Genomic DNA, 144,179 nt, shown 5'->3' on the forward strand with positions numbered 1-144,179 from the left:
CTACAATATCGGGTGATCTCTTCATACATTTGCCATTACTTTCCAACTAGACGTCTAGGCAAGTACGATGTAACAAGTACCTGAGAGTTGTGTCGCAGACGTGTCGGTGTTGTCGACGCGAACCGCGACGTGTTGCACCAACTCCTGCACGAAGAGTCCCTCCGCTGAAGACACTCCTGACAGCTCGGCGTCACGGCTGAAGATGCTGCTCACTCCAAACTGCAATACATAGATAGATAGATAGATAAATAGGATACTCTTTATTGGCACACCTCAGCAAAAGATACAGTGGAGACAAAACAAATAATTATAAATAGAGGCAGACAACAGGCGGTCTTATCGCTAAAGAGCGATCTCTACCAGTCAACCGTTGGGTAGCGGAAATAAAAACATAATCAAAATATAAATTTATGAAAAAATACTTTCAAAAAATATAAATAAACACTCCATTCTTTCACAAGTGCTAATCGTTAGATTGAACTTTATATAGGTGTCAGGTCGAAAACACAAAAAAAATATATTTTTTTGAACAATAGCCGAAATTGGTATACTTTGGCCCAAGCTCAGCACAATGCTTCAAGATGGTAGTGACAATCCTGCACGGTCAAGCTGGTCATCGATTAGTAAAATACTAGTATATACGAAAGCAGAGTTAGTCGGGAGTGTTCTTAGCCATGTTTCATGAAAATCGGTTCACTAGGTCGCGGTCGGGGGTTTTTTCAAAATTTTAATTTTGTGGTTAGGTTAGGTTAGGTTAGGTTATAAATGGATTGAATAAAAATGCAATGACTATATTATATTAAGTTTATTATCACACTTACGAAATATACAAAACATATCACGATGGCACTCGCTATCAGTGCTTCAGACGCTTTTAATACATCGATGTCGTTCGATGCTTGCTGGTGATTTATTATCAACGATTATTACAAAACTTTCTTAATTATACCTATAAATAAAGACTAATTGAGTATAATTTTTAAGAGTCAATTATATAACTTCATGTTCTCTCCGCAATTTTTATTTCTTTCCAAAGATTTTTACCGTCTTCTTAATTATTTCCCAAACAAAGTTGTAACACATTCTAGAAATTTTGAATTTTATAACGATATTAGATATAATAGATGTGCGCTGTTCAAGGGAAAGTACTAGTAAAATAATTACCTAAGCCTTATTTTTCATTTGTATAACCAATATAAACTGGGCTCCCCTATTTTTTTCCTTTTGCCCACAATTATGAACTACCCAGTGCAATTCAGTATTGACTGAATTGCACTGGGTAGTGAATAGACTATTCACTACATTGGTAGTGAATAGTCTAACAGGATATCGCGCAACGAAATGTGATTGATCTCTTAAGGGCTACTTGCACCAACGAAAATGGAGGGTTAACCCACCATTTTATATGGAATTTGACAGTTGACAGCCCACTAACCCTGAGTTAAGTAGTTGGTGCAAGTAACCCTGGAGGAATAAAGCTGGTCGACACAGTTGAGTCTGTCACTATTTGTTACTAGGATGAAATACTTAGTCGTCGATATACAGGCTTCTCGGGACACCCTAGGATGGTATTAAGCAGACTTGTATAATATCGAAAGAAAGTTATTATAATACACTTTCGATTTTATACACAGTCTCTTATTGTTCGCAATAAAATTAACTCTAATATGTACATAACACGTATAAATAGGGTTATGGAGAAGAGTCCCGGTTTTGCTCCATTTCTCTGGAACATGTATTTTAATTTATTACCTACAGTTGAAGATAATAGTCGGCTAAGAATGATTAATATCTAAATAATCTAGAAATGAGATTGAAAGTACCTACTTAGCATGTGGACGTGGAAACATCACTACCATTTGGGTATGAAATTGACTAAAAGTAATGACAATTCGCACCGAGTGAAATATAATAGGTACGATCTACATATGCAATGACTCAAACTACAAGTAATTTTGTATTAATAATTTTGTTTGGATCACATAGGTAGCATAAGTCACACGCTCGATATAGATGAAGCAGGCTATGATGATCCGTATTACAACTACATTTTGCTAGAAAGTAAAGATCCATATCAAATGTGTTTGGGCTTCTATAGATGGCTGATGGATGAATTATAGAATAGACGGCAATTAGATGTAAATATTAAGTAAAAAAACTGTAAAAAACATCTGATCAGTAAATTTTTAAAATTAAGTCCTTTTAAAAACGTTCAGATATGTTTGTGTACGAGTTAGGATACGTGAGTCGTGGTAGTGTATAAAGTTTGCGTCATTGCACGTGCAGTGAAGTTCTAAGCCTGTGCGGCATGTGGTCAGGCGGTGCGGCGCGCGTCGCGCGCGGGCCGGGCGGGGCGCGCGCCGATGCCGCCGGCGGCACGGCGGCGCGCGAACAGCGCGTCGAGCCCGCGCAGCGGCGGCGCCGGCGTCGTCTCGGCGGGCACGGCCTCCGTCTCGGCCTCGCTCTTCTCGGCGCTCGCGTTGCTCTCCTCTGTCACTTCCTCTTCTACTTTCTTAGGGGCTTCCGTGGTTGCCTGTTGGTTTACAAAATAATACTAATGTTTGTACTTAATGAAATAATTTGTATTTTACGAGAGATACGCGCCACTCGCCTTCTATGGCCTCTTAAACACCGGTTGCATAAAATACTATAAATTCGCTGATGAGGTCATTCAATTGGGTAATTACAATACACTGGCAATTATATCGCAAACAAATTGTGACCTTGAATAAATCAGTTTAGTACCTAGAAATAGAACCAAATGTTTTCTACTGCCACTGGAACAGCGGAGTTGATATTCGCGTCTGTTCTAATTTTGCAATATTATTTCAGTAGCTAATTAGATTTACGACCGCTACAATTTAACGAGCCATGTTTCCTACGGAGATAGATTATTGTTGTTAGAATTAGAATCGATTCTAATTCTAACAACAATTGAACAACAAACGATCGGATATTGGTAGTAACCTCAGTAGACGGTAGCTTCCTCTTGAGCAGTGGGTTGGGCCGGCGCGGCAGCGGGGTGGGCGCCACGCGCGGCTTGGGCGACGGCTGCACGGTCAGCCGGTTGCGGACCCGCAGGCCGCCGCGGCCCGCCTCGGGCGCTGGCGTCGGTGATGAACCCTGAAACAACACAAGAATGTGTCACGGGAGCCTAATTCTACTATGGAGTGAGTTAGCAGACTTGTAATAAGAAGTGAGCAATATTACAGTCGCTCTAATACCCTACGTCAATCTCAGCTAGGCGTTAAGATCCGTAAGTACTAAACGAGTATCTCAACTGACCACGGATGGGATCCTACAGCGAACTATTACTTTGTTTCTGCAATTGTAGATTCGGTCAAATACTGCCTGCCTGCTGGATTACAGCCATTTTATCCAAATCTTATAGAACAAATCCAGATATGTGGGGCAAGTTATGATGGCGTCATCTATGCAAATTGCAAACTATTGACGACTTCTAAGCCCATTTAAAAGTACACTAATATCAGAATATATTTACGGACAAGTACGACAAGACGAAGTGTTGTAGTAACAAACCTCAGCATCGGAGTCGGTGGGCGGTGCGTCAGGCGCGGATGTCTCCGTGGGCGCATCTACGGGCGCCTCGGTAGCCGCGCCGGGCCGCGGGCGAGGGTTGGCGCGCAGGTTCAGTCTCGGTCCGGGCCGCAGGGACGCGGGCCGCAGTCCAGGCCGGCCGCGGCTGTAAAGTACCAACGCAAATTTACATTTCCCATCCGGCGTGATTATAAATGATCAATCGTATGACTTGGTGCTATGCTAAGCCACAGAATTCCATTGTCACGTCATGGGCCTATGCATGGATTTTATTCATAATCATAATACTACATACGAGTATATGCATGCGCGGGTTCAAATCCCGGTAAGGTTGCGGTAAGGGCATTTATTTGTGTGATGAGCACAGATATTTGTTCCTGAGTCATGGATGTTTTCTATGTATATAAGTATTGGTATTTATATTAAATATATCGTTGTCTGAGTACCCACAACACAAGCCTTCTTGAGCTTACCGTGGGACTCAGTCAATCTGTGTAAGAATGTCCTATAATATTTATTTATTTTAAACATCAGCAAAAGATAAATCTGCCTGTTTAAGTTTACTAGAGGAGAACAAGTTATGCTGTAACGGGGTTTGACCATCAGATATTTGCTCGCGTATCATGCTGCTGGCTCGCTCGTCGCTGGTGAATGATCACCGTTGGAAACCCGGATGGACTCCATTATCTAGTTGACCACGTGTCTGTTGAGCCGGGCTTCCGTAGACGGCGGAAAACGGGAACGAGAAATTACTTCCGTGTCACGAACAAGGTTTTGCTTGGTAAATCATTGCCTGTCGGTAGCCACGTTTAGGCAAAACCCTGGCAAAAAGTATAGTACAATTTGATAACATTCTAGTTTTGTCTCTTATATATCATTTTTTTTAAGAAAACGGGACGACGCTATGATGTCGCCATTATTTAATTTCTATTTTTTGCCACGTTTAGTACAAACGCGTGAACTCTAATACCATTTTATCAGATACATTACATTGAAGTTACATCTAATTTAGCCGACCGATCAAATGCCGCATCGTAATGAAACTCGCATACTTATCGTCAAAATTAGCCCGTGTTTGTGACATCTCAAGTTCGGTTGAAGCTAGAGAGGGAGCGAGAAGCAGCCGCAGGCGGTCGTCCGCTACGACGCAGGCGGCAGGGTCACAGGCGAAGAGTGTATACGCTCGCCTTGAGCCCTAAGGGGGATTGCCCTCATGATTGACGCCAGCGAGGGGATCAAGCGTTTCTGATCCCCCCTTCCTAGCGCGCCCTCACGAACGGGAAAGAGGATGAAACGCTGAAGTGGGTTTAGTGGGTAGGGCCAAGTTTCCCCCCTCTCGATAGGGAAGGGGAAAGACACGGCGAGTCCACACATCGTGCGTAACTGCATACCCACTCCGTCAAAAAAAAAAAAGGTTCGGTTGAAGCTGGCAAGGTACTAGAGTCTAGAGTATTGGAGAAGTTCCTGGTACATACGCGATGGTTCTGCTGGGAGCAGCGGTGGTCTCCGCGGACTCGCTGGCGGCAGGAGCCGTGCTGTCCTCAGCGGGCGCGGCGCTACTGGTGGTGGAGCTGACGGGCCTCCTCAAGTTCGGGCGAAGGCGGGGCCTACTAAATTGAGAAACAGATCAGATTAGTGCCCATTTTGTAGATCACTCAAGAAGCAAACGGATTTGGATACACGTTTTGGTTTTTATTTGTCATGTTTGAGAAGTTAAGGGATGGTTTAAGTATCATGAGTTGAACCACTGCCGGCCAGTGGTGATATATGAATTCTTGGATTTCATTTGTGGCTCTGGCCAATATTAGCAGAAAAAAATTGTGAGAAAATAGGTAAATTTGATTTTGTTTTGTTCAAAAATCGAACAAAAAGTTTGTAAATTTATTTAAATACTTAATTTAAATGTTGACAACCTCAAAGTTAGTCACTCCTGTAGCCAGTGGTTTAGCCTGGTTTCGTAGAATAGCAACGAGCAATAACAAACACAGCTCCCGATCTATTACTACAAGGCTAGTTTTCTGAATCTGTTCCCGGTTTGTAACTCATAAATCGACAGATGCCAGGCAAAACTCATCAATTACTACCACAAGTTCATAGCCGTAGTTAACCATAGGTATTAGTATCGATTTTTGTTTCTGAGAGCCTCTGCCAAGTTAGCCAAGCGAAGCGCACCTTTTCTCTAAGCTTAATTTTGAGTAAAAACAGGGGCGGCTCACTGCGCGATTTTTTCGCCGAGCTACAAGTACATGCCAGCAGCCTCGAGTGCAAGGCCCATTAAGTGATGACGACCTTACCGCGGCGCATTATAACTCAATGTCGGCTGTTTACGTGCGGTCCGTTGGTTAATGTAGGTAAGAATTTAGAATGGCGGCATTTTGTGAACATATAGCCTCCTCCACACATAAAGCGTTTTGATAGCGTAGCGTTAGCGGAGCAGAATGCACGCAATCCGCGCACGTTAGTTTCCGCCGGCGTCCGCTGGGCGCAACGCCAGCGTCCGTCCGGTGCACTGCTATCATTACGCTCCGCTAACGTTCCATCTACGCTCCGCCTACGCTCTCAAAACGCGCTTGTGTGGCCGAGCCTTAAAGGAGTAAAAGCCTTTGTACTTGTACTATTACATATTCTGTGGTAAAAAAGTAAGTTTTGTTTGTCACCTGATGAAATAATGAATGATTTTGACAGAAAGTACCTCGGCGCAGGAGCGTCGCTGGCAGGCGAGCTGCTGGCGTCCTCGGCCACGGGCGCGGCGGTGCTCGAGCTCGGGCGCGTGCGCCCCGCGAACAAACCGCGCCGCCCGAACGGCTGCAACAATACATACACCACCTTTATTCACATGTACCAAGGATTATTTATACAACGTGTTTCCGGTATCACTCAAAACCTCAGACACCCCAACTGATTTTAATTTTTTTAAACTCATCTATAGTATTCATCTTTTAATCTGATCGTTACTTTTTTTTAAATTGAATTTTTAATTTTCTGTACAGCTCTACTTGACTTTTAGCTCTACACTCAATAAAATAATTGCTAACTACCATCATAAACCATAAGACTATTTATTTGTGTACGTTACTGCAACGACATAAGGTTTACCAATAGACAGCTAAGATGTCACTGTAAAACACTTTAAAACTTTGTCACAGTAAACTTCAAATTGGACAGGTAATCGCAGTAAGCAAATTTAAACCCAATATTCAAAATGACAAGGTTGTAATTAGGTGCGAGCTCTATTTGTTATGACTTATGATAAACATTAAGATTAAACTGACAAACAAAGTCAAACTCGTAGCGGAAAAAAGAATCGTCCAAGTAACCAGCCAGTATTAATACCCCTAAATACTGAAAAAGGTAAACAACCTCTAGCAATGCGATATACACAATGTTGTATTACGAGTACAATAGAATGGGCACGTAAAAAATAACTAATAATACTAATTTAAATAAAAATATTACCCCCATCAAGATATAGCTCAATCGATTCTACTCTCGATTCTGAACAAACTGTTTTCAGGTTTTTAGTGTTAAGTGAAACACGGTGTATAGGATTTACAATCTTCATACTAACAATCGTACCTCGATTTTTTAGCGCCACCTTTTAAATACTATCATAACTACATTGATGATGCCTACAAATTTATTTATTTTAAAATGTGTACCTAAGAAATATGTCATTTGTTCTTATAAAAAATAAAAACACGCAAAAATATTTGGGGAAAATATGATTTCGGCCACATCCAGGCTGCGAAACAGTTGCCTAAAAAGCCCATACATTTCAGGCCTACGCTTTTTGTGTGGACTTTGTCAGTCCAGTATTATATAGTTTTTGCATGTAGGTAACTTCTTATCGGGCATCTCCAAAACAGACATTATTTAGTTGAGATACGAAAAAAAATGTAGGAAATAGTAAGTATGTATACCTAGAACATATAGTAGCAACTTCTGTATAAATTTTAAGGCCCACTTACAGGGTGCTCTAGCTCGCTTGCAATTTTATTGACTGAATGAATGAAACAAAACTGTAATAGTTAGAATGAAACTTGCCTGTAAATTATCGCACCGTGAAAATAGGCCCTTATTTAAGCAGATCCCGTAAACATATAGGTCATACCCATATAACCATAATCGGTCGCCGTTCCTACGCAAATCCTCCTATTTTGTGTACACACAGGTCTTCGGGTCTCAATGCTTAGTCGCAGTACGGTCGACGTTTAGTCGCGGCGACCCAAATGGGGACGATTGGTAACAGGCACAAATGGTCACAAAAGTGACAGAAGTGTGCACTACGCGTGCACACATTGTTACCGTTTGGCGACTACTTTCCCAAAATCATTCGTTTATTTCATTCTTTTCAAATGGCGACTGTCAGAGACGTCAAAGTAAAAAAGAAATAAAATCATTTGACATTAAAATGTAATGGCGTAAGAATTTGTTAAAGATAAATATTGTTTGCATTTGTAATATAATGTGGGCTATTTACCATGGCCAATTAAATTGCTCGAGTGATTTCATAAAATAAGTCTAAATTTATCAACGCGCCATCAATTTACCTCAGTTTAACCAGTAATAATATTATTGACTACTCGGTGTTTGCGTGTTATGTATATTGATTGGTGAAGTTTTAGTGCTCCGGTGCATATACTATACTGAAATAATAAAAATAATGCCTAGAAAACCAATAAAGTTGTTAAAATATGGATTAAGACGGTAATATTCCATGTAATAAACAGTCGCCAAACGGTCACCAAACGGTCGACAAACGGTCGACAAACGGTCGCAAAATGGTCGCAGCGTACACGCGTGACCGAAAGCAGTGAATATTTATTGGATTTTCAAAATGGCTAATGTATTCATTTTTTCCAGGTATCCTCAAACTTTATAAACAATTAAATATGCCGTCGTACTCAGTTGTCCTCACTAAAGAAGATTAAAAAAAAATTGTAACGTGCGTACCGAGCTGCTGGGTTGTAAAGGATCGGGGATCATATTATTATGGTCTTCTATAGAGCAACTAGTATTTTGCGGCATTTCACAATTGACACTTGTTGAAGTAGTCGTCATTAATATTACTATCAACATTAATTTCAGCGATCTGTACTTCTTAAGTCAAGATTTTTGTATAGATAAGTGTCTACAAATTTGTAATGTTAAAGAGACATAAATAAAACGTAGTAGAGTAAATAATGTGTTTTTTTTGTAACCCAAACAAAATACTTGTAGATACGAGTGCGGAAAAGAGGAAAATCGATACGAGTAGCGATAAATTAATACATGAACGAAGGGAGTGTTTTACTTCGACACGAGTTGTGAATGTCCTTTTCGCACGTGTATCGTACGACGATTTTCAGTACCTAAATCTAAGCTAAGAGTTTCGACCAGACAAGAAATGAATCATTGCTTGATTTGCTCGCACTACTGCGTTAGAAAAAGCAGCATCTGTACTGAAAAAAAACTATCATTGCGCAACAGAAATTCTATTAATATCACAGTAAATACTCTATTTCATTTGATTCCTACTTTTATTGTGTAAAGCAACACTACACTTCATTTTTATCAATAAGAATTAAAAATTATATATTTAATACATTAAGTAACTATAAAGTGCTTATCTATTTGTATTATCATTCTGCACTTTTCTTAACTTTCCCACATTTCTATAAAATGTCGAAGAGTGCTTAAATGGTCGTCGTCGTTTATTATTATTTAATTCGCTCATATTTAAATGATTCAAAGCAACCAGTCCACAACTTCACAAGACAGTTTGAGCATGACATCCACAAATTCGTCCACATGTTGTTACCGTTATGTGTGCAAACGTCGACTAATAAAGTGTCGTTAAAAGTCATTCTGACAGTGACATTGACAGCCACAAATTCGTACACATTTTGTTACCGTAACGAGTGCACACGACGACTACATTTTGTTATTGTATCAATACGGTCGCATTGTTTGCACGACGTTACCACGCGTTATGTCACATTTGACAGTTACCCATACAACCATTTCAGTCGCAAAATCTTCAAATCAGTAACTAACTGTCAAATGTGACATAACGCTTGGTAACGTCGTGCAAACAATGCGACCGTATTGATACAATAACAAAATGTAGTCGTCGTGTGCACTCGTTACGGTAACAACATGTGGACGAATTTGTGGCTGTCATTGTCACTGTCAGAACGGTTTCTGACAGTGACATTGACAGAATTTGTACACACATGTGTAGGTCTGATTACCGAACTGCTCCTAAACCACTGTATCCGCAAATGACAATCTGAAATACGAAGGTTTCTCAAACTGTCTTGTGAAGTTGTGGACTGGTTGCTTTGAATCATTTAAATATGAGCGAATTAAATAATAATAAACGACGACGACCATTTAAGCACTCTTCGACATTTTATAGAAATGTGGGAAAGTTAAGAAAAGTGCAGAATGATAATACAAATAGATAAGCACTTTATAGTTACTTAATGTATTAAATATATAATTTTTAATTCTTATTGATAAAAATGAAGTGTATTTAGTGTTGCTTTACACAATAAAAGTAAGAATCAAATGAAATAGGGTATTTACTGTGATATTAATAGAATTTCTGTTGCGCAATGATAGTTTTTTTCATTACAGATGCTGCTTTTTTTTAACGCTGTAGTGCGAGCAAATTAAGCAATGATTCATTTCTTGTCTGGTCGAAACTCTTAGCTTAGATTTAGGTACTGAAAATCGTCGTACGATACACGTGCGAAAAGGAGATTCACAACTCGTGTCGATTTAAAACACTCCCTTCGTTCGTGTATTAATATATCGCTACTCGTATCGATTTTCCTCTTTTCCGCACTCGTATCTATCTACAAGTATTTTGTTTGGGTTACAAAAAAAACACATTATTTACTCTACTACGTTTTATTTATGTCTCTTTAACATTACAAATTTGTAGACACTTATATCTATACAAAAATCTTGATAAAAGAAGTACAGATCGCTGAAATTAATGTTGATAGTAATATTAATGACGACTACTTCAACAAGTGTCAATTGTGAAATGCCGCAAAATACTAGTTGCTCTATAGAAGACCATAATAATATGATCCCCGATCCTTTACAACCCAGCAGCTCGGTACGCACGTTACAATTTTTTTTTAATCTTTTTTAGTCAGGGCAACTGAGTACGACGGCATATTTAATTGTTTATAAAGTTTGAGGATACCTGGAAAAAAATAATACAAGAAGCCATTTTGAAAATATAATAAATATTCACTGCTTTCGGTCACGCGTGTACGCTGCGACCATTTTGCGACCGTTTGTCGACCGTTTGGTGACCGTTTGGCGACTGTTTTTTACATGGAATATTACCGTCTTAATCCATATTTTAACAACTGTATTCGTTTTCTAGGCATTATTTTTATTATTTCAGTATAGTATATGCACCGGAGCACTAAAACTTCACCAATCAATATACATAACACGCAAACACCGAGTAGTCAATAATATTATTACTGGTTAAACTGAGGTAAATTGATGGCGCGTTGATAAATTTAGACTTATTTTATGAAATCACTCGAGCAATTTAATTGGCCATGGTAATTAGCCCACATTATATTACAAATGCAAACAATATTTATCTTTAACAAATTCTTACGCCATTACATTTTAATGTCAAATGATTTTATTTCTTTTTTACTTTGACGTCTCTGACAGTCGCCATTTGAAAAGAATGAAATGAACGAATGATTTTAGGAAAGTAGTCGCCAAACGGTAACAATGTGTGCACGCGTAGTGCACACTTCTGTCACTTCTGTGACCATTTGTGCCTGTTACCAATCGTCCCCATTTGGGTCGCCGCGACTAAACGTCGACCGTACTGCGACTAAGCATTGAGACCCGAAGACCTGTGTGTACACAAAATAGGAGGATTTGCGTAGGAACGGCGACCGATTATGGTTATATGGGTAGTTACTGATTTGAAGATTTTGCGACTGAAATGGTTGTATGGGTATAGCCAATCGCTAACGCTCCATGACGTAACTGCCTGTGTCGCACTAATATGAAAGAGCGACGTCCTTGGAATCGTTTGACACAGAGCGTGATCTAATGGCCACTTGTCTACAGCCCTTGGGAGGCATAGATAAATGATCAGGTAGATACGTAATTGTATGAATCGCCACTAAGTCGATTCACTTAAAAAATCAATAAGTACTAAAACTTAAAATTATCTTTATATTTAAAGTACATAATTATTAATTGATTATCCCTCTCAAAACCCCAAACTATTTCAATCTCAAATTTAATTTTCCAGTTAACTGATGATTTCGTCGTCGCTAGATCAGCTAGATGTCTCATTACATTAGATATGTATGATACAATTGCTCAACGATGATTAAATACTTAGTTTCGCTAAGAACTGTCTAACGATAAGAAATATGATAATCAACATAATTATATTCGCTGCGCATTGTTCGCTCAGGCATTCATTAGTAAGCACGAGTATAACACATTCAATATTACAATGAAGTATCAGTAATAGTAGAATAAATGAATACCGTAACACCACCTTTCTTCGCCTAAGGTATATCTACGCCTGTCAATATTTAGTCTATAAAAATTGATTTTAATGTAAATTCCGCAAAATAGACTTTAAACTAAAACTAATTAGCACTTTTTTTTTCTATGAAAGCTGACTTAACTTCAAATTTAATAACGCTTTCTTTCAGTTGAAAATACCGATTAAGGCGAAGATAGGTATCCTGGGCGAAGAGTCGGATGATCGGATGATTCCAGTAGTAGGAATGTATCAATATTAGTATACAGTACCTTGGTCTGGGAGACAGGTTTCTCTACAGGCGCAGGGGAAGGCGTGGAGGCTTCAGCGGTGGCCGCAGTGGTCTTACGCACGCCGCCTGGCTTGCTGAACCGACCTGTTGACAACACGCGCCTTGTTACTTTACCGTTCAGCTTGTAAGTGGGTACAATTATTATAGATGGATGAGCAATAAAACGGGTTGATTGTTACACTTGATTACTTCCAACTCGTTTGGTGTAGGTATTTATGTACTTACAGTTACAATGAAACTCAAATATAGAAAACCGTTTGATTCTTCGTGCATACGTGTTGAATGTTTAATTACATATTATGTCCCATTAAACCCGAGAAATCATACTAAGGGCCAGTTGCATCAACCACATTTGACAGACACATCATCGTCACGCAGCAGACGTCTATGGAACTTCCCATACAATAAAAATTAACGAACGCTTCAACGGTGACTGACGGATTGATGCAACCGGCCCTAAGACTATAGAAACAATGTAAAAAAACATGCTTTCTGTATAGGCTAAAAATAGTTTTTGTGTCGTTGTTAGATATTATCTTATGTCCACATCATAATGTAACATCGTAGGGATGTCATAAATTTCATAAATTTCTTATTGGCTCTTTTATCTTTCACACGAACTGTATACAATTTTATGCGCGTTCAAGATACACATAGTAAATATTAAGTATTTGCATAAAATAATAGCGAGGCAGTCAATCAATCGCATTGCAAAAATATAACCGAAATTATATCGCATAAGCACTTATGACTATAATCATAAACAAGACCATATCCATATACATATCGATATTCATCTCAATAGACACAGGCCTCACAGGTTTGCTATACATACGGCTATAATTAGCTACCATGTGAACTTAATCTGGATTAAAATAAATAAATATTATAGGACTTTTCTAACACAGATTGCCTGAGCCCCACAGGAAGCTGAAGAAGGCTTGTATTGTGGGTACTCAGACAACGATATATATAATATATAAAACCAGAAAACGTCCATGACTCAGGAACAAATATCTTGTGCTCATCACACAAATAAATGCCCTTACCGGGATTCGAACCCAGGACCGCAAAAAACACACAAATAAATGTCCTTACCGGGATTCGAACCCAGGACCGCAAAAAACAATGAATGAAGACCTTAAAATTTAATTTGCAGGTTGTAGGTTTTCTCACGATGTTTTATTGTACCAAGAAGTAACTGGTGCCTATATCTAAATGTTATATCGTCCATGAAACACGAGGATTTCTTTGCTCTTTTATATAACACTAGCTTTTGCCCGCGGCTTCACTCGCGTTAGAAAGAGACAAAAAGTAGCCTATGTCACTCTCCATCCCTTCAACTATCTCCAATTTAAAAATCACGTCAATTAGTCGCTCCGTTTTTCCGTGAAAGACGGACAAACAAACAGACACACAGACTTTCCCATTTATAATATTAGTATGGATTTAATTAACAAAGGCTTTAACGTTGACAGAGAGTTTGGTGCAATAGTCGCAACATACATATTTAGTTGTATAAATAAGTGTTTACCTCTAGTTCTTGTAGAAGATTCCTGGGGAGCTTCGGTGGGCGCGCTGGAGGTAGTGGAGACACGAGCGCGGGCGCCGGGGCGGCCCTTGAAGCGGGAGGGGCGCGTGGGCGCGGGGGCGGCGGTGGGCGCCGGGGTGGTTGTCGTGGTGGTGGTGGTGGTGGTCGTGGTGGTGGTCGTGGTCGGGGGCGTGGTCGCCTCCTCGGTCGTGCTCAGCGCCTCCGTCGTGGACGACTCCTCGTCGCCGGCGGTGGTGCCCTCGAAGCCGAGGTCGTCAACGGTTGGGTTGACATCGTTGTTCAGGTTTTCACCTGCTAGATAAGCATATAGGTCGAGAGCGACCTTCTCCATTGCGGTCATCGTTGTATATTCCGTGGTGTCCTGTTCGTATGGGGTCGTTTGTTTATAGTCCGAGGGAAGTTTCGAGTCATCGATTATTTCTTGGAACCTGATTCCGCTTGGCAGGCTGTGCCCTTCCCTTACTGAATCTTTGGCATGCGAGGGGTCTTTGGTAGGTACGCCTTCAGGAATTTCGGTAGATGTTTTGCTTTCGGAAGAATATCTCGTAGGTGGTTCTTTGTATTGAGAGGGAATATCTCCAGAATTTGTCTTAAAGCTGTCTAAGTCAACAAGTTCAGAGCTGGGCCGCCTGAAAAAATAAATGAAAATAACCCTTAGAGTCGCAACATTTTTTTTAATGTAAAGCAGTTTTTAAATGTTTTTTTAGATTTATTATAGTGACAAAGTAAGTGTAAAAATACAAAAAAAATCTATAACTTGTAAATACCTAAATAATCTACGTATAGAATAATATACGTTGTCAACAACTCAACAAAAAACGATCCTGGGTATATGTATACTATTCTAAGCAATACTATACTTCCTATGCAATGCGATGGTAAGTAACAAAGCAGTTTCTTGTCTTCACGTAGCACAAATGCACATCACATTTCGTGCATTTTGTACTTGCCTGACCGTTCATAACGGATTTTTTTCAGGCGGTCATTTTGTTTCTTTATATTAGCCAGTTTATAGTGACGTCGTCTCAGAAGCCAAGCGTTATTGATACACGTAACTATATCAATAATTTGAGAAAAAATATTTAAGTACAACCAACGCATGGAAATTAATTTCGGTACTATACAATGCTATCAGCTTAGCTGCGAGATCCACCCCTCCCGTGGCGATTGTAATGAATGACGAACAGTTTGTCCTTTAGTACCGTTTCGTGACTAAAAATTGGTAACCGGGAAACGGGAAAAAAATCCCAATTCGTAACTGGCTTCTAATTAAGACTTTCCCGTTACCGATTTGTAACCACGTTTGGTAACCAGCTTCGAAACGGGAAAAAGCATCCCGTGTTGAAACTGGTTACAAAATGAGACTAAATCATTACCGATTCGTATAGCCATGGTTGGTAACCAGCTTCCAAACGGAAAAAAATGGTTACAAAATGGGACTTTTTTACCGTCATGAATACCTACATGATTTATTCAAATAATGCTGACATTGAGTAATTTTTTAGGGTTTCGTAGTCAACTAGGTTGACTATAGGAACCCTTATAGTTTCGCTCTGTTCGTCTGTCCGTATCTACACCGTCTTAGCTTTTATTTGGTAGAAAGTCCGATCAGTACCTAACTCGGGCCCAATACGTAACCAGCTACAAACAGGGAATTCTATATTCCCGTTCTGTAGCCAGTTAGAAAACTTAGTAACCAAAAGGTTCCACGCTGGCCCAGTTCGTAACCGGCTACAAACCGGGAATCTTGATTTCCATTTTGTAGCCTACGCGAATAGGCAAATTCCCATAAAATGATGGGCTCTTTGTATTGAGGCCATTAAAATGCAGTTTTGCCTGGGTTTGCAATTAAACATAGGTATTAATAAGTCTAATAACACTCTAAACAGTTTTAAAGTTATTTAGAGTCGTAGTCGCAACGTATAGTATGCCATACGGAACAAATCAGACTTCATTCACAGGAGTGTTGGCAACGTATAGTATACTAAACCGTGTTGGAAATATGACAATAAAACGTAACTACAATGTATCCGACACAAAAATATTGCATTGAAAGATAGGTTATTATCATTCCCATAAAGGGCATTGCTTTCTTTGGTTGAATTCTAAGAAATTTTATTGAATTATGTTAATTTACCTTATGACTCCGCAAAGATTTTCTCATGGTCGCACAATTCGTCCAATTGTGTTATTATCGAGCACTAATACACGTCAAGGTATTTTAATGCAAATTCTACCCACCTTTATAAATTGTACTACAAAAGTCATTCCTCTTTAAACATTGGCGCAGTACCCTATTTATTTTTTTATTTGTTTTGTATAGCATGATATACAAAGTGACTCTAAGGGATAACATTTTACACGTACACACAAATCACCCCACCTACCGTAACAAAAAGTATGCGATACACTCGAAGACTGTTGACGAGCGTTCAAGAGTATACGTTTTATTAAAAATTGATTTATGATTATTTGAATTGGATTTTGAATGATTCTTCTGTTTGGTGGTCTTTTACGTAACACGTGCGAAGACGGGATCGTTAAATAGATTTAAGTACAAGGCTCACCTTATATGTGCACGGGTCCTGCTCCTAGTTTGGCCAATAGACTCGTCAGCGACGTTGTCAATCTGCGGCCGACCTCGCTGTCTGGTTGTTTCTGAGTTCACCTCTGGGACATAAGTGGTTGAACTGGCAGGCGTCAAGTTGCGTCCGCGGGGCGGGAAACGTGTGCTCGATGGTAATCTGCAAGTTGTGAACAAAATTGCATCAGACTAATGTTCATTGAGTTCTCGTAATATATGTTCTGGTTATGTATTGTTTATTACCTGTCTTCTTCAATTTCCTCTTCAACTGGCGCAGGTGAAATCGTGCGCCCTCGCTGGCGGCCTCTTCCCGAAGCTGGCAAAACCTCATTTTGGTTATCAGATGTCGCTACAGTTGTAGCAGCAGACCTGTCTATAGAACTATACTTGCTCTTGGCCTTGGTTTCTTTTCCTATTTGGTTGTCAGCATCTGATTTTTGAGGGCCGTCGTGGGAATTGTGGACAGGTGCAGCAGTTGTTGAAGAGGTTTTGTTTTCATCGTCTTCATCGTAATAGTAGTAAATATATTCATATTCATAATCCTGTCCATTTGGTCCCTTTTTGATTTGAATTCGAGAGTGTTGTTTCTGTTCAGATCCAGCCGGTTCTAATTTTACGTTTGACGACAGTAAGCCACTGTTTATGTCATCTATGGTATCGAAATTGATAGGAATGTAGTCGTAAGTCTTCTTTGCTGCAGGAGGTGCAGTAGTTAAAATAGGTTTTTGTGTTGTCGTATGAGATTTATCACTTAATTTGCCCGATTCAGACATGGCTTCTAATTCTATATTCATTTTAGGGTTAATGTCTTCATTCTTAACATTCTCTTTGATTTTAATATCTTCTATTTTAGAGACCGGGATATCAATCTCTATTGATTCAGCAATTTTACCTTTCTGTACTTTCTTATGTACTACTCTTTTGTCTTCCTCGATTGATACGATACCTTCTGAGGTGTGTTTTCCGCCAATTTTACCATTGACTACTTTTTTATTACTTTTGTCCTCTTCTGGTCTAAAATTTCGATGTGCTGGATGTTTTTCAGGAATCTTGTGCGAACTCTCAAAATTTCTTATGGGACCTTGTTGACCAGCGCTAACTAAAACATATTCTTCACCTTGTCGAGGCTCAGTAATAATTTGAACCTCAGCAATGGCTCGGTAGATTGTGCAGACTAGCAAACATCTGTAACAACAAACGGAAACGCTGTAAAATAGATAGATACCATGGGAAAGTAATGTCGGTGCGATAAGATCCAACAATTTATGAGTCAGCAAGATGACATCTGGCTGTTGCGCCTTAACAGCCGCACAGCCTCGCGCCTCGACACAAAGAATGACTCATCCACATTTCATCACTCCGGTCCCGGCGCTTGGCGCGATTTCGCTAGCGTTCCAACAGATATGTCAAGTGCGCTGGAGTCGACGATGTAATTTATGCGCCGCTTACATACGAGCGAACAACGAAATGTCTAACTTCTTTCGTAACGTTTCGGCACATTTGCGTACCTATGCATACATATGTACGTATCAATAAAATATCAGACATTGCAGTTGCAGTAAAGTGCGCAAAAAAACTGAGAAATCTATGATTCTAGGTGACTAGTAAAGTCGAACACTGCAATATGCTGTTGGAAGTAAGTGATGTGGTCGTGAGAAATGTTAGCAAAAATCGGAGCGTGGGTGTTTATTACGAATACTAATTCCACACAAGTGCAAATTTATCGATGAGGTAATGTAACATCGCTAACACTTTCGCCTATAGAGATTCTCACGCGATGTATGGAATTACACATTGCAGCATTTTTAGGGTTCCGTAGTCAACTAGGAACCCTTATAGTTTCGCCATGTCTGTCTGTCCGTCCGTCCGCGGATAATCTCAGTAACTGTAAGCACTAGAAAGCTGAAATTTGGTACCAATATGTATATCAATCACGCCAACAAAGTGCAAAAATAAAAAATGGAAAAAAATGTTTTATTAGGGTACCCCCCCTACATGTAAAGTGGGGGCGGATATTTTTTTTCATTCCAACCCCAACGTGTGATATATTGTTGGATAGGTATTTAAAAATGAAGAAGGGTTTACTAAGATCGTTTTTTAATAATATCAATATTTTCGGAAATAATCGCTTCTAAAGGAAAAAAAAGTGCGTCCCCCCCCTCTAACTTTTGAACCCTATGTTCAAAAAATATGAAAAAAATCACAATAGTAGATCTTTATAAATACTTTCTAGGAAAATTATTTTGAACTTGATAGGTTCAGTAGTTTTTGAGAAAAATACGGAAAACTACGGAACCCTACACTGAGCGTGGCCCGACACGCTCTTGGCCGGTTTTTTTTGCCGATAGTTAGGTACTTATCAAACCATCTCAAGTTGTAAAATAAAACCGTTAGCACTTCTAATCCTGAGAATATTTCAATCTAAGTAATACTTATTGCATATAACAAGTGCATTAAGTAAGTATATATTTATAGAACTTCCGAAGTGAACCGTAACCGTATGAATAATTAAGATTTTTTACTTATACGTATTTACGTGACAGTTTACCTATTTTTCGAGTAATTATATGAATCCAATTAAACAAATAAAAAAATACATTTTTATTTTTTAAGTCAAAATTAAACTATGATCCATATCGCGCTCACTAGGATTATAAATCCAATTATTGAAGTCGGAAGAAATGGCTTCCGCGTAATTTTGCTACAAAGTCATGCGGCGGCACGCGGAACTGTGGTGGGATACGGCGCCGTCAGCGATGGACGCGATATTGACACCATTTTGCTATTTACTTACTTAAATACCTATCATCTTATGCTTTTTTTGTTCTTCTTTTGTATCTTGCCTTCCGTGATTTTTCTCACTTTTAATAGTCTCACCGGAAGACCAGCGCTAGAAGTCGCCAGCAATATGCTGAGGTGAGGCCATTTCGTGCCACTTTATTATTATTTTATGTCAGTGTAAAATTGTTTTCATCACACCCGCACTTTAAATGTGCTATTGCACGCAGGCGGAGCGTGAGTTATAGAAAAATCGTTCTCCCAAGGCAATAATGAAATTTCTTGTATCGTACTTAACTTTTTTACATATATTTACATATTTTTTACATTGCGAGTGTGATGAAAAACATTGTGTGTAACTCGGGAAGTATGAATATTACAAACTCGAGTCTTTAAATCGCTCCGGCAAGCCGTCGCGATTTAACTTACTCTCGTTAGTAATATTCAACTTCCTCCCCTTGTTGCACAATGTACTATTATTATCTGTGTGCTTTCGAATAAAAAATATTCTAGTCTATTCTATCTGTAGTAATGTACCTAATAATAGCCTCAACACCCAATAATCGCTATCCGATATACATGAATGAAATTAGACACCTATACAAACAGAATGAGTCCCGAGGAGGACATAATTAGGGTAGTTTTAATTGAATATCACCCTTTTAGGGTGTGAAAAGGAGGGCAGAAATTATTACGGAAAATCATTAAAATTAAAAGGTACATTATATAAAATTATACACAGACAATGGCACGGGTGAAAGTATCGATCTAATAATTATGAAACGTAATTAATTCACTATACATGTAGGAAACGAACTTCTTTTGTGATTAGTCATTTATATTATATCCCGTAAATCATTTATCCTGCAATCTAGAAAATAGTTATTAAAATAAGCTTGATAGGCGATGGTAATTATTTAGGGATGTACCGACTATTGATTTGGCCGACTAGGCCGACTACCGACTAGTCGGCGCTTGGGTGGCCGATTAGTCGGCCGACTAGTCGGCTAGTCGGCCAAAACATAATTTTCGACTAAATTCACATTTTGAATGTCATTTTTGGTCCTTCAAACGCGCTTTTCATGATTTTTTTACAAGTTCAAAGGTTCATGACAATATTTATATACATTTTCCATTTTTGACAACCGGCTTGGCTTAGTGGGTAGTGATCCTGCCTATGAAGTTGATAATCCTAGGTACGAGTAGGATATTTATTTCTGTGATAAATACAGATATTTGTTATTTTGACAAAAAACAGGAATTACGAATAGTTACATAATACAACCATAATTTTCAGATGGTAATTTAATTTTGTACTGTTTTTCTATCACTAATGAAGTGCCGACTAATCGGCCCTTTTTGCCGACTAGTCGCCGACTAATCGCCGACTACAAATGTGGCCGGATAGTCGGCTTTCCCGACTAGTCGGCGACTAGTCGGTACATCCCTATAATTATTCCGTCGGTGCAACCGGACCGGTAGGTACATGCGATACCGGTTCCAAGAGTTTCAATTTCACTGGATGTAAGGTCGCACCAATCGCAAGGCTAATCGATCGCAGGTATCGATTCATCGCGAATATTTTACGAGGATAAGTATAATTCTACATACAAGGACCTCATAGACAACCTTTTGATCTCTGTAAAGTTCAGTACAGCAATGGCCCCGTTTAAAGTACAACCTACTGAGTACTGGGTATAAAGACACTGACTGTATTGGCGCCTATTTCAGGTATCACCGAGTTGAAGTCGTAAAGGATAATTTTATTCTTAAAACTCAATTATAATTTAATTTTAAATCCGTTGCAGCCCTCTTTAATTACCCATTTCCCTAATTAAATTGCGTTTTAAATGCAATTGCAAAAAATGAAGTAGATACAAGTTCCTGTTACATAAAATTAATATATTTTTCCCCTCACTAGCTCGGAAACACGTGTTTTGTCCTTTAATACCAGTGGGTAAAAACGCATTTTATCCACTAGTGGGTAAAGTAATTCGACCTTGAATAAAGTCAAATTAACTGCTTTAAAATTGATAAAAGTAGGTGAATCTAGTAATAAAGATGATTTACCACCTGTGGAACTACTAGAAGCAGTGATAAACGCATTTTTTGCGTTGTAGTTTCCTCGCTATAGTGAGGGGAAAAGTTTTGTGTTACACTCGGGTGCAAATGTATTTTACTTCTCGTGTGTTAAAAAACTCGCAAGTTCAGGATTCTATTCTCGAACCACTCGCTTCGCTCGTGGTTCAACTATGGAATCCTTTCACTTGCCCGTTTTTCAATTCCACACTCGGCGTTAAAATACAACTTTGCCCCCTTGTATAACAAATAACTATTTGACAAGTGTACCTTAAAACATTCACATTAAACTACTTCATATCAGTAGGAGGGGGTAATTTCTGGTTCTAAAAGTTGTTAAGAGCCCGTCACGATGGGTAAAAATTCAGTATCTGTCAAATTACCCCATTTACACACACTAACGCACGTCACACTCACCAACATACTTTTCGCACACTACCGCAATTTACTGGAAGAGGTCAGTGACCTAAGTGAGAGGAACTTAAGACAGGTCTATTAGTTTCACTGAAGATCAAGAATCTTATATACATACTGGATATTGCACGCCGAACATTACGTTGAAGCCAGTCTATTAGTTTCACTGAAGATCATTAAAGTAGGCAAGATAGACAAACTTACAGAAGTACAATAAAGGTCAGAAATAAACCAAAATAATGTCCGTGTGTTGTCCAATGTGAGTGTTGCAACACGAGGCTTAAAATATAACTTTTCTTTTACTAACTGACACCTGTATTTATTAAAAAATGTTTCAGTCACTTTAAACCATCACAACAATATTTTGGTAGAACTACTGGGAAAACTAATTAACTAGTCAACTACCAAACCAGGTGGTTTGGTAGTTAACAATGTGGGAAAAATCCCCGTAGTTAGGGCTGGTAAAACTTGGTGGTAACTAGTGGGAATAGCCCAGAAATATAAGGGAAGTATTTCGTCACTACTTTTAAAAAATCTCGTATCTCATGCTTCTCCTCAAAGTTAAAACACAGTAAGTCTATATGCATTCCATACATACGCTCCGTCTTGCGTGAGCGACGGGCGACGCGACGCGACGCGACGCGATGCGACGCGATGCGACGGCGATGGCTCAAGGTCATCGCGTATCCATCGCGCGAAACTTCAGCACTAGCATTTTGGTGATTAGAATCACAAGATTCGCCGTCTTTCACAATGTGCAAATGGTCTAGCGGGTTTGACTTCTAGGTGGAATCGTTTGCGCCCTGAGTGTCGTGAGTTCGAATCTCGGCTCACGCAATCTTTTTGCATTTTTATTTACTTTTTTTCTTTTATGTTCTACTAGCTTTTGCCCGCGGCTTCTCTTGAAAGACGGACAAACAAACAGACACACACACACTTTCCAGTTTAATCAGTATGGATTATTTGATTTTGTTTACCTGCTTATTTCTTTCTCTAAGATTCTACTTTCTTATTTTTTTTAAGAACTCCGGGTTTTATACTAACAAGGAAAGTTTTAAGTAGCACACAATAATACTGCATTTTGTTTTTATTAACTTAATGTTTATTTTAATCCATACTAATATTATAACAGCAATTCCCATCAACTTTGTACAATGCCACGTCAGCAAATTTTAATTGATCCTATTTTGTTACCAACAATTAGTAATATAATTCGACTTTCGTAAGATATATACAGGATAATTGTTATAATTAAGAAAATATAGATACTAGAGAACCTTAATGACGAAATAAAACTTAATAAAATCTCAATTCATCAACAAAATCTTGGTAACAAAATAGGAATTAATAAAAACAAATTTAACTTTTCCCTTAATTTTTGTACAAAGTTGACGGGAATTGCTGATAAACGGGAAAGTGTGTGTGTGTCTATTTATTTGTCCGTCCTTCAAGGCAAAACTGAGCGACGAATTAACGTATACTATTTACTTATAACGAATGCTATTTACTTAATGTTGAAATGAAAAAATGTCATACAGTGTAACCCAGTGTTTTTTAATGCTGCCATCTAGTGTCGACTGGCATAACCACTACACTAAGAGCCCTTATTCCTTAGAGCGTTCATCAATTTCGTGAAATAGCCATTGATAGATGGCGTTGGCGCTCGGTACGCGAGCCACCGGTAACGCAACACACAGGCAAGAATGATCTTGATAGTTTTGAATTTAATTGCTAGTAACAATTCTTTTGGTTTCATGTGTTAACTTTTTTGTAAAGTTTACAAGAGATAAGAATATATTATTATTATATGGTACCTACTAATTGTAAGTAACTTAAAATAAACAGTTTCAAAGAGCTGAGCTGTCTGCATAAAATTACATGTGTTATTGGCCCGGCTAATGAGATCAAACATGGTCGAGTTACGATAAGTAGAATAGCAGTTCTGTTATTCATTTCCTGACTCGATCATGTGACCTTGGACATCATCGAGATCGACGCTGCTCATCAGCCCAAATGTAATAAGCCCAAACATAGTGGAGTTATTATGAGTAAAATAGCAGTTTTGTTGACCATATCCTGACTCCACCATGAAAACCAGAACCTCATCCTGGGGGCCGGTTTTTGAATCTCACATATGGGATTTGTCACTAAAATACCGGTTGAAAACAGTGAATTGCTTAGTATTTTCAGTGACAATTTTCTGAATTCGAACGCGTGAGACTCAAAAATCGGTCCCCTGGTCCCGAAATATAATAATAATTCAAACTCTCATCAGATTTCAAGTAAAATTTCTTGCATAAAATTGCATGTGTAAAAATCAGGCGGACCGTATGCCTGTTTGCCACCAACAGGATCAAGATTTGTTTAGTCGCAGTACCTATACAGCACTTCTCAGAACTATCTAGCTGCTTACGCTTACGAGAGCACGGTGCGCCGGACTATCGAACGTAGATCCACTGTCTATGAGCGCTGGGCGCAGACTGAACTGAGCAGTGAGCGGGCCCGTGTCAGCAGTGTATTTTATTCGAATTTTATGTGCTTTAAAATAGTACATTACGATACAAGTGCGTAAAAAAGGAAGTTCGAAACGAGTGGCGATAAATTAAAACACGACCGAAGGGAGTGTTTTAAATCGACACGAGTTACGAATTTCCTTTTCGCACGTGTATCGTACGACGTTTTTCAGTACAGATGAGCCTCCGAAGTTTTGACCTGGCATATAATGAACCACTTCTCGCACTAGTGCGTAATAAAAACACCATCTGTACTGAAAAATATCTATCGACACAAAGGTATGTCTTATATGTATTTTTTTTTTAAATGGCAACAAGAAGTTCTGGTTTAGGATAATATTATTATTTAAGAGTTACAATAAATGCAGGAATCGCAGGAATTACAATGAACGCCCCTTAAAGAGTAGTCTAATTATATTTTTTTTGTATGGGTACCTTTCCTTGTTAGTATAGAAGCCGGAGTTATTAAAAATAAAATAAAAATAAGAATGAAGATTCTTACAGAAAGAAAAAAGTAAACAATCAAATAATAGAAAATAAAAGAAACAAAAATAAAACTGCAAAAGCACGCCTCAGCCGAGGTTCGAACTCACACCGCTGGCGCGGCGTCCAGACGTCGAAACCGCTAGGCTACGAGCCCGTTGTAATAACTAGTTAATTTTGTGATCCTATTCACCACAGTCAAGTGCTAGTACATATATCGTAAGGTCATCGCACTAGTGTTTCATATTTTTAGTTCACACTTAAATTTTAATATTTTACGCAGACAATCTCGTATCACCGTGCACATAATCAAAGGCTGTCAATACAAGTTACAAAAGTTGTAATTTCCTTACTTTTTAGGCACATTACTCCTTTGGTCAACTTATGTTAATTTGAATATTTTGAATTTTTATTATAAGAAAATATAAAGAATGAAATGTGAGACTAGTAATCAATCGTTATTTCTCTAGTCCGACCTCTCTACGTATTGAATTTGCTTCTAAAAATCAAATAGCTTGATCGCGCGCCCATCGCCATCGCATCGCGTCGCATCGCCGTCGCGGGCCGTCGCGGGCCGTCGCTTACGCAAGACACTCCCATATGAACACAGCGGTTTGATCGCATCGCGTCGCTTAACATTCGCATGTTCATCGCTAGTTCGTCGCGTCGCATCGCCGTCGCGTTCCGTCGCCCACCTAAGACAAGTCCATAGAGATAGAAGGTTTGATTTCGTCGCATCGCATCGCATCGCATCGCCGTCGCGGGTTCGTCGCTCACGCAAGACGCGGCGATACTACTACATTTTCTTTTAATTGACAGAAGAAGATACAAGTTTTTTTCAAAGTAGTGACGATTTGTCAATAGGAAAAAAATTAAATACTAGGACATTTTACAACAGTATCTATTCTTTATTTCTTTTAAGTCTTCAGGCTAGGCTATTTATAATACGAATATAAAAGTAAAATACAAAACCACTTACAAAACAATAAAAAAAAAACATATTATAAAAAACCTAACCTAGGGTGCCGCTAGCAGCGAGGCAGGGTCCAAGCTGCCGGTGGTTAAGGATGCAGAGAGAGGAACCGTCGGACTATCCGCGCCGTATCCAAGATCACCGCCTTCTGCATCTGACCCTTGATCCAACCACCTAGCGAGAGTCTCTCGAGATGTTGGTCGCCAATGCTGTCTCCTTGTTTCATCTTTTGGAACACTGAAATGTTTAATATTATTCATGTTAATTGTAAAGACACAAACAATAAATTTGGTATTATATACTGTGATATGAATTATGAACATAGAAACCGTACCAAGTTGATAGATTTAGCTCCATTCAATAAGAGTAAATACGAAAAAAGATTGGTCACCCTAGTCGTAAAACCACACATAGCTATTTTTTTCTTTAAAGGTCATATTTATCGTTCTAAACCTATTCGCGGGAATTTTGATATCATTTGAGACAATGAAAACAATATAATGATTAGAACTAACCAAGATTACAAGCAAAATAGAAGAAAATTGATTGTCAGTGAGGTTTATGAACATTTTGGTAAAATAAGTACTTACTTGTGAAATCTTATGTCGGATTTCGGTTTCCATTTACTTCCACAATGCTGCACTATGCAATACATTGCGCATAACTTAAGGAAACCGACGAAAAATGTTTATATCACAAAAGAAAACTCTGAATTGGTGAATTACTTTTGACAATTCTGACATATCGGGCATATTTCTTTATTATTAGTGTTCCCATAGTACGCAGGAGGTAAATACCGGAGAAATAAGGTTTTTGCTCGAGTGCTTTTTTGTATAATACAAAGAAAACTAAGTCAATTTGATTGAAGAATGTTTTATACGTTTTTTTTAGTAACTAATCTGGCAATACATCACAGTGTCGGAAAGAGATAGAACATAGGAGTAAAGGTGAATGAACCTGGCTTCAACTCATTCGTCGGCACGCACTATCCAGAGATATATATAAAATTCTTGCTGAAGATCAGTTGTAACGTTAAAATCCCATCAAAACCAAAAAAGGGAAATATGAGCCAAGTTCAATATTATATATGCCTTGGTTGTTGGCGTCAACGACAAAAGCAGAGAGATCTAAACGGGTGCCAAGTTCAATGGCAGTCCTCAAAATGTTTTATGACAATTGATGACATAAAATATCATTTCTTATAACTTTTATAATGGAATAGAATAGAATATAATTAATTTATTCGTTAACACACACACAAAATAAACGTTACAAATAATAAGACATAAACAAGAAGGAGATCCAACGAAATGGTCTAATCTTCCGATCAGACCATCCGGTGAAACAATCACGATAGGCACATAATATGTATGTCACAAATATCAATATAAGAGCCAAATTTAAGACGTTTATATGAAATAGTTTTTGTTGTGAGGACGCCCATAGAGGCTCCAAATAGTTCGTGTAACACACGCGATATTGTCTGCCAGTTCGGTTACTTGAACTTGGCTTGACACGCTGCCGCGTGTTTAGATTGCGGACAGTGTCAATTTAGTGTTACCATCTCACACGAATTGACTCCGATTATTTTTCAAAATAAATTTGTGCAAACACCATATAAAATCAAAACAACTTTGGTGTAAAAAACAGTGCTTCGTTTATTCTAATTATAAATGGTTAAACCCTTTTCCGAATGAATTAAAATAATTCACTGTTCCTGATCGGTTTAGCCATTATAACATCCGTTATAAATGCACTGAGACAAAGGTTGAGGTTATGTATGAACAGAGGTTGACAGTCAGTTTACATGTAAAATTGTTGCCATATATAGAATTCTTCATTAAAATAATAATTTTCAAAATTTAGTTAAAGTTGTCTGAATCTATAAGGTTACGTGCCCCGTGTGCAAACACCATTTAAAAATTATATTGAACGTAAGAAGGTAAGTCATACAGAACAATTTTGTGATAACATAATATATTATTACAATTAATAATTTCGCCATTTATGTAAATAATCGTTTATAGAATATAATTATAATGATTAGTTCTGTTAGTTTTTTCATACGCCACACTGAATGTCTCTTCGCGATAGAGAATGTTACACACACTGACACACTAAAGAATGTGACCAGTATAATGAAAATAAAGTCCAACGAGTTAAAATTAATTTTAAAACTCTTTCATTTTAATAAAGTTTAGAAGACAAAAAATACCTATATTTCTTATCATTGTATTAAAGTTACATATATTTTTTTATTTCTCAACAATAATAAGTAGTAAACAACACAAAAAAAACGATTTTAAACTGAGACTCTTTTAGACGTGACGATATTTATTTACCTTATTACTTTTGAACTAGTTTTTTAAAGGTGCGCGGGGCCCGAGGGCCCCGCGGTGTTCTATTTTTGTTTTGCTTTTTGTTTTTGAGCTATGCTTATGCTTTTTGTTTTTGAGCTATGCTTTTTTATTTTTTTGCTTTGCTTATGCTTTTGCTTTTTGTTTTCGTGCTTTGCTTGTTTGATTTATTGCTTTGCTTGTTTGCTTTTTTGCTTTAGCCTTTGCGTGCTTGAGAGCACTCTCTGCCCGCAGCTCGGCCTGCGGCCTCGCGTGCTTGGGAGCCTGTCAGACACGCTCCGGGCCTTCGGCCCTCCGCGTAGTTACTGTGGGGGTTGTAGGGAAGTTGGAGCTTAAACACGACCCAATAGTAAAAGTGTCTTGAGAAGCTCACGACGGGCCTGCGGCCTGCGACCTCCGGCCCGTCGTTTCGCTTCTCTAAGACACTTTTACTATTGGGTCGTGTTTAAGCTCCAACTTCCCGGACCGCCGGCGAGCCGATCAGGGACGCTCCGGGCCTTCGGCCCTACGCGGAGCTCGGCCTTCGGCCTTCGCTGGGTTCCGAAGCTCCGCGTCGGGCCTTCGGCCCGCCGCTCCGCTTGTTAAGATACTTTTAATTATTCTTCTGCTTGGGAGCACAGTCTGTACGCAGCTCGGCCTGCGGCCTTCGCGTGCTTGGGAGCACTTTGCCCGCAGCTCGGCCTGCGGCCTTCGCGTGCTTGGGAGTCTCTCAGACACGCTCCGTTCCTTCGGTCCTCCGCATAGTTACTGTGGGGGTTGTAGGGAAGTTGGAGCTTAAACACGACCCAATAGTAAAAGTGTCTTGAGAAGCTCACGACGGGCCTGCGGCCTGCGGCCTCCGGCCCGTCGTTTCGCTTCTTTAAGACACTTTTACTATTGGGTCGTGTTTAAGCTCCAACTTCCCGGTCCGCCAGAGAGCCGATCAGGGACGCTCCGGGCCTTCGGCCCTACGCGGAGCTCGGCCTTCGGCCTTCGCTGGGTTTCGTTTCGAAGCTCCGCGTCGGGCCTTCGGCCTGCCGCGTCGCTTTTTAGACACCTTGATTATCGTTCTGCTTGGGAGCACAGTCTGTACGCAGCTCGGCCTGCGGCCTTCGCGTGCTTGGGAACACTCTGCCCGCAGATCGGCCTGCGGCCTTCGCGTGCTTGGAAGCCTCTCAGGCACGCTCCGGGCCTTCGGCCCTCCGCGTAGTTACTGTGAGAGTTGTAGGTAAGTTGGAGCTTAAACACGACCCAATATTAAAAGTGTCTTGAGAAGCTCACGACGGGCCTGCGGCCTCCGGCCCGTCGTTTCGCTTCTCTAAGACACTTTTACTATTGGGTCGTGTTTAAACTCCAACTTCCCGGTCCGCCGGCGAGCCGATCAGGGACGCTCCGGGCCTTCGGCCCTACGCGGAGCTCGGCCTTCGGCCTTCGCTGGGTTTCGAAGCTCCGCGTCGGGCCTTTGGCCCGCCGCTTCGCTTATTTAGATACTTTTTGTTATTGTGCCGTGTGGTGACGGGTTAAGAATTTCTCCACCCCCTTTCTTCCCGTGGGTGTCGTAGAAGGCGACTATGGGATATGGGTTAAATTGTGGCGTAGGCGAGAGGCTGGCAACCTGTCACTGCAATGTCACAGTTTCGTTTTCTTTCAACCCCTTATTTGCCAAGAGTGGCACTGAAGCTTTAGTGGTTTCATGTGTTCTGCCTACCCCTTTATGGGATACAGGCGTGATTGTATGTTGTTTATGTATGTTGTTGTTTGTTATTGTTTTCTTGGGAGCACAGTCTGCACGCAGCTCGGCCTGCGGCCTTCGCGTGCTTGGGAGCACTCTGCCCGCAGCTCGGCCTGCGGCCTTCGCGTACTTGGGAGCCTGTCAGACACGCTCCGGGCCTTCGGTCCTCCGCGTAGTTACTGTGGGGATTGTAGGATTTGTAGGGAAGTTGGACCTCCGGCCTGCGGCCTCCGGCCCGCCGCGTCGCTTTTTAGACACTTTTACTTATATTTTCTTGCTTGGGAGCACTGTCTGTACGCAGCTCGGAACTTGGACCGGAGCAATGACCGTTGGGCTGTGGAACGCTCCCTCAGGCTGGTAGGGAAATTTGACTTTGTCCCCTCTCGCCGCCGTTTTTGACTTTTCCAAAAAATTTTTTTCTCATTTCTATTTTTGGCCCCCGTTCTTACCACGTGCCAAATTTGAACGCGCTCGGACCGAAAATAAAAAAAAAAAATTTCAAAGTCGGCCATTTTGAAATTTTGTAAATGCCATTCGATGGACCTCAGATAACTGTACAACATTAGTTTAAGCACTATTAACCTTTTTCCTACCGTTACGGAGCTATGGGGATTTAAAAAAAAACCTCCATACAAACTGGTAGGGAAATTTGACTTTGTCCCCTCTCGCCACCGTTTTTGACTTTTCCAAATTTTTTTTTTCTCATTTCTATTTTTGGCCCCCTTTCTTACCACGTGCCAAATTTGAACGCGCTCGGACCGAAAATAAAAAAAAAAATTTCAAAGTCGGCCATTTTGAAATTTTGTAAATGCCATTCGATGGACCTCAGATAACTGTACAACATTAGTTCAAGCACTATTAACCTTTTCCCTACCGTTACGGATCTATGGGGATTTAAAAAAAGGACCTCCATACAAATTTCAATTGGCCTTCAAAGGGCGCCATTTTGAATTTTTCAAAATTTTCTTTTTGTATACTAATCTTGGGGTGGCTGTCTACCCGTGTGCAAAATTTCAGCGCGCTCGGACCGTTTTGAAATTTTTCAAAAAAAAAAGTCGGCCATTTTGATTTTTTTTTAATGCCATTCGATGGACCTCGGGTGACTGTATAACATTTGTTTGAGCACTTTTCACTTCTTTGTACCGTTACGGAGCTATGGTAATTAAAAGAAAAACCTCCATTCAAATTTCAATTGGCCCTCAAAGGCCGCCATTTTGAATTTTTCAAAATTTTCTTTTTGAATACTAATCTTAGCGCGACCGTCCACCCGTGTGCCAAATCTCAGCGCGCTAGGACCATTTTGAAAATTTTCAAAAAAAAAAGTCGGCCATTTTGATTTTTTTTTAATGCAACTTTTTTCTACTCGGATACCTGTATGACATTTGGTCGAGCACCCCCGGCTATCTCTTACGGTTTAAAAGTTGCCATACAAAATAAAAGTGGCCAGTTTTCCCACATTTGTAGCACTTTTCAAGTTTTTTTTTTATTTCATTCGAATCGAGGCCACTTGGAGATTCTATGACCAAAATTTGAGCTCTCTACGACAAATTTGAAAAATCGTCAAAAAAAAAAGTCGGCCATTTTGAAAAAAAAATGGCGGCGTCAAAAACTGCCCAGGGTCCTCTATGACATTTGGTCGTAGACGGAGAGCTGGCAGGATTTTGGAGTAGGTCCTTGAGGCAACCTGGAAAGGTGCTCAGATGCTTCTCTGATCATAGCCAACATCAGGTCTGCAAGTCTGGCAGCTGGGGAGCGGGGCTTTATCGAGCTATGAATTTTTAAAGATTTAATTTTTTGAGGCCCAAAAAAGGTGTTTGAGGCAACCTGGAATTATTAAAAAGTGAAAATAGAGTTCCTCAGAAGTCGCATAGTATTTATGCCAGATCATTTGGCCGGGTCCTTCACCGTGCCAGAACAGTGCAAAGTGGTAAAAAAAAAATTCCAAAAAAGGTTCTTGAGGCAGTCTGTCATTTTTACCAGTGAAAGATGGGGGTCTAAATAGCCATGGAAAAATAATGCCATGACATGAGGTGGGGTCCGTACCCTGCAATTCGATCTTGAAAGTCAATTTTTTAGTTTTTCGTAAATAACTCGTAAACGGTGGCCCACAGCAAAAAAATATGTTAAACAGAAAATATCGACATAAAATTTCCTACAAGAAAGGTTATATACGTTTTTTCGATAGGATCAATATATCAATGGATAATTTAGTAAGAAAGTTTTTTTAATCGATTACATGCTCCGTTTTTCGTCAATACCTCGTAAACGGTGGCCCACAGCAAAAAAATATGTTAAACAGAAAATATCTACATAAAATTTCCTATAAGAAAGGTTATATAAGTTTTTTCGCTAGGATCAATTTTTTAGTTGGAAAGTATTTTTAAATAGATATTTGGGCCGTTTTTTGTTGATAACTCAAAAACGGTGGCTCACAGCCAAAAATAATATTAGACAGAATTAATCTACATAATATTTCCTACAAGAAAGGTTCTATAAGATTTTTCGCTAGGATCAATATTTTACTTGGAAAGTATTTTCAAATAGATTTCATGGGCCGTTTTTTGTTAATAACTCGAAATCGGTGGCTCACAGCCAAAAGTAATGTTAGACAGAATTAATCTACATATTATTTCCTACAAGAAAGGTTCTATAACATTTTTCGCTAGAATCAATATTTTAGTTGCAAAGTATTTTTAAATAGATTTCACGGGCCGTTTTTTGTTAATAACTTGAAATCGGTGGCTCACAGCCAAAACTAATGATACACAGAAGTAATCTACATAATATTTCCTACAAGAACGGTTCTATAACATTTATCGCTAGAATCAATATTTTAGTTGGAAAGTATTTTTTAATAGATTTCATGGGCCGTTTTTTGTAAATACCTCGTAAACGGTGGCCCACAGCTAAATAAAATGTTTACGAGAAAAAATCTACATAAGATTTCCTACAAGAAAGCTTCTTTACGTTTTTTCACTAGAATCAATATTTTAGTTGGAAAGTATTTTTAAATAGATTACATGTGCCGCTTTTTGTTGATAACTCAAAAACGGTGGCTCACAGCCAAAAATAATGTTATACAGAATTAATCTACATAATATTTCCTACAAGAAAGGTTCTATAAGATTTTTCGCTAGGATCAATATTTTACTTGGAAAGTATTTTCAAATAGATTTCATGGGCCGTTTTTTGTTAATAACTCGAAATCGGTGGCTCACAGCCAAAAGTAATGTTAGACGGAATTAATCTACATATTATTTCCTACAAGAAAGGTTCTATAACAATTTTCGCTAGAATCAATATTTTAGTTGCAAAGTATTTTTAAATAGATTTCATGGGCCGTTTTTTGTTAATAACTTGAAATCGGTGGCTCACAGCCAAAACTAATGATACACAGAATTAATCTACATAATATTTCCTACAAGAAAGGTTCTATAACATTTATTGCTAGAATCAGTATTTTTTAATAGATTTCATGGGCCGTTTTTTGTAAATACCTCGTAAACTGTGGCCCACAGCTAAATAAAATGTTTACGAGAAAAAATCTACATAAGATTTCCTACAAGAAAGCTTCTTTACGTGTTTTCACTAGAATCAATATTTTAGTTGGAAAGTATTTTTAAATAGATTAGATGTGCCGCTTTTTGTTGATAACTCAAAAACGGTGGCTCACAGCCAAAAATAATGTTATACAGAATTAATCTACATAATATTTCCTACAAGAAAGGTTCTATAAGATTTTTCGCTAGGAGCATTATTTTAGTTGGAAAGTATTGTAAATAGATTTCGTGGGCCGTTTTTGTAAATACCTCGTAAACGGTGGCCCACAGCTAACTAAAATGTCCACGAGAAAAAATCTACACAAAATTTCCTATAAGAAAGGTTATTGCAGTTATAGGTTACTACAGTTTAAGCATGTGTTGATTATTATATAGATAAATAGGAATGATTATATAAAAATAACGTATTTAGTACAGAAATTTAGGTATCATTAAGTGTAATATAAAAAAGTTAAACTTTTTTGTCACTAAGAAAATAATATGTGTTAATTTTGCACTAAACTATTCAGAATAGTTTAGTGCAAAATTAGTATTAGTATTCATGAATATTATTCATCGATAGTAAAGTGATTTTTATGTAGCTCACATATTTTACTATTAGGCATATACTAAAATTATTAAGAAAAATAAATTTAGCAGTAGGTAATAACCATGATGATTTGATGTGACATTTAAAGCATTGACCCGTAGTCACGTCACCAATTGCGAAAAACTTTTCTCATACAATTTATATGAAAAAAAAAATTTTCACATGGTGTTTTTCTGGTGCCAATCGATTCCGTTCCTATTCAGTATCGAAACTTTCTTTGAGCTCAACTTGCACAGCACAAGTTGAGCACAAATTGAAGAAATTGTTGTCCACATTTACCCCATAACAAAATGTATGGAAAATGTATCCATTGATTTGTGGGTTTTTAGTGCAAAGCAAGTATTGATACTGGATAAGAATGGAATCGATTGGCATCAAAAAATCCGTTTGTAAAAAATAGTTTAATTTTTGTAGATATCTAAAGACCGTCAACCAAATCTTGTCACTAGAAAAAGGCGGCAAATTTGAAAAATCGCGGGCTAGCAACACTAGTTTTGAAAATCGGTGGAAATTCGCGTGTCATTTGTATCTTATCTGTGGAAACCTCCACCCTACGAAAAAGAGAAATAACTAACATATATCCGTCCCTTTTTAATACATTATCTAATTCGTAAGGAAGTACAGGATGAGTATACGTGTTTCATATGTTTTTTTTATTACGGAGGCATTCCAATGCTGCAGGCCCAACGAGCCCCTTGAAAAAAAATATCTGTGGCTGTTCGACGTACATTGCTAGTTTTTGTTCGTTTTATAGGGATACCATACTTTAGTTAGTTCGATGTAAGTACATTGCTACTGCCAAAATTTGGTTGACAGGCTATAGCACATATCATACACTATGGGGGAAATGTGGAAAAAGTTTTCTACAATTTGCGGCTTTTTAGAAAATTATCGGAAGCTGAGCCCTAAGAAACTATTGATACTGAATAGGAATGGAATCGATTGGCATCAGAAAAACATCCTGTATTTTTTTTTTTACAAATTTTATAAAAGATTTTTTTCGCAATTTGTGACTTAAAAAAAACATATTCATATATGTATTTTTTTAATTTTTATTAGTGGCCAGTGTTTATGACGAACATGCACGTTTCTCTGGAGTTTGTCAGCGATTCGTTTCAACAAGTGTGTATGGGAGTAAAAAGTATTGTGATGTATTCAATTTAAAAAAAAACACCTTGTTCTACAACAGATAAAATTAAGTATTTATATTCATTTGATAGCTTATTAAAGAGGCTTACTTTGATGAAAAATCTGGAGGTGTCGCTTGCATGATAATACTTAATTTTTTTTTTTTAAGTTTTTGTATGGCAATATGTATAACAAAAAATAATATCGTATATTTGTCCTACCTACATGCACAATATACGTGACGCACGTCAAAATCGGCAGCCCAGAAAAAAATATATCGAAGAAAGTTCAAATTTCTTTTTTTTTTTTAATTACTAAACTATAAAGTTTTGGAAGCTGAAATTTGGCATACTTGATACTAATACAAATCAATAAAAAAAGTTGAAGCCAAAACTCGCTGGGGGCAGATTCACTTAGCTTATCCTGGCATAGCCTTTAGGAGTTTCAACTCAAAACTCAAAATCGATGAACACTTTGTGAAGCCCTTAGTATAGCAAATTGTATGTAGATGTTCTCTGCATCAGACCAACACGGGAAGCATGGTCGCGCGATAGACGATAAAATATCAGGCCGTCCCTATCGCACTTACTGATAGTGCGATAGGGACGACCTGCTATTTTATCGTCTAACGCGCGACCATGCTTCCCGTGCAATTCTTGCTTGGATCCACTGTGCGAGTTATTTACGTTTACGAGTTATTTACGATAAACGAACCATATAATCGTTATTAAAGAGCAATCCTAGTCCTACTAAAATGTCTACCAATGCCAATTACATTCACATTAATAAAATCACTTCTCTTGAATTGGAGCGTGGCATAGCCAGTCTCAAACCTCTGAGCTCCCCTGGTCCAGACAGAATTCCATCCTATGTATATCTTGAAGGACTGCCAGGACTGCTTAATAGCACCGGCAACTTATATCTTCAACCAAATTCTGCATTCTGGAGAATATCCTTCTCAATGGAAGGTCACTCGTGTGACGCCCATCCCGAAGTCGAGTGATACGGCCAACATGGAAAATCACCGCCCCATTGCCATTCTCTCCGCGGTTGCCAAAGTATTTAAAATTATTTTGAACAGAATTATCTCTCGTAAACTAAAACCTTTCCGTTGCGACGCACAACATGGTTTCAGGCTAAAACGCTCTGTTGAATCGCGCTACTTAGATAGAAGGATGCAGGTGGACGTGCTGTACTTCGATTTCAAACTTAAGCAAATTATGCAGCATTGGTTTCTCGCGTAAACTGCTTTGCCTTTTTGCTAGTAATCTACGTGATAGACGGCAATATGTGCAGCACGGATGCTTTGTGTCGAGTGCCTACCCCACCCGTTCCGGGGTCAGTCAGGGCTCTATTCTGGGTCCTCTGCTCTTTGGCGTTATGGTCAATGATCTGGCCTTGGTGTCTAAGCATGCGCAATGCCTACTCTATGCTGACGACCTGAAACTAATTTACAGGGTCCAGGAAGAGTCTGACTTACAATATTTACAAAGTGATATTGATCAGGATTATGAATTGAGTCTTGTAAACAAACTTCAGTTCAATGTTCACAAGTGTGCGGTTATTACTTTTTGTAAAGCGCGTAGTCCCCTGTGTAGGCAGTATCTCCTGGGGTGGAAACCCATCGCCCGTGCGTGTCACATCGATACGGGACTTGGGGGTTGTTTTAGATTACCACCTTGACTTTCATGAGCACATGACAATGCTTGCTGCAGACTGTTAACGCAGGCTTGGGTTAAAAAAAAAACATTTTTGCGTTTCTTTCATAAAAAAATGTACGGGTATTACCGATTCTTGTACCCAACAAAATTCCTTTTGGCGACGTTGGGTTTCTTCTCGTTAGAAGTTAGGCGTAATGTCGTGCTGATATCTGTTGCATGTAGTATTTTGAAGGGGGAGTCAGATTGCCCGGTTTTAGTATCCCAGCTAATACGTCTATTTGTTTCCCCTGTGACGAAATATGCTTTTCATGAATGTAGGCACCCCCTGCTGGCGGTGCCGGCCGCTCAATCCGTGTTTTGCCGCAAGTCACCGCTAGTTCGTGCACTGCAAATGGTGAATGAGTTTTTAGACGTGGCACCTAATGTTGATATTCTTGCGAGAAGATGGGCGTTTATACGTGACGAATGCATGAGGTTTTGTGTCGGATTGGATGCTAGGCCTTCATCTGTTATTTATTAGTTATGTTATGGTACCTATGTTATGTTTTGATTTTGCTGTTTATTTAATATTTAATTTTGTGTTACTTGTTGCAATGTTTATTTAAAATTCACGGTGCTTTAGTTTTGTATACTGTCATACTGTGTAATTTTCTTTGTGTAAATGAATAAATAAATCTATTTAAATATTATTGATCCTAGCGAAAAAACGTACAAAACTTTTACTGTAGCAAATTTTATGTTTGTTATTCCCGTTGATGATTGATCTAGCTGTGGACCACCGTTTTTGAGTTATCAACAAAAAGCGGCCCATGAAATCTATTTAAAAATACTTTGCAACTAAAATATTGATTCTAGCGAAAAATGTTATAGAACCTTTCTTGTAGGAAATATTATGTAGATTAATTCTGTCTAACATTACTTTTGGCTGTGAGCCACCGATTTCGAGTTATTAACAAAAAACGGCCCATGAAATCTATTTGAAAATACTTTCCAAGTAAAATATTGATCCTAGCGAAAAATCTTATAGAACATTTCTTGTAGGAAACATTATGTAGATTAATTCTGTCTAATATTATTTTTGGCTGTGAGCCACCGTTTTTGAGTTATCAACAAAAAACGGACCAAATATCTATTTAAAAATACTTTCCAACTAAAAAATTGATCCTAGCGAAAAAACTTATATAACCTTTCTTATAGGAAATTTTATGTAGATATTTTCTGTTTAACATATTTTTTTGCTGTGGGCCACCGTTTACGAGGTATTGACGAAAAACGGAGCATGTAATCGATTAAAAAAAACTTTCTTACTAAATTATCCATTGATATATTGATCCTATCGAAAAAACGTATATAACCTTTCTTGTAGGAAATTTTATGTAGATATTTTCTGTTTAACATATTTTTTTGCTGTGGGCCACCGTTTACGATTTATTTACGAAAAACTAAAAAATTGACTTTCAAGATCGAATGGCAGGGTACGGACCCCACCTCATGTCATGGCATTATTTTTCCATGGCTATTTAGACCCCCATCTTTCACTGGTAAAAATGACAGACTGCCTCAAGAACCTTTTTTGGAATTTTTTTTTTACCACTTTGCACTGTTCTGGCACGGTGAAGGACCCGGCCAAATGATCTGGCATAAATACTATGCGACTTCTGTGGAACTCTATTTTCACTTTTTAATAATTCCAGGTTGCCTCAAACACCTTTTTTGGGCCTCAAAAAATTAAATCTTTAAAAATTCATAGCTCGATAAAGCCCCGCTCCCCAGCTGCCAGACTTGCAGACCTGATGTTGGCTATGATCAGTGAAGCATCTGAGCACCTTTCCAGGTTGCCTCAAGGACCTACTCCAAAATCCTGCCAGCTCTTGGACCAATATGATTTCCAGTGTCAAAAACAAATGTCATTGGAGCAAATTTGGCGACACGTCCGCTCCGAACGAGCCCGATCGGGCGTCTGACTCCATAGAATCTGTTCACAGTTTTGACGTTTGTATGGAAAATTTACGAAAGTTTATATTCAACATTGATTTTATTCGTTCTCTTTGTAAGGAAAAATATGAAAAGGTAATAATTCTGTAGTCCAGTTATCTAGCTTATAAAATAACATTATTTTAAAAATAAAACACGGTCGTACATATTCAAATTTATGAAGATGCCGACAGGGGCCGACCGCATTTTAGTTACAACTTTAAGTATGTATCTAAAATTAGAAGTGTTTCCTGATTTGTATTACACACTATTTTGCATACACATACTTAAAGTTTATAATTATCAAGAAAGCCTTTTGTTTGCCTAAAAGGTTTTCGAAGTAATTGACATTTGATTCGAAGTATTTTTAGACAAATATTGATGTCGTTTAACTTCCATTTACTGTATTTTAGTAGCATGATAACACACATGTAAACTACTGAATTTTTAGTTTAGGATATAAGTAATGCGACAACATCAATTTTAGCAGCCTAAAGTATACAAAATTGAGCTCAGCTCACTCAGACGTGAGCACTATTTGCGGGTTTTCTTAAACTAGCGTCAGGAAAAAAATCATAATTAATTCAGGGAGTAACTTTTCCTTGATGTTAACTACTGATTTTGTAGATAAGAATACGCGCTGTTAAAAACAAGTGCTTTTCTTATCAATAAGTATATACTGAAACTAAAACCGGACGTAGAAAACTACCAATTTTACGATTTTCTACTTTTTGATATTGACGGCCTCTTAATGTGTCTAAGTATTATGTATAAGTAGGTGTGTACATAGGTAGGTTTAGGTTGGTAAGTGCGTAATTAAATCAGTAAGGTACAGCTGAACAAATCTAGACTGGGGGGAAAATGTAACTGATCCATTTTTCCCATGTTTTACAATGTTTTCATTATTAAATAGAGTGTCCACCGGTTATATATGGTAGGCGTGTTTAGTGGATACATGTAGAACTCATCATAGTTTAATAAGGGAATAAATGGATCAGTTACAATTGCCCCCCAGTCGAGATTTGCCCCGCTGTACCTTACTCTAATGTTTAAGTTGGGACTTTGTAGGGAATTTGTAGTGTAATAATTATATTATTTATAGGTATATTATGCTCCACCCTATTCAGAGTTTGAGTCCATGTGATGTCATCCACAAGATTTTGTATGTATACCAGAATAACAACTAACTTGGATGCATGAATATTTTAAATTACTTATAAGTAAATAAACGAGTTCTAAACTAGAGATTGGCCAATGGTCTGAGAGCCAGTAGGTGCAAGGCTAAGCTCGTTATGTTTCTTAATTAAATTAAAAACTCGGTTAATTGTTGTTTTAGTAGGTAATAGGCATTCTCATTTACTTGAGTTCAAATTCTTGCTATACAGGTGCGTATTTACTAAGAAACAAATTAATTAAAAAATGTAACAAAATTATAAATTGTAACGGCCCACCACAGCATTTACCTTAAAAATATAACGTACAGCTACAATGTAAAACAGATTGTTCTAGGCAGAAATGATGAACATTAAGTAGGAACGTAGTTACTGGGACGTAACGCAGACGACCTATTTATAAGTAACCTCTACGAATTCGTAGCGCCGCCGTAGCGTTCCCTGACGTTTGTAGCAACCGAAAGGATTCTTATCCAGAATTCCAATATAAAATAACGTTTAATTGTGTTGTTTAATTTAATCAGAATTCAAGGTAATTCGCACGTCGTAGGTATACAAATTAGTTACGACATATAAAATTAAAGCAAAAAGTTACTAACAAATGTAGTAATTTGTCAACTGACAGATCGATTAACAAAACTTTCAACCGTATCCGTATTGGCGTATTTAAAAATACTTCACTCTTTTATTCTTAAAGATGATATAACGAACTCGAAGCCGATACAGGTTTGAGATATGAAAACATTTGAACAATCGGCGCCGGGTCGGGCCCAGCATCGCCGTAATCGAACGTTTTTGAGCAGAAACATCGATTGTTATCCGTGGGAGTTATTTTACAGCGGCAGTAGATCAAGGACCGGACATATTTCTCACACGCCTCGTACTTACTGCCTATATATTATGCAGTTAGGGGTTTAGCTTTGCAGACATAGCTGTACAAATTGAGATTAATATATTACTACCGTCTGTAATATCGGCGGGGTAATTCCACAAATCCGAGAACTCGTACAATAACGCACATGAATGACTTCATGTCTTGCCAATGATTGCATGCAATGATTTACTTGCAAAAAAAGTTCAAAAACTAAACAATTGTTTTGTTAGAAGCGTGGTATCCGTGCAGGCGTAACGGGTCAATATTGATTATACCTATAATACTTAATATCTGGGCGACCGAGCTTCGCTCGGTTCTATTTTAATATATCACGTCTTTAGATAAAAAAAACTGTTATAAATACAAAAACAAAAAAAAAGACAAAAAACAAAAACTTAATTTCTGGCCGGGATTCGAAACCCTGACACCTACGATGGCTACGATCTATCTGCGTACATTAGACCGACCTCGTACGACTGAGCTAAGCGGAATCGATGCGCGCGCGGCGAAATTAACGACCATATTTTACGTTTACTAACGCGAAAGAAAAACTCATGAAAACTCGAAAATTCGCGATTTCCGGGATCTAAGGCTACGCTAGATCGATTTTTCACCCCCGAAAACCCCCACATAACAAATTTCAGCGAAATCGTTAGAGCGGTTTACGGTTTAAGATCTTTATTCCCAAAAAGAATTTACAAAATTCACTTACTTGAGAATACAATTTTTATAACTTATATAGACTAACGTGCATTTAAAGTAGGTAGGTTTACAAAAGTTACTTAATTATTAAGGAATATTTTTTTGCATTTTACAATTAATGTGCAGACAATGTAGTACCTATTAAAATAATCTAAGTTAAACAAACATTTCTTTTTTTTATAATGTGGGTAGAAATAATAAGTTAGTAGCCGGCTCGCATAACTCAACTTTTGTCAAGTAATAATTTGTAAGTATGCTGTAAATATTCTCAATGCTCCCCAAGCACGGGTTAGTTTAAGTAATCAAACATAAGAGTGCCTTGCGATTAAGCGCAGTTATTTTGAAGATTTAGTTCGCATTATACTGGTTTATCAGTCACTCGTTCGTCATCGGGGCAGTGGGAACGCGATGCTGTACAAAAATCAGCGAGCTACGAAGCACTTAGAGTGGAGTAGGCAAATTATCATATTTAGATAGCAATTGTAAGAATAAAATAGTTAAATTTTATTATGTTGTATAAAGATAAAAAAGTTACGTATAATAAAAAGAAATAAAGTATATGTATGGTTGTATTATATTAAGTAAGTTTAGTATTATTTAAATTTTATTAAGTAATTAGTATAGTATAATATAAATTTAGTTTAGTATTTTATTAAGTAAATTTAGTATATCGTTTAGCAATTTTTATTATTTACGTAGGTATATTTAGTTATATATTTACGTATTCATATTAAGTACATTTTTATGGATATTTATTTAACTTGCTATATTTATTATACTTTTATGTATTTAATTTATCTACTAAGAATAACAAATATTTTACATTATAAATAATATTATAAATTGAAATGTAGGTACTATTTGCTAAACAAATATAGATGTACCGCATTACTAATTAATTATAATATTCTTGTTTTACATAGTCGGTGGTTCTGCTCAGTCTTCTTTGCTTGTAAGAACATTGTTTTTTGCATATGAAGATATTGGTATAATTTTCGGTATGCCTTTTACATATTTAATGCATAAGTTTTTCTCGCCATTAGTTGTTCGAGCTTGGAATTCTTCTTTTACATTTTTTAGAAAGTCTCTCTGGTAGTAGTCCGTTGCTTCTGGAAAGTTATGTATGAAAATGTTGGCATAATTAATGGAAGATTTTTTTTTATTGGGATATGTACATTACAGGCCGAAGTTATTTTTCATCAACCCTCCCCATCCCTCCCCCTTCTGCGTCACCCCTCTTCCCCCCTTAAATACCCGAAAATGCGGTTTTTCGCGATTTCTGACAAAACCGTTGTAGATACAGAAAAAACGTGTAGGAAAAAAGTAATCCTTGATAAATTTACTACAAATCGTTCATTGACACTTTGGTTCTCGCACTTATAGGTCGTGATCCATCACGAGTTGGTTTTACTGCAATTTTCTTTAGTGAATGTTAAGTTTTCTCCCAAATTGCTTACGAAATCTATTTGATATTACTAAAATATTATAAACTGAAAATGAATTTCAGGGGGAAAAATCACTACCATGGGTGGGACTTGAACTCACGGCTACTGGATTGATACTCCAGGGCTCTACCAACAGCTACCAAAAGCTCATCCCCAGTCATAGATACACTATATAGATCAATGGTACTCCTAGCGACTACTACCGTGAAAATATTACGTCTTAAATAGTTACTGGAATTCCAAGACATATTGGAAATTCCACCCATGGTAGTGATTTTTCCCCCTTAATTTTATTTTAGTCATGAATTACAATATTTTAGTTATATCAAACAAATTTCGACGATTTCGTATGCATTTTGGGCGAAAACTTAACATTCACTAAAGAATATTGCAGCAAAGGACCAACTTTCGTGACGGATCACGCGTAAACTATAAGTGCTAGAACCAAAGTGTTAATGAATGATTTGTAGTAAATTTATTAAGGATTACTTGTTCCTACGCGTTTTTTCTGTATCTTCAACAGTTTTGTCAGAAATCAGCATTTTCGCACTTTAAGGGAGGGTAGAGGGGTGACGCAGAGGAGGGAGGATGGGGAGGGTTGATGAAAAATAATCGGTCTATAATGTACATATTTCAATTTAAAAAAACCTTCCATTAATTATGCCGTAATTTTAGCTAATTTCCCCCTGCTATAGGGCGTTTGGTCTGAATAGATTTTTACATTATGTGTGTTGCTTTTGTTTCTGTTTCGGAGTATGTTTTTTACTGTGGCATCTGAGGCAAACGTCACCTTCATTGGGCGAGCTTTGTTTTCTATATATTTTCCTAGGCGAAAAAAATGTTGTGGTTCAGGGCAGTCGTTATATATAGATGTTGTAATCTTCTCTATTTCTTGCTTATCAGATGTCTCTCGATCTGCAGCCTCGGGATCTGCTTCTGGAACACCGACTATTATGATGTTTTTGTCTCGGATGGTTCGCTGCTGACATTCTGCTATGAGTTGGTTGTAACTATCAGGCGTCAACGTCAAAGGTGCTTGTTCAATACGTGATCTAAGAGTCTGAAGGTCCTTTTCAATCAGCTTTACTTTATTATCGGTGACAGTTACGGACGTAGTCAAATTTGATACTTCTGTCTTCAACTGATTCTGCTCGGCACTTATAGAATCTATTCTACTAGATACGTCACCAATTTGATTTTTGACGATACATACCTCCTGGCAAAGCAAATCTATTTTCTCGGTTTGGGTTTTACTGGAAGATTTTATTAAGGACATCATTTCGGCGATCTGAACTTTTAAGCATGCTATTTCCGTTAAAATATCATTAGAAGAATCAGACAGCTTTCGTTTGTTACGATACGAGTAACTTGCTCGTTGTAAATCTAGTTCAGTACCTGCTGCGAGGTTTGGTTGTGATCCGCTAAGTTCGCGGCTGCCGCTAATACCGCCTCCATTTGGTGACCGTAGTACGTAGCTCATTATAGCTCCGTGGCGTTTGAGGGATCGAAGTGCACAAAACGGTTTGCCGAGGATGGCGAGATAAGAAATGCACTGATGGTAATTGTAGTTTGACTTTTAAGCTAATTACGATAAAGTTCACAATATAACAACTTTAAATTTTATTTATTTCACTAAAACTTTTGTAACACGTCTGCACTGTACGGCACGCTGTTTACGAGATCGTCGGTATATATAAATAAATAAATAAATAAATATACAAGAATTGCTCGTTTAAAAGTATAAGATATGATAGGACAGTGAATATAATGATCTTTAGAATTGTATTGCATTTGTATTATTTTCTACTTTACTATTTTGGTTTATGCACCTCAAACAAGTAAGCAGATAAAACAACAAAATAAATATTAATTTTTGGTGTTAGGTAATATTACCGTAAAATTAGACAGAATGTTTCTATTTGTGTCTGATATAAGACGATATAATACCTTGCCAAACTATAGGTATTACAAACCTATAATGACAATTGCCAAAGTTTTCTACTTAATAGAGATAAAGTTATAACAGGGGTGGCTCACTCCGCGTTTCTATCGCCGCGCTGCAAGTACATGCTTGCGGCCGCGAGTTCGCGGCCTAATCAGGGGTGGCGCGCGTTCTCACGAAACGCACTTTCGCACGTTCTATTGTTACTTTACGTCGCGAGTTTTTTTTAAGGTTCTTACGCGATGTCCGCTTGTGAAATGGCTAATAATGCTTAGTTAAATACATATCATGAATAAAATAAATACCATAGGACATTTTTACACATATCTACTATTAATAAGTACCCCGGAAAGGTTCAATAAGGCTTGTGATGTTGGAACTTAAACAAACATATATAAATACTATAGATATACCTAGAAAGTACCCAAGACTTGAATATAATAGTATAACATTTTATCTGAGTATTAATTCGTTTTAATCCATAGGCAACCCTATCGCCCGACGCCGCGCACGTGCGGCTCGTTTCTTTGTAAGAATTTTGTAGGCATTTAAAAAGGCGGCATGTCGTGAACATCAAAGCAGTGGGCCTTCTGTACTTGTACTATTATATATTCTGTGGTTATAATAACGATGGACAATCATAGCCGCCGGTACCTTCCATTCCTTAGTTGTTAAATTATACCTATACATACTTACATACATGCACACATACAATCACGCCTGTGTCCCATGAAGGGGTAGGCAGAGCACATGAAACTACTAAGTTTCAGTGCCACTCTTGGCAAATAAGGGGTTAAAGGAAACGAAACTGTGACATAGCACTGACAGGTTGCCAGCCTCTCGCCTGCTTATGAAGTGAAAACCGTATTAGGTAAATAATAACTGCATATCATATTATCCCCGTTCTATTTAATAATCACACATGGGAAGCTACTTGGTTAGAACACAAGTATAGAATTCAAGAAAGATATTTGCCGGGTTATTTGAAATTATTATTTTATCAAGGCAAAAATAAAACTAGTTTCACTTGAAGAATGAAGTAATTAAGTAACGACCAATTATTGATCTGGATCGATTAACAATGATTAACGATTATATATAATATTATTTGCAGTGCACGGAGAAACCCGGATCTGAATAATTTCTCTATCCGGGTGTTAAGATTATATAATCAACCAGTTATCATTAAAATATTTGTAAAGTCGCGGTAAGTAACTACACCACGCAAATGCATGTCAAAGATTAATCGACGTAAATAATTGAATTTATACGTTACCTACGCTACGTGGATGTTTTGTATTCATCATCACATCATAAGCAGCTACCATAGATACTGGCATTCAATTCCCGTTTAATTGAATTGCAACATCGGTTAACGATTATTATAGACGTAGTTTGTGCATGAAATATTATTGTCTGATTATGCCGATTAACAAAGTGTTCAAGGTTCGTAAAAGGCAAAAAAAATATTGAGAAAGGTTTCATAAAGTGACTTTCGTAAGTAGATACGATTGTAAAGCATTTATTGAGCTCGGTCACGCAGGTTCGATATTGTAAGCTTTGACACTTGTAAGTAGTTTACGGTGAGGTAAAAGCTAAAGGAGACGGGTGTGATTCTCTGCCGGTTCATGTTGTGTGCGTGTGGATTGAGTGAGCACCTTCCGAAAATAAAAAAAATATGCTGATCATTTAGTAAAAGTTCTAAAACAATTGTAAAACGAATCTCTGAATTTGTAAAAAGATAAATCAAAAGATACAGTCATTAACATGTGCTCACTCAGTTCTCACAAACTACCAACGAAAACAGTGAATGTATTAATTTAAATAACATAATATTAGTGTGGTCACCCTACATGATACATTTGTATGAGAAAAGTTATGTCTGAATATCTTTAAAACCAGACAACGAATATAAAATATTAGATGGTGGATATTTAGTAAAAATTTTTACTAAATGTTGAAGTACTTTCGAGTGTCTGGGGTGCTACAAATCTTTAGATATTTACATTTTTAACTTTCTCAAAACGTGTGGACTGAGTGAGCACTTACAAAAAATTATTATAAAAAAACCTGACACGTTAGTGGTTCGTTTTGTATTTTACAAATTCCCATTTCATTTTTACTAAACTATACACATATAATAGCGGTCTAAATCTTATGTTTTTCATCAAAATTCGGCTTTTCAAAAGTGTGAGGATTGAGTGAGTATAAGAAACTATTTGTAAAAAATTAAATACGTAACTAGGTGATCTAAAATTTATAGAGGTAGGTTGGCATATTTTTTACTAAATGTTAGTATATAAATATTATATGTTAAATGAATACATTCACTGTTTTCGTTGGTAGTTTGTGAGAACTGAGTGAGCACATGTTAATGACTGTATATTTTGATTTATCTTTTTACAAATTCATAGATTCGTTTTACAATTGTTTTAGAACTTTTACTAAATGATCAGCATATTTTTTTTTATTTTCGGAAGGTGCTCACTCAATCCACACGCACACGTTCATGTTAACAGCCGCAAAGGTCACGTCGTCTACTTACAGAAAAGGCAGGTCGAGATCCTATATACGTGACCGCGCAGTTATATTTCCTGCTTCTATCTTTCTATCAAGGCGATATCGGTTAGAGACAATAACTGTGCAGTGTCCTACGACAAGGCCCGCGGGGAGACGGCGCGAGGTCGCGGGTGAACGTGCGTCGCCACCACCAGAACACCCCGCTGTATGCAATTATCTATCTACCTATTAAACTGATCTGCCTCATTCATTCGCTTATTAAGGCAAAAGCATATAAAAATCTTGTTCTGACGTCATGTGCATGAAACATGAATACTAATTTCCTCTTTAAACTGCCTGAGTTAACTAAGATAACACCGTACCTACTTATTACCGGATCCATAGGCGATGCAAACGGACAACAAAAGAACCTAGATGGTTGCATAAAACTTTACATGTTTTCACGAATTCTGTCTATTTCTCATTCTATCTTGACACCGTAATAATGAGAGAAAATTACTACAATTGTGTAGAATAAAACAATGTAATGTCCAGTTTGCATATTAACGTAACTAGTCATTATTCAGAAGCTGTGAGAAAAGCATTAATTGCTGAAAACGTCAAAGATACGTTCATCGAGATGGGACAAAACAGTTACGATATTAAACATTGTTACTCTAAATTAATGTCAAACATTTACCTACAATTAGATAATGTGTTGTCACAGAAAGTCGTTGGACGCGCTTGGAGCGTTGCATTGTTTTTACTTTCGAATAAAAAGTAAGAATGACCTATGCATCAGAGGATGTAATAAAAATTCTCTCGCAGTACGCTGTAGTGGCTATATTTCGTGTTGGCACGGCGCGTGCGCCGCATACCGCGCCGCGACGGGATGCTAGCGGAATATCTACACAAACGGACATCAAGTCCTTCGTTCGAATTCGAATCATAATTTCGTCGTTAGAGGCTATTGAACGCTAAGCTATTAGATATCTAATGAAACTTACATGCAATCCGTGAACTAAAACACGGTATAAAATGGCTTAACGGGATTCTGATAGTAGATTTATGATTAGTAGCTTGAAATGTAATATTACGAGTGTTACAACATTAAAACGTACCATAACCATATAGTAAGTAGTAGTATACGGCCACAATTTGTTGCGGTACCTATGCATTTAAATATTAATATAAGTACAGACGATTAATTATAAAACAAAACATTTATTTAAAGAGGTAAAACTATTGTGATAATATTTGTAACAGTGGCAACGTCTCACTGCGTAATTGTGCGTAAGATTTAGCAAGACTACTACTGCGTTCATTTCGGCAAGCTGGGTAGGTACTATTAGGAGACTAATGAGTAAGTTTTGTATACAAACGCCTAATTTGGTATACAACAAAATGATATCTGCAGTTTTTGCACTGCAAATTTAAAAAACCCGCGCTAGGTTCAGATTTAAAACCAGTTGGTACCAGACAACGAATCATCACAATGTACCAACCTTGGTATAACTATAATGTAGAAAATTCCCAAAACCTAATTTAATTAAGTAAATCTACACGTTTTCTGCTGTTTCGAAATGTAAGAACAGGTAAACAAAAACCATCCGACATTTGACAAAATAACTAGATACAAAAATTAACATTTATAAATAATTATGTTAATCACTATTTGAAGGTTAATTTAGTAACTCGGTTGAGTATATAAATGTTATAGTGGTTATAAATTCTTTTCGGTATTTAGCTGTTCCAATCCGCATATCATAAAGGTTAACCGGCGTTACAACTATCCTATTATAGTTCTAATCACGGCGCGGGTGTTAATTGTTACGTGACCGTAATACAGTATATTACTAACCGTAAGGTTGACGAACTGTAGGTACCGTTTAACATTACGAATTGCATATCAATTTACTTAAGGATAACTCGTAACTACTTATACCAAAAATAACCCAGAACGACCTTATGCGTTTTATTAGAGAACTAAAAATTAAAACACAACCAAGTAACCTATAAACAAATAAATGTAAATTTAATTATACGTATGAGAATAGGGGTTGGAATCAACGTCATGGATATACACCTTGATACTTGCTGAATGGGTATGCTTCCTCAAGCGGAAAATCAACTTTTACCACAATGCCGGGTGAACACGTTTCGTAAACAGGAACTGTGCGTAGGTAAGGTAAGCCGACTGAACAGTCGCGACTCGTGAGTTGGCTCGATACCACACCCTTTACGAGTTTCTGGCTGAAATACCATGACACAATACTAATATATATTATGCACATGATTTTTTATTGCAATGTAACAGTAGAAAAGACGTAAACCAGTATTTTAATCACATTTCAAGAAAAAATCATTTCTACTACCTAGGTACTCGACAGTCATGTTTCATGTCGATAGAAAAATGATCAATTTGTGGATCCGAATATCTCTGTTCAGAATTGTGATAAAACAAACTTACTTACACCAGAGAAAAGTTTAGTCTATGCTTACACACACATAACGCTGTTAACAAGTCGATTAAAGTCTTAATCATGAATATGTGAGTACTTAAATACTTAAAAGTGAAACCTAACGTGTAATTGAAAGGATTTAAAGCGCAGCATAATATAGTTTATGTCAGAAAGTTTAGTGCGGTGGTACGAATCGAAGAAAGCCCGCTAAACTCGTCCCAGCGGACGTGGGAAGAGCGAATGGGAAATGCGTTCCGATCCAGTGAGCCTGCCGCTGAGACACGTGTCGTGTGGACATCACCTCACCACCACCACCACCCGGCAGTTGGAGAACATGCGCCATCCTTTCGACACGTGCAATCTCGCACATTTTCAATAACACCTTCTATTTACGAATATATACGAGAATATCTTTTTTTTTTTTGTTTGCATCTAGGCCTGCTAGATAGACATAAAGTATTTATGATGCGATTTTTATTTGAAAGAGTAAAATACGACTACCGGAACACATTTCTATTTAAAAACATTTTCGATAGAAAGCTGATGATGGAAAGTCCTTGTAATTCACGTGTAATACAAACTGAAATTTTAGATATGTGAAATTTTAGTCATTGTTTTTGAAGCCTAATGACGCTTTTTTGGTAAGCCATATGCCATATTAAAAGCCGAACGTTAAAGGTTAGGTACAGGCTGTCTCTTGTTTACTTGACAGTGATATTAATTTGGTCATCTGTTACATAGCATAGCTATGCATTCCTTTAAAGGTCGTCGGCAGGAAAGTGAAACTGTTGGTCCGAAAATGATGCTTACAAAATATGAAGACGCACATAAATATCCGATTACGTTGACGTGGCGTCGCCGGACTTATTGTCACTGATGCAACGAACGTCTCTCAGTTATGAGTTTACTGCCAGCACTTACGATATCTTACATCAAATGAAAATTAATTACTTATACGAGAAAACTTATAATAATAGATATAAGATTTTTGTTTACCCTACGACAAAAGTGGGCCAAGATTAAACACTATATTTAAGTATAATTTATTACACGACTGCCCAAAAACAGTGTTTGTCTTACCTAACCTAACAAGCCTATTCCAATTTTGATAAACATGAAAATTGAGATCGTGATACGGTATGGTATAGTCACGTTCATAATCATGGTTTCGTTAAATCTCATATCTCATCGGAATACATGTTTGTCGTTGATATTCTCATAGTTTGGTTTGCACTAACAAGTAGTCGGTGCCTTTCTTGTGACAAAGCGAACAACCGATTTCACCATCAGATTCTCTTTTTATATTAAGTAACTCATTAAATACATAACATCAAAACATAAGTTGGCTAAACGTTTAATTTGTTTATAGTTGTTAAAAAACAATTAAAAATTGATATGCACCTTTTCCTTTCGCCACATAATGGTCATTATTTAATTGCTCACCGGCTCATGGGCTGTCAGTGTAGTCACGACATGGAGGTGTTACATTAGAGTATGCGTGACATGCACACGTTTGTAAACGTTTTTTATAGATCTACTTTCTTCGATATACTTTATTAGCAGCCAACCTTCGTTTAATTTGACCAACAGTCAACACCAACCTATACAATTTCAAAAGTTCCTAGCACAACTGATATTTCTGAAAGGAAGATGGATCGTTTCGATACATGACTTGATAGAAACAATATTATGTAACGGCTTTCTCAACATTCCAATAGATATTGTTGGTAATATTTACCTCCGACGAGTGGACTTCGCAAGCTATAAAGTTATAATGCAGATGTTTTCTAGACCTGATGGGGTAGTATAGTCTAGTTCATAAAAATATGGATCAACTGGCCTGGATGAACTGAGTTGTGTGCAAACTATATTTATGTAGCGGCGGATGTAGAGCCGGAACTGCAGACAAAATACTCTATGATTTAAGTAAAACTGTTACATCGCGAGAAATATAGGTACTAAACTTACTACTAGTCCCTGACCCGACAGACATAACCATTGCGCAGAGAAGACATGATTAGGTTATAATTATAGGTTTACTATCTACATAAAATGTTACCATTGTCTTTTCTCGGAAACGATGCTACTTCAGTCAATCTAGGTTATTTTGTACTAAAACTGGCCGATACATTATGGTAAATGAGTATGGATATGAACTACATCTGTATGAAGTAGACGAAGATCTCGTATGGATAATACCAAAGTGTGCATAGCTGGTTTATTTAGGGTAAGGTAACGGACCCAATCATGGACAGTTTAAGAAAAATTTTCGCCTCTTTTCGATATTTCACTGATAAATGTAAAAATTCTACCGCTAAGCGTGTTAAATCTTGAATGTCCTATCCTTCTTTTACATTTCAAGCGTATTGCAGAATGGATACTCCTATTGGTTTCTTCATAGTTAACAAATTAAAAATAGGTGTTTTTTCTCCAATTATGGACGGCAGTTCTCCAGTAATGGATCCCCCATTATGGACAGTGAAATAAGTTTAAAATTTTACTTTTAAAGCCAACTGATACTCAATGCGTCAATATTATATACCACAAATACAATTAGTTTGAGTTATTTTAACATAGGATTGTTTCTTGTAAATTTTGGTTTTGTAAATTGTTCCTTGTCCATCATAGGAGGTATGCAGTTTTTCGGTTACTGAGGTCTTTTCAGAGGAACTTTCTACTTCTGGCTGTTCATTTAACAAAAATGCTGGTTTTAACCTATCTATGGATATCTCTACTTGTCTGTTAGGTAACTGAATTTTATAAGTCTTAGGCCTTCTATTCAAAACTAAATATGGTCCGTCATAATTAGGAGTAAGCGGTTTACGTACCATATCATTCCTTACAAAAACATGAGAACATGACTCTAACTCTTTATGCACAAATAATTTTCTTGAATCGCTATTCGCTCGTGACGCGGGACGTAGACTGTCAACTACAGATCTAAGTCTTTCTACATATGAAAATGGGTCGTCGGAACTTTTTTGTGATTGAACGTAAAAATCACCCGGTAATCTCAATACATGACCGTATAGCATCTCAGCTGCACTTACCTCATTGTCTGACCTGCACGCTGCTCGGAGTCCTAGTAGAACCGTTGGAAGCTCGTCCGTCCAGGATGCGTTGTCTGCTAACCTGGCTGTTAGAGCACTTTTAGCTACCCGATGCCAACGTTCGACGATCCCGTTGCTCTGAGGGTGATAAGGCGTTGTACGTACCTTCTGAACGCCTAGAAATTTCATCAAACCCCTAAATAGATCGCTTTCAAATTGTCTACCTTGATCCGTTGTAATTAAACTTGGACAACCGAATCTACAAATCCAATTTTCATAAATAACTTTAGATACTGTTTCCGCTGTCATGTCAACAATTGGTATGGCTTCCGGCCATCTAGTGCGACGATCTATCATAGTAACTATGTACCTAAAACCTTGAGCTGTCGTGGGTAAAGGTCCCACGATGTCCACATGAATATGCTTAAACCTTTCCGCGTCCTGAAATTTACCTAACTTCGATATCGTGTGCCTATTTACCTTTGCCCTTTGGCACTGTACGCACGCCCTTGCCCATGTGCCTACATCTTTGTTCATGCCTGGCCAAAAATATCTTTGGGCTACCATCTTACGCGTGGTCCTAATCCCAGGATGACTAACGTTATGTACTGACTCGAACGCTATCTTCCTGAATTGTTCTGGTAAATACGGTCGAGCCAATTCACCTGATATCTCGCAATATAACTTTACGTTTGAATTTGGCATGCCTAACAATTTATACTTTGTTCTATCTGTTGTAAACAGGTCCGCGAACTGCTTATCTGCTTCCTGTGCTTGCGCAATTTCTTCGAAATCGCTTGCTACAGGGCACGCTATTGTTTCTACCCGTGATAGCGCGTCAGCAACTATATTCTGAGAGCCGCTAATGTGTTCTATTTCGCTCGTAAATTCGCTTATAAACATTAGCTGTCTCGCTCGCCTAGGTGTTTCTTTCGCTGAGCCTACTTTTGTTAACGCTACCGTGAGGGGCTTATGGTCCGTATACACTATCAATCTCCGGCCTTCTACCATGTTTCTAAAATGTGCTATAGCCATGTATATTGCAGTCAATTCCCTATCATATGTACTGTACTTCTTCTGAGCCTCTGAAAATGCTTTTGAGAAATACCCAAGGGGTCTCCAAACGTTATTCGTGCGTTGCTGTAGCACGCCACCTGCACAAGTTCCAGACGCGTCGGTCATAAGAGCTAGTGGAACGTCCGGTACCGGAAATGACAATGTAACGGCGCTTTTAAGGCTTTCCTTACACTGCTCGAACGCGGTCTCTGCCTCGGCGTCCCACTCAATTTTCGTCTGATCTTTTTTCTTCGAGTTGTGCAAAAACTTATTTAAATGATTCTGTATCTCCGCGGCTTTACCTAGATGTGCTCTATAAAAGTTAACCATTCCTCGCAACACTCGCAAAATAACGCTATTTCTTTATATCTTTGGAGCAACAAACTAGTATGTTTTATACCTTATCTCATGCTTAGTGCAGTAGGTAAAACGCATTCAAGTTTACACCAAGTATTATTTTTTTATTATTTTATACATGAACTCAACTCTCTTAGCAACATTACTAAGAATTCGTCTTGATATTTTTTTCAGTAAACTGATGAATTTTATCTTGTCGCCAATTCCTTCAGAAATAACCGAATTAATTGAAACTTCAAAATGAAACAGCTCTACAACTCTAGTTTATGGTACATAGCTGTCAGTTTTTAGAAACTAATTTTAGATACTTATTTTTAAGGATTTGTGTTTTTTTGTCCATAATGGCATCACCGTCCATTATGGGGTATTTCACCTTACGACCTGACCGCATTCCTGGCGCGCTACGATGAAGTTGTGTGCCGTTGCAACACTGAATTGATTCTATCATTGGGCTACTGCAACTATTAAAGTGGGCACGAGCCGAGAAAAACTTCATTTTTACTAACACACGACTTGGTTTTAAAATCATAAAAATAAACATTGCTTGAGTAATCATTCAGTGGCCACAGCATCTGTAGTAGACGATAGTTGCAGCACTAATAATACTTCCCATAAACCTACTATGGGTATTGGGTAGTATTACTCCGTCTGCTGGAGCTGGTAAAACACGACGAAGGCTTTTCTGCTTAAAGTCCTGAGCCATCATCGTGTTTTGTTCAGAGTTTAAGGTCATGGCGCCATGTCGGCGCGTTTCTTCCCAAGACGTATTTCTCGACAGGAGGTTTTATATTCGATCGAACAACCGAAGTGGCTATGGCCCCGTCCTGGCAAATAGATGTTTTCTAAACTGATTAACTGATAAGAAAAATCAAAACCTCTAGCTGTGGTACTCTTCGGTGAATGTGAGTTTTTAGTTCGGACTGAACAACTAGTTCGTATAGAGTGTAACTGAAATATGACTTTATAAAAGTAATACCACTTCAGTAAATGGTCATGTAATTTGCCGCTACGAGCTCGACCGCTCTGAAAGTATTAAAACATTTCTTTCGTAATGTTTGCCTATTTTACAAGCAAGTAAACATTTACTCTACGAATTATTGGTAACAATCAAGAATGTACTCACTATCAATAAAATATTGGATTGGAGGGCGGGAGGGACAATATTTGAATTTCTAGCGCTCTATCGTATTCAAAATCTTCAATACTATCGCTGGTATTTCAACTACTAAGTATTTATTAGGAATTTTAGAAAACTATTCTGTAATTATTTTATAAATTGGTAAAGTAACTATTTAGCATTAAATACCTGAACCTTTATATATAATTATATATATGAGATTTGATGAGAATAATAATGTAGTTTTAAGGCCGGGGGAACATACATTTACTCGTATTCTCATTTTTAGCAGAAGAAGTTGTAAACAGAGGCCAGGACGTCAAATAAATACATCCATATATTAATGATTGCACAACTTAAAATTCCTCGAGTGATAAGTACGATATTAAAGTGTTAGTTATGCTAATGAAGCATAGGTCACTCGTCTCCCCGGAGCGGCGTGTGTCATTTGGACAACGAGTTTGGCTCGTTACGTAACCGCAGCGATTAGCGAGCGGTGGGTCAACGCGTGACCCGCCGCGGCGCACCGGCTGCCCTTGACATATCGGTTCACTGTAGAAAGTGCAAAGCATCAAACTCGACCACTCTAACAAACATACCACCCGCAGCTACTGATCAACTATAAATATCACCACATATTCAAAAGGTTAATCAGCTGATTAATTTTTTATGAGCCATCGTAAATTTATAACACAGTTCAAGCCGGAACTGTAACTCGTATAATCCTTGTCATTGACAAAGAATTTGATATACCAAAAATGGCAATTCAACGCAAAGTTAAGCTCGGCAGCCTTGAGAAGCGGTCAGCCAAGGGCCGCGGGCCGGTAGATAACGCGTAACCCTTTCCCCATGTGCGTGACGCGGCAATGTCACTCCCACGCAGTCAGCACGGGCCATTGTTCGCACTGCTGGTTAGGTATTGTATCAGTTAACTACAAAAATGAATATTTGTTTCAAATAAAAATAACTACCTGTATTTGGCAGTTTACAACATAAGCATTTATCTTAACCTTATAAGAGTTATAAGGTAAAGAATTAAGAACAAAACTAAGACTTTAACTTAGGTCATTTAGCTAGTACTGAATAGCTGTAAATATGTAGTAGATATTTCAGGACATCTTTGACAGAAAATAGTTATTTGTTATACAAGAGTACAAAGTTGTATTTTAACGCCGAGTGTGGAATTGAAAAACGAGCAAGCGAAAGGATTCTATAGTTGAACCACGAGCAAAGCGAGTGGTTCGAGAATAGAATCCTGAGCTTGCGAATTTTTCAACACACGAGAAGTAAAATACATTTGCACTCGTGTGTAACACAAAACTTTTCCCCTCACTATAGCGAGGAAAGTACAACGCAAAAAACGCATTTATCACTGCTTCCAGTAGTTCCACAGGTAGTAAAACATCTTCATCACTAGATTAATCCACTTTTATCAATTTTAAAGCAGAAAATTTGCCTCTATTCAAGGTCAAATTACTTTATCCACTAGTGGATAAAATGCGTTTTTACCCGCTGGTATTAAAGGACAAAACACGTGTTTCCGAGCTAGTGAGGGGAAAAAATAATTACAAATAATCAAAGAAAAGCGTCAAAAAAGGATTTCCTATTACAAATCTACCAACTGCAAATGAGTTCCTAATGATTGCAAAAAGTTGTAAATTTAAATGTTAATGGTTCCCATGAATGATGGAGATGATTACTGAAGGCATGAGAGCGAAAGCTGCCCGAGCCGGCAAGCGTCACGACGCGGCGCGGGCGGCGGCGGACGCCCGCGGCAGGCTCTTCGATATTAACAAATCATTGCGTAACTTTGCCTACTCATTATTAAATGCAGCTATTTTTTTTTTGTCAATAAGAATTTCTCCGAAACTGTATTTTTGCTGATGTAACCTGTCAATGTCACTTAGTCACTAAATAGTGACTAAGTTGAACTTCCCAGTAACGAACGTTATGATGTACGGTTAGGCAACGAATGTAAGATTGTATAAACTTTAAGGTTTCTCTTTCATTTGAAATATGCACATCGCAAAAGGTATAACGCAATGAAATCAACTTCCGTTTTGCAGTCTGGAACTATAAAAAACTACATACTTAACCAAATATAATGTCTAAGCAGATGTCGATAATATGTGATCGGCTCTTAGTTTTGGCAAAACACGAAACATAAAGAAACGCAATAATTACATTTTTCTTTATTTGATACTATAATTGAAAAATCATTGGAAGATCAGCGCTGGAAGTCACCAGTCAGATGAGGCCATTTCATGGCACTTCAATCCTTTCTGTATTTTTTATAATGCATGTGTATTTGTTATCTGCGTTCACGAATAAGTATAAAAACGCGCAAAGCTTATGGCGTCCATCTCGGAGCTTACGCCTAAAAGCGAAAGTGAAGGTCGAGCGAAGACGCGTCTCGTGAAAAAGACATGCGGCGGCACCGTGCGCCGGCACGAGTAGCGTGGCAGCCCAGACCACTTCGTCCCTGCCCTACCCAACTCGCTACTGCAGGAGCAGGATTTTCTCGCACACGCATAATCAACAGCTCAACGTGAACACTTGTGGCGAAACTGTACAAAAACAATGTATAAAACGCAACGTATTAGCTTGTTGCAGGGGAAGGGGACGGTCTTATGCAAGGCGGACGAACAATACAGTGCACTGGTCGAATGCGTAGTACAAGTTTGGATTTGAACCACAAATTAATTAGGTACTCCCAAAGATCAGATCGCTTATAAGTAAAATTCGACACACCCTAGAAATCTTTCATTTAGGCAGTTTACGAAATAGATGCAGAAAACGGTTGTTTTGAAAAAACGCTACGATTTATTCACTTTCTATTTTATGTGTGAGGCAATTCGCATCACTTCTGTATTGAAAATCTGTATCACGGTGAAATTTCTCACTGATTTGTATTCGTAAACAAGCGTCGTCCAGAATGACACATTAGCTTCGACAAAACCATTGAGTAATTATTACTTCGTATAGAGGAGCTATAGCAAACAACGAACGTGTCACAGCCTGTAAGCTGAAGGCGGGGCGAGGGGGCGGGGTGTGAACCAATGGCCTGCTTCCGTAACGTCGCAAGCGCTACGATTTTACTCGGCGCTTACGACCTTTCGGTCGCGATGATGAGCCCTGCATAGAGTGCATAGATTAGAAGTCGTAGTATAGAAGTGACATGGGTTTACATGGGCATTTTTTAATTTATGACTTTCAATTAGCGTGAGTTGTTAACAAAAAACATAAATCGCTGTTAGTTTTGTAATGATAATCAAGCTTGAAATCTGTATTTAAAACTAAACTTTTTTCACGTTCTGAATTTAGATTATAGCTTAGTATTCACGATGTTCTTATTGAAATTCCATGCTTAATTATCGTTGCAAAACCGACAGCGATTTAACTTTTTTTTAACAACTCTGTGAGTTCCAATTTTTTCAAATGCCCACATTTTTTAAAGCTGTATACGGACTGAGCGTACATGTGTACACGTAGCCGCAACTGGATATTAGTTATTTATGTGACATTTGCATAATGGTAGGCATTAAAAGATGAGTGTTGTTTTTGTTGTGTTAATAAGATAACATGAGTGTTTTAATGCCTAATTATACACATATAACTTTATCTACATCCATGTATGTATGGGCGCGGGTTTATCGTCCCATAGAAAATTTGAATTTCGCGCGTTTTTATACTCTCATAATTTGCTTGACCGTCTACCTACCCAAATTCATTCAGGCAGGTTAGGTACTGCACTTACATTTACATACTCACGTGAAATTCGACACGCGTATTGAGAATCTGTTATAGACCGACATGTCGGAAAACTGTGCAATTCTGACAATAACAATTAAATAACCTTTTTTGCGTCGATAAATATATATAATTTAATGTATGATAGGAAACTTGAACTAACTTGCGATATTGTCACGTCTGCTTTTGTTGCATTTTTTACTCTTTGGTTTCAACGAAACATGGCCGCCGCAACATGGCGCTTCGGCATGAGTTTATATTGATACATTTTTTAAAAAGTAAGCGTGTTTAAACAAAAATGCAGTAAACCTACGTATGAAAAGTCACTCCTTAGCTTTTGTTAGATTTTCCTGAGCAGTTTGTGCAGTACCTCACTACACATGACGGCATTATTTAGACGAAATATTTTTCATTGCGATACGTCAATCTACCACAGCCGTTCGGCACAGACTAAGCGCGTTTGTGCTGATCAGCTCTAAGTGTTGTTACACAAAATCAAGTTGAGGTGCCCTCTCTAGTTAACATAATTACTCAAAGGACAAAACGCACCGAGCTGTTCTGTTGTAAAGCAGCGAAAGTGAAACAATTCTGTAATGCAGACGTGGTTGCTTAAATTGCCTAATTAGGAAGTGTCACGAAACAATAACAACTCCAGCAATTGTTATTCTTACGTACAAACACGTAACTTACGATTGAACTTTAGATAGGTACTAGAACACACTAACTGTGGCTGCACGTACTAAATACTGCACGATATGTAATTTGTTACACTGAAGCACACAATCGATGCATTGTTTTTGATGTAAAAGTCACTTTATACATACATACAATCACGCCTGTATCCTATAAAGGGGTAGGCAGAACACATGAAACTACTAAAGCTTCAGTGCCACTCTTGGCAAATAAGGGGTTGAAAGAAAATGAAACTGTGACATTGCAGTGACAGGTTGCCAGCCTCTCGCCTACGCCACAATAGGACCTATAAAGTCACTTTTACACCAGTGTCCTTAATATCCCGGTTAATCTTATCTTATGATAAATGTGTCAATTGTCAGCAACGCTTAGGACTGGAAATATTATCAGTAAACATTATATACCTCTATACTTACTTATATTCAGTAAGTTAGTAAATATTTATAATGTTTTCCGAAACGGGGAAAAAGGTTTAGGTACCTGAGAAACGATAGCAAGTGGGGTCGACGTACATCGCGGATCGCACGGACAACCTTAAAAACGTACAAAGTATTGTATGGTTACGTATCTATATCTTAAAGTAAATTTGTCTTAAGAATTCAAGCTTTAGCGGCGATTTTACAATAAAGTATGTATGTACAATGTCGTTGTCGCAATTTACTGTAACTATTGTATGGATAGATACGAATAAGTATTATAATTTATAATATATTAGTCGGTATAGGATAGGAAAACTTTTCTTCATATTACCTTGTGAAATGTAGGTAAGTATATTACGGAAGGTACAGTAAGTTTTAGTAAAATAAACTAATGCTAAGTATAGAATTACCGGCTGTTTTTTCGTCAGCAGCACTAGTCAAAATATTCTTGGTATTTTTAGTGACAGGGAAGGTAGTGTCCGAGGATTGAGGAAAACATGACCGGTGCAGATGCCGGGAACTATTTAAAACGAAGGTCAGCCTGGGTCATAAAAAGTCGTTGTCACTTTCAATACCTACCTACGGGCTATAACGTAATAATGACGTCCGCAGTCACGATTTATCGAATAATTTTATATAAAAACGTGTTGGCCCGAGACGCGGACAAGTGACAGCAAGGTGTAAGAGCATTTCGATATTCGATTGATGAATGTTCAATTTTTAGGGTTCCGTACCAAAAAGGTACAAACAGGAACCCTTATGGTGCGACTCTGTCCGTCTGTCTGTCCGTCTGTCACATTCCTAAATATCTCGAGAACTACTAATGCTATCAACTTGAAATTTGGAATAGTTGTGAACATTGTAAACCTCTACAAATAGAAAGTATATTTTTTTTAATTTATGAATTTTAATTGTAGAAAATGGCCAAAATGAATGGGGGGCAAAGTGTAAATTTCAAGTTACTAGGTCAAGTGGGGTATCGTTAGAAAGAGCGCAAATTGAACGTAAATAAACTGCTTTTTATAATTTTTTTGTTGTGGAAAAAAAAAGAATTTTGAAGGAAAATGTAAAAAAAAATACCGTTCCCCCCCCCCCTTATCTCCGAAGTTTACCAACTAAAAATTATGAAAATTTTAGAAAACATTGGTTTTATGCTAAATATTACAGGAAAAATATAATCGTGTTTGTATCTTGGAAACATTTTTTTTAATTCACAAAAAACTTTTCATATTTTTTCTTTCAATTTACCCACCTTTGCGAATGTATATCGTACTTCAAATTAATACGAGATGTTACGTAAACCGTCTTCTTTCCAATAAAGTAACAACTGTTTAAATCGGTTAACATTATAAAGAATTATCCCTGAAAAACCGACACAGTATACAGGTCGCGCAAATTAGTTAGCGAATTCACCGAGAGATGGCGCTATACACAATAAAGCTCATTAGTACCTATACTTTTGTCTTCTAGTCAAGTCATTAGAGTTATATGAAAACATCAGATTATTTTAACTAAGTAGTTTGAAAGAAAGTTTGTACGGGACCCTCGGTGGGCGAGTCCGATTCGCACTTGGCCGGTTTTTTTAAAATAAACATAAATAGTAATAAACTACACGTGACAGGTTGTTAAGGAGGCATGAATTATTACTACAACAGATATTTTGTGTGTTTATTCATGCGATCTTGAAGTAACAATTTCTCAAAAAAAAATATAAAAACTTTGTAAGTTGAAAAAGAGGGAGGGAGGATTACCTAAACATGGTTAATGTTGAAGTACTCGTATAATTAGTAGGCAAGAAACACTAGATCAATAAAATTGCTAAATAAAGAAAACAATCCTAATCAACCTGTCCTACTAACCTGCACAGTCATTTACCATTGTGTTTGATATTTCATTAAAAAAACTATAATCTCTTCTGTGAACGTAAAGTTTCCCAAATAAACGCAAAAGTTTAATACGAGGTGTCCACATTAATACTTACAGGGTGTCATTAAACTCATTAATTATAAATCGGTATTATGGTCCATATGATTTTGATTAATGATTCATGTTTTAGTTTGTCAACTGTACATAACTTTACAATGTATCATTTTCGGTTCGATTCATTTAACTTGGAAATATACCTTAATTTAGTTTACAATGGATTTTTTAAAGATAGTTTAGGTAATGGTAAAAAATAAATTGCTGAAATTTAGACAAAACTAACGAAGTTGCGCAATGATTTGATAACGACACATGTACATACCATTTAGATAAGCACAATACTGTGGCACAAATATGTTAATGACACGTTGGAATTAAGAGCCACAGTAAATTTACCACACTTTGAAATTATCTTTCTGTTCAGAAGTTTGAAAGACATTTGATTAATTTGCAATGCAACAGGAATAGTATCCTACTTCTCCAGTAAAATTTCACACCTTCCTTGCGGCAATTAAGTTAACTCGCAATTAATCACAGTTCGTATAAGGCCTTTCGGCCCAGTGTCGCAGCGAACGTGTGAGGCTCCTCAACTTGGGCTGGGGCAGGATTCCACTTCCGAATCCCTCTCGTAGGGAAGTCCCACACGTGTCTGACGGGTTTATGGTCCGGGTCCATCACGGGGCAGTCAATCTCCGGCCCTTATGATACTGCATGGGACATTATGATACTGCATTGCAGCATTGGTATGAACCTCTCAACAAAAGTACTGGTAAACTCGTAAGTAACTAAAACTGGTTGTGAATTGAAAAAGTTAATTAAATACTCGTGGTTTAAAAGTGTGTGTCATAAATGTAAAGAGAAATATTATGTTCATGTTCGCGAGAACAATGTGCCGTGCGTTGTAACACAGGCGATTATTATTACCTAATTATTGTAAACTCAGGTCATAATAACCTTCAGTGAGAAGTTTATAATGGAATCTTCTCAAATAGATTCATTTATTTATGTCACATCACCTTGATTGCACAATGTAGGTATTGTTAATTTCCAATTTAAGTGCTCGAAAGAAGTATATAAATTATATAACAATAATTTTTAAATCTATAAGGTTTTATTAAATAGCTATAAAGCATAAAATATACTATGTGTGAATTTGAGTTCTATATTTCCACCTTGTATAGTTTTAGAGGTGTGCGTCACTAAAAACTAGGTGATCCACTGTTGGAACAACCACCTTACATACAAAAGCTCTCTTGCTGCATGTAGATAGGATTTTTTATTTTTCATCACTTTCCTTTGCAGCCTTATTTATTACATGACTCTAAATGCTAAGATGCAAACATAAGTTTCTGTCATTGTGTTACGATACCGCACGTCATCCACTTAACACCTAGTGTTGCAAGCTCTGGCTTGACTTCTAACAATGGGATCCGGTAGATTGTCCTGGTAGATGTTTTATCAACTCTTGTGTCATAACAGTAAATACCAGACACACCCTCTTGCGAAATAGGACAAGTTTGCCACTTGGTTGCAGTGTTCGATAAACAAGTCGCATTTACATAGCCAGGGAAACTGCCGGAGCTTCTTCGTGCGAACAGAAAGTTTCATGGTGGTTAACTATGACCCGCACCCATATGCCGCAAATTTGCGGTGGCTTTCCTCTTTTCTTATCGTTTCAATGGATTGTAAATTGAATGTAATATTCACTGAATATTAGATAAAATCCTTATCAGAAATACAAAGCGAAGCTTTTGTCTATTTAAAATAAAGAATTTCGTAGATAGTTCGCAGTAGTTATGAACACAGTTGCAGAATAGTTTATACGATTTTCAAAAACATGTCAATTCGTTTTCTAATTTGAATGATACTGTTTATGAGATAGTGACGAGTCTAGTGAAGCTATCTTTCAATTTAGATTAAAAACTTGAAGTTGATAATGCGAGGACGGAGGGCGGCGGCGGCGATGGCGGCGGCGGTAGGCGGCATAGGCGTCGCCGTCGAGGGCGGCGAGGTGTTACGGCGTAAACAATGTACCTACTCACTAAGTCGTGCATATTTAAAAGCAAATGTTTCGCAGCCTTCATTGAGAAACTCGTGCCCTCATTCGTGATGCCAGCCAGCTGCCGTTGAGCAATGGAAACTTGATTTCCTTGCAAGAAATTAGATCATATTTTCACGGCATCCGATGTGATGCGACATCTCTATCCCGGAAACGGTTGTGCAACCAGAGCCGCGACATGTTACCGCACGATCTAACCAAACATCCGATGAAAGTGACATCGCGCTGACAGCTCTTTTATGCTAAGTGCTTGCCGGTTTTTTTTTTGATGATGTATTAAATTAGATAAGCCTACTATGTATTAGAAAGTGATCGCGTTAATTATCCTTGTTAAACACCTGATGGTAATTTACTATTGCGATAACGTCGGTCGTCTAATTTACTTTGTTTGTAGGTTTATAAAGAGGGACGAAGAAGTGGTTATGCATATGACTTACAGCGTAATCCTGAAGATCATGTTGAGGGCGTTGCGTTGCGTGGCGTAGCGAGATATGGGACGCGCGCCTGCCCGGCTCGGTCGGGCTGGGGCTGCAACAGAAACTCACATCAGCACACGCACCTTTCCCAAACACTGTTGCGACAGTGTGCGAAAGAGAGTCAGAGCTCAAAGAGGAAGCCACATCGCACATTTAAATGCAACATTAATGTCAGAGAGCGTTTAAATGCCAATAGCGGCGACCTTTCGGGGGTTGCGCAAGCGAGGATCGCCGGTCGTGTGAGAAAGGCGAGTGTGTGGGGGACGCACCGGAGGGGAGAGTGACACCGTCTGTGACGCGCTGCCGAACGGCGACTAACCTCGCGACCGCGCGCGCCGCTCCTACTTATAGCCGCGCGCCCACCGCGCCGCGCCGCGCCGCCCGCCGGCTCCCGGACGCGTCCCGGCGCCGCCCGCGCAGCCTTCAGCACAAGGGTGCCCACAACACATACCCTGAAAACGAGCCAGTTACCTACAAAGAGAAAAACATAGTTATTAGGGAAAAACACTATCAAAACAAGTCCAATTTAAGAAAATAACATTGAGTTTATTTTTATTTGATTGCTTATTTATGGTCCATAATTATGTAATTTATTTTTATTAAAATCTAGTGTATTTTGATAGCAAAAATAAAATTATATAAGCATAATATATCTAGGAAAATTTCAAAGAAAATAATACTAACTCAGCGATACTCCTACCTGCCGCTGGTATTTAGAACGAGGTTGTCAGTGTGATTACAATTTTATGCATATCAAAATAATAAAGTGAATACGAAACAGATCGTTATCTAGCCGATATTTGGTACCAATTGACACTAAACTCATACTAAACAACTATTTTACATAAAGAGGATAACAACATCAAACTATTAGAGTTTTGAATGATTCACGGTTATTTTCATTAGACTTATATTGACCGGGATATAGACCGTGATTACCTTTTTGATTTTTGTCGAGCTCCCGATATTTCGACGCAGTTGCATGCATCATGATCACGGAAAACTCGGATCAAAAAGGTAATCACGGTCTATATCCCGGTCAATATAAGTCTAACATCAAACTAGTCCGTTAAATTGGAAAGATTTGCTTTTTGCACTTACTTTCGTTCTTAGGTAATGTATTTAATACCTTTTTTCTAGATTTGAAGAAGATCCTATATACTATTTAAACCTATTCTTAAATATTAAATAGGCACAGCTCTTGTAAACCTTATAAAGTAAAGTGAGGTAGAGGAAGATTGAAGGGTTATTCTTGCGGGATAAGATCTAAGAAAGCCACCCGTTAGTAGTGCTTTGTTAATAATAATAATAATATTTCATCTTACCCCTCAACAAAAACCTTAATACTAGAGTGCTCTTTTACAATTTTTTTCATGGTACGGTCGGGGGGCCCATTTCTCAAAACTGAAAGTTACAAGTTACAAGCGGAAGTCTCTTTCCAACTTGTCATATTAGACATTGACAACCACTTGTAAATTGTAACTTGTAGCTTTGAGAAATGGGCCCCTGGGGCCCGTTTCTCGAAAGGTACAAGCCTTGTATTACAAGTGCGCGAACTGTCAAATCGTATGGGTTGTCATGGAAACACACTTGTAATACAAGGCTTGTACCTTTCGAGAAACAGGCCCCTGGAGTAAGTAGAATACAGTTATCACACAATATTTTTCAAAATACAAACTAAAATGTTACGATAGCACTCGAGACCGTAATAGAATATATGCGATAAGCCCTCAGCACAAAAGACATCAACGCGCGGCGCGGCGTGTCGAATTTGCGGCTGCGTCGTATGTACAGTTGTACACGTTGCATGCGACACAACGGCATCGACAGAGTCATCACGCCATTTTGTCTTAATAAATAGTTGGGCCTCATAAAACAGTTGATAATTTTACTATTATTATAAGACTAGCTTGAACCCGCGTCTTCGTTTATTATTAGTTATTTCAGGTAGATAGTTTTTATTGTATCAAATTTGATTTTAACTAATGGTGTTACAAAAAATCCACCGCTCTTTACACCCTAAAATGGTGGTTTCAGTTATACGTCCGTCCCCGTCCTTTCGGGTACTGAAAACTATCTCTATCCCAAAGCACAGTATAATAAAGAGTACTATCGTACAGTATGGCCACTCCCGCTCCCCGCTGAAAGTCTCGCCCACCCCCTCTCGGCTACCTCACAGTTACCGCCTGTCAAAAACGCGACCCGTCGACCTGTCATATCTCACTCATACAAGCATAGTACGCGTTCACCTACACGAGCTTAGACTATGTGCTAGGAACGCGCCTCTTTCATATATTTGATCGCTAGTGTCCAAGGTGTGCCCAAAGTCAACGAAATAGCCTTAGCGGCCTAAGCATGATGAAGTAACAGACAGGCAACAGACACTTTCCTATTTACAGTATTTGTATGAATAGATTTATTATACCTATAATGTAAAATACCCTATAATGGACGGTGATGCCATAATCGACAAAAAAAACAAATCCTTAAAAATAAGCATCTAAAATTAGTTTCTAAAAACTGACGGCAATGTACCATAAACTAGAGTCAAGCTGCTCAATTTTGAAGTTGCATTTAATTCGGTTATTTCGGAAGGATTTGGCGGCCAGATAAAAATCATCAGATCAAAATTTACAAGAAACAATCCTATGTTAAAATAACCCAAACTCATTTTATTTGGGGTGTATAAAATTGACTCATTGAGTATCAGTTGGCTTTAAAAGCAAAATGTTAAACTTATTTCACTGTCCATAATGGGGGATCCATTACTAGAGAACTGCCGTCCATGATTGGAGAAAAAACACCTAGTTTTAATTTGTTAACTATGAAGAAACCAATAGGAGTATCTATTCTGCAATACGCTTGAAATGTAAAAGAAGGATAAGACATTCAAGTTTTAACACGCTTAGCGGTAGAATTTTTACACGTATTAGTGAAATATCAAAAATAGGTAAAATTGCATCTTAAACTGTCCATGCTTTACCGTGCTTTTATAATTTCCGTTAAATTAGGCAGGATATCTATTAGGCTAATGGGCCTAAAATCCTGTTAACTGGTATACCTATGGCTTTTTGCATCGAAAAAAAAAACAGTTTTCATTACATAATACCTCTACTTAAATGAATAAATACTAGCGTGAGAGAACCTTAAGAATAAGTGCGTTTTCAGATTATCCGATCCGATATCGGATGTCGGCCCAATATCCCATACATTACAGGCGCCATCTTGCATTTATTCTATTGAAATCCTTCCGACATCCGATATCGGATCGGATAATGTGAAAACGGACTAACACAAAATTTAATGTCAAGTATCTGACGGCAAATGTCGAAATAAATGCCATTAGGAAGTAATAAGGATTTTGGATTAACTTCGTTCATTCATTAAAGTTATTTTTTGCATATCTTGATAACAATAAGCTAAGGCATTAGTTAGAGAAATTAATTGTATTTAACCTACTTCCAATTAACGGAAATCAATAGAAACATTAGAAACAGGTCCACATCCTCAGTCGAAAATTGCTAATCCAACTGATACCATTTTATGCAACTAGAGATTTTATTCAGTCATGGAATCTCTAGCAGTTTCGTAGCTCGTGTTCGATTGTTTTTCTTAAACTTACTCGCAAGTCTCTGATTAAACTTTTTAATTATGTAATATAACAATAAATGACTAGGTCAGCGGCGGCGTAATCGCAACAACCTGTAGGCCTCACGAATTATTTGCAAATTTTGCTTTAATAGTGTTGTTTCTAGATAATGATTTCAAATAAATAAAAGGGTAAGGTACAGCGGGGCAAATCTCGACTGGGAAGCAAATGTAACTGGTCCATTTTTTCCATGTTTTACAATGTTTGCATTATTAAATAGAGTGTCCACCGGTTATATCACAGAATATATAAAAGTACAAGTACAGAAGGCTCACTGTCAACAACCTATCAACGGGCTGCATACGACATTGAGTTCTATTGCGCAGCGATAAGGTCGTCAAACTTTATGGGCCGCGAACTCGCGGCTGCCGGAATGTATGAAAGAAACGCGGAGTGAGCCGCCCCTGGTTATATATGGTAGGCGTGTTCAGAGGATACTTGTAGAACTCAACATCATAGTGTAATAATGGAAAAAATGGATTAGTTACAATTGTCCCCCAGTCGAGATTTGCCCCGCTGTACCTTATATAACTTTACAATCACACAAACAAAACAATAGTATCAAATTTCTATGTGATTTTGAAAATTTTTTTGTCTCTGTAAGTTGACATTATTAGCAATCCACAAAAATAGTAATACTTAAGATTATACTCAGTTGTTTTTGGTAACTCAAGTTACGAGCTGTCACCTCATTGAAAAATGTATAGCAATTGAGTGGATAATAATTTTTTCAATTAATTCAATTGTTGCATGGCATCAAATCAACAATTTTATTGATCGAATCAAGTCGTCATACTCGTATAACTAACATGTGACGCAACTAATTTTGTGTAGTAGCGAAATTTGACAGATGTGCCATGTGCCGCATACCGTCCCGGGCTTGTCAATGGATGCATCTTGTCGCGGAGCCCCGGTTGGGCAACGAGGAAATGCGCCCGCGCCCCGCCCCGTAGTCGAATGGCATTACTGCGACGCGAAACGCCACCGAAACGCCGCAGAAATGTAGTCTGCTGACGCGCCAATACGCAAGTGCGATAGAGATAGATAGCTACGAAAGAGATATTATCGTGAGTGTTTGTGCATTCGGCTACGCACACTGAACTTTGTCACCCCTAACGCATTACTAAACTATTTTGACCTGTGCTATTGGTACACTGCAATTGTAAAGTATGCATTACAAATAAATGTTTCACCTGAAGAATTTTGCATATTACTCATTACACAATTTGGAAAATATTTTATTCTTAAAATTACTGCAAAAATTGTAAAAAGCCGACCGTCTTGGTCGAGCAGAGCAACGAATTACGTGCCTACACATAAACCTAAATAATAGGTTAAAGCAAAAATTTTGATGTTCAGTGACTATTGAAAGGCATCTAATATAATGCTAAAGAAAAATGTAATATTGTAAAATTTTGACGTTATTGGCTTATTGCATTTCACTCTATTTAATCGTAAGTTATTATACCTGATACCTACCAATTTATGCCCTTGTCGTTCCGTTTTCTTAAATTGGGCGAATAGTTTTGGATTTTTTCGTAATTCATGCGCGACACAAGGACAACGGGAAGTAGAACCACAACAAAAATGACATTATTATAAGTATCTAGATATCTATAGATTCTGTGAATTTGCACAATCATTTTACCACATCCTTAATTATTTCTAGTTATCAAACGAATCACACCAGTTGATGGATTTATTATGAAATACAATTACTTTGTTTCCGAAACCAAAATCTATTCTAAAACAATTAAAACATGATCAATTTCGAGTTATGCCTGGCCGCTGCAGTCAACCGGCGAACTTTATTATTATTAACTAGCTACGAGTCTATTGATATTGGCATAGCATTAATCGATGTATCCATTTAAATAAATATTTATTAAGTACTAGCTTTTGCCTGCGGCTTCGCTTGCGTTAAATTCGAAAATAGCGGAATGCTTCATACAACCTTCCACCCCCATTTTAGGGAAGAGGGGGTTAGAAAGAGACAAAAAGTAGCCTATGTTACTCCCCATCCCTTAGCTACTATCTTCACTTGAACAAGATAGTAGTACTTCACTTAAAAAATCACGTCAATTCGTCGCACCGCTTTGCCGTGAAAGACGGACAAACAAATAGACACAAGACACACAGTTTCCCATTTATAATATTAATGAGTATAAGTATGGATTACTCACCAAGGCCTCCGTTTAGATTCGGTTTCGTACGATGAAGGCAGGTTTCATACTCGAGTTGTCGCCGTGAAACGTGCATATCCATAATTATACTTCTGCAACTCAATTTACCGAAAATATGTCTCATAAATGTTCTTCCTGTGGTGCCTGAAAAAAAAAAAAAACGTATTAATGTGAACAACTTGTAGGAAATATTAAACATGTAAAATCGGGTAACTCACGTAAAATTGTCGAAGATCGCTCGACATACGTGAGTTACCCGATATTACATGTTTAATATGTCAGTGTCTCACGGTAGTCTTCTTATTAAACTTGTAGGAAAGTCTAAAGGATATTTCTTAGGGCAACTTACGTGTTCCAGGGTCCCACTGAAACTGATCCTCTACACTCAAGGACTTTAATTGTTGCGCCATTTAGGTGTCACACTCATTTTGTTATGTTATTTTAATACCGGCAGGCAAGCATGGTCGCGCGATAAATGATAAAACATCAGGCCGTCCTTATCGAACGAACAAATAGTGCGATATCGACGGCCTGATCATTTATCGAGACCATGCTTGCTTGCCTGAGCGCATAACGTGTTGAACGTGTAGAACTGAGGCCAAGCGTAAGTGGCAATTGAAATATTGTGCAAAATTACATACAACAAAACCAAATGTCATCAAGAGTCACAACCTCTATACGAAGCGATATCTTATCTTTAAGGTATAGCAATAGTCTTTACAGAAAGAGACTCCTGAGTCGTGAAATGTATAAGATCCTATTACAGGAGTTCTAAACTCTTTTGACGCAATAAGCGCTTTCACGCATAAAGGCTAGCTCGGACTAAGTTACTACAGTTTTACCGAGTGGCGAGTATTTGTGAATTTGTCCACTAGAAGGAACGCTGCACTTGAATGAGTTTCAGGTTCCATCAGGTATGCGAAGCCACAAACATCGACTAACAAAGTCACTCAAATATAGGATAAATAAGTTTAGATTGAATGTGATGCAAATTAATGCAATTAGTGGTTTTGATAACTAATTCTAAAGAACAACTGCTTAACCACTTGAAAATGAAGTACACACAATCTGATATTAAAATTACTCAACTCAGTAATAGATACCTAAACCTGAACCTAGATACCTGAACCTTTAAAATCAAATCAAATCTAATCTATGCATGTAAACACTTTATCGTATTTATGATATATTAAGTAAAATAAAAACATCTATGTATGTACAAAAGGATTTAGGTATGTAAAATGTGTAAACGAAACACTTGCAAACGAAAAATCTACTCACGGTGAACAATTGGCATCATGGAAGAATGCGAGAATCATATATCGATAATGCCAATCGAAAAGATAAATTTTAGGTAACGAAGTATCACACTGCGCCAACCACCTAACCCAGGGTTAGTCGGCTGTCATCTGTCAATTTCCATATAAAATGGTGGGTTAACCCTCCATTTTCGTTGGTGCAAGTGGCCCTTAGGGCAAAGGAGACAACAGATGGCTTGGTAGATAAATCTCCCGGACAGGCGGTCCGATTTTTTAGTCTCAAGCGTTCGAATTCAGAAAATTGTCATTGAAAATAATAAGCAAGTCACCGTTTTCAACCGGTATTTTAGTGACAAAATCCCGTGTATGCGAGATTCAAAAATCGACCCTAGGGGCTCAAATTATTTTCTCAAAATCGCTTAAGCTATATACTATCCCACTATTTATTCATTCCTTGACCCTAAGTTAATTTTATTGGGTTATGTTTATAATATTATTAACGTTAAGTATGTACACTAAACATAATGTTATGATGATTTTAATGATAAGTGAAATTTCAAGGATTGTAACTTATAAAAAGACCATAATTCTTTAAAAACATTTTATTTACAATGCATGTAATATTCATCGTAGCAAAGATATCGTAGGTAAGTATCATAAACAATTTAAGAGTAGTCAACTTAGTCACAATTTAGATTAGGACAATCACAATTACAATTCGATTCATGATGAATTAATGAACATAGGACAAGCTTATGAAAAGTAATTATTATTCAATTATTAACCAAAGATGTGAAATAAATTTATCAAGGAAGGTACCACTTTCCAGTCGAGTGTTTTGTGCGCAGCACTTAAAATAATTGGTAGGTAATGTAGGTAAAATAAAGAACCATTAGCTGATACAATAGTAAATTCATAGGTTGTGGACTTAAAGACGGGAAACCACATATTTGATTTAAATTACAATCTGGATAGTACTCAAAGTATCTAGTGAAAAATAACTCTGAGGGGCTACCACCAACACCGAAGTACAAAAGTTACCGGGATCATTCCCTATAAGAATAAAAACTGCACTTAGGTGTTCGTGGTTATAGAGAGTTCCCATCGAATAACCAATTTGTGCGCGACGATAAATTGTCGAAGATGAGATACGAGAAAGCACACTAAACGACGGACAGATTATCACGGGTGCAATATGACAGCGGATATATGCTGGAGACAGGGCAACTACGGGATAACGGGAACATGGGTATAATTTGTTCGAAGTTCGATTTTTGGCAGACATAAGATTACAGTACATATTTGTTTAATGGGATAAATGAAATGCGCTAACTGCGGTGCATACCTACAGCGTAAAGCAATGTATGGTCATTAGATTACATATCCGATTAGAACGGTGTGCGGCGAACGCGACGCATCGCCACAAACAACCGCGCGCTTTAAAGACAATTATGGGTACGACATGCCGAACATGACTACATAAGCAGATTCAGTAAATGACAATGCCACGAGTGTGGCTTTGAAAATAAAATGGTCTCGTCTTTTAGTGAAAATTGAGACGATTAGTAAAAGTTTTCTATACAGGGTGGCTCATTCAAATCGGTTAGTATGGGAAAGACTGAAACTATAAGACATACGAAGATCTGTTCCTAGGAGCCATGTCATCGATTTTAATAAAAATAAAAACTGCATTAACACATTTTAAAAAAACTGTAGTACCCAGCTGGGGAATTGAACCCAGTTGTTTCGGAAAAAAAATTAAACTACATTTTTTCTATTCAAATATCGATTGTTAAGACCTACCTTAAGCAGTAAATGTCTCTATGTAACATGATGTATAAAATGAATAAAATGCATTATTTTAATTTTAACATTTTTTTTTTCAAAACAACCGGATTCGATTCCCCAGCTGGGTCCAGTTTTTTTTTTCAAATGAATGAGTGCAGGTTTTCTTTTTATTAAAATCAATGACATGGTTCCTAAGAATAGATCTTCGTATGTCTTATAGTTTTAGACTTTCCCATACTGACCGATTTGAATGAGCTACCCTGTATATTCCTCCCTACAGTAGTTTAATTAAAATGACAAGATGAAGACTTCTAAAAATAATTATATCACAATATTATTAATCTTATTAAAATAAATCACTAAAATAATAAATTGAACTAAATATATACAATTCAAAACAACCAGTAGCGAGTGGGCGGAGTGCAGCAGTGGATACCGACTGAATTTGCGAGACATGGAACATAATATGTGATTCTATTCAACTATAACATGTTATTTACACCTCCAATGTACGACATGTAATATGGGTTATAAATGTTATATAGACAACAATGAAACATCTTAGATTAGATGTTTCTCTCTCTTTTCTTTTTTTTTTTATTCACGAAAGGACAATAAAGCCTAGGTCACAATTGCGATATAAACCTCAGCAAAATAATTTGAAGAGCACGAACATTGTAAGCATTGCAAATTATAACGTCTGTATGAACCATATGTCTCGAGCATCTGATTTGGTGCCGCAATGCTACGTAAGGTACAGTGACCCTAAATTCGCCTCTGAACTATATGGCTTCGCTATGGTCATTCGCATAGTACCTAATCGTAATACTTTACCGTTAGATGTTTGAATAAAAAAATATGAAAGCGAAAGTTGTTAAAAAATATTTATGTTATTTCTTTAGTATTTAGTTTACAATAGGTAGATTAAGGCGGTTACTGCCCATTGTCAACGCGAAGTAGGTAAAGTTTAATGTCTTATTTACGAAGATACCTACAGATGAATGGTGCATGATTACGTTTGCTACTTGTATAATAATTATTATGACACTTAAAACACTGTAAAACGCGATTCGTTTGTTTAAAAAATATTCTCCCTAGAAGATTGATTAGCAATAAAAAAATATTCGACGACTACGATCACAATCCCACAATGAAAATGATCTCTCTGTGACACAAGACAAGTATTTCATTTTGTCAGTTAGTTAAAAATATATAATTCCTCCCATCATGAACAGCGCTAGTATTCGCAAATTTACATTATTTTGACACTTCGTATATGATGTAAGAACGATTTGCATTATTAATTAAAACAAATTTAATATGACTAGTGAAAAGTTGATGTTTACAATTAAATAAGAAATAAAATGAAAATACATACAGCTACATATTTCAAGAAGACCCCTTGTATGTAGTACAATGTAATATAACTGTAGGTACACAGATTTCATTTTTATTATTTAGAATAGCTTCAAACATAACTGTCTTGTCTTGTGTTTTTTACTTTTGTCGACAATACGTATAGATGTCCAACACAAATTAAAAAAAGGATACATCTATGGAAATTGATCAAGTACCTACATATTGTAGATTAGCACATATTATTGACGCAAACCTATATCCTAAGATCACAAAATGTATCCGATAGCGATACTAGAAATGTTATTATCTAAAATATGTACAGTAAATTTGACAAGAGTCTAACCTAATTCACATACAGATAAATAATTTAACACATTCGACTGAACACATGTCAGGTTTACGGGTATCAACATAAACATAGGCCCTGACCGTGAGGACAAGCAAGAAATATAGTACACTGTGCAAAGTCACCAAGAGCACATTGTGTTCCTAATTTCGAGTAGAGAATTTGAAACTGTATTATTTCGCTTGGCAATATCAATTATCACTTGATTCATAGATCAATCTGACAGAATTTTCAGATTGATCTGACAGATTGTATACAAATCTTTTTTTTTTTCAGATTATGAATTTTAAGATTGTCTGTGGCGAGCCTAACTATAACTATAAGTTATGTTTCAACTCCTGATTTAAAAAATAAAGTTATATTCTGATCTTTCCCTCTAACACTGTTCTAAGTCATACGCTGCACAAGGGGCATAAAGTCAATGTCAACTTTCTCGTAATTATGAAATCATAATTATCTTTCGTAAAAATCACAAGGTAACCTTTCAATGAATATTTTTTGGGTAGGTATATATGTATTCTCATTTGTTCCCTTTCTAGTTCTACACGAAACTCGCCGTGAATCATTTATAGCCCGCCACACACCCAAATTGGGCACATTTGGCGGGGACAAGTGGGAACACACCGTTTTTGGTGAAAACTATACAGTTAAATGTGTTTCGAAAATCAAAGCGCAGGTCTTACTGCGGTACCGCAGCACTTCCATAAGTTCGGCGAAAGAGCGCACGGCATGAATCACCAATGATCACCAAACAATGAGAATGTCAGAGATAACAATCGCTCTTGAGGGCGGCCATGACATGCCGCTGTTTAGGAAGATCGAATCATTGATACTGCACAAACACTAAATCATTGTATAACATTGATTTCTTAGATTAATTATTGCACTGCTACCTACGTCTTGCTATAAAATGGTACGTGTAAACATGCAAAATTATAAAATTCCCCACATTTTATCACCAAAGGACGTGGTTGTTTTATGCGATAAACACGTCAATCAGCGTCAATCGCAATGCGTTTACCACAAACGGGACAAACCTATTTTAAATCCTATAATTAAAAAATATCCGTGGGTATATTGTTTTACGCTGTGTACATACCGCATAAAACAACCGAGCTTTCAGCTTACATATTGCCATCATGAAGTTCCTAAACGTAAATGTGATAAGGTCCAGTAATGTTTGTTGCAGTTCTCTGTAGTAGGTACATGTGAAATATTCGCGACGCTGATCGTGTACTTAACTCTATGTACAAAATTGATGATTAATTTATTTATTATTAAAATTAATGAATTGAGTATTCTAATCTTGGTTGATTTACACAACGTGATAAATGGAGATGGCAGAGAGATGCATATCAATTCCTTTAAATAAAATTGCATTGCAGCAACCATCTTATTATCATACATTGCTAACAATCGCAAATATGAGATAGATGTATGTACACAATAACTTGGCATATACTCAAGTACCGAATTAATATCGGCTGGGTGGTAAAATTAAAAAATTCCACCGATCCTTCATTTCTTCTATGTTTTTTATAGGACAAATGAAGGATCAGTGGACTAAAAACATTTATCACCGATAGAGCGTTCGCTGAAATATTACACGGGAGTTTTAATAGAATACCGCAGATAGACACTATTAGTCTGCAAATATATGAAGTCTGCAAATACTTATAAGTATGCCGTAACTCACAACGTATCGCGAAATTTTAAATTATTTATCTGACTATCGCTCGTAACGTCAGGGCTTTACCCTTTGCCAATTGTATACAGTTTATACTTGTAATAATTGCTAGCGTTATCTACGTTGTCATGACCGAATAAATAATATGTATAGTAGCCAAGTGTACATGGGGTAACTAGTCGAACAAATTTTACTCTGTCAACTTTGGGTCAATTTCACAGATTTCACGGGCTAATGTTTATTTTATTTTATTTTACAGATGTAGTGCGAAAAGAATTGCCTTCGTATTGTTACAGAAACGTACGAACGTGTCATGCTATTTCAGTCAATCTCAGTACAAGACGTATCGAGATTGACATGAACTAGCATGACAAATACGAACGTTTGCGAAAAAATACGAAGGAAATCCTGTTCAAATCGTTTAATAAATAAGATACTGACGTAACCTTTCCTAGCACTCCCCTAGATTTCCTCTGAATTGTTATTATGGGCTGAACGACCCTGAATCGTATTAACGATTTGACCGCTTTGAATTTTTCGCCGAGCCGTGCTCGTGTCGCCGATGAAGGTATATATACGAAGTTATACGAAGATTTGTCTAATTAGACTTTGACAGACTTCGGCGAAATGAGCTTGATATTGTTTGTCTTTTATATCAGACTACCGCGGTTAAAGGGTTAATGTCTCTCATTTATTACCAAATTATATCTGCCCGCACAAAATGATTCATTACTAAAAGTATATTTTTTACATTTGATTTTTTTATGAATCCATGTAAGTTTATGATGCTATGGTCAAACAAATCAATATTTTGTAAAGCTCATTCAAAAAATAAATTCAGATAATGAAATTCATTGGTCAAAATTTCACATGAAATTATACACGTCCCGTAGTTAAAAAAATATGTCGTAAATTTAAATAAATTTCATTAAATTTGCTAATAATTTTAGATTTTTTTTTTTTATAAAATTTAGTGTAGAGTCCGTAACCTTCAGACAGTCAGAGATTGTGTAGACTATGGAAAACCTAGTGTTTGCTGGACTCTGACTACACACACACAACTTAATAAAGCGTCACTTCACTAAACAATTATTAATAAAAATATAAGTAGGTAATATGTATCTCGTGAGTTGAGGACTTTCCTTGCGAAAAAATAAATTATAATGTATATTATTTTGTAAATATAATTTGAATGTATATTTACCCGTACAAAGCGTCTAGGTCTGTGTAAAAAATAATGTTGTTATCACATGTCAGTATTAAAAAGGTAACCAATATACACGGTGTTTCACAAAGAACCCGGAATGTAGTCCACGTTAAATTAAATACTACAGTCTAAAACTGTCTTTGCCAATTTGGAAAAACATATTTTTATAAAAAAGATATATAAATATATTACATAATCGAATTCTATGGCACTTAATAAATATCCTCATTACGAGACGTCAAAAAAGTTTTTTCACATTGATTTAATTCTTTAATTTGCAAAATCTAGGTTTTATGAAATAAAAGTTAAAAATTATTATAACTGACAAGTTTACTAATAAAATTAGGTTTTTTCTATGCAAACACATTTAAAAATAAAGGAAAATCTTACGATATTTATCTGAGCTTATGTTTTTTCTTCTTTTAGTGCATGACATCACAGTTTTCGGGTATGTCGTGATACACCGTGTATACATATAACCTTAATTATTTTAGCTCTACATCGAAAATTTCATTAATGTTTACTCAATGTCAAAGATGAATATATTATAGCATTTTAAATCATAAAAAGTGTTATGTAGGTACATACTTTAGTTTGGTTACTGTTTTATTACCTAAACATATGATTATGAACGGAACTATTCGTGATAGTCCTGATTTCTTATATAATATCATTACAAGAACAATAAGCCTCAAAATGTAGTCCCATGAAGCTATTATCTTAAAAAGTGAAGCCAAAATACAGCTCGCGATTATAACCTTTACCTATGAACAGACTATCATCATAGTTGAACTGAATAGAAATATAAAATGGGATCCGTTAAACATATAATTAAATTACTTTATTTATATTTCATGAATATAAATATTTAAATTGTAAGATTGGCGGATATGCGTGTCTTAATACAATAGCCATAATAAAATCAAGTAAATAAAATAATTGACATAAAATTATAAGGTTTCCTGGTATTCATGTTAAAAATGTTAGGTCAGTCATTACATAGAATCATCACAAAATAAAATATTTTTATATGTGTACTATCGTGTACCATAATAACTTTCTAATATTTAAAACCATATTAGTAAAACAAAAGATTATTTGGGAAATTTCTCGGTCTGAAACATTACTTAATTATACGGGTGATTCGTATTGTATAAACTTCGCGAGGAAAACTGAGGTTTGGTGAAAGAGACATGCTGAGGAAACATTACAAAAACGGAAATTGCCACGTCGTGGGGCAGTTTCACAAGTTCACTAATCAAAAACAGCGCAGTATTAGCCAGCCGACTCACATTACTTATGTAACGTACAACGTTACTAAAATTATTTGCTTGCATCTAAACCGCAAGGTATGTTTCGATTTTTACACAATTGTTATACCTAGTTAAATGTATATATTTACACAGTTTCTAAAGTCCTGAATAATTATGACGAAGTTCACACCTGAGGATCACGGACGGGTGTTCACTGACGGCACAACATCATTTTTATTGGTGATGATTAATGATGAAACAATCGTCAACGCGTCAATGAAGTATGATTTCAAGTTTCATTATTACTCATTCACTATAAGTACCTGTTTCACCACGCTGACAATTGGCGCTTGTCCTTGACCATAGTTTGTTGCTGGTGCATAGCCAAAGCTCAAAAGGACCTTATAGTGCAAGCGCGATAATTTTTATTGCAGATTAAGTATAAGGAACACTTGCGTTCCTTATACTTAATCTGTGTACCAACTAATGAACGTATAGGAACGACTCAGTGTGAGAGGGTCTACCGCGAATACCGAAAAACTGCATATTACGAGATTTTTTCTCGTTTCCGGATGATGCCAGCGAATTGCAAGGTTCGTTATTCGCAGTAGGCCCTGAACCCTTAAAGCCATAGTGATCTATATACATGCATGATATATTTTTGACTCTGTTGACAGCACGTCAAAATTCAAATTTGAATATCTCTTTGTCAAGGTCATGCATTTAAGGGTTAAGCGTCAATTGACAAGTTGGTGAAACAGGCGGCTGTGAGCGCCGGTCCGGGCGCCGGGCGGTCTACACCCAGACCGGGGCGGGGCGGGGCGGCGCCGGGCGTTATGGGTGGTGCAGCAGCGGCGTGTGCTCGCCCTGCTCCCAGCGCTCCTGCCGGCCCGAGCAGTTGTTCACGCAGCACGCGGCCACCGACGGCGACGCCTGGAACATCCTTTACTTTTAACACACTGCTCCAGAGCTTACACTCTTTAACTATGCATGTACTGAAAAGCATCGAAATTCCCGCACGAAATTCAAATTAATAATGTTATTATTTTATATGCTACTTTTTTCACAAGATTGCTGTCCTAGAGTATAATAAAGATTACTCCTATAAGTACTGGAAACTGGCGTGTCGCTAAATATTGACATCAGGCAAATCTTATACTAGTTTGCCATATGCATACATATACCTACATACAATCACGCTTGTATCCCATAAAGGGGTAGGCATATGTCATTCATAAACCACTCGTCCACTAGTCTCATCCACGTCCTGTGACAAGTGTTTTATTATTGTACTTACGTGCGAGATGTGCAAGTCATACATGTGTTGCGTGGTGATGGACATGTCTCGAGTTTCATTATCGGGCGCCTTTAGCAGGCCCAGCGCGCTGGCGCCGAAGCCACGACATTCAACGAGAAAATCCTTTACGAAATATATTTGCCTTTTATGGCAGCTACTTCAATCAAATCAGTAAAGCTCAAGAAAATACTGCCAATTTGTTGAACAAGTCATGAAAGACTGTTTGACACAAAATCTCTTTCTTAGCGTTTTCAGAAGTATTAAAAGAATTGTATTTTGTAAAGTACATTCTCGTGGAATGCCCCACTTCTCGTCGCTCGTCGAGTTTCATGACCCTTGAAAAGCGTTGTATTTTTGTACGTACGTGCGAGATATGCAAGTCGTAGAGGTGCAGCGTGCTGACGGACATGTCTCTTGTCTCGTCAGCGGGCGCCTCGGTGGGCGCGAGGCCCAGCGCGCTGGCGCCGAGCCCGCTGCTGGCGCCCGCGAGCCCGAACGAGCGCGACACGCGGCTGCTCACCGCCGACGCCGGGCCCTCCTCGTCCTCGTCGCTCGTCTCGTCCATGTCCTTTAACAATAAATACATCCATTATATTCAGCGCCATTTTTTTTACTAGGCCTCTCCCCTTAACCTCCATGACTGACTAAGAGAAGTACCTACTTAGGGCGGCATGTACTGCAACCCTATGAGGTACAAGACCTTGCAGCCCAAAGAATCTGGAATTTCCTGGATTCAACGGGCATAAGTAAGGATATTTAACCACAAAGGGCCGTCAAAATAGATCACTTCTGGTCGACGTGACGCACAAAGGCCCACAATAACAAACAATAATAATAATAACCTCCATGACACCCGGTTTAATGCCTTTTCCGGCCAGTTATGAGGAAAGTGTCTAGGTCGTCCCTCCATCTCCTTCTGGGCCTGCCGCGTCCACGCTCTATTTGTGGCATCCTATTTAATTGGTAACTACACTAGTCCATGACGTGACCAGCCGTCCCATTGGAGCCCTTTATTCATAAAAAAACTTGCTGAGCTGATTAGTTAAAAAGTGTTTTGTTCTTTTCTCACAAATACATTAAGTCAACGCGACAGACACTGTAATTAATTCGAAAAACGATTATTAGCTTTCTAGGTTTATAAAGCGTTTATGAATAACTCCATGATTGTACATCTACAAAATCATTGGCAAATAGTGACCACAAAAGTGCGGAGAGGTGTTTGCCTGTTCTGCTTGACGTTTGACAGTCGGATCAGATCGGAATAGGAATCGTCTTTCTCAAAGGAGCGTTCGACAAACAAGCACTTCGGTAGGGCGTATTTGAGTTCGGTGTTTGTGGCAAACACCAAGCGTGTTGCGCCGTTATAAATAAATAAGAATGTGTTATGCACAGTCTTCAAAATAATTCTACTGATGTAGGTATACATATAATTGTTCTTACTTGTTATAATTGTTCTACAATGAAGTTAAAAGGCATTATAAATTAATACCAGCTTCCTATAATAAGATACTAAATGTGATACTTACAGGTAATCTGTACGGCTGCCGCTGTTGGTAGAAAGAGAGCACTGCAGGCAAGGGAGTGTTGGTGCCAAATATACTCTGCTGGATATACGACCCCAGCATCGTCTTGTTCTAAAATATACAAAATAAAAAAGTCATTGACACTCTTAGCAATAATGGTCTAAGCAAATATAATCTTAGAACCCATATGTCACAGTTGACTTCTACGACACCCATGGGAGTAAAGGGGGTAGTGAAATTCTTAGTCCGACACCACACGGGGATTAATATCATTTACCCAAGTACGAATATCTTAGTCTAAGTATAAGTATGTACATCATTGCCTAACATAAACCTACTTAGTTTGAAGCTAGATCTAAGATAAAGAAGTAGGCATTAGAGGACCAAATGTTACAGTATTTGCTGTGTACTAAACAGAAGGTAAATATTTATTAGAATATGCCCGTTTGCCACCGACGTGGTATAAAAAAATTACTACCACTACCCAAAGGTTGTGTGAAAGAGATCGCTCTTTAGCGATAAGACCGCCTTAAAGTAATGTGCTTAATTCTGATGTCGTGGCCTTTTAATAGGCTACATGACCCTTTGTTAAAGTCTGGCTTAAATTATTAATTACTGTCCAATTAACCGAAAAAAATATTACCATATTTTATTATGACTTAAAAACAGCAATTTTTTTACGTATTATTTTACGTAATCAGTTAAAAACAACATCAGCCCTGTTAATCTGCACGGGAAGCATGGTCGCGCGATAGACGATAAAAATATCAGGCCGTCCCTATCGCACTTACAAATAGTGCGATAGGGACGGCCTGCTATTTTATAGTCTATCGCGCGACCATGCTTCCCGTGCTGTACATTATCTGTGTATGACGTAATTCGAATAGAAAACAATATTTTCTGATATGACTATGTCAGTGATTGATTCGACATGAAGTTAGGTTCTTATTCTATGACGTCACTATATCGCTGACAGCGTTTTCGGGGGCCAAAAAAAAATACACACATTTTTAATCGAAAATAGGTAGACGTCATACACTTTTAATACCATAATGTATAAAAATTATAGAAGCAATAATTAATATTGGTTTCTTATGTTAAATACCTACTACAAAAGACAATCATTTCTTGTGCCAAATTGGTGAGCAATAAATAATATTGCATTTGCATTGTATTGTACAATAAATCAATATAACCTCCCTCCGTCTTGTTTTCCGGGAGAAAACACCGCAAAAAAACATCAATAGAGATTCTACAGAATGCACTAAGGTACAGCGGGGCAAATCTCAACTGAGGGGTAATTGTAACTGATCCATTTTTTCCATTTTTACACTATGATGTTGAGTTCTACGTGTATCCACTGAACACGCCTACCATATATAACCGGTGGACACTCTATTTATTAATGCAAACATTGTAAAACATGGAAAAAATGGACTAGTTACATTTGCCCCCCAGTCGAGATTTTCCCCGCTGTACCTTATTTTAATAATTAATTGACATAACGTAATCAATCCATCTATAATCCGTTATCAGGAATTAACTTGCACATGACCATCACGTGAAGTGATAAAATAATAAAATGCGCAATCAACAATGAGTTCATAAAGTCTGGTTCATGAGGGCGATCAAATGATGTAAATTATAAAATGAATATCGACTCTTTATCTGTAGGTCGCGTGGGGTCGCGCGTGTCTCTAAGTACAGATGTATTGTTACGGAAACGTACGAACGCGTCATGCTATTTCAGTCAGTCTCAGTACAACATGTACTGATACTGACTGAACTAGCATGACAAATACGAATGTTTCCGGAAAAATACGAAGGAAACCCTTTTCGCACTACATCTGTAACTTTTCTGACGAAAATTGGACAGTCAACTAATACGACATGTACGAGGTGCGGTCCAAATGTTTCCGGCCTAACAAAGAAAGGGCTTACATATCTTTACAATTTTATTTTTATTTTTTGAAATAGTCTTCCTCTGTTACAACGCACTTTTCAAATCTCTTTCAAAGCTTCTCTATCACCTAATAAAAATGTTGTCCTCAACATCAGCCTAAACAGGTTATTTCGTCAACCGAAGATTTTTTTTTCTGCTTCAGTCTACCTTAAGCTTTTATAACAAATAATAGTCACTTGGGGTCACGTCTCGAATATAAGGTGGGTGCCGAATTGTTTACTGGCGCTGCGCGGGCTCGGCGGGCTGCAGCCGGGTCACAGTATAATAAATAGTACTATCGTACAGTATGGCCACGCCCGCTCCCCGCTGAAAGTGCCGCTCGCCGACCAGTCGACCTGTCATATCTCACTCATCAAGCATGATACGCGTTTAACTACACGAGCTTAGACTGTGTGCGTAGGAACGAGCCTCCTTCATATATTTGATCGCCATTGTCCGAGGTGTGGTCGGGGTGTATAGTGTACAGTGACAAGTGCACTCACCAGCGCGTTGTTGGCCGGCACGGCGTGGTGCATGCTCTGGCGCAGCGAGCGCAGGAACTAGCGCTGCGCGGGCTCGGCGGGCTGCCAGCCGGGGTGTATGTACATGCCGGTGTACAGTCTACAGTCACAAGTGCACTCACCAGCGTGTTGTTGGCCGGCACGGCGTGGTGCATGCTCTGGCGCAGCGAGCGCAGGAACTGGCGCTGCGCGGGCTCGGCGGGCTGCCAGCCGGGGTGTATGTACATGCCGGTGTACAGTCTACAGTCACAAGTGCACTCACCAGCGTGTTGTTGGCCGGCACGGCGTGGTGCATGCTCTGGCGCAGCGAGCGCAGGAACTGGCGCTGCGCGGGCTCGGCGGGCTGCCAGCCGGGGTGTATGTACATGCCGGTGTACAGTCTACAGTCACAAGTGCACTCACCAGCGTGTTGTTGGCCGGCACGGCGTGGTGCATGCTCTGGCGCAGCGAGCGCAGGAACTGGCGCTGCGCGGGCTCGGCGGGCTGCCAGCCGGGGTGTATGTACATGCCGGTGTACAGTCTACAGTCACAAGTGCACTCACCAGCGTGTTGTTGGCCGGCACGGCGTGGTGCATGCTCTGGCGCAGCGAGCGCAGGAACTGGCGCTGCGCGGGCTCGGCGGGCTGCCAGCCGGGGTGTATGTACATGCCGGTGTACAGTCTACAGTCACAAGTGCACTCACCAGCGTGTTGTTGGCCGGCACGGCGTGGTGCATGCTCTGGCGCAGCGAGCGCAGGAACTGGCGCTGCGCGGGCTCGGCGGGCTGCCAGCCGGGGTGTATGTACATGCCGGTGTACAGTCTACAGTCACAAGTGCACTCACCAGCGTGTTGTTGGCCGGCACGGCGTGGTGCATGCTCTGGCGCAGCGAGCGCAGGAACTGGCGCTGCGCGGGCTCGGCGGGCTGCCAGCCGGGGTGTATGTACATGCCGGTGTACAGTCTACAGTCACAAGTGCACTCACCAGCGTGTTGTTGGCCGGCACGGCGTGGTGCATGCTCTGGCGCAGCGAGCGCAGGAACTGGCGCTGCGCGGGCTCGGCGGGCTGCCAGCCGGGGTGTATGTACATGCCGGTGTACAGTCTACAGTCACAAGTGCACTCACCAGCGTGTTGTTGGCCGGCACGGCGTGGTGCATGCTCTGGCGCAGCGAGCGCAGGAACTGGCGCTGCGCGGGCTCGGCGGGCTGCCAGCCGGGGTGTATGTACATGCCGGTGTACAGTCTACAGTCACAAGTGCACTCACCAGCGTGTTGTTGGCCGGCACGGCGTGGTGCATGCTCTGGCGCAGCGAGCGCAGGAACTGGCGCTGCGCGGGCTCGGCGGGCTGCCAGCCGGGGTGCCGGCACGAGAACGCCACCAGCGACAGCTCCGTCTTGCCGCCCTCGCCTTGGTTGTACTGCGTGTTTCCTGGAACACGATTCATTGTTAGGTTACTTAGTTCACAAATGTTCTAGGAATCTAAATCAAAACGGATCCTATTGAATAAATATCAGACAAATCTTACTTTTCAATACAAATTAAAAGTAGCAATGTGGTGACATTTTACCTTTTGCTTTTTCAGCGTGTTTACCCGGGGCCTGCCAATCTGGATGTCCGTGACGCCGAATGTCCAACTGTACAGAAAAAGGTGATAATCATTAGTCGAGTATTCATGATTAATTTGAAAAGAAGAAGTCAAGTTTAGTTCCAGTTCTAACCTTCAATTAGATTGCTCGGGGTGATATTCTATAAGTTAGCGCGTGCGACCGCAGCCGACCTCGTGTACAGTGTACACCTCGACCAGTGTACTCCTGCGTAACTACAGACACACCTACATTAATATTAATACACACGTACCTGCGCGAAGGAGCACACGTCGCCGATGCCCAGTACGCTGACGGTGAAGTTGCGGTAGAAGTCCACGATGTCGAGCGCGCGCGAGCGCAGCCGGTACAGCACGAGCGGGCTCAGCAGAGGGCTCAGCACCTCGAACAGGATGTACACCTGCGTAACAAACATTAATTATAAACTTTATGACATTCATTAACTATGTCGGGCTCAATTTGGGACCACATTCACTGTTAGAGCAAGTTGTGCTGATACGATTTTTTTCATAAACGAAATTTCGCGTAGCAGCAAATGTGTTGAATTATAACTCACGTTATGGGTCAAAAAATCGTGAGTTTCAACCTCGGCTATGCCATGTAAAGCAAAAAAATCGTTTCAGAAAAATGGCAAAAAGATGACCTAATTTTACGCACGGATCCGTGCCTGAGCAATTGAGCATACAATGGGTTAATGCTGATTAAAACGGTACGGTATCGCATGCGAGTTTCATTACATTGCGGCATTGGATGGGCCGACTGAACTGACGGAACATTAAATGCGTTTTCACATTATCCGATCCGATATCGGATGTAGGACCGACCCCAATACATTTAAGCCGCCATCTTAGATTTTTGCCTTTGAAATCTTTCCGACATCCGATATCGGTTCGAATAATGTGAACACGCACTAACAATCCGCAATGCAATTAAAATCGCATGGGATTTCGCGCGTGTCCTAACGTATGTTTAGCAGTGTGTGTCTCACCGCGCGGAACTGGAACAGCTGCTGGAAGTGCGCGGCGACGTCCTTGGTGTGCGCGCGGCCGCGCCACGCCGCGGGCAGGTAGTGCACGTGCCCCAGCACCTGCACGAACAGCTCCTCGCCGCGCGCCGGGCCCGCGCAGCCGCCGGACAGACGCTCCTCCTCTCCGATCAATGCCCTGAACATTATATTTATGACGTTTACGACGATACTTCATCAATCATCCTCCTTGCGTTATCCCGGCACTTGCCACGGCTCATGGGAGCCTGGGGTTTGCTTTGGCACTAGTTTTTACAAAGCGACTGCCATATGACCTTCCAACCCGACGGGTAACTAAGGCCTTATTGGGATTAGTCCGGTTTCCTCACGATGTTTTCCTTCACCTAAAATCGACTGGCAAGTATGAAATGACATTTCGCACATAAGTTCTGAAAAACTCACTGGTACGGGCCAGGGTACGAGCCCGCGACATCCGTATTGAAAGTCGCACGCTATGTATGTAAGTATGTTAATTGTTGTCTATAAAATGCGCTCGTGCTCTTAAATTATACTGATGTTAGCAAGTGCTTGAGAGCATTTTAAAACGATTTTCAGATGATAAGTAGGTACCTAAAGTTTGCTGGAGAGAATTCTAACTAAAAAAATACTTAGCCTTAATCATCTAATCAAAGAAATAAAGTTGTAATCATTTAGATAGATCATCAAAAAAACGGAAAAACTTTTTAAATGAAAAGGGATATGTTTGCAACTTATGTTATTGTATATATTATTTTGAAATAAATGTTTTTTTTTTATGTGTGTGTGTCTGTTACCTGGCGCCGGCCAGCACGCAGCCCAGGATGGTGATGATGGTGAGCACGTGCTCCACGGTCAGCACGTCCTCGTCGTACACCGACAGCATCACCAGCACGCCCAGCACGCTCGCCGAGAAGAACATCACGTTCCTGCCACACAACCGTTTATTATTAGCCTCCTTTTCTAACTTGGACAAATGTAGCTTACCGTGGGACAGAAAATTATGCAAAATAGCGAGGGTTTACTGGTGAAACCCGATAAGTTGAGCAAACTGGTTTTTGAAATTCGAACTATGTGCAATTTCCACAATGTTGTTATTTCAAGAATAAATTATCTCGATTTACCGGTTTCACCAGTAAATTCTCGATGTGTGATATTTTCGTATACCATCAAACTTATACTTAAACAATACCAATGTCAATATCCTGTTGCATTCATCTAAAATTTAGAAGCTCGAATGATCAAAATCATAAATGCAACTAATAAAGCGAGTAACTAACAACTAATATCCAGTGATCGGGGATTTGGATGCCACACTGCAGGATGTCAAGTAGAAACAGTAATATGGATACGCCGTCTGGCCCGTGATAATTTTTTTTTGTCATAGACGTCATAGTAGACAATAATTAGACGGATCGCCTGATCGTAAGCAACTACCGTAGCTGATGAACAATGAGATTACAAGTAAGCTGTAAATTAAACTGATCAAAAAATAAACGCTATTCCCGTGCAAGTATTATATTTATAAAATTAACGATGTTGAAAAGCAAGTGTTGGTTACGGTATTGCAAATAAAGTGATTTTATAGTTATAAATCACATATTTTATTGTAAGTGAGGCCTGTACTGCACTAATTAAGAAAAATTAATTCAGCAGTAATAACATTGATGATTAATATTTTTATTTATTATTGGTATCAGAAAAAGGTACATTTATAACAGTTACAAGTGCCCTACAAAACGGTTTACAAAGTTTGACTGTGGGATCAGAGTGATTATTTGATGTCGCATTTAAAACATTGACCCGTAATAGCAAGATTGACTATCAATGTGTAATATAATGGTAATATTATTATAAAAAAACTGTCCTTTATCTAACCACATAAAGCCCGGAATACCGCGGCATATCCATACTAGCATAATGATTGAGGTCATTCACCCCGTGTGGCATCCGAATCCCCGATCACTGCTAATATCCCACATAAGTACCTTACGGACATCATATTCATAGATTAAGGTCAAAATCAAGGTGCATTTAATACATTAAACCTATTTCTTTCGCAATAGACACGCAATGAGGTAAAATTGAATCATTATGACATAGTATAAAGTATAAGTGCACTATTTCCTTAATAGTTCTTACATGTATAACTACGATTGATTTAGTAGGTAAATGTACATACACCAATAAACACCATCATGTATTAGATTTAACTTCGGTTTTCTGTTCCATTACTTACATATAAACAGCGTGTTTACTTGGCAATAACGCCAATAACAGCGGTGATGGGTGTAAAGAATCTGACCAGGGGCCCGTTTCTCGAAAGGTACAAGCCTTGTATTACAAGTGCACGAACTGTCAAATCATATGGGTTGTCATGGAAACACACTTGTAATACAAGGCTTGTACCTTTCGAGAAACGGGCCCCAGGGGTCCATGTAAATTGTAACTTGTAGCTTCGAGAAATGGGCCCCAGGTATACCCGCGTCATGTGCCTCCACTTTTACTTTCGTAGTATAATCAGAAGCGGCCATAGTGCCGCAGCTTACGCCGAGTACAGCGGCCACTATCACACACGTACAGTCAACCAATTGGAACCCTAGGCCACTGTAGGACTATGTCATAGTGACGTTATAAATCATATTGTAAGAAATCTTTTACTGCTTGTGATTTGGACATGGTTGTAGAGTGGCCTAGGGTTCCAATTGGTTGACTGCACTATAAACAGCGGGCTTACTTGGCGATAACCGTGGTGATTGGCGAGGAGAAGCTGGCCAGGTACTTGGTGGCGGGCTTGTGCGCGCGGTTGAGCCGGTCGCGCAGCTCGTGCTCCAGCTCGTTGAAGTGCCGCAGGGTAACTCGCGCGTACAGCGACCACGTGCGCAGCCCTAGAGAGCCTGGTGACCGCTTTATTAACTGTGAACGAAGAGTAGTCAGTATCAAATGCACATACTACAGACAAAGCGCCAAATATATTGTAACACACCAAAAGTAAATTGTAATATAGGGGCATATTCATGAAACACCAACCTTATTCTAATTTTGACCATTTTTATTAAGAGTTATAGAGTGGTCTAATTTGGTTTGATAAACTTATTGATGTTAAGAATAACGCCAGTATCTAATAACTTTGTGATGTACCGACTAACATCAAATTGTCGCAGCTTCTCGCAAGCATTCGCACTGCTGTTTCAATATGTAATTAAATAATTGTACAAAGGTTTATATTTGTTTGACTATAGTAAAGTTTGCTATTCAGAGTAGAGTATTTGGAGTGTAATTTATAGTCATCAAGCTGGCACTGGGCTTGATTACAATTTGGATCCGATTCTCACATTGAATCTGATGTATGTGCTATGCACCTAAAAGGTTTTTTTTTTCAGTTGATTGAGTATAACCTGGATTTTAGAACTATTATTATTATTATTATTTCATAAGCAGGCAGGCAGTTAAAAACTGATATAGCCTGTCTCCAGTGATCATTATGACAGTAATCATAGCCGAGTTGTAGATGTGATGTGCATGTCTAGTCTATTTTTAAACTGATTCACATTTTGTGCTGAGACCACGCCTTCTGGGAGTTTGTTCCAAGATCTCACTATTTGAATGCTCAATAAGTGTTTATAAGGATTACTGTGAGAAACCAAAACTAGGAAAAATAATTCACATACCTCTGCATAGTTAAAGAAGAAATATAGAATCTGCCAAGCCTGAATAAGCGGCGTCAGTAGTAGATTGATCAGTGCCAGAAACAAAATCTGCCTCTCCAGCTGACGGGCCAATATCATCCGTTTGGAATGGTCTTTGTAGCACTCTCGCAGCTGCCAACAGTTCTCCCAGGGACTCCAAGGACTAGCTGTTTATAACACAACTTGTGTAAATAATACGATTTCTACTGTTTTATTTTCAATTAAGTATTGAAAATGGGTATATTTGCCATCAAATATATCTGAGCTTGCTAAAGCTCTCACAAATCAGAACACACACTTTAACATCTTGACAATAGAGACTTGATCTAATATTTGTGATAACTTTGGATCATCTGATATGCATATTTGATGGCAACTGTTTATGATATTTATTATAATATCCCTACAGTAGTACCAAGTAGTACTTACAGAATAACAGAAATTCCAAATTCCACTTTAGGCCTTTGGACAAATAGTGGAAGTCCCCAACAAAAGGCACATGTATCTGTAGCGGTAGTAAACTCTTGTTAACCATGGCTACCATGTAGTTGTTGAACCTGAAATCATCCGTAATTTATCTCTAAATTAGTCATATGTAGTGTTTTTGCTTTAGCTAAGAGTAAATAGAAAAATTAATCAGATCAGAGCACTAACTGCAGTACTGTAATAATATGATGTGCAATATTGCAAAACTTAACATTAGAATAATGTTTTCCATATTATAGTCACCATGTACCTATATGAGAATTAACAGCAAACTTTGGAATTAAACATGTACTTATTTCCCGTACGGCTTTATTTACATTATATTGCACTACCTCAAAAATTTTAACATACAAAAGAGAATAAAAACTGTCATATGAGTTATTCACTTGAGGAATATAGTTTGGGTACCTTAGAATTCGATGATAGATGTCTAGCTCATTAATTTCCTGTTTATGGACACACATGTGATGTTCGGGTTGAGCTTCCCGGTGGAATGTAACATGTCAGAAACTTGCTTCCATGTTTCATCATATGCAAGCATAATAATTATATTTTTTGTTTAGTTGATTAAATTCCTGTTTCGGTCTCACGATAATTAAAATTTTGTTTGTCTCAAGTAGATCGTATTTTAGAAATACGAGATGGAGAGCTTGGAGATTTATAGTGAACCAAAATATTTAGATGCTTATTTGTAGCCCAATTTGAGTCTTGTTTCAAAGTCATAAAGGTTTTGCAGTAGGGTTTTAAGAAATGCTGCCTGGTCAAATTCAAATCAACAAGAAGATGTGTCAAATTTCAAACTGTACAATTAAATGATACTAGCCAATAAAAACAAATTTAAGCCATATTGAACCATATTACAAAGAGCGTTGAATGAGACAATTTTTAAAGCATGTGCAAATGGAAAAAAGTCTAGTGAGCCAATCCTGTGTCCAAACATGTGGAAAAAAACTTAGTTCGGCCACGCCCTATGAGTAGATCAAATTGGACCTTATTCTGATCAGGAAATAAAACATGTTTTATTTAAATATTGTATGAAATTATGAATTTCAGCGTTGATTAAGAAATACCAATCAGGAGTGAGGAAGTGGGAGCTAGTGGGGATTTCAGAGTCTTGGAAGGGATGTTTGAAATGGGATGCAAGGCATTGCATGAGATTCATTCATTGGCATTCGGGGATTAGAGAGCCTTCCGCTCGACCGTCAGACTGGTTCTATTTAGGTTTATTTGGGTAAATCTAGATTACCTATATTATGTCCTAGCCTTGATTTTGCTAGTATTTCATGATACTGGTATGGTTTGGGTTGGAGGATAATATAGAGTATTTTGTTAATAAGCGTATATTTCAGTGTTTAATTGGTGTAAATTTAAGTGTCTTAATTGTTATTGTTTTGGAGCTCGATCACTGCTAGTATTATAAAGTGTACTAGTAGAGTTTAGAGTTGTAGAACAATAGTATTGCTAAAGTTTTAAAGTTTGGTTAGATTTGTGAGTGTTTCTTATTAGTTAAAGAGTTAATTGTGTTTTAATGTGTGAAATGTTTTAGCTTGGATTGCTTTAGTGTTATTTTACGCTAGAATAATCTTTGTTGAAGGATTTCATATATTACTTAGTTCTGTTAGTTAATTAATAACTTTTGTAAATAATTATTGGGGTAGATTATTTTAGTAGGATGAACTGGTCTGATATTTTGCTGTCTTTTGGAGGGATAGGGCGGGTAACCTAACGGTGTTCAACTACAGCCCTAGTCAACCAAGGGACATTTCTTGGGTTATTTTAGTAGAGTCCAAGTGAGCTCTTGGCAGTTTCCTGCGTTTATTAAGACAGGATTTTGCTCCTGGAATCTGGACGATTTGAGTTGTTATCTAAACTTCTTAAATTTGCCAGGTTCTTGTCCAACTTTCCTATTTAACATTACCCGTCTGGCTGACTTCTTGCTGTCCCAATCCCTAGTGTGAGAACCAGCCCACGTGAAGAAATAGGGTGTCAGGTCAAAGGGTTATTCTTCGCCCGTCTTAGTTAGCTTTAGCTAGAGATTTTCCATTGCACTTTCGGAAAATCACGCGAGTAAATTAAATGTGCGATCCGGATCGCTAGTTTGCTAATATGTCGGTAGAGTAGATGGTTAGTTTAGCTGTTAGGGCTAGGATTTTGTTTGGTATAGTTTATTATTATTAGTATTAAAATTGTTTTCTCCTTTTCAAGTCTTAATTCATTTTCTAAAAGGTTAAACTATATATTTTTAACACGGGTTTTGGCTACTTAATATGTTAGACTTTAACTGTGGGTGATTTTATAAATTAAAAATAAATAAATAAATAAATATTATAGGACATTCTTCACGGATTGTATGAGTCCTACGGTAGGCTCAGGAAGGCTTACAGTTAATAATGTTCAATTATTGAATTGGGATTAGTAGGGCTTATAGGAATTTATATTAACTATGTTTATTTATGACAAAATGACAAACTCGACATATACATTTATGACTTTATATATATTTTTGGTCCCTTGTATACCTACTGGTAGTAAATAAATATATTGTGGGAATAATAAAAATAAATAGCTCACAATATAATGTACGATTGTAAATTCATTTTGTTTTAAAATAAAAATGATTATTTTTAATTAGCTTGTCCCTCAGCAGTTTGTCTGTCTATTCTGTTATCTATGAACCTGTGATTTTTACATAATGGCTTTCAAATATAAAGTCATATTATTCCAAATACCTATCATAAATGATTTGTCTAGACTGGATCGAAGCAGAAAGTTGCAAGATCGTGGTTTATTTTGGTCCGAAAGGTGATACAAAATGACTACATTAACAGTTTGGATAATATTATTTTGATAAATACCTACAAAAAACAATGATGTACAAAATTACAGAATTCTGGAGAATTGGAGTGGTCAGATACACTGCTCTACTACCAGTATTTGATATTTTAAATTGTCCCTTTGAAAATCCTCTCTGTGGTGATGAAAGTGTCACAACATAATGGCTCGGGCAAATGAAAGTAGTCCTGTCATTATGAAAAGATGTCCCTTCAGGACCACAAAATAGTTCCTTCAGAACTGGGGCAGGGGTCTGACCCGTAACTGGATGATGGCCATGGACTGTCGCGGAGGCGGAGCGACATCTATAACCCCAAAAATAAAATATTTTAAAAATATAATATATTTACTATTGACTTTCTATATTATAATGGTGACATTTTAGATTATTTACTGACAAACATTAGTTATTTTAATTTTGACATAATTATGCTCATTTATTTATGTTCTATTTAACTATTTAACAATCTGATTATATTTGATTAAACTCCATCTTTTAATTACAACTTATTATTCTCTCTGATTTTTGTTGTGGACTTAATCCATCTATACTTTTTAGGGTTATTAGGAGTAATAGGGCATTACTGTTTCATAATATGCGAAAAGGACTGGTTACTATTTGCGGCTACAACATTGGGTTCTACATAGACACTAAACGATCACTAGGTCAAAATACTGATCCAATTTAAGATATTAACTTAATTGATTGATTTCGTTTCATGGTAATTAATTTTATTTAATAGTTTCAATTATTTAGAGTTTCAATTTATTGTAGTTAGGTATTTATATAGGTTAACTAAATAGGTAATTGATGTTAGTTAGGTATTTATAGGGTCCAAGAATATTACATAGAGATAATAATTTTTAAAACGGGACTTAATCGTGTATTAAAACTGGCCTCCAACGTTTCAGGGATGGCATTGTCCCCATGGTCTCGGAGAAGACTGATGAAGTAATACGCGATAAGTCCCATTTTAAAAATAATTAAACATGAGAATAGTTTATTTGATTAGTTTACATTAGTCATGTATAAATAAGCTAAGCAGGTATTAAGCTAATAATAAGCTTCGCAATAAGTGATTTGGTATTATAAACTCAGACATGCACAAATTGAACTTTAAAGGCATATGTGTTAGCAAGATAGTGATATTAAAATAGTGGGAGAGTTTAAAAAGAATGTAGCAACATTTTCAGCAAATACCTGTGCATGAATTGGCATTGAGTAGAGGTTACAATGCTTACCAGTGCCAAGAAATAAATCCAACACATTCGGAACTTGAATATATCACATCATTTAAACTAAGTTTCTCACTCCTGTTTGCATTTGGGTCATTTCGGAACAGAACAGGATATTTCACACAGTGCACCAAAAATGTTGAAAACCATATGATGAAAACAAATTGTAATAGGTAAAAAAAATCTGACATAATCATTGGGTAAAATCCTCCTCTTATGTAGTAATGGTACATTCTTGTGAAAAAAGAGTCTAGATCCTCTATATGAGTCCATCCTCCTAAAAGTAGAACACAAAGAAAATATAATTAAGGTATAACCTTCGCATACAATGATCTCATGAATTAGAAGTTACAAGGACCAGCTCCATCAACCAGTGTACTGTACCTTTGTTTTTTGGTACTTTGTGGATGATAACATTAGTGGCGTCTTCATGTTCATGGTCCAGAGTCAGCATCATAGGTGCAGCATTTGTAGAATCTGCCAAATGAGCCAAAGGAGGAGACGTTTCATTGTCTAGGGCGCTATACGTAGTATCGCGACGACTGAAGTGAGCCATCTTAAATTTTGTTTTTGCTAATCACTCCTACATTTACTGCGATTGTTTTCGTGTTAGAAAATTGTATACTACGCTTAATTTATTATCATCTACATATTCTCGACTTTGCTACAAATGCGTAAAAATAACTTATACAAGAACAAAGCGCGAAATTCATACAAAGGATTTTCATCGATCGAAAACGTTTTTTCGTATATTAAAAACTAACACGTTTTTTGCATTTGGATTTGAAACCAATCTATTAAGTTCAAGGATACAAAGAATTTCGTAAGTCTTCTACTGTATATTTTAATACAGTTCACGAAACGAATGAAATGACGAAAATAAACCAAATCAATTGACAGTACTGTGTTTTTCTGTAAATTCGATCCTATCTACGCAACTTTTTAATAAATAATAATTCAAGCAAATTTCACAAATATGTGAATATGGGTAAATAAAAGGTGTTGACTAAAACATTTTTAAATATTTTAAAATTTTTTTGAATTTTGACTGTATTTGTATAAAGTAATAATTAAAAATTCAATTTTATTATTTTTGTACTGTTTATAAATTTGCAAAGAGCATTAAATCACTACAAATTTGGACGAAGATTTTCTGGTATGGCAACCTAAAAATTTAATGTCATTGTGGAAAGTAGAGATAAGGAGGAAAATCTGTCGAAGTAGAACAGAGTCAAAAATGACCGGCTGAGGCTTTTTAATTGCAGCTACAAATATCTCCGCTAGGAGCGCATGTCTCTCTCAATGCTCATCGACGTGACATGACATTAGACGTTCTTTTCTGTAGGCTAATTTCATCGGACTGAGTAAGTCAAGACGTAGTCCCGTGGTAGTGCGCTGGCTTCGTATGCAGATGTTCTCAAGTTCGATCCTGAAAGCTATATTTTTGTTTTTTTTTTGACGTGACAACGTATAATAACTCGTTACTGGGCTGCATGCACAAAAAAGATGACGTCATTGTCCCGTTCCGCAATCGAGAGCGCGGCACGAACGAGAGAGAAGCGTGATCGGCTAAAGCGATCGGCTCCGTTCGGTTCGAGCTGCATGTATCTCCCTTCCACTCGATTAGCCTAGCGCAAAAGATACACGTGAACTGTTTTCGTCAAATGTTTATATGTAGTTAAGATTAGTAGTTAAGAAAAAACATGTTATTTGTAATTATTTATAGAAATAAACAGTTTAAATAAAAAAATATTTTTTTTTTTACTTATTAATTTAAACAAAAATATAATAATAAACAATCTGCATAATATTACTTCCAAGCCTACACATAAATACAAAGAATACCTATGATTAAAATACATTTCAGATTATTCTGATTCTTACTTTGCAAATTTCAATAAGTTAATTTTATAATTAAGGATATTTACCTATGCTAGAAACTGTTCGGAAAGTCAAGAGTCGTGGAATGTATTGGACCCCATACATTTCACGACTCTTGACTTAGATTCTATTTATAAATATTTACCTATGCACGTGACTGTACTTAAAATAGGTACACATTACATTGACATGGCGCATGCTGTTATTGTGAAGGTTGAATATGCAATCGACTCATGCTTGACCAAGTTTAAGTTTGGAACCTCAGTTGTCTATGTGCAGACTTTTGAGTTTTCAAACGACACTCTTCTGACAGGACTCATGATGTAAACATGTTTGTGTAAATATATATTAATAAATTATAAATAAATAACGTTCGGATAATCCAAAGTGCCTTCCTATTGTTCCAAGGACCTCCTGTGGGAATTCCCACAGGTTATGGCCCATACGCGACGTTAAGGAACATTGTATTTAAAGCTAGGAAGTGTTTGTATTTTTTCAGCATTATTTAGTCAGCTTTCGTACGGCGAGAATAACGTTAGCAACCACAGTTGTTGACAACATAACCTTAGCAACGAGAGTAACATCATAGTTAAAGGAAAACCGTAAGTAAATTACATCATGGACAGTAAGGACAACATAAAGACTTTGAAATTAAATACGAATTATTCTAATTGGAGAAAACTAGCTAAATTATTTCTGGATGCAAAAGGAATTGGAGCCGATGATAAAGGTAAAGACGCTAAAGCTAAATACTGTATTTTAAATTCAATAGATGAAAATATTTTACATTATGTGATTAATTGCTCAACCACAAAGGATATTTTTGAAAAATTAGATATTGTCTTCAATTACAAAGTGGAAAAAGACAGTCACCTCAGAGTTATAGAATTTTATAACTACAAATTTACTGGAGATATACTTCAAGATATTAGCAAATTGCAAAATATGTGTTTTGAACTAGAATCTACCGCAAATAAAATAAATGATGACATGCTTATACAAAAGATTTTGACCATTTTACCTTCAACATTAAATTACTTCAGGACTGTATGGGAGGTAACTCCGAAGTCTGACCAAACCATACATACTTTGATCGAACGAATTCAAAAAGAACTTAAGCTTGTTGAAAATAATTATTCAATAGTAGTCAATTCAGATATAAATCACCAAACAGAGGAAGCAATGAAAAGCAATGAAAGAATTTGTTTTAATTGTAACCAACGAGGGCATATTGCGAGATTCTGTAATAATAAAAAATGCACTATATGCAATAAAAGTGGCCACACTTCCAGTGAATGTTTTTCTACAAAGGTATGTAGGAAATGTAACAGGAAGGGACACATTGAAAAATTTTGTCGCACTTTTAGTCTGGTGAGTGAACAACTGAAGCATACAACTAGTATTAGAGCCATTATTGATTCGGGTGCATCCTCTCACATGTTCTATAATAATGATGTCATTAACTCCACAGAAAATGTAAATGTAGAAATAAGATGTGCTAATGCAGAGAACCTCGTCGCACAAGCCATAGGTACAGTAAAAACAAATGGTTTTGAACTGGAAGATGTACTACATGTTCCTGCAATTTCTAGAAACCTGATATCTGTAAGTTCAATCACTGATCATGCAGCTTCTGTACTCTTCGTTGGAAACAAGGTAACTGTAAAGAAATATAATCGCATTATTCTTACGGGATATAAAACTAGAAACGGTCTTTATGAAACAGAATTTTCTGCTAACACTGTTCGCGAGGTTTTGCTTTCTGAGAACGCCGATATTTGGCATCGTCGGCTAGGTCACGTATCGGATGTGCCGCGTCTAGCTAAACTGGTGAACGGTATCAAAATTGGGGGGAACATAAAGAAAACTTTTGTGAAATATGCATTAAAGCAAAAATGACTAGAAAACCTTTCAAAAATAATAGAATTAAAGCAAAATTTCCTTTAGAAATTATCCATACGGACATTTGCGGTCCGATAGAAATTCCCACTTGGGATAATAAAAAATATTTTATTACTTTTTTGGATGACTTTACACATTTTTGTGTTGTCTACTTAATTACTTTTAAAAGTGAAGCCTTTGATAAAATAAAACAGTTTGTGACTTTAGCGGAGAACCATTTCAATACAAAAGTTAGGAAAATCAGATGCGACAACGGAAAAGAATACTCGAACAATAACCTAATGTCTTGGTGCAGCTCTAAGGGCATAATTATGGATCTAACAATACCCTACACTCCTCAATTAAATGGAAAAGCAGAGCGATTGAATAGAACCTTGTTAGAACGAACGAGAGCATTAATATTCGATGGTCGAGTTCCAAATTATCTATGGGGTGAAGCTCTTATAACTGCAAGTTTCTTAATCAATAGAAGTCCTACCGAAGGCAAAGACAAAACTCCAGCAGAGATGTGGTTTGGCATCAAACCTGATGTATCACATGTAAGACGTTTTGGTTCAACAACTTATTATAAAATAAACTCTGGTGTACGAAAGCTAGATGTCAGATGCAAAAAGGGAATCCTGATTGGCTATATCAGGAATGGTTACAAAATATGGGTGGATGAAACAAAAACAATTGTAAGAGCGAGGGATGTAAGAATAAATGAAGATGAGCAAGGTATATATACAAATGAAGAAAATGATGAAAGTATTAGAGGTCTTTGGACAATCGACGAAGAAACTGAAGAGACAGTTAGAGAAGGCACAACACAAAATGAAGAAAATCAGGTCAGAAGAGTCAACAGTAATGAAGGTCGAGAAGGAGATACATTAAGAAGAATTGAAACAAGTAGCAATGGAGAGGAGGGTCGAGAAAGAGGTACATCAAGAAGAGTTGGAGGAAGTAGTAATATAGAGAAGAGTCGAGAAGGTGATATGTTAAAAAGAAAAGTAAGAAGTAGAAATGCAGAGAATGTTCGAGAAGGTGTTATTCATTTAAGAAGATTAGGAAGCGAAACAAGTGAAGATGAAACAAAAGAAGATGAAACAAAAGAAGATGAAACAAAAGTAGATGAAACAAAAGAAGATGAAACAAAAGAAGATGAAACAAAAGAAGGTGAAACAAAAGAAGATGAAACAAATGAAAGCGAAACAAATGAAGGCGAAATAAATGATGGCGAAACAAATGAAGGTGAAATAAATGAAGGCGAAACAAATGAAGATAAAACAAAAGACAATAATGAAACAAATGAAATAGAAACAATTGAAGAAGAAGAAAATAATGAAGTATTTTATGATGGGAATGAAGAATTTTTTGATAATGAAGAAGTTGAAAATCGAGTTGGAAGTATTGAAAATCAAAATATTGATAGTGATGTTAATCAAAATAGAAGAGTTCAACCTGCTAGAGACCGCAGATTACCTGATAGATATAAAGATTATTTAATGAATTATGATACTGAAGCTTCAATGTTAACTTACGAGGAGGCAATAGAATCAAAAGAAAAGGATAAATGGAAAAAGGCAATAAAAGAAGAAATTAAATCACTTGAAGAAAATAAGACGTGGTCATTTGTGGATGAACAGGAAGCAAAAGGAAGAAAATTAGTTACTAGCAAGTGGATTTTTACAGTAAAGTCTGATGGCAGATATAAAGCCAGACTAGTTGCAAGAGGCTTTCAACAAAAGTACAAAATAGATTATGACGAGACGTACAGTCCGGTAGTTAATAGTACGTCTTTAAGAATCTTACTATCTATTGCAGCGGCAAAAGGGTTAAAAATAAAACAGTTTGATGTGAAGACAGCCTTTTTACATGGAGACTTGAAAGAATGTATATACATGAAGGTACCCAAAGGCTATAGCAACAAAGAAGGCAAAGTATGCAAACTAAACAAGAGCTTATACGGTCTGAAACAAGCTCCACTAATGTGGAATATTAAGTTTACAGAGTTCTTAATAAAGATGGGGTTCAAGCAGATGAAACTTGATCAATGCATTTTTGTTATGGAGGGTGAAAGAAAGATTATTCTTGCGGTATATGTCGATGATGGATTAGTTCTTGGAGAGAAAGAAGAAGATCTAGTGTACATAATAGAAAGAATTAGAAAGGCTTTTGAACTAAGAGTCTTAGATGAAGTCACCAACTACATTGGTTTGGACATTAAGCAAGATGAAAATGGGATTAAAATTTTTCAGAAAACATACAGTGAGAAAATCATTAAGAAATTTAACCTAAACAATGCCAAAGAATGTAAATGTCCAACAATTCTGATAGAACAGCATCCGTCAGTAAAGGTTGATACTAAGTCTCATGAGCTTTACCGAGAGATGATAGGGTCATTGTTATATCTTTCGAATAAAACGCGACCAGACATTAGTTTTCAAGTGGGTTATTGTTCGAGGCATCAAAATTCTCCAAATTTAAATGATTTGAATAATGCTAAGACAATTTTGCGATTCCTGAAAGGCTCAACAGAAAAAGGGATTCACTTTAATAAAGATGATAAAGTACTCAGGGGTTATTGTGATTCGGATTTCGCGGGAGATCCAGACACTAGGCGCAGCACTTCTGGTTTTGTGATTTGGCTGAATGGTGGACCAGTGGCATGGAGCTCAAGAAAACAATCAGTAGTCGCACTGAGCAGCACAGAAGCAGAATTCATAGCAGCAGCAGAATGTTGTAAAGAACTACTATTCATAAGGGATCTGATTTTTGAGATAACCAAGGAAAAACTAGAAGTTGAGATGAGAGTAGATAATCAATCTGCAATTTGGCTTATGAAAAAAGGAATCATGGGGAGAAGAAGCAAACACATAGACGTAAAATACTATTACCTAAAAGAGAAAATTGACGAAAATCAGATTACAGTTAAATACTGTCCGACGGGATCACAGCTGGCTGATATACTAACTAAAAGTTTACCGGCTGTAAAGTTTGAAAAATGTCAACGAAGATTAGTGTTTTAGTGATATTGTGGCTAAAATGAGTCATTGAGTGTAGTATAAGTGCGGGCTAAAGTGAACGTTAATTATTTTTTCGGCTCATGTCGGGGTTTGTTTATAATTATCGTAGTATGTAAGTTTTTATAGGGTGTGTAAAAATAATACAGGAATGTGTATTGAAAGAAAACTTAAGGATTCTGGAAGCATGAAATAATGTTAGAATTAAGGGGGTGCTTAATAATGATTTACTTAAGGGGGTGTAAGTGTACTAATGGTAAGTGAATCAATATAAAAGCAACCAACAAACCAACTTGAAAAAAGAGTAAAACCACACATTCATTTAATAGTCATTATTTACACAGTGTTCTGAAGTTATCCTTAAGTATTTTTTCTAAATTTTATTTATTCCAAATATTATTATAATTTTTAGTATTTTAGTATTTGTTTAGAGAAGGGAAGGATACGTAAATTTTATAATCGAATATGTATTTGGCAATTAGTAATGATGTATCGAGCGGTGGAGAATAAAGATAAGTATGAGTCGAGAGGTGGAATAAATAAGGGAGATAGATGTAGTTAATTTATATATTAGTAGCGATGTATCGAGTGGGAGAATAAAGATAAATATAAAGCGAGAAGTAGAATAATTAACTGTTTATTTATATATTTGTAGCGATGTATCGAGTGGGAGAATAAAGAATAATATGAGGCGAGAAGCTGAATAATTAACTACTTATTTATATATTAGTAGTGATGTGTCGATTAGTGGGAGTTTATATTATATGAGAGTACATGTAGATATGTACTAATTAATATTTGATGATAATGTTTTTTGAAACCTTTTGTTTTTTGGTACACTAATGTAATGAAAGTTTTTGAAATATTGTTCTGGAAATGAGATTGTGGCCTTTTAAATAAAAGTTGTAAAGTATTAGATAAAAGTTGTAAAGTATGTACTAACGCTTCAAGCAGAGTCGATTGAGGGGGTGTGTTATTGTGAAGGTTGAATATGCAATCGACTCATGCTTGACCAAGTTTAAGTTTGGAACCTCAGTTGTCTATGTGCAGACTTTTGAGTTTTCAAACGACACTCTTCTGACAGGACTCATGATGTAAACATGTTTGTGTAAATATACATACATACATACAATCACGCCTGTATCCCATAAAGGGGTAGGCAGAGCACATGAAACTACTAAAGTCTCAGTTGTGTAAATATATATTAATAAATTATAAATAAATAACGTTCGGATAATCCAAAGTGCCTTCCTATTGTTCCAAGGACCTCCTGTGGGAATTCCCACACATGCCATAGGTGATTTATACCTACCTGCCTAAAGTCTAGGGAAGGTAAAAAAGTAAATGACCATTTTATAAAAGTAAATCATAAAATATTTTTGCATTTTATTTCATTGGGCCGACCGACCGGCGCGGCGACCCTAACGTATTAATCACACCGGCCGCAATCATCGCGCCTAGCCTAGCATAAAAGATACACGTGAGCTCAAATGTTTATAAAGTGAAGTGAAATGTTATTGTGATTTTCATGTGTGTTCAATACAATTGCGGCAATATAGGTAAGTAATTCTTGCATTTGAATATCTCATCCTTTAATCTATACCACAGAATATATTATAGTACAAGTAGTCAAGTACAGAAGGCTCACTGCTTTGATTTTCACGAAATGCCGCCTTTTGAATGCCTACAAAATTCTAACAAAGAAACGAGCCGCACGTGCGCAGCGTCGGACGATAGGGTTGCCTATGAATTAAAATGATTTAATACTCAGATAAAATGCTATTATATTCAAGTCTTTGGTACTTTCTAGGTATATACATGTACAGTATTTATATATTATTGTTGAAATCCCAACATCACAAGCCTTATTGAACTTTTCCGTGCGACTTATGCAATAGTAGATCTGTGTAATATTGTCCTATTTTATTCATGATGTTTATTTAACTAAGCATTATAAGCCATTCACTTTAAAAGAAGCTTTAAAAAACTCGCGACGTAAAGTAACAATAGAAAGTGGGAACGTGAGTTCCGTGAAAACGCGCCGCGCGCCACCCCTTATTAGGCCGCGAACTCGCGGCCGCCAGCATGTACTTTGTAGCGCGGCGATAGAATCGCGGAGTGAGCCACCCCTGTCTATACTACTGTAATGTTTGGCGTTATCACGTCAAACTACCGTCCGTAAACCGAGTTTACAGACAACCAATTTTTTTTTTATATTTAAATTTTATTTTTGTGTATTTTAATTGTGTTTAGTTATTGTTTTATTTATACAAATGTATTTGCATGATAACTTAAGCCTTTTTACATTGTTTGCCCCATCTTAGGTAATGTTGTAAGTTTTGCGAATGAAATTTCGAAAAGCAATAGATAGGTAGCGCTGTAATTGTCTATTGCCGGCCTTAGGCACGTCACACACAGTCTTAAAATTCATAATCTTAAATAAAGATTTGTATGCAATCTGTCAGATCAATCTGAAAATTCATAATCTTAAAAAACAAGAGTGTGTGTGTACACAGTCGCGAAATTGTATGGAATTCCGTTCACTCGATCTGATTTTTATAAGATTATGATTATTCGGACTTGGCCGGCAACAGAAAGTCTTAAAATTCATAATCTGAAAAAATCTGATCGAGTGCACGGAGTTCCACACAATTTCGCGACTGTCCACACACACTCTTATTTTTAAGGTTATGAATTTTCAGAATGATCTGACAGATTGCATACAACTAATTTTTTCAGATTATGAATTTTAAGACTGTCTGTTGCCGACTATGATGAAAACCCAAAAATAGTGTAATAATAATCACAAATCTATGGAAATAGAAAGATCACGGGCTCATTTCTGTTTTCGGTTCCGCTTCCGTTTTTGCTTCTGTTAAAGTAAACACATTCCATAGTACGCTAGGACAGATTTTTCTCCTTACCTCTATTCTTCATGGATTGTAGGTAGTGACTGATTGACAATAAAATTGTCATTGTCAAATTAAGGCAAAGGCAAAGGTTTTTTGCAATACGTTTTGCTGTAGTCTTTAATTATTTTATGTTAAAAACGGATATATTTGGTCTTCCTATTCTTTATCAAAGACAAGATAAATAATGTTCTTAAAGCTCTAAAAAATCCGAATTTATTTATCTCATAGCATTGCTTCTGAACATTATTGTTTGTAGACTTTGTAACTGTGTGAGGCCAATAGGAAATATTTAAAGATGTTTATTGTGGGGCTTACTGGAGGGCTCGCAACAGGCAAAAGTACAGTGCTATCAATATTTCGTGACAATGGTATAGCGGTAATAGACGCCGATGACATTGCCAGAAAAGGTACTTATTAAATTAGTACCTAACATCCGCTCATATTAATAGGAACTTACTAAAGATGTTTAACTTGTTTTCTTGTAGTTCTAGAACCAGGAACAAAAGCTTGGAAGGAGTTAAAGGAATATTTTGGAGATGAAGTGTTACTGGCTGATAGAAAAGTGAACAGAGTAAGACTAGGAGAGCTTGTGTTTGACGACATTGAAAAGAGACGTAAACTAAATGCCATCACTCACCCAAGGATCCAAAGCGCAATGATGAAAATGGCAATAGCATATTTCTTCTCAGGACATAATTATATTGTAATGGAAGTTCCACTATTGTTTGAAACTGGAAAAATGTTAACTTTCATGCACAAAATCATTACTGTTGTATGGTAAGAATATTATTATTATTGTATGGTTAATATTGGTCCTATAGCCTTATGATTCATGTACAGGGCCTGGACTTGTTGTATACAGTATATACCATTGTCATTGCCATTTGAAATACCATGTATACAAATCCATGGTATATACCTACAATGATTCTTGAACTGACGTGTCAAGGGTCATTACTTGCTACTTTAATATTAACATACTTTCTTGTTTTTTCCTTCAGTGAAGACCATCAGCAACTAAAACGGTTGTGCAAACGCAATGACTTTTCTTTAACTGTGGCCAAGAAAAGAATAGACTGTCAAATGCCATTGGAACACAAAGTAGCCAATTCACATTTTGTTGTTGACAACTCTGGTGAAATTTCTAACACAAGACATCAAACAGAATGCATCATACGAACCTTAAAAAGATCAAAGTTTACTTGGTAAGTAAGATAAAAACAATATGCACTTAGATATATTCAACCCAATAGTAAACTAGCATTAAAGCAAAATTTACAAGCATCTTATGCATTGTAGAGTATATTCTATAAGATTTTGCTCACACTGGCCTCTTTTTTCAGGTACTTTAGATCAATAATATTAATAACATTAATGTCATTGATTTTTGGAATAACACATCTCATGGGCATTATGAGTAACTCGAATTAGTAAAATGATAGTTTATTGACACAAAATAGTAAGTATCAATTATTTTACTGATATGATTTCTACACTATATTAACATTGTACAATAGTTCATAGGAGTCTCATGAATAAATTTGAATACATATACTTGTCATTACATGATAATGATCACTTAGGCACATTGAAATATAATATTATAAAAAATATGACTATTGTGGTTCTCCAAAGCAAATTTACATAATTATGTATATAAGTACCTAATACTTACCTATTACTTGCATCATGTTCTGCTGATATTGTATTGTACCTACTGACACATTTTATCAGATGAAAAAAATTGAATAAGTTGGTTAAGTGTGCCACACAGGGATAAGTGTGTCTGGAATATTTACTTGTCAGGTGTTTTTACACATTTAAGCAGTAAATGTGCAAAATAGTGATAATTGTTTAAACAGGCCAAATATAAAGGCCATACACACTGCTCTGTATGCTATGTTTACCTAAAGGTATTGGCACCTAAATAAAAACAAGTCTATTTGTTTTCTCGGTCTTGGGTTTACAGTTACAATCGTTATTTGTTTAAGGGGGCAAAGTTGTTGTTTTGACCGCACGTGCCAATATTGATACCTGAGCAAGTGAAAGATTCCAATATTGAACCGCGAGCGTAGCAAGTGGTTCAAAAAGTGGAATCTTGAGCATTGCGAGGGTTTCAAGGCACGAAGGTTAAACAAACTTTGCCGCCGAGTGAAACACAAAATTTTTCACCACACTAACACAAACAAAATACTGACTATAAATCATCAAACTAAATCAAATCTATCAATTTGTTGAATATTTATGATTCAAAATCATCATTTATAGGTAAATTCTACCAGAAAGCTCAAGATATCAAGTTAAAATTTGTATAAAATTACTTTGCACTCTTGTGGATAAAATGCGATTTTGCTATCTGTTTTCGAATAGCAAAGTAAGCCTTTACCAGTTGGTGTGGTGAAAACTTAATTTTCAGTGTCTCTATAGCTGGTATACTGCATGTGTTGTGGTATAAAAAGCAGTGAACATTTCATTGAAATGTATTATGTACCTTATGTTTATTCTTTATGTCTGATATTGTTACCTGTAGATTCTGCGAGAAATAATTAAATTTACTTTCTGTTTCTTTGGATTGATATTTGCATTCTCAATGTGAATCAGTAATTTTTGAAAGCTAGAGTGAATAACATGACATAAAATTAATAACTTATAGTGTGCCACTTATTAATATTTTGTGTTCTAATGTGATATTCTTACCCAGCACAATTTAATTAGGTGTCAAACGTTTTAAGTGGGTAATTATTGATTGTTGTTAAAACATCATATAAAATAATAATTTTTTCCCCTCACTAGCTCGGAAACACGTGTTTTGTCCTTTAATACCAGCGGGTAAAAACGCATTTTATCCACTAGTGGGTAAAGTAATTTGACCTTGAATAAAGTCAAATTAACTGCTTTAAAATTGATAAAAGTGGGTGAATCTAGTAATAAAGATGATTTACCACCTGTGAAACTACTGGAAGCAGTGATAAACGCATTTTTTGCGTTGTAGTTTCCTCGCTGTAGTGAGGGGAAAAGTTTTGTGTTACACTTGGGTGCAAATTTATTTTACTTCTCGTGTGTTAAAAAACTCGCAAGTTCAGGATTCTATTCTCGAACCACTCGCTTCGCTCGTGGTTCAACTATAGAATCCTTTCACTTGCTCGTTTTTCAATTCCACACTCGGCGTTAAAATACAACTTTGCCCCCTTGTATAACAAATAACTATTAATTAATGCTTTGGCGATTAAGAATTTTCGTAAGCAATAGGTTAAAGACTGAATCAACATTACATAAACTCCATTCCATTGTGATTTATATGTTACTAGATATTCTATAAGAAAACAGATAAAAATAAAACTCGAAAACAGCTCATGACTTTTCGATTTTTTTAATGATTGACCCTCATGTATCTACAACAGTAAAGTGAACCTGTATATTATGTATTGTGTCGCCGTTGCCCATGAATGGAATATTAAATGATGTATAGGTAGATTTTATATGACATATGACCCAACATTCGACCTCATTAATAAATAAAACAATAATTAATAGTACTACAAAGTCTCATTTAGTCGTTAAAAAAAAGCATTGCCTTGTTTCTAGGTAGGTATATTTAAGAACAATAGGAGGTAGCAAACATGAAATAGTTACCAAAATATAATAATAAGGGTTTTGTGTTGAATGTTAAATGGGTCAGGAAAAGGTGCCCATTTGTATAGGTTATTTCAAAAGAATGGGCACGAATAGAATAGAATCAATGATTGAAAATATAGTGGTTGTTGAGTTGAGAGTTAAAAATATAGTGTAGACTGTATACCGATTATTACAGTTGTCATTGTCAGTCACTCAAGGTTAAAATTTTCTTAATTTCATTTGTGTAAGCTTTCGTGAAACGACCAGTATCTTTTGGTGAACTTGGTGATCGTTATAATAAAGTAATTATTGTTTGTATCTATAATGATAACGTATGTCTGAATGTATTCACTTTTAAGGAAGTATTTCTTCTAAATAATGCTTTATTTATCACCAGGAAATAAAATTGTATTCCATTAAGAGGGCTTTCGTGTTAAAAATAGTGAAATCGCAACCGAGCGCTCGATCATACCGTGTGTGGTATCAAATTAAAGGGCTTTGCGAGTAGTTTATAAATATATATCACATTATAGGACTTTTTCTACTTGGTCTAACAAAATATGAGAAAATGTCCAAAAGTGGTAATAATTGTACCGGTGAAGGCTCGTTTTCAAAAAATTGGCAAAAATCAATAATAGCAATTTATAATCACTAAGACATAACAGCAATTTAAGTAAACGTTGCTGATTAATTAAGTACAAAACTTACTTCGATGTGATGTAGATTTTCAAAGAAATTGTCACTTAATTTTAGGTAATTTCTGAAAAAAATTGAATTCGCCTTAGGCTAGTTTACTCTTTTTCAAAAACTTAAAATAAAAATCTAGTCTGAAATGATTGTGGCACAGGATATACGAATTATAAATTTACCCGTTTTAATATTCAAAATTGTCCAAATTTTACAAATAAGATCGACTGATTCAGCTCTATACGTGCGTTTTTCTAAACGTGCATTAGAGAAAAATTCATAATTAATTTAGTAAATTAGTTTTCAAAAATCCAGTCTTATAGAAATCAAGATAATAAAATGCTCTAACTGGAACTTGAATTAAATAAATCTATTGGATAACGGAAAGTGTAGTATTTCACCGACTAAAACTATCAATTTTACATTCTTTTGACGTTTTTTTTGAAAGCAGCCTTAAGCATTTATGGGGCTAAACCGCAAAAATAGTAGGTATGTAGTTAGTCATGTGCGGACAGTTTCGTCTCTCAGACTATCACTGCAATGATGATGAGAGCATCTCAAGTGCTAAATCACGTTAGCATAAAAAGTTTTTAATGTAACGCCAGAGACGTGCAGTGTCGTGTCTTAAAGTTCCATCTCCCTTTTCGGATGTCAAGGGATTCACAGAGAACATGTCAGTTAATAAGCGGTTAGATATGAGTGTTTGTGTAAATTAAAAGTGTCGCTAGTCCGATTATTATTCTTGTCAGTGTCAGATGCCTTTTATTCCGAATTTATGATATCATTATTATAGATTGGTTAATACTTAGGCAATAGGCATATTAGCAAGTGTAAGGGATTTATAGTAGAAAGGTACAAAGTTGGCGGTGACTGGGTTAATTCATGTTTGGAAGTTGTTTAATGTACGTTGCTATTAAGAGCGTTATCATAAGATCATAACAATGGACCTTAAGTTGACATTTGTGACGTCGTGTCACTGCTACCAAGCCAAAGAAGAAAGATAGATTTCTTTCAAATGCTCAAACGCCTTTTTTTAGGGTTCCGTAGTCAACTAGGAACCCTTATAGTTTCGCCATGTCTGTCTGTCCGTCCGTCCGTCCGTCCGTCCGTCCGTCCGTCCGCGGATAATCTCAGTAACCGTTAGCACTAGAAAGCTGAAATTTGGTACCAATATGTATACCAATCACGCCAACAAAGTGCAAAAATAAAAAATGGAAAAAAATGTTTTATTAGGGTACCCCCCCTACATGTAAAGTGGGGGCTATATTTTTTTTCATTCCAACCCCAACATGTGATATATTGTTGGATAGGTATTTAAAAATGAATAAGGGTTTCCTAAGATCTTTTTTTGATAATATTAATGTTTTCGGAAATAATCGCTCCTAAAAGAAAAAAAAGTGCGTCCCCCCCCCTCTAACTTTTGAACCATATGTATAAAAAATATGAAAAAAATCACAAAAGTAGAACATTATAAATACTTTCTACGAAAATTGTTTTGAACTTGATAGGTTCAGTAGTTTTTGAGAAAAATACGGAAAACTACGGAACCCTACACTGAGCGTGGCCCGACACGCTCTTGGCCGGTTTTTTTATTTTGTATTTAAATGAAGGAAACCGGCACGCCGCACGAGTAAGACCAAGCTAAGGTACTAGGGGTCGGCATCAACTTAAGACTGGTCTGACTATAATTGTAATAGTGCTCCCACATTGGCTGTTACAAAATAATAAAAGAGGATAATATAATAAAACACTATTAGAACTATCACACTGTTCCTGTCGCACGATGTTTAATTGTGACGTTATATGGGTAAAGGGACCTTGTTGTCGATGGCGCTTACGGTGTTATGCCATCGACATTAAGGTCCCTTTACCCAGATAACGTCACAATTATGTAAGAGCAAACGTGGGAGCACCACTATTCGTAAAACGGCGGCAAGCTGAATTAGATAATGAATGGTATCCTGTAATACATCAGCAGGGATATAGGAGTCAGATGTGATTTCTATTGCTCACTAGGGTCACTGGACAGTGGGAATATCAGTTTGTCATCTGAAATACAATTACCTGCTTCAACGCTTGGAAGGCCTGGTAAAAATCGGATAGTGTCGAAAATCGTATATAAAGTCAATTGTTGTAACCATGACGCACACAAGTTGCTGAAAAGGACATATCGTCACTACTTTTAAAACAACTTGTATCATCGTCTGTCAATGAAAATAAAATTGTAGTAAGTACGTATGGAATGCATATAGACTTACTGCGTTTTAACTTTGAGGAACAGCGTGAGATACGAGATTTTTTAAAAGTAGTGACGATATGTCCTAATATCCTAAGTTCTTGTATGTGTCGGTGAATTATTATATATGTATATTAGTATTACCTGACTTTCTAAGGCGTTTAAGCAGGTACCTTAGCTAGGAACGAACACGCCCTGATGGTGCCCCTGTCGGCTTAGACGAAATGAGAATCATTGACGCTAGACTCCGATCGAAACGCAATCTGGCATCGCGCCAATACGAAAGAGCGATGAAGATATAGTATGAATTTTCTGAGATGAACTTTTCGGTTTTGCCCTAATCTGTTAAACAAAGGCCTTTGTTTCTATTATTCGCGGTGGTTAGCTCCCGTTTCCACAGCACGTGCTAAAGTCTTAGTGTAGTTAAAAAGCAACTATCATGATAGCAATAAGGTTCAAATTTATTAAACAGTTTGCAGTGTGCAGGTAACTTTTTTGAAGATGACAAAACGTGTTATCTCCGAAAGGGCTTTTTATGGATTTGAACCTTATTGCTATATCATGATAGTTGCTTTTTAACTACACTGAGACTATAGCACGTGCCGTTTAAACGAGAGCTAACCGCAGCGAATAATAGAAACAAAGGCCTTTGTTTAACAGATTAGGCAAAAGCGAAAAAAGAATCCAATTTGTAAACATTAAACTAAGGAAAATAATCTTTCCGATTTTCAACGGGACACGGCTGAAGGGGCGAGCTGGTTTCGACTGCGCCCATGCATCTCAATTGTCCAGAAAGTTCATTCGAAGATCATTTTGCTTATAATAATCTGAGTGCATCTCAGACTAAATGCGTTTTCACATTATCCGATCCGATATCGGATGTAGGACTGATACCCCATACATTACAGACGCTATCTTGGATTTTTTCCATTTAAATCCTTCCGACATCCGATATCGGAAATTGTGTGACTTGGCCGTTGAAGTGTAGCGGTGCTGGCGACAGATTGGTGCAATGGTGTCATGGAGCACCTGGTTATAAACTTCTTTATACCCTTGCATGCGTATAAAGAAATTTATAAGTTTTATATTCGATGGTCCGAGCTAAGGTTCGTAAAGCCATGAAGCCGAGCTTATAATCATTGACGCTAAACGCCGATCGAAACGAAACGCAGTCTGAAGTGGGCGATAGACGTACGATACGAGCAAGTATGCGCACTTATGGCTCGACGACCTTTTACGATTGTGTGTCACCGTAAGTGCGTTTTCACATTATCCGATCCGATATTGGATATCGGACCGATAATCCATACATTACAGGCGCCATCTTGAATTGTTTCTATTGAAATCCTTCCGACATCCGATATCGGATCGGATAATGTGAAAACGGTCTAAGTACGCGTAAAAACCGCCGCGCATAGTAGTCGACCATCCAACGCGTACTTGCTCGTACGCCTATCACCCACTTGACGTCGCGCCAACACTTTATGGAAAAAGCGGGTTTTCGACAACTACCAATAAGATTTCAGACATTCAAAAATCTTCAATAATACTCAACTGTTTCGGTCGCACTCGTTTAAATATAGGATAGGATTAGTGTGAGCGAGACGGTCAGGAGATTGATTGTCAACATGATATCTATCATAAACACCGTTCGAAATGGCCTCATTAAAATCTAAATTTTAAATATATTGAAAGTAATATTACTAATCATTGACGTCACGCTCAAAATGAAAGAGATAGAAAATTTGACAGTATGGTACTCTTTTGCATGATTGTCATAATTCAAAATAAGAACAATGGCTTGCGTTGTAAACAGGGACTGAAACATGACACGAGCCCCTAGCGTCATCTATATAGTTTTCACTGTATCACTTGTAATGCCGTTGAACTACCGCGTGCGTATTTTAAAAAAAAAACGACATTTTTATTCAAATGACATTCATACTATAACTAGCTACGATGTTATAGTAAGTGTTTGTCAAGCGAATGCACAAACGCTCACTATATCTCTTTCGTAGCTATCTATCTCTATCGCTCTTGCGTATTCGCGCGACAGAGCCAGACTACATTTCTGCGGCCAATTCGGCTACGGGGCCAGTGTGCGTAGCCGAATGCACAAACGCTCACGAACCGCTCACGATAATTTCTCTTTCGTAGCTATCTATCTCTATCGCTCTTGTGTATTGGCACGACAGAGCCAAACTACATTTCTGCGGCGTTTCGCATCGCAGAAATGCCATTCGGCTACGGGGCCTATTGTAATACAAGAGCATGTATAATTATGACAAGGCCCGCCTTACAGAAGGTAGTATCAAAACAAAACTACTATAATGCTGCTTAGTTGAATTACTTTACTTTCCAATACGTATGAAAGCGCTCTTAATAGCTTGGCCACTTATTGTTTTATTTACATGTATAGCGTCCTATAGTTTAATATTTTATTACGGTTATGTCATAGTTCGGTTGTAAGCAATATTTTTGACAATAAACACATCACAAACTGAAAAAGATTTCTGTATTTTCAATGAAGAGTTATCGCAGGTTGCAGTTAGTTCTAGTTATTAATATATTTATTTATTATGACTACCTTGGCGCTCACATTTATACATACATACAATAATAGGGCTGTACATTTTATACCCTAATAGTTCATACATCAACGTTCTGCATTCTTGGATAAAAAGGTTACCACAAATTAAAAATTATGGTAACCTTTAGTAGTAGCAAGTAGTAGTAACATAGTGTGCGATTTGATTATTGCAATTCATGGATAGTTTGGTATATAATCACCCTAACACAGTCTTTACATATTAGAACTAATATTGTAATGTGATTGCACATTAGCGTAACAAAATATAAAAAAGCTGATGGGTTTGTAATCTTTTGACCCTGGTATTTGGACAGTTAGGATGCTGGTGACCCCGTCCTATAACAACGGCACTGTATTCTTTTCTTAAATGGAATAACTAATTTATATGAAAAATGCAATAATCATATCGTGCCTATACCTATTCGTCTTCGTACCTAAGTACCTACTTACTACAGGTGTTGCGTATTTTTAATTTTAACAGATTTTTTTTGGCAGACTAGGTAAAGGTAGGTATATTATTATAACTATATAGGTATGTGAAGGTTGCAAATATATGTACTCAAAACAGGCAAAGCATACGTATATTGATTAATTCAATTATATTGAAATGGGCGTTATTACCATTGAGTTAAATCGTTTAGGTTTCTTCTAGAACCCTTTTTTTCCTTTGTATGGTTTTTATATTTAGCGTCCTCTGTAGTTGGTTTCGACACAGTAGTAGCTTTAGTAGTCGTTTTTTGCTCGGCCTGTTTGAACTCAGAGTCATCAGCCCTCATTACTATGTCTGTCGCAGGCGTAGTGGTTGTTGTGGCTAAATTAGGTAGTACAAAATCCCCTAGCAGTGGGTCGTACTTGTAAGCGCCGAAAATTGGACTGGAAATTGAAATTGTTACATTAGGGCCCGACTTAAATAACCAGTAGCATTTTATTGTTTTGAACTAGACAAGTAGGTTGTGTTCGACTACCTTCACACGGTTATTATTTGAACCAAATTTTTTTGCGTTTTCCCTGAAATTTACGCTATCGCATTAGTGAGCCTCTTTAAATTGAGATTGTGACTTTGGGGAATCTCAAACGTAGCTTACCTTTTAAACTCACTAAGTACGATGTAGCGTTTTGGTGCTGCGTTTGTAGTTGTGGCATCGGTGACACTGAAAGATATACAATAATAAAATTAAAACTGAAAATTTCCAATCAGAATACTTTAATTTTTAAACTGTAATTAGGTGAAATAGTGCTAAACATACAATTATTTTTGTATAAATGTTATATAAATAATACACAAATATTTCGATTCCTTCTATTTTATTTTATTTTTTTGCGGAACCATGTTGAACTCGATGTTTAAGTTCGAAACACGAATCTAGTTAATTGTTAAGAAGTATTCGTCCTATAATATTGAAGACCAAATAATTAAGGATGAAAAACTGCTATACCTTTGTGTAAGAGGTGTAGATAAGATATATAAATACAAAAGTTATAGTCAGTAGACGGACTTCCCTGATAGACGGTCTTCCCGACACTGACCTTAGCGTAGAAATTTCAACTCTCTAACATTTGTAGTTTACCTACAGTTATTCTCTATACTCGATCTTTGGTACGATTTACATTTTCATTTGTTCAAATTGTTTATTACTTACTTTTCAATAGTCTCGGTGAAAGGATCGACGCAGTCGGATCGGCCGTAACAAGGAGGGCCCATATAGTTACGCGTGGTGCGATGTCTAGCGTCAGTTATACTATAAGAAATTGAAAAGTTATGCGTTTTGAATGATTGACGTCATTAGACTTACTCGTATATTGACTGGAATATAGACAGTGATTACGATTCTGTCAAGCTCCCGATATTTTGACGCAGCAACATCGCCTTGTCCCTTGGTAGGTACTATGCTTTTCGACTAAGTATTAAGAGTTTTCTAAGATCACGTTATTATCTAATCCGTGGCATGCAAACGGAAATCTAGTTTTACCAACCCTAATAATTGCTACGTAGCAGTGCGTACCGAACGTTGCCGATCAATGCGGTATCGGGTACCTATAATATCGGGAATTCGACAATGTCTAATCCAAAGTTATGAGAATCATCAGTGAGTATATGCTGATTAAGTAGTCGTCGCCATCACTTGGTTATATCTATAATTTTGGAACTGACATACATATATTAGGTACTTATATCATTTAATTTCATAGATTTCATAGCACCGTGGTTTCGTTAAAGTATAGTAACGTTAGGTATCGTTAGAATGTTGAAGCAAACGGTCAATTAAAGTTCATGTAAAAGTTATTAAACTAAATAAATTCACTTTATATTTACGGATTACGGTAAGTCAACAACGCTGCCATGAAATTATACCATCGTTATCGATCACTAATTATTAACGATAAATAAGACGTACAAAATCGAAAAACATAAAGCAACACAAAAATATGAAAACATCTTAAATATAAATATTCACAATACTAAAATGTTGAACACTTCGAAGTGTTTTTATAACTTCAATAAAAGTTATGATTGTATTTTTATTGTTTCCATTTATTTTGCTAGATAGAGTCAACAAATTTAATGGTCTCTGATGTGTTGTTTTGTAGACTCTAAAATTGATACCTTTCCTCTTTTATTTTCTAATACTTACTTCTCTCGAAACTGTTATACCTAGGTATATTTTAAATTTTTTATGTAGATTACAGTGGCGAGGCGTGATTTTCATTAGTAAAGCCGGAGGGGATTTGAGATCTGTGTTGTACGGACTTCTACAGACACTGCAGAATTTGAGGGAACCCGTTGGGAATCGATTTGTATCGACGCTACGCTACTGGTAGATTATCTCTATCTGAAATTATTTCATGATTGTCGCCTTATCTGGGTTACCTATGTATAAATATTGGTTTGGTAAGAAAGTAATGAGCGAATCATAACCAATATTGTAATTTTTATTTAATTTATTATTTTAATCATTTATCAAAAATATAACGGCCTTCGTTATCTACTACTTGTCTCCATCGTTCTGGTAAAGAATGAATAGCATCGGCGAAGAAGTTCTTAGGTTTAGATTCAAAAAACTCAGCTATGTACTGTCGTAGATGGGCTTGATCATCGAACTTTTTTTCATTCAAGGCATTGCTTAGCGATCTGAACAATGCGTAATCCGTAGGTGCCAAGTCTGGAGAGTACGGTGGATGAGGTATCACTTTCCAACCTAGCTCCAATAACTTTAGCCGAGTCACTTTTGCAATGTGTGGGCGAGCATTGTCGTGTAAGAAAAAAACTTTAGCATGCTGTGGACGATTCTGACAGATTTTTTGGTTTAAGTTTTCAAGCTGATTACAGTATACTGATGCGGTAACAGTCATTCCACTTGCTAGGAGTTCCCAGTGAATAATACCATGAATATCCCACCAAACGGACAGCATAACTTTTTTCGGGTGAGGCTCTGTTTTTGGTGCCTCTATTCCTTTTTCGTTTGGAGCTAGCCACTGACGTTTGCGTGTGTGATTTATATATAAGACCCATTTTTTATCTCCAGTGATAAGATGGTCCAACCAGTTGAATGTGCAGCGAAAAGACAGAAGTTGTATGCAGATATCGGCACGGCGGTTTAGTTGATCTCTATCAAGTTCGTGCGGTATCCAAACACTGTATTTGTAGTTTTTTCCCAACTCGTGTAAATGTGTTTCTATGGTGACATGAGAGCAGCCTAACTCGGTAGCAAGAGTACGACTCGTTAGCCTCGGATCTCCTTCAATTAAGGTTTTTAATTTGGCTACATCAATCTTCACCGGTCGACCAGACTTAGGTTGATCTGATAATGAAAAGTCGCCACTACGAAACCGCTGGAACCATCGTTTCGCCGTGGCCTCAGACACAACTTCAGGAGCAACACGCTGACATATATTACGCACTGCTTCGGCGGCTGAATGGCCAGACTGAAATTCATATAGTAAGCAATGCCTTACATGCACTTTTAATTCGTCCATTTTCTTCCTTATATTAGCTCGGCGACAGCTAGTGAATGACTGACGAGAAACTGTGCGACTCACCCTTTATATACTTTCGACCATAGAAGATTCTAGAACTCTCTCAAAAATTTTATGTGGAATTCAATCGATCGCTCATTACTTTCTTACCAACCCAATAATTAAAACAAGGACTAAATATTGTTGTGACTGTTTGATCCTAGCGAAAAAGTGGGCGAATCCTTTCATGTAGATTCTTTTCCTAAATAACTTGTGCCCCGTAGCTTTCATTTTTCTACGAGCCAGGAAAAACTAAAAAGGGTTCCTTTAATTGTTTAACTATTGCCTATCTAGAAGTAAAAAATTACATAAATTTTCCGTAGCGTTTACGCTACTGAGTAACTTATTTTAAAAACTCACTGTCGATAAGGTTTTTGTGAAGGTTTAAGTTAAACTTGATATTTGGAATAAGTGGTTCAGGTTCAAGTTTAATTGTTAAGAAAATAACTTTCAACTAAGTACTAATTATTCTTAACAACTAGCCCTATCCTGAAAATGGTTTTCTATCCTACTCTATTTTCTTATAACAAACATGAACAAAGGGAGAGGCGATATGTTCACACCGTTTGCACTAGGGGGGTAGGAAGAAAAGTGGGCGTCAGGCAACAAATGGGCGGAGCCCACCCTCCACCCTCTTCAGAGTTACTTTAGGCCCTCCCTTCAAAAGCACTCCGGCTTCAACGCGGCTCGTATGTTCACTGTCCGCTGTTCGGATTCCATTGATAAACTGAACTGAAAGCAATTCAGTGACGGAAATAGTAGTCAGACTCGGGTCTTTCATTCGTTTGTCATGGCATTGAGGTGAAAAACTGAGTGAAAGTGCAGTGGTCGGTAGAAAGATGTTTAACATGGACGGTATAAGCGGCAACCACCGCTGCCTACCGGTGGAGAGCAGCAGTGTGGTCCCCGTGGGCCTCGGCGGCTCACCAACTTCTGCGAATGGCTCGGACTTGTTCCTTTACGATGATTCGTCCATGTCGGATGGCAGTTTATACGCGAGCGACCAGGAGAACCTGTCGATACCAAGAAAACGGTGAGTCTTTAACCATAAAAATATATTTGTTACAATTTTTTTTTATTAATCGTTAAGTAATTTAATACTAGTACTTATATTGATGTTTCAGTTACTTAAGTTATTATAAATATTTCAGTTACCTTCAAACGAGCCAAATGCTAGGCGATTTGTTAATATTTAAAATAGTGTGCACTTTAAAAACATAAAATGCACATTTGCAGTTTTGATTTCAACACAGCACTGCTATTTAATTGCGCGCTATGTTTTTTAGGGTTCCGTAGTCAACTAGGAACCCTTATAGTTTCGCCATGTCTGTTTGTCCGTCCGTCCGTCCGTCCGCGGATAATCTCAGTAACCGTTAGCACTAGAAAGCTGAAATTTGGTACCAATATGTATTTCAATCACGCCGACAAAATGCAAAAATAAAAAATGGAAAAAAATGTTTGATACCCCCCCTACATGTAAAGTGGGGGCTGATATTTTTTTTCATTCCTACCCCAACGTGTGATATATTGTTGGATAGGTATTTAAAAATGAATAAGGGTTTACTAAGATGGTTTTTTGATAATATTAGTATTTTCGGAAATAATCGCTCCTAAAGGAAAAAAAAAGTGCGCCCCCCCCCTCTAACTTTTGAACCGTATGTTTAAAAAATATGAAAAAAATCACAAAAGTAGACTTTCTAGGAAAATTGTTTTGAACTTGATAGGTTCAGTAGTTTTTGAGAAAAATACGGAAAACTACGGAACCCTACACTGAGCGTGGCCCGACACGCTCTTGGCCGGTTTTATATACTTACCTATTGTACTTAGGTGACTGACATCACTGAAGTCTGAAAAGAAAAATATTTTCTTACTGATGACGTGGATGAGAAATCAGTTGTCCCTAAAGAAACTTTTGGTTTTTATAACCAAATTTGGAGTCGATTATTGTGCCCTAGGTATCAATTTAATTAGGTTTAACAGTTGGATGAGCGAAGTGTATAGGTAGTTCAATTTCGTGATAATCCCAGTCCCCAGGAACATTTTGAGTAGCGCAAAAAACACTAATATCGGTCAAAAAGTTTATTTGCAGAAAAATAGGGTTTTCCAAATTACCATTGTGGAAAAACCACTGCGATATATTGTTCTGAAAGTATTAATTACAGAATACAGAGTCCATGACGGCCCTTACAAGCGTTTAATTACTTATGTTAGATAGGTACTACACTCTAACTAAGATTAAACTCTTATCTTACTCGTACCAAATACCAAAGTCACATACCTAGTTAACAAAAACACTCTTTATTACTTGGTTTTTGGAAAAGATTTTGCTTCTTTGGAACTTTGGGTTATTTATGATAAGAAAAACGAGGAGAAATAGACTTAAAAAAAGTCCTCGATCGCCCGAGTCGTTATAAAAATTGTAGTTATTTTGAAAAAAGTAAACGTACTTGTTTCTGAAGACCCCCGCTGACACGCAGCAAGTGTTGCAGGTCGGAGTACCGGCGGCACCACAAGCGGCGCTCGCGCTGCCCGCAGCAGCAGATCCAGCAACGGCAGGCGGCCAACCTGCGCGAGCGCCGGCGCATGCAGTCCATCAACGACGCCTTCGAGGGCCTGCGCGCGCACATACCCACGCTGCCCTACGAGAAGAGGCTCTCTAAAGTAGACACTCTCAAACTGGCTATAGGATACATCAGCTTCTTAGGTGAATTGGTGAGTATGTTATCCTATCGGATGTCTGTATGACGGTGCCATGAAATTCATCAGCTTTAACGGCTCTTTCTGTAACATGTGAATCCCACAATAGCTAATTGATCTCTACTAAACTAATTACCTTAGCTTATTGACTTCAAAATTGTTGTTATACGTGTGTTTTTTTGGATACTTCGGATAGATACAAAAAACTTCGGAATTTTAGAAAACTGCCGCTGCTGCATGCCGCAAGTGCGAATAAATATTTTCGAGTGTGTTTAGTAAAACGTCCCACTCTGTTGGTTACCATTAAGGCGAGATTTACTTGTATCTTATATATGAATAAACTGACAAAGCGGCTTTATAGCAATCGACAAAGTGGGACGTTTTCCCTGAGCATTTTATCTCTGATATTAAATAAATGTCAATGAAACGTTTCCTCGGCTTTCGGTACCTCTCATACCTATAAAGTTGAATCACCACTGCCTAAACAGCGCAGGCTAAATCTCAAATAGTTACAACCTATATCTTAGATAACTGGCGGACGAGCAAACTGCTAGTACTTTACATGCACCGCCCGTACTTACATGCATACTTTATATTATGTACTTACAATACATTTATTTTGCAGGTACGAGCAGATCGGAACTCTCCTAGTCACATTTTAGCTGGCTCGGGCAAGAAACATGATAATGAAGAACGTAAAAAAGTGGTGATACGAGGTGAGTACAATTTTTTTATGACATTGGAAGGAAATGACCAGACTGGTCGCCTGATGGTAAGCGATCACTGCCGCCCATGGACACCCGAAACACCAGAAGGGATGGACGTCCGATGCTGGCCTTTAAGATGGGTTGGTTACGCTCTTTTCTTGAAGGTCAGCCATCTAACGCCGTGGCTTGCGTGGGCGACGGTCGCGCGATGATCGCGCGACGGCGATGCGTCGCATACGAAATCAAACTTTATCGATATGGAAGTATGAGACGCGACGGCGACGGTCGCGCGACCGTCGCCCACGCAAGACACGGCGTAAGTGATGGAGATGAAATGTCGCGTAGGGCGTAAGCGGAAAGAAGAGGCAGGGATTAATCCGAATAATTACTCTGAGCACTCCTCATTAGACATGCGTCCATTGTGATGCGATGATTATGATCTGATTACAATTTCGAATCCATAGCCAGGTCCGAATTTAGAGACCTATGTATGACATCTGGTACATATGGAACTTCCTCCACCTCAAAACTATTGGTCTAGGTGGAAGTCCAGCCCGGTTGTAATCACCATGCAGATGGACCGACAGGACGATGCAAGAAGTGGTTTTTAACTGTGGCAGAAAAATCTAATTACATACACAGTTTGCACAATTCCACCTGTTATAACTCTTATGTATATGTATAGTAACTATCGCGATAACCGAAGACAATATTTCGTATTTGTTAAAAAATATATTTTATATTTTTTCCTAAATTGGTAAAGGCCACTTGCACCAACGAAAATGGAGGGTTAACTCACCATTTTATATTGGAATTTGACAGTTGACAGCCCACTAACCCTGAGTTAAGTGGTTGGTGGGCTGGCCTGAGTAATAATCTTGTAATGCACATGTCCTATGCCAGTCTTTTTGAATATTTTTCTGAAATTCTGATTCAGTTAGTACTCTATTGCTCCGGGCGTGATCTCAAGGACCTTCCGCCTTTTTTGCCAATGCCAAGTTAAGTTCACTTAGTATAGGTAAGTACTCGATATAGGTACCCAGTACCCACATATTCGTCTCTATCTCAATATTGTAATGATGTCCATTGTGAATAGATAATGAAGCGTGCCCTCGTGTGGCAAGTGGCCGGGACGGCCGTGCCAGGCGACCCCTGCACTTTGCCCCTCAATTTGCCCGTGCACCTTTTGGAGATCGATACTCCGCTTTGGAACTTTTATGTTTCTTGTATTTTTGCATTTCTAGGTAGGTATTAGGTATTCATTACGTGTACTTGCCTGTACCTATTATTTTTTGTTGAGGAAATCAATTCTTTCCAATCCTTAGAAATAAAAACCTTCTACCTACTAAGCGTAAAGTTTGTGAAATTTCCGTAACTCAAAAGTACAATTTGTATACCTATGTTCTATTGTGTCCAAAACTTCAAAGGTAGAATTTCCCACCAAACTCCAATAATAATTGAAATCTGAGAATCCAAAATGTACCTACCCACCCAAATATGAAATAGTATGTACTCAACACAATGTGTAATGTGCTGTATAATATGGCCATCTCGAAATTCTTATTTTTTTGGCCCAATCTTAATGAAAATTAGCCAGAGAAAGACTTAAAGACTATTTAACATTAGTTTTTAGCCGAAATTATATAAAATAGATGAATCTAATCTAATATAAACAGAAACAGATTATATACCGCGTGTTGTGGGTTGGTACTGTTGGTAGTAATTTCTTAGCCACAAACAATCAATCAATCAATCATTTTATTTGCAACAACATTTTCTCTTCTATCGAAAGTCGCACAGTGGCAATAAACCCATAAGTGATTCAAATAAATGGGAAGTGTATCGAACTGCTAAAATGCCACATCATTTTTCGGGAGCCGGTAAACTATTCTCGATGGGAAGTATATTTGCGTGCGCATTATCACGTTATCATCGCGATCGATTGGTCCAGGTGTGGGCGTCGCGCGGTTCCCACGGCCGCGCAAGCGCATCCCGGTCGCGTGATGTGCACGGTGTGTAGGTATTGTGTATCCCGCCTGATGTTCCGTGCTCTCACGCGATGCCATCATTGCCATCCCAATTCGTTGCAGATTCTTTGCGGGGGTGAATATGGGAATTGTAATTTGGCAGGAAATTAAATATTATGTTAAAAAAAATACAGGATTTTACACGTGACAAGTAACAGTGACATTTAAAAATATATTTTTCTCAAACATGGTATGAAATATTGATGTTATGTGCCTTATAATTGGCAGCGAAGTATGACGTTGCAGGTGCGGCTAGGACGATTGATAGATAATGGAATTTCATACAAACCTTGCAGGCCAAGGCCGGCAAAGTCTTCTCTTTTAATTTCCAAACACAGATAATTGTGACATAACATCCAGGTATTTAGCCAATTAAAAAAAAACTATAAGGGGCTTTATAGACGTGCCGACTGCAACTGGTACGGGCCCTAGACAATATTTGATTTTGGGGTGCGTTTTCATACAAAAAAAAAATCGTTTTTTTTTTTTTTATATTTTTTTTTTTGTTTTTTTATAGGCGTATACGGGACGTTAAAGGGGAACGAAAATTCGATTATTTTTGCGCTACGACGCACCGTTTAGGAGATACAGCCATCCAAAGTTACTATTTTCAGTAGACTTTATTTATTTCATACCATGTTTGAGAAAAGCACTATAGGTACATACCTCGGCGGGAAATGGGGTTGCTCGCCTCAGACCGGATAGGTCTGAGGCGAGCAACCGTCCGTCCGTCCGTCTATATGTCTTCGGCCGGCAACCCCATTTGTCCCGGCCTCTGTAGTAATGTACTATTACTTCTCGTATGTTGAAAAACTCGCCAAGTTCAGGATTCCTCGAGTTTGTATACCTCGGCAGTACACTGTCGTGTCAGCGAGGTGCAGACGATGATGTCGAGATAAGAATTAAGAAGGCAAAAGCTGCATTTGCTCAACTCAAGCCTGTTTGGGATTCAAACGTGCTTACTCGCCGCGTGAAAATATCCCTCTTCGAATCTATTGTCAAGACCGTGCTTCACTTCGGCTGTGAGACATGGAGAGTGACAAAGGGGCTGACGCATAAACTACAAGTGTTTGTCAATAAGTCCCTCCGGTCGATCCTCCGTATCTTCTGGCCGAAAACTATAAGAAATGAGGATCTGTGGAGTATGTGCCGACAACCTCCGATCGCCCAGGAAGTGGCTCTGCGGAAATGGAGATGGATCGGTCATACCCTTCGAAGAGGAGCTACCAACAGCGCCAGTATCGCGTTTGAGTGGCGGCCTCAAGGAGGAAAGCGAGCCCGCAAACGCCCCGTACACACTTGGAGGCGGAGCGTTGAGAACGAGCTGAGGGAATATGGATTGAGCTGGAACGAGGTCAAGGCGGTGGCTCAATTTAAGATAGAAAGGCGTGGAAGGATCTTGTGGAGGCTCTATGCACCTATGGGGTGCCTTAGGACATACAACAACAACAACAACAACAAAAAGAGAGAAACATGTGTCAGAATATTAATACAATTGTTTTGTAAAAAAACCGTAGTTTAAGAGGTGAGAAGAGTTCAGAGTTGTTTTAACTAAGTTTAAGTTATCCTCTAAATGATAAAAACATAGTTGTACCTAGTAGGTAACATATGTAACCATTATCAATCATTTAATAGTTTTAATTAACATCCCCTTTAAAAATATGGCGTAGCCGAATATTCGTATTCGGCAAAGTCCATATTCGGCCCATCTAGACAAGACATTTAACACTATCTCTCATGTCAACAATGGTATGTATTAAATATCATATCATATATACCATGTGGTTCTCAGTGAAATCCACTGAGTTGTCCGTCTTTACTCGCAGCTTGCAGCTTTCGGGCGTCAATTTTTGAAATACATAAAAAATGCCTCGTTACGTGATATTCAGTTACAAAAATTATGTTAAGAGATTTAAAACAGGCAAGAAAACTTTACAAAAAACCTGTTCAATGAGTTTTTCATTCAATGATTGTGGTTCACACTAACAGAGGTGTTTTCATTTTTAACAGGGTGTTTTAACGTTGCAAGTTTGTTTCCTAGTTTTCTCTAAAGAACATAACAAAACCTATGATGTTTCATACATAAATATACTCCAGTAACGGAGTACTATCAGCCGTAAAAATATCCGTGACTAATTTGGTAACACCTTATACAATTAGTTATTCAGCATATCGTACACAAGTGCTAATATTAAAAGAGTTTAAAGTTAAATTACTTAAGAGGGCTTTCGTGTGAAAAACAGTGAAATCACAATCGAGCACTTGATCATACCGTGTGTAGTATCAAATTAAAGGGCTTTGCGAGTAGTTTACAAATATATATCACATTATAGGACTTTTTCTACTTGGTCTAACAAAATATGAGAAAATGACCAAAAGTGGTAATAATTGTACCGGTGAAAGCTCGTTTTCAAAAAATTGCCAAAAATAAATAATAGCAGTTTATAATCACTAAGGCATAACAGCAATTTAAGTAAACGTTGCAGATTAATTAAGTACAAAAATTATTTCGATGTGATGAAGATTTTCAAAGAAATTGTCACTTAATTTTAGGTAATTTCTGAAAAAAATTGAATTCGTCTTAGCCTCGTTTACTCTTTTTTAAAACCTTATAATAAAAATGTAGTCTGAGAAGTTTGTAGTACAGGGTATACGAATCATAAATTTACCTGTTTTAGTAATCAATATTGTCCAAATTTTACAAATAAGATCGACTAATTCAGCTCTATACGTGAGTTTTTCTAAACGTGCATTAGAGAAAAATTCATAATTAATTTAGTGACTTGGTTTTCAAAAATCCAGTCTTATAAAAATCAAGATAATAAGATGCTCTAACTGAAATTTGAATTAAACAAATCTATTGAATAACGGAAAGTGTAGTATTTCACCGACTAAAACTATCATTTTTACATTATTATGACGTTTTTTTTGAAAGCAGCCTTAATCCCATCTTAAACCTTATTTTTGTGATGGTACCTACCGACTACTGTTATCATTGTAAAGGGGTAGTTGAAATGAGTAATGTCATGATGATGATCATGAACATCAAATCAGTAAAATTCAGTCGCGATCAGTTATGTTCTACACACTCACACGAACAAAAATATCTGAGCGCGCTTTGATGCTCATAGAATCGGAGTAAGTATTTTGATAATATTATAGCGGAAGTGCGTATACAGCGTAAATATAGGTAAGTGACCGCAGCTACCTGAGCACGCCATTGGCAATTTACTAAATCTCTGTAGGTGCGTCCTGTGTGTAACCAAAGAGGATCGAGTATTATAGAGAGTTACTGTCAAAGTAAAATTTGTAATCACAGTGCATAATAGACTGCTATCTCTCGTCACAAGCTTAAAACTTTTGAACCTTAGTTTTGACAATTTGGCCCATATTGTTAGCTTGATATGTGTTAAAATGTCAATTATTAATATTAGCGCCATCTAGCCGAGCGTTCCCCAAAGGTGTAACGCCATCTAGGCCACCGTACCATTTTCTCTAGGGCTTTGAGGTACGTTTTTCTCTTAGACTATTTATCCTACGAAAATCAATAGCACATAATTTTTCAGATATTTAACATATAAAAACCACCAATATATTTATATGGAAATAAAAAAATCTAAATATGTGACCGGGCAAATTCGAAACAGATAATAGTACGAGGTTGACTTTTATTGTCCCTATTTAACAATATTAACAGCATGATAATCCACCCAACAAGTTTGACCTTTATTTAATACTTTAATTTATTTAATATATTTACATTTTTTGCGTGGTTTGGTTTGGACCTTAGTGTCTTACATTTAGGAATCCATATGGCAAACCACCACGCCGGTGGAGCTGAGCCGAGGGTAGGTGATGAGCCGTGTCGCATGCTTTTTATTCTGTTCTTCTATTACACATTAACGTAAATGAGGAGGCACACTGACATTTTACCCCGCCAGGCGGCGCCTATGCATGTCACTGTCATTCATATGTGAGAGAGAGAAAAAACATAATTATCAGCTTCTCGCTCTCACGTCTCAAGGACTAATAGGGTGGCGCCATCTGTCATATCCTTTGAGTGTTCCTCCTCATTACATGCCTGTTTCTACATAAGTAATATTTTAAGTAGATTAAAAACAGACGTTTCCCACCGATAATAAAGTCCAAAGTAATTAAAAAAATTACACATTTATTTTAGGCATGCGATTTGACAGTCGTCGAAAAGAGTATATACTTGTCAGTACATACATCTATCTCACGTTTTTCTCTTCTACCATTTGACAGATCTCCGTCATCTTGTGAAATGTATTCTTCCATTCTTCAGAATCGTTGAAGCAACGCTTGTTACAAACACGCGAAAGCTATGCAAAGTCTAATTTCGACCCATATGTCACGGCCAGGTATAGCCCCGGCGATTATCGTTAGACTTACAAGCCACAGGTCACAAGTTCAAATCTCAGTCGTCGCATACGTTTTTACAGCTTTTTTAATTAATTTTTTAAGGTTTTATTTATATTATAAGTTGATGAGTACAAGCTACTGCAATGACATTAAATACAAGGACGCACAATTCATAACAAAAATGTTTTAAAAATCTGGGTCTAAATTGCATTTATAACATTCTTGTTGATGCTAATAACATTAACTTCTTATCTGCTTAGGAAAAAAATCGTTCATGTCATAACCAACATAGTGTATAAAGACCTAAGTATCAAAATTGCAAATGGAACTGCCACACACTAAAAACTCTTTATCAAAATACCTTTTGTCATAATATGCTCAAATGACTTATATGTCAAAATGAATTGCGAACGAATATTGAACGAATGGAGCCGCTACCAATATATAATAAGTATGTAGGTATTAGATATTTCCAATTTATTCCATAAATATAAATACCTAAAAAAGGCCGCAATTTTACTTCTTCATTACATAAACTTTAAAAATACCCTACTGTATCATCTTTATCTTGGTCACTTGTACTCCGTTTATTACAATAAATGTATGTAATGTATGTATGTGTAAATTTCCTGAAATAAATGTCATATCTTGTTGTCACAAAGAAATATTTACAAGGCTTCCAAGAATCTCGAGCTGGAAGGATACAAATTAAAATATTTTCTATGAAAACAATTAAATTCGACAGCAGACAACCCAAAGGTTTATCGGATTTATTTATTATAGGCATTTGTTTTAAATTAAATACCAGTGGTTCTGATCTGATAGTGTGGGATATTCTTTAAAATTTATTTTCAAAAGGAGATTTAATGTTTTATTTTATTTTTTTTATTTTTATTTCAAATATGTTACACAGTATGACAGTAAAAACCAAAGCACTGAGTAACTAAAAATACATAAGAGCATAAAAAATAAACACATAAAAGTAAGAAACGTCATCTAGATTTAGGTGACAACGTAACGTCGAGGCTTCGTTGCGTCGTCTGTCCGGGCGTACAATTCGGCAGGTTGCCCCGGAACCGTCGAAAGACTACACCCTTCGGCCAGAAGTCTGCACTCGCGATGGTGTCCTGCAGCGGCCGCGGCACGCGCACAACAAACGAGCTGAAGTGCACGTAGCGGCGCGACTGCAGCTGCTGCACCCTCAGCGTGAAGCCAGTCTTCCGGCGAACGTACTCCACCACTTCGTCGGTCACGGCGGAGTAATGCAGGCGAGACACGTAGAGCGGCTTACTTGGTGTGGCGACCCGAAGACCAGAATTAACCGGATCCGCAGTGCCACTCACAGTCTTACGAGGCGCCCTACGCGCCTTGCTTTTCCTTTCCACCAATGTGAATCCCTCCGTATCTACATTGGTGCGGGAGGACTTCTCCTGACTTCTCATGTTGGTAATGCCATTCAAATAATATTAGAAGTGTCTAATACGCGAGTGTTCGAATTTAATTATAGGATAGCACATATTGAAAGTACTGTAATATGGGTACAAAAGCCTGCCTATTGAAATATAAAATACATAGCAAAAAGTATAGAAAGGACCTACTTTTCGACTTTTTATTTACACTACGTACCGACGATACAACTGACTCTAATTAATCTTGGTATTAAAAAGAGTAAAATGTAGTACGTTTTTCCATTATCCGATCCGATATCGGATGTCGGACCGATATTCCATACATTACAGGCGGAATCTTGGATTCTTCTATTGATATCCTTCCGACATCCGTTATCGGATCGGATAATGTGAAAACGGTCTAATAGCGACTCAATAGTTTTTGTTCCTTGAAAGTCATTAATTTGAACAAATAAAATTATTCATTGAAATCTATACAATTACAACGAGTATTATAATGTATAATACATTCATTTTGTAATGTAATCCAAAGAAATAACTTATAAGAAATATATTCTACCCTTTTTGCTTGTTTTCTGATTACTATTTAGCCAATTTTTCATTGACTCATACCATGGACTTTCAATAGGGACTGAGCTCACACTTTTTTTGCCATACTAAATTGAACTTTATCACCGGTGCAGAAAGGCGTTCTTATCAGACTAGTAAAAGTGTGTCCACATGAGAGGGTCAAAGTTGGGGCTGGTGTCCCTCTCGCACCTGTGACCAGTGTTAAAGAGATTACTACAGTAGTAGTATTTTTACCTGTATGATAACTAAGTTTATAAACTTCTTAAATTATTTTTGTATTATATCGAGGCAAGGATATTAATACCTTGTAATGAATTGGTAAGTCATTATTATGAAGCCATAAAACCAAAGATTTGCGCAATTAAAAAAACCTTTAATTCGGTATTAGTAGATTTGGTAGTAACTTTGAATATTGACTGGTATCCCCAAATAATGACAGTGATGACGTCATTCAAATAATTTTGACAGTGGCAATAAGTGCGAGATCACCAGCCCCAACTTTACCCTCTCATGTGGACACACTTTTTGGCCTAACAACTCAATCTAGCTTAATGATATATAAATCTATTAGTCATACCGGACAACTGTCACTGTACAGTTGTAATCCTTATTACAAGGGCATAACGTCTAGCGATGGTTAGCTAAGACAGAGTATTGCGGTTAGTAGGAACGACGCACGATGTTGAACCTTAGGTTACCTTCAATCAATACTAATACTGAAAGACAATTTTTAAACTTATTGCATTACATGTGTCTAACAAAATTTCAATGAAATGGGTTGTAAATCTAATACTAAAAAATAAATATTTAAAAAGAGAGGGTTTAAAAGGGTGTAAAAGATAAAAAAATAACAAGAAAAAAGATTTCCACTGCCGAGGATCGAACCCACGACGTCAGGTCAGGAGCGCGCCCATCGTCTTACGCTACTATAACTGAGCTATTTAAGCGATAGTGAAGGTGGCGAAATATATTATTATACCGCGATGTAATGAAAATACGAATGAATAACTAACTTTTGAAATAATGCAGAAAATGACATCGTCAATAGTAGAGTTGGTAGGTAAATGAAAAATATGAAAATACTTCTTTCAGTACAGATTTTAGCGCTTCTTGGCGTGCATTTAAAGGTGGATTATTTTTTATACTTCTTTATTTTGATCTTAACGAAAAGTCTGTTCCAATACAGAGTTACATATGTCTTTGATAATACCTAACAATTATCAAATATGAATAAGTATAACATCCTTCCTTATTTAAATATAAGTCCCTCCACTGCTTAACACTTTTAGTTACAATTGGTACATGTGCACATTAGTCTCCTAAAAGTGTAAACAAGGGAGACGTGTTTGTCGACAATCACTGGAGCAAATTGAAAGACCCTTCATGAACTGTGAGGCGGGGTGTATTAGAAAACTATTAAGCACTCAAGCCCCCTTTCGCTATTATTATCTACGCTGCATATCTACATTATTGAATTAGAGTCGCTAATTTCTATATCACAGGTTAATTACCTCTTAGACGACACGAGACTTTAAACAAATAAAAGGAAACTGTAATCCTCATTTTTATCTCAGGGGTCTGGGACAATGTTTAAGCACTCGTCTAAGGCCGTTTTCACACTATCCGATCCGATATCGGATGTCGGAAGGATTTCAATAGAAAAAATCCAAGATGGCGCCTGTAATGTATGGGATATCGGCCCGACATCCGATATCGGATCGGATAATCTGAAAACGCACTAAGGGTCGGTTTCACCAAACCGTCCGTTACCCCATTTAGCATTCGCAAAATGTTTGATCGTTGACGTCTCTGTTAATTGTAGTTGATGCAACTGCGGGCCGATTAATTTATAAAAATAAAATATAAACTCACCACGTAATCTTTTTTTCCATTAGAGGTAGTAAAACGCTATCAAAACATAGAGCAGATTATCATGCACGTGCGTTCCGCAGCCGCAGCCCTATCGGGCTCCGGCGCCGCCGCCGGCTGTGCCGCCGGGCGTGGCCGGTGCGGTGCGGCAATAGCGACAAGTGCTTGAATAGTGCAGTCTGCCAAAAGAGAGTAGACATTACAACGGGCAATACCTATTGTAGCGATGTCTCTTTCAAATAAATGTGTGCAAGAAAACGGGACGACGCTACGATCAAACGTAATAAACATTCAATGCTCTTTGACTACCATTTGCCACTTTGAATTTTGACTCATTTTTTCCCGATCAGGCGGAGGCGATGGGTTTTTTTACCGTTATTTGGCAGTTTCGTCTCGGACCTACTGAATGGGACATGTGAAACTACATAGAAGTCTCGTCTTCGTAGTTTCAGTAGTTTTAACTTATATCAATACGAGTATTTCCCATTGATAAGGAAAAAAATGTTGATACAATGAAAAACTAGATTCCTACTCCTACTTAAACCTTAAACTCGATGATTTTAAAGAAATGCTCATGTCAAACCTGTTTAGTGACTTTTTCAAATGGCCTTTTTATCAATAGGTACAGACAAGTAAAGAACATATTTGACATATTCAAACACGTAAATTTTATCCGTATTTACTTTTGACATTATTATTATTTACTACTTATTTACCACAAAATACTATTTAAAATTTATATTGCAAAATGCCTATTAAATTATTGTTAGCTCGTCAAGTATTTGATTCTCTTGGGATCCCGACAGTGGAGGTAGACTTGGTGACCGAACTTGGATTGTTTCGTATCGGAGTCCCGAACACCGACACTAAGAAAATCGCCGAAGCTGTTCAGCTGCGTGATAACAATCCCTCCGAGTATCGAGGAATGGGTGTCAAGGCTGCAGTAAAAAATATAAATACCATTATTGCCCCTGAACTCATAAAGCAAAATCTTGAAGTCATTAATCAAAAGGAAATCGATGATTTTATGATTGCTCTAGATGGGTCGGAAAATAGATCGCGATTGGGAGCGAACGCCATCATGGCCGTATCATTGGTGGTTGCGAGAGCTGGGGCGGCCAAAAAAGGTATTCCTATTTACAGACACATCTCGGATTTGGCTGGCACAAATACCATAATACTACCAGTACCACATCTGACTATTCTGACCGGCGGGAGCCTTTCTACCAACGGACTACCATTTCAGGAGTATTGCGTGATGCCTACAGGTGCCACAAACTTTTCGGATGCAATGAGAATGGGGACAGAAATATATCACTACGTCAAGCAGATTGTAAAAGAAAAGTATGGCGTTTTAGCTACGTATGCTGCTGATAATGGAGGCTTGTCGATTCCTATGGAAGGACACCGCGATGCTCTCGTCTTCCTCACTGACGTCATAAAGCAATGTGGTTTCACTGGTAAAGTAGAAATCTCAATAAATGCGGCGGCTACTGACTTTTACAAAGATGGTTCGTACGATTTGGAGTTTAAAAATCCCCATTCGAACCCGCAAGGGTACATGTCGTCAGACAAACTGGCGGAGGTATTTTTGGACAACATAAAAGAGTTTCCCGTATGCTCCGTCGAAGATCCTTTTGAATTCGATGACTGGGGTGCCTGGTCCAATATGACTAGCCGAACGCAAGCGCAAGTTTGTGGAAACGATTTGACCCAAACAAGCTTAAGAAGAATCGGATTAGCAGTAGAGAAAAAAGCTGGCAACTCTGTAGCTTTGCGTCTGAATCAGGCTGGAACAGTGTCGGAGGTCATAGAAGCTTTCAAGCTAGCAAAAGCGAATGGGATGGGGTGTCTGGTGGTGGACCGCGCGGGTGACACCGAAGACTTGTTCATAGCCGACTTGGTGGTGGGCCTCTCCTGCGGCCAAATCAAGTGCGGGGGACCGTCGCGTGGCGAGCGTGTCAGCAAATACAACCAGATATTGAGGATCGAAGAAGAACTCGGAGCCTTGGCTAAATATGCTGGCAAAAATTTCAGAGGCCAACCATAATTAAATATTCTACAATTGTATCGTGTTCTATTCTGTGCGTAATTCAACAATTTAATATAAACGACATTAAACTCTCTATATTAAGAGTTTATTTTTGGTTTTAACGTTTTCATACTTCAAAATAGGATAAAATTTATTGTCGCTTTTGAATAAGCATAGGTAGGTAGGTAATGATGTCAGTAAATAGGAAGGTACACAGGCTATAACAAGAATATTCGGGTTCACTAACATATCACAACTTTCATATTCATTTATTCATGCTTTCGCATAAGTATAGGTACATGACTACTTTGAACTGTGGTTAACTGAGATATGCAATATGTACTTATGATACCCGAGTGGCATACGCGACAACCGGACTAATAGCCGGAAACACTCATTATGTCCATTGTGAGATCGCCTAAACTGTTATTAATGCACTTGTCCACCTTTTAGAATAGGGTGCAGGGTGGTTCCCTATTTCGATGATAATATATGTCAGTCGTAATTTACGATACTACTAGAAATAGGCACGTAGTATAAAAATATGATTATCCTCTGTCTTACTAGCAGATTGTAGCGGAATAACTATTTCTATATTACTAGCTTCTGCCCGCGGCTTCGCCCACGTTAAATCCAAAAATTCGGCATGATCCATACAAAATTCCACCCCCCATTTTAGGGAAGTGGGGTGTTAGAAAGAGACAAAAAGTAGCCTATGTCACTCTCCATCCCTTCAACTATCTCCACTTAAAAAATTACGTCAATTCGTCGCTCCGTTTTGCCGTGAAAGACGGACAAACAAACAGACACACACACTTTCCCATTTATAATATTAAGTATTAGTATGGATGTACTGGCTAAAACGTTGTAGGCAAAAATAGAGGGTACTACACTAATAAAAATACCTATCTATAACTTAAGTTTTCCCATTTCACATGAGAAACTACCGGTATTGATTTGCATAGGTACTAAAAGTACAACTACACTTGTTCATATAGGTAGGTATCTAAAAATACAATTTCAAGACGGTAAGGTGACAATCATTATCAACATTCAAATATGAATAGTTGCAACAATCGACGTAGGTCAAACCCTATCAGCGTTATCGCCGTGGAGGGGGCTAAGTTGGAAACAACAGCCCGCACGTGCGCAACCCTCGCATTACACCCCACGAATAAAAGAATAACACTACGGTATTATACCACATTCGCGAATACTTAGTTTGGATTGTCCTCGGGGGCCACTCTGCGCTCTCGCCTAAATAATTGTGGATAAATAAACCTTAAATATACTTACTCACGTTAGGGACCCCCAATTCGATTAAAAATACAATGAACGAAAGCAGATTGGAGATTAGTTTTTTACGGTTTCATTCATAGAGCTTTTTTTTTAATGAAAAGTATAATATTTGCTGTTGCTATTTTATAAGGTATACCGGGGTAAATCTCAACTGGGGGGCAATTGTAAATGATCCATTTTTTCCATTATTACACTATGATGTTGAGTTCTACATGTATCCACTGAACACGCCTACCATATATAACAGGTGGACACTCTATTTAATAATGCAAACATTGTAAAACAATTGGACCAGTTACATTTGCCCCCCAGTCGAGATTTGCCCCATTGCACCTTACTAGTTATTTCATACTAGCTTTTGCCCGCGGCTTCGCTCGCGTTAGAAAGAGACAAAATAGTATTTTATACAATCGTGATATAATACAAAGCTTTTCAGTCGAGTACCATGTTTAGGCCACGAAGCTTGCTGAGTGGCCTAATAGTACGGTACGAGAGTGAAAAGCTTAATTATATCACTATTGTATACAATACTTTTTCTACGAGTCATCATCTTCATCATCAATGGACGGAAATATCATCATTCAAGTTAAAATTAATGTTAATAGCGTCGTTCACCGTTGTATCAACATCGAATTACCTGGCAACCAATTGTTTGTAATAAACGTCTCTGATTGGCCGATAACGCGACAGATTAAAAAAAATGTGTTTCAGATGCAGAAAAATTTGCCAGGTATCGCAAATTAGTATAGAAATTGTATGAAGTTCTATTTTTGAAATTATTACAGTTAAGTAACTAAAGTCAACTATAATGAGATATTATAGTTGATTCGGAACTGCCATAGAGTATCCAACACTGAAAAGTTAGCACTTATAGTTTAGACTGTGGTGTCCTAATTGACAGATTACAGTCGACGAGTAGGAAAAGTAGCTTATGTCACTCTCCATCCCTTCATCTATCTCCATTTAAAAAATCACGTCAATTCGTCGCTCTGTTTTGCCGTGAAAGACGGACAAACAAACAGACACACACACTTTCCCATTTATAATATTAGTATGGATATGCCCATGCTGCCAATTTGAAGGTGGAATGTCGACGTACCGTACCAAGTACCAACGGATTACTATAAGATTGGATTACCGAACTTAAGGTGTTAATTTAAATAGTAAGGAGGTCTAAGATTTATCATGTAATTATGGTTATTACTTAGTACAGACATTACATTATTGTTATGAAAATAATTTTCATTTCAGTTAAGTAAGTTTTTCTTTCACATTTGAAAACCGGTGAAGTGCATTTCGGGGTGGCATGTTAGGACCAGGTCAGGTCATAACAATACATATTTACCTACTTAAGTATGGCGCTATTAATGTTATTATGGTACGTTAGTATGTAAGTAGTATCGGTGCGAATTTTGGATGAGCTTTTTTTCTGAGGGAGAAACGAAATTTACGGTTTGATAAAAACAGACGGAAATTGATTAACTGACCTCATAAAGATTAATTGCGTTTTTCACTTTTATCCTACTAACAAAATAAAGGAATTGTTTATGTATGTGCGATTTAATCCGATCCAGGATTTCCGCGCAGATTTGTGATATTCCTTTAACACCATGACATTACAAGTCAAGGTGCGTGTCTTCATAAATGACACTATCTATTTTTCTATTACCTACCGATGCATGGGCATATGAGATATATATTTTAAAATGGTCTTGTTTCAGGAAACAACTTCCAGTCGCACTCACTGTCCTGGTCGCGGCGCGGCGAGCGCCCGCCCGGCGGGCTCCTGCACGCCAAAATCTGGATCCCCGAGGACCCGAGGACCCTAACCAAAACCACTGACAAAGAAGAACTCAGATAGATCTGAACGTTCAAGTACTTAACTATCTTACAGTTGAGTAGCTATCGATATCTGCATTGATCTCATTATAGAGGTAACTTATTAAAAGTACCCATGGGTATAATATAGTAGAGAGCAGAATTCGCGCGCAGTTGAGACTATTAAGTACCTATCTATTTCGTCTACCGATTCGTGATTCTGATTCAGCCTTAGATCCTAAAATATTGCATGAATTGTATTTTTATCGTGATTCCTCGTCAATTTTATAGTAAGTTGCGTAAGTCCTTATATGTATCTATATTAGGTATAAGTAATGAAGGAATTTTCTGGTCGGAAGACTTTAAAAATATAAATTAAACTCTATATTTATGCGTAAAAACTAGGTAGGCTGGTAGTTACGTCTAAAAATATCGATAGGTACTACGTCCGGTACGAGAAAAGTGCCAAAAATATGTAGGTAGGTATACGGATACTTATTATGTGTCAAAAATGTGAATTTACAGCTCAGGCACAATAGTTACCTACCTAATTGACGTTCGGTTGTGTATTCGTACATAATTATTTGTCATCTTTCCGTAGGCATCGATATTTTCAGATTTGACAACACATATGTCCTATCTCTTACAATTTAGGGATGATGAACTCTGAATCTGAAATATGCTAACTCAGATGATGTAGGTAAGAGACATAAGAGTAGGTATAGTCAACCAATTGGAACCCTAGGCCAGTATAGAACTATGTCACAGTGACGTTATAAATTAAATTGTAGGAAATCTCTTACTGCTTGTCAATAGTTTGACATGGTTGTAGAAGTAGCCTAGGGTTCCAATTGGTTGACTGTACGTAACTAGATACCTACAGTGTACATAAAAACGTATTTCATTATCTTAAAGTAAAATGATAATATTCATTTCAATCAACTGTGAATAGCAAAGGAAAATCATAATGGTTATAGATAACGTAGTAACGTTGTTTAAATGTACCTACGTTTTAATCTAGTCTCTTCATTATTGAAAATTGTTTATTCTGCACTTACTGTCTGAGTACCTACTAACATGTACGTAATTATATAAAGTACCTACATACGTACTTATTTTATATTTAATAATATCTATAATAATTTATAATTAAAATAACAAAGTATGTGGGCCTTTTCTTGCTTATATTATAACACATTTCGTACCTACGTAATTAAGTGCTAGGTAGGTATAATAATTATATTTTCACCACACCAACTAGTAAAGGCTTACTTTGCTATTCGAAAACAGATAGCAAAATTGCGTTTTATTCACAAGAGTGCAAAGTAATTTCATACAAATTTTAACTTGATGTCTTAAGCTGGCTGGTAGAAATTACCTACAAATGATGATTTTGAATCATTAATATATATATTTTTTTTATATATATATACATATCATTAATACTGAATAGATTGATGGATTTGATTTAGTTTGATGTTTTATAGTCAGTATTTTGTTCGTGTTGGTGTGGTGAAAAATTTTGTGTTTCACTCGGTGGCAAAGTTTGTTTAACCTTCGTGCCTTGAAACCCTCGCAACGCTCAAGATTCCACTTTTTGACCCTCTCGCTACGCTCGCGGTTCAATATTGGAATCTTTCGCTTGCTCGGGTATCAATATTGGCACGTGCGGTTAAACAACAACTATGCCCCCTTGTAAAACAAATAACTATTAGCTACTACTTATAGTTCAATGGTAGGTACTTATTGCTACGAGTTAAAAATAGTTACAGATATTTATGAACTCTACTGTACATTGCGACTACCGCGGGCCTTCAATTTTTCGTTGGATTTTTTGTTGAGATTTTTCGTAATCATTGTGCTAATTTATTAGTTAGCTTTGCTACTTGTGTTAATAAGTCTAATGACATATTTATGTAGTGTATTGCATTGCGGCAAAGTGAGATTTTTATTCATTTCGTCAACTGGACGAAGACTAGCTCAATTGTTCTTTATTTATATATCAATTTCTGAACTTAAGATCTAATAGTTATTTGTTATACAAGGGGGCAAAGCTGTATTTTAACGCCGAGTGTGGAATTGAAAAACGAGCAAGTGAAAGGATTCTGTAGTTGAACCACGAGCGAAGCGAGTGGTTCGAGAACAGAATCCTGAGGGGTTACCATGACGTGCTAAAGCCGTTCAGTTTAGGTTGAGAGAGGGACGGAGCTATGTAACTGCTATAGCTGTGTCCCTTTCTCTCAACCTAAACTGAACGTCTTTAGTACGTCATGGTAACCCCCCTGAACTTGCGAGTTTTTTAACACACGAGAAGTAAAATACATTTGCACCCGAGTGTAATACAAAACTTTTCTCCTCACTATAGCGAGGAAACTACAACGCAAAAAATGCGTTTATCACTGCTTCCAGTAATTCCACAGGTGGTAAATTATCTTTATTACTAGATTCACCTACTTTTATCAATTTTATAGCAGTTAATTTGACTTTATTCAAGGTCAAATTACTTTACCCACTAGTGGATAAAGTGCGTTTTACCCGCTGGTATTAAAGGACAAAACACGTGTTTCCGAGCTAGTGAGGGGAAAATAATCTTGAATAGGTAAAAAAGTGTTTCAAATTAATAATAACCAATTCTTCAGGGCCTGCGGGAATGGATATTGCCAACTTAATTGAATTTGTATTTAGCTGAGGATAATGTAGTTTTAAAACATCAGGAATATGCTTCAACTTTCAATGAAGCATTTCATATTAAAACTTAAAACACTGCTGTCTGCAACATATAGGCGTTAACCAAAGACAGCTGAATGATTATAGGTAATCGAGGCTTCGTACCCATGCCTCCCTGCCATCAACCAGGTGCTATGATTCCCAGGGGGCTGAACTCAGTAGACAGGAGTTTATAAGCACTTACTTACCTAATACTTGTATGCCGAAGGCCGTCCCATATGGATAACAAATAATAAATAAAATATCTGAGGGCCAACCGCGAAAAGCTAGTTTTGTAAGCGTTTCTATCACTTTCGCGTATTCTTTTTACTTTATAGGTGTTTTAGACATGGCCCTATTCGAGAATAAATTTAACAAAATAAGCATATTTTATTTGTCTACAAGTATAAATGTACCTACCAACCAATTGGACAAAAAATATACCTACCGAACTCAGTTCATTTTAAAACAATAAATATTCTAGATCAAGTACCTATTTTATTTTGATAATAATCATATTTGTATCGATGGCCTGTACCCAATCTACATTTTTAGGTAGGCACTTAGATCTTGAAGAGCCTAATTTGGGCCGGTGTCTGCGTATTCGATTTAGGTACCCTAGTCCCTGGAATACTAATAACTGTATTTTCCCCTCCCTAGCTCGGAAACACGTGTTTTGTCCTTTAATAGCAGCGGGTAAAAACGCATTTTATCCACTAGTGGGTAAAGTAATTTGACCTTGAATATAGTCAAATTAACTGTTTTAAAATTGATAAAAGTAGGTAAATCTAGTAATAAAGATGATTTACCACCTGTGGAACTACTGGAATCAGTGATAAACGCATTTTTTGCGTTGTAGTTTCCTCGCTATAGTGAGGGGAAAAGTTTTGTGTTACACTCGGGTGCAAATGTATTTTACTTCTCGTGTGTTAAAAAACTCGCAAGTTCAGGATTCTATTCTCGAACCACTCGCTTCGCTCGTGGTTCAACTATAGAATCCTTTCACTTGCTCGTTTTTCAATTCCACACTCGGCGTTAAAATACAACTTTGCCCCCTTGTATAACAAATAACTATTAACGTCGTGAAAATTCGAGAGGCTTTGGGTGGGTATCGATCAATACACGGCGCAGAGGGAGGCCTGCAGGTGTCCGCTCCCACGCCTCGAGCTCTGCTCGCCCATGGCTCACCATTCAAAGGAAGCTCCGCCCGCGTTCTCTGTGCGAACGAATGTTGCTCGCGACTGCCAGTGTAACCGATCTCGAGATCCTAGTAAATCTTTTACAGATCGCCTCACCGTGACTTGCTGGTGAATTTGTCTCTGCGATTGGAATAAACATAACTCTGTAACTATAAAGATCGTCTGGCAAAACTATAATCTATCCCGTTATTACTTTTCAATGTCTTTTTATTTTGAAAACTAACATTAGCGTTCACAGGGGGCGTGGCCAAGGAACAAAGTTATTTGAGGGTGAATTATTAAAACTTAATGATTTTTACCTTACCTCTTTATCTAAATAATAATAACTTTCGTGTTAAAATATGAAATTGACTACATAGTCAGTATACGATAGTTAAGTAGGTACTAACTAAAATAACACAAATAATAGCTATGTCATGACACATTTGGACATGGAACATTTGGAGACTCCACTCCATCGATGACGATCTCTTCTAAGAACGGTAATTGTATACACAATTACTCAATTTGGAGGCTTTTATTACCTATTAGCTTTTAGTAACTAGGCTGCAGGTACGATACAAACGTGTACCTAGACCAGACCTAGACTCTTAAGGGTCGGTTGCACCAAACCGTCTGTTACCGAATTTAGCGTATTTTTTTAAATGGGAATTTCCATTGAATTCTGGTGCGTGACGTTGATCTGTCTTTGAAAAATCGACCAAGCAGGTTTTCATACGTTTTACGGGTTTAATACCTTTAAAGACAACAAACGAGACAGATATCTATATACATATAATTAATTGATCGTACAATCAAATATACATGATAAACAATAAAATACAAACAGCTTGAGCCATACGACCGTACACTATAAAGAAAAAACCCACCCACCATTTGACCATAATTTATAGCAAGTGAAATAAAAAAAAACTATAATTTATATCAAATGAAATAAAAAAATATAATAATGATTATGACTATCAGTATTATGTAGATGTTACATATTCTACGTAACATTTCGTTTTACACAAATGACTACAGCCAAAGCGAATCTGAGTTCATTGCAAAATATCGAGTCTGCCACATTACAAGAGACAAAATATGATAACTTCCATTTGTATTCTCGTAAAATGTATATATGGTATGGTATTTACATATATTCCGGGTATTTCCTATAACACGAGCACATATTAAAACACATACTTATGTACTTCACAAACAAAGATACTTTTGTTCAGTTACTTTTCACAATGTTGAATTGATCATTGTTGTGATTGACGTTGCCCGTCACGCTTTAAAAGGGACAAAATTCGCAATATATTGCGTCCTAGAATAAACTTTAAGCGTGATAAAAAACAAAATACCTACAATTTATTTTAAAAGTAGCTGCACAAATGATGGTCAATTTGAGGAGTAGGTATATCTTACATTTTAATTTATTGTTCCTGTTCCAGAAGACACTTGGCGGTTTAGCACCATTTGCGCTCTCACGCGCGAGTTCAAACTTCAAGTTGTGCTAGATGTATGAACTCGCGCGCGACAACGCAAGCTATGCCAGCCCGTCAGGTATTGATTTCCTTTTTAGTTTTACAATTACTTCTAGAAATGTCTCGACGAGGACATCACAACATGCTTGCTAATTAAGTAATATAATGTCTCCATTCGCGGCGCTCGTATCACAATTACTCTTACAATTTGTAAGTTTCTGGGATGCGAATACAACAGATAACGGCTTTATTGCGTATTAGAAACATTTGGATCTCATGGGAAGCAAATTCGATTACCATCTTTGTTTAAATTCATGGATGAAACTAATTATTTGCTTATCATGAATAGTGGTACATAACAAAATTAAATCCCATTCGATTTTAAGTCTTACCAGTAAACGATAGAATATTAAATGCAAATCTTATTTTGGTTTACACCACAATAAATGATAAGCAACGAATTTTGGAACATAGCATACGTAGTTTATAGTTTACAGACAAACATTAAATGAAAATTATATTTTTTCTACAATTCAGTGGCAAGTGGGCATACTCCTTACTGCCCGGCTGATGCTTTTGTCATAAGTCAATCACAGTGATAGATTGGATAGATTAAATAGAATGTATTCACCGTACCTATACTAAGGCCGGATTTAGACGGCGTGCGAACTCGCATGCGATTTTAGGCTGTGGAGGTTAAATACATTCAGCACAGCCATCAAATACCGCAATGTAGTAAAACTCATATGCGAGTTCTCGTACCGTCTAAATGGGCCCTAATAGTAATTATGCATTTACTCATCTTTTTATACAGCGCTCAGGTGCGTAAATAACTATCCTAAGCACAAATTACACAACACTAGAGCAAATTCGTCCATCCTTGATAACAATGACCCGTCAGAAAAAAACTACTCGATAATTATAATTAGTACATAAAAAGGAAATCAGTGAAATGATATGTTACATGGTGCAGTAATCTTAGTAAAGATCATGTGATAATGTGGTGAATCTGCTATAATTTTATGTAATCCTTGCCCAAGAGGCCCTCAGGCCCAAGTAACATACAATATCAGCACAATTCACAAAATTCCTAAAGCTTTACTATACCTACCTATGTATTATGAATTGACTATTAAATAGTAACAATGATTGTGTGTATTACTTATAACTTAGTGTAGGTACAACGTATTTAATTATATTTCTTTCCAATAGTGTTTCAACATTCGATGTAAAGATGGTAGGCAGTACTAAAAAGGTTCAATATTGTCGGTAGAAGACAGTGCCAGGCTACATTCAATATCAATTTTTAGTATGTGTTACATTATTTTAAAATAAAAGAACTGAGTATTTTTATCAACCTTGTGTATGTAGATCAATTTCTCAATCTTACGCTTTAAGTATTTACTAGAACATATTTAAAGCATTAACATTAAATTAACTACAAGCCTAGTGCTTAAACCGAGCCTGTTCGTGAAAAAATAAATTTGATGGCGTTATTTACGATTAAATGGTATTATGCTCACCATGTTCAATAACTAAACTAGACTTAGAGACGAACTAAGCTAAGCTGTACTTATTGGT

General features: G+C 37.4%; 6 protein-coding genes and 1 long non-coding RNA gene across 12 annotated transcripts; 2 read left to right on the top strand and 5 right to left on the bottom strand.

Annotated features, from left to right (window-relative positions):
• Window positions 1-790: 790 nt before the first annotated feature.
• On the bottom strand, window positions 791-65,044 carry LOC125240877 (flocculation protein FLO11). Of its 2 annotated transcripts, none has more exons than XM_048149024.1 (11): window positions 65,005-65,044; window positions 64,697-64,787; window positions 16,763-17,704; window positions 16,503-16,679; window positions 13,918-14,564; window positions 12,364-12,467; window positions 6,251-6,363; window positions 5,034-5,168; window positions 3,541-3,703; window positions 2,968-3,123; window positions 791-2,533 (listed from the first exon to the last, which is right to left on the bottom strand). In XM_048149024.1, the coding sequence occupies exons 2-11, from the start codon at window positions 64,714-64,716 to the stop codon at window positions 2,315-2,317; spliced, it is 2,676 nt and encodes an 891-aa protein (XP_048004981.1). In that variant the 5' UTR covers window positions 64,717-64,787; window positions 65,005-65,044; the 3' UTR covers window positions 791-2,314. The 2 variants fall into 2 exon arrangements, with proteins under 2 accessions (XP_048004981.1, XP_048004982.1); XM_048149025.1 differs by having other exon boundaries at window positions 64,939-65,022.
• A 9,545-nt stretch (window positions 65,045-74,589) lies between these two features.
• Window positions 74,590-91,989, bottom strand: LOC125240754 (autophagy-related protein 9A-like). Of its 2 annotated transcripts, XM_048148809.1 has the most exons (12): window positions 91,915-91,989; window positions 91,450-91,577; window positions 91,003-91,187; window positions 90,069-90,247; window positions 88,129-88,260; window positions 87,320-87,494; window positions 86,585-86,731; window positions 86,295-86,361; window positions 85,992-86,155; window positions 82,290-82,397; window positions 81,128-81,331; window positions 74,590-80,399 (listed from the first exon to the last, which is right to left on the bottom strand). In XM_048148809.1, the coding sequence occupies exons 1-12, from the start codon at window positions 91,968-91,970 to the stop codon at window positions 80,301-80,303; spliced, it is 1,644 nt and encodes a 547-aa protein (XP_048004766.1). In that variant the 5' UTR covers window positions 91,971-91,989; the 3' UTR covers window positions 74,590-80,300. The 2 variants fall into 2 exon arrangements, with proteins under 2 accessions (XP_048004766.1, XP_048004767.1); XM_048148810.1 differs by lacking the exons at window positions 74,590-80,399; window positions 81,128-81,331; window positions 82,290-82,397 and adding an exon at window positions 85,595-85,908 and having other exon boundaries at window positions 86,049-86,155.
• A 3,572-nt stretch (window positions 91,990-95,561) lies between these two features.
• LOC125240755 (autophagy-related protein 9B-like) lies at window positions 95,562-96,441 on the bottom strand. Its single transcript, XM_048148811.1, has 2 exons — window positions 95,959-96,441; window positions 95,562-95,851 (listed from the first exon to the last, which is right to left on the bottom strand). The coding sequence occupies exons 1-2, from the start codon at window positions 96,128-96,130 to the stop codon at window positions 95,577-95,579; spliced, it is 447 nt and encodes a 148-aa protein (XP_048004768.1). The 5' UTR covers window positions 96,131-96,441; the 3' UTR covers window positions 95,562-95,576.
• An 8,882-nt stretch (window positions 96,442-105,323) lies between these two features.
• On the top strand, window positions 105,324-107,376 carry LOC125241466 (dephospho-CoA kinase domain-containing protein). Its single transcript, XM_048149973.1, has 4 exons — window positions 105,324-105,678; window positions 105,757-106,048; window positions 106,273-106,476; window positions 106,615-107,376. The coding sequence occupies exons 1-4, from the start codon at window positions 105,567-105,569 to the stop codon at window positions 106,700-106,702; spliced, it is 696 nt and encodes a 231-aa protein (XP_048005930.1). The 5' UTR covers window positions 105,324-105,566; the 3' UTR covers window positions 106,703-107,376.
• Window positions 107,377-112,638: 5,262 nt separating this feature from the next.
• On the bottom strand, window positions 112,639-113,916 carry LOC125241958. Its single transcript, XR_007178803.1, has 3 exons — window positions 113,747-113,916; window positions 113,316-113,317; window positions 112,639-112,652 (listed from the first exon to the last, which is right to left on the bottom strand). It is a non-coding gene; the product is annotated as an uncharacterized LOC125241958 (long non-coding RNA).
• A 1,050-nt stretch (window positions 113,917-114,966) lies between these two features.
• Window positions 114,967-119,411, bottom strand: LOC125241858. Of its 3 annotated transcripts, none has more exons than XM_048150541.1 (4): window positions 119,296-119,411; window positions 116,040-116,138; window positions 115,485-115,550; window positions 114,967-115,272 (listed from the first exon to the last, which is right to left on the bottom strand). In XM_048150541.1, exons 2-4 carry the CDS (start codon window positions 116,099-116,101, stop codon window positions 115,017-115,019), a joined length of 384 nt encoding a protein of 127 aa, XP_048006498.1. In that variant the 5' UTR covers window positions 116,102-116,138; window positions 119,296-119,411; the 3' UTR covers window positions 114,967-115,016. The 3 variants fall into 3 exon arrangements, with proteins under 3 accessions (XP_048006498.1, XP_048006496.1, XP_048006497.1); XM_048150539.1 differs by lacking the exon at window positions 119,296-119,411 and adding an exon at window positions 116,796-116,886; XM_048150540.1 differs by lacking the exon at window positions 119,296-119,411 and adding an exon at window positions 116,714-116,757.
• LOC125241857 (enolase-like) lies at window positions 119,327-138,311 on the top strand. 2 transcript variants are annotated; one of them, XM_048150537.1, is made up of 4 exons: window positions 119,327-119,446; window positions 120,903-121,125; window positions 121,736-121,826; window positions 137,128-138,311. In XM_048150537.1, exons 1-4 carry the CDS (start codon window positions 119,388-119,390, stop codon window positions 137,265-137,267), a joined length of 513 nt encoding a protein of 170 aa, XP_048006494.1. In that variant the 5' UTR covers window positions 119,327-119,387; the 3' UTR covers window positions 137,268-138,311. The 2 variants fall into 2 exon arrangements, with proteins under 2 accessions (XP_048006494.1, XP_048006495.1); XM_048150538.1 differs by lacking the exon at window positions 137,128-138,311 and adding an exon at window positions 132,846-134,191.
• Window positions 138,312-144,179: the final 5,868 nt, after the last annotated feature.

This window comes from Leguminivora glycinivorella, chromosome Z (assembly GCF_023078275.1).
Source record: "Leguminivora glycinivorella isolate SPB_JAAS2020 chromosome Z, LegGlyc_1.1, whole genome shotgun sequence".
Classification (NCBI taxonomy): domain Eukaryota; kingdom Metazoa; phylum Arthropoda; class Insecta; order Lepidoptera; family Tortricidae; genus Leguminivora; species Leguminivora glycinivorella.

What these genes read in the sequence shown, in the direction of transcription:
- LOC125240877 (XM_048149024.1), bottom strand. Translation starts at nt 64,716, where the DNA reads ATGATCTTCAGGATTACGCT. An exon ending in ATGATCTTCAGGATTACGCT is followed by an intron (nt 17,705 to 64,696) that starts GTAAGTCATATG and finishes TTGTTGTTACAG; the next exon opens with ATGTTTGCTAGTCTGCACAA. An exon ending in GAGGAAATTGAAGAAGACAG is followed by an intron (nt 16,680 to 16,762) that starts GTAATAAACAAT and finishes CACAACTTGCAG; the next exon opens with ATTACCATCGAGCACACGTT.
- LOC125240754 (XM_048148809.1), bottom strand. Translation starts at nt 91,970, where the DNA reads ATGTGTGTCCATAAACAGGAAATTAATGAGCTAGACATCTATCATCGA. An exon ending in TGCCGGCCAACAACACGCTG is followed by an intron (nt 82,398 to 85,991) that starts GTGAGTGCACTT and finishes TGTATATTTTAG; the next exon opens with AACAAGACGATGCTGGGGTC. An exon ending in GGCAGCCGTACAGATTACCT is followed by an intron (nt 81,332 to 82,289) that starts GTAAGTATCACA and finishes TTATTGTTAAAG; the next exon opens with GACATGGACGAGACGAGCGA.
- LOC125240755 (XM_048148811.1), bottom strand. Translation starts at nt 96,130, where the DNA reads ATGGCTCACTTCAGTCGTCGCGATACTACGTATAGCGCCCTAGACAAT. An exon ending in CAAAGTACCAAAAAACAAAG is followed by an intron (nt 95,852 to 95,958) that starts GTACAGTACACT and finishes TTCTACTTTTAG; the next exon opens with GAGGATGGACTCATATAGAG.
- LOC125241466 (XM_048149973.1), top strand. Translation starts at nt 105,567, where the DNA reads ATGTTTATTGTGGGGCTTACTGGAGGGCTCGCAACAGGCAAAAGTACA. An exon ending in AAAATCATTACTGTTGTATG is followed by an intron (nt 106,049 to 106,272) that starts GTAAGAATATTA and finishes TTTTTCCTTCAG; the next exon opens with TGAAGACCATCAGCAACTAA. An exon ending in AAAAGATCAAAGTTTACTTG is followed by an intron (nt 106,477 to 106,614) that starts GTAAGTAAGATA and finishes CTCTTTTTTCAG; the next exon opens with GTACTTTAGATCAATAATAT.
- LOC125241858 (XM_048150539.1), bottom strand. Translation starts at nt 116,836, where the DNA reads ATGTTTTCATATTTTTGTGTTGCTTTATGTTTTTCGATTTT. An exon ending in TTCACCGAGACTATTGAAAA is followed by an intron (nt 115,551 to 116,039) that starts GTAAGTAATAAA and finishes TATATCTTTCAG; the next exon opens with TGTCACCGATGCCACAACTA. An exon ending in GTACTTAGTGAGTTTAAAAG is followed by an intron (nt 115,273 to 115,484) that starts GTAAGCTACGTT and finishes TTCAATTTCCAG; the next exon opens with TCCAATTTTCGGCGCTTACA.
- LOC125241857 (XM_048150538.1), top strand. Translation starts at nt 119,388, where the DNA reads ATGTCGGATGGCAGTTTATACGCGAGCGACCAGGAGAACCTGTCGATA. An exon ending in TCAGCTTCTTAGGTGAATTG is followed by an intron (nt 121,126 to 121,735) that starts GTGAGTATGTTA and finishes TTTATTTTGCAG; the next exon opens with GTACGAGCAGATCGGAACTC. An exon ending in TAAAAAAGTGGTGATACGAG is followed by an intron (nt 121,827 to 132,845) that starts GTGAGTACAATT and finishes AATTATTGTTAG; the next exon opens with CTCGTCAAGTATTTGATTCT.